Source organism: Myxocyprinus asiaticus, chromosome 36 (assembly GCF_019703515.2).
Source record: "Myxocyprinus asiaticus isolate MX2 ecotype Aquarium Trade chromosome 36, UBuf_Myxa_2, whole genome shotgun sequence".
NCBI classification, from domain to species: domain Eukaryota; kingdom Metazoa; phylum Chordata; class Actinopteri; order Cypriniformes; family Catostomidae; genus Myxocyprinus; species Myxocyprinus asiaticus.
The window spans coordinates 36,921,809-37,065,987 of record NC_059379.1 but is presented as its reverse complement, the minus strand read 5'-3'; the positions used below and the strand labels follow the sequence as shown (position 1 = coordinate 37,065,987).

Genomic DNA, 144,179 nt, shown 5'->3' with positions numbered 1-144,179 from the left:
AGATGTGGAAGTACATGTCCTTCAGGTCTAATACCGTGAACCAATCTTGAAGCCGAACGCTTGTTAAAATGCGTTTCTGCATCAGCATCTTGAACGGGAGTCTGTGCAAGGCCCGGTTCAGAACTCGCAGGTCCAAGATTGGCTGCAACCCACCGCCTTTCTTTGGTACGATGAAGAAGGGGCTGTAGAACCCCTTCTTCATCTCGGCTGGAGGAACAGGCTCTGTCGCATCCTTCCGCAGATGGGTCACGAACTCCGCACGCAGGGCAGTGGCATTTTCACCCTTCACAGATGTGAAACGGACACAATTGAACCTGGGCAGATGCCTGGCGAACTGAATCGCATAGCTGAGTCGAACGGTTGCGGTCAGCCATCGTGATGGGTTGGAGAGTGCACGCCATGCCTCCAAACTCTGGGCAAGGGGGACAAAGGGGACAATCGCATCGGATGTACTGGCAGGTGGGGCCTTGTGGTGGGGCGGAGCCTGAGGCACCATGTTGACAAGGCTCGAGCCCCGAACTCATGGCTGTGCTGAGTCTGGGGACATTGAAGCATTACCTGGCTCCGGATACCCACCATAGGACCGGGCAGGGATGAGGGAAGAGGAAAATCGTCCTCGTAGTCCGTCAAAACCGCCCTGGCGTGGGTGTTTGTGCCACAGCTGGGCGCGCAGGGGCAGGGGGCCACCTCTGGGTACCCATGCCTGCCGTAAAGGTGCAGTGCCTGGCGGTCGTGATAACGTGGCCGTGAACACCGGATGTGTGACCCAGGGAATGAAGAAGCCACTCTTTTATTGACAATGTGGGTACCACAGCCCTATGGGCATGTGGCAAAAAGGAAACAAAATATTCTCCTCCCGGCCCTCAACCGGGGGATGGAGTGGTCTGTTTACCACCTCCAATGCAGCGGGTCTCCACATCCCTGGGTCTCCCATCTCAGGGGCACTTCGAAGCCTTAATCGGGTTCTTGGCAGCAGGCCTGGAGACGGGGACGTCTGCTTCCTGTGGGTGGCTCCACGCCGGGACTGGGCCGCCGGGGTGGGCTGTGGTGGAGCCGGTGTTTTTGTCGCAGGGAGACGCCCTTGGCAACGAGCAGACGGGGTGTGGGATCTTGATCCGCGCCAGGGCAGGATGTGCTGAATAGCCTCTGTCTGCTTCTTAACCACCGAGGACTGCTGGGAAAAGTCCTTGACGGTGTCTCGAATAGATGGGGGCGTCAAGGAACCGTGCCTTGTCAACCTCCCTCATCTTGACCAGGTTGAGCCAAAGGTCGCACCATGACCTTCGTCACCCAGAGAGCTAGATCGGTCACCGAACACAGCTCCTGCATCGATCCCGGGTCAGAACTACCCTCGTGCAGTTCTTTTACTCAGTAAGACCAGGGTGGAGGCTGCCTGTCCATAGGCCTTAGCCACCAGAGACGACATAAACCTACAGGCCCTGGATGGGAGTCTCATGCGTTTCCGCCAGGTGGCGGCGTTCTGTGGGCACAGGTGCACCGCAACAGCCTTATCCACCTGGGGAATCGGCGAGTACCCCCTGACAGCCCCACCATCGGGGGTAGTGAGAGCAGAGGAGCTGAGAGAATGGGTCCGGTCAGTGAGAGGTGCCCATCACGACCTCATTAGCTCCTCATGCACCTCCGGGAAGAAAGGGCCCTGAGCGGCGCTCTGAGCCCAGGAACCAATCGTCAAGCCATGAGGGTTCAGGGGGGAGTGGAGGGTTCCACTCCAGCCCGACACTCGCAGCCGCCCGGGCAAGCATGGCCACCAGCTCCGTGTCGGCCTGCGACTGGGCGACTGCACCATAAGGTGGGAGCCCAGCCGAGTCCTCAGCATCAGACTGGATGAGCTCGCTCTCCAATGCTGCGATCGACAGCTCATCCTCTTTGCGAGCCCCAAATGAGACCGCGAACTCACCCTGAGACGAGCCTGCGGTCTTATCCCAGAACTCGACCGGGGCGAACGAGCGTGCTGGGGAATGGGAGGTCTATGGGGGGGTTTCCCGGCAGATTGGCTCCCATTAGGGTCCCCAAATCGCCCCCGGTGCTAACTGATGCAGCCTCAAACCAGTAGGTAGAAGGACAGTGGCAGGGAACCGCTGGGGTGGCTTTCCCTCTGATGAAGGAAAGCCACTATCGCAACGTTGCAATGGTCATGTTCTCACAGTGAGGGCATGACCCGTCCACGAACGCCATCTCCGCGTGGGCAGTGCCCAAGCACATGAGACAGCGATCGTGGCTGTCGGAAGCGGAAAGATAACGACCGCAACCAGGAATTAAACACAAACAGAAAGCCATCTTTAAAAAGACGCTCTCCGTAAGTACCACTCTTTTAGAAGGAAAATATACTCTTTTAATGGAAGAATATACTCTTTTAGGCTGCTGAAGTGCCCAGGGGCGTTCTCTGCACTCCACCGGTGCACGAGGGGGAGGAACCGCAGTAATGCGTTGTATATCCAACAGCTTTTCGAGGTGAATGGATCGGCAGAGTAATTCGGCTCGCTGAACACAACCGCTCGGCTCCGAAATGAAAATCTGAATGAGTGGTTGCGAGCCGGCTCCTTTTATACCCTTATGTCCAGGGGGAGAGGCATGCAAATTCCACTCACCAATTCCCAAGATCAGAGGTGTTTGGGGCTCCCAAGTGCGATCCCTAGTGTCACTACATCGACACAATGTCGAGTGAGTGACAGATAGGGAACAGTACATCCTTGGACGTCTGCAAATAGAGTGGTAAATGGAGGCATAAGAAAGCCTACAAGCATCTGTTGGGCCTCATGTATTCAGATAGAAGACAAAGGCAGGCCTAACACAGTCGTAAAAACCTAACTCAAGCCCCCACATTCCAAGTCGTAAATTATACTGATAAAAATCAAACAAAGGGAGTCCAAAACAGACTACAAATCCCATGAAGCCTTGCTCACTAAAGGATCGAACTCTCAACTCCTATTGGATGAGGCACACAACAGAATGTCCCTCAAACCATGACATCATCAGGAGTAGAAATACCTCTGAAATGCTTTCGGGATTTGCTTCCAGCAACTTTGTTCACCGAGTATAGACGTAGTTTATCGCTGCTATCAGGTGCAACCTTGTGGAACAAGGAAGTAACTTCTGACTTGAAACTGTGGCCATACAATCTCCATCTCGCTGGACGAGTTGAGATTACTCTGTGTTCAACCGAACACTCTAATGGATCCGAAGGAGACCGCCGAGCAATTCGCATCTTCATCCGTTTGCCTACAGAAGTGAAGAGATTAAAGATTTCTCTTCCATCTTCAATCAAGTCGACATTTCTGAGTTCTCCGCCAGCCCGCCGAGAAACAACAGCCGTACCGCCCGCCGACAGAGCGAGGAAACGGCCTCCCGTCATCACCCGAGCCTCAAGGAACCGGGTCAGAGTTAAAGGACGGAGTAAAAGACATTCTACCTGTGTCCTCATGCGATTCAAGTAAGAGGTTTACGTCTGGGCAGAGATAGAATATTATAATGTGTTATTCTTGTGTTTCAAAGGTTTTTTTTTGCTTGTACAGTTTATGGACTGCCATGTCCGCTCATTATTAATACTCAGGGTATTAATTATCACGAATTTGTTTTGCTGTATTGTGGTCCAACCTAATTGGATTGTTGTGCAATTTTGCCATCGCGGGTGAGACAGCAACTGAGTTCATCCATTAAAGAGTCAAATAACACGGGACTTTTACGAGCTGTCCACCGCGTCTCTGAGTGATAAACTAACAGTTGCTTTCTCTCCCACTATCGCGAAATCGGCTTTAGGGCTGTCACTTAATTCTCTCTCTCTCTCTCATACTAACCCCCCCCCCCCCCACACACACACACACACCTTATGTGTTATAGGGTTATTTTTATTTCCATGTCTAATCATATCACTGTTTAGTTTGTAGTTGTAAGTCAGAAGTTTATTGACTGCATTGTATTAATTATTAATTGATATTACTGCATAAATAAACTTTGTTTATATTACAAAGAGAAGTGTTTTGGTTTGTTTTGCATATGCCTGTGTCATGCTAACGGGATGTCAGTGCTCGGATTCAAACCTTCATTCATTGTTTTTTTCCCGAAAATCGATATTCTTCGGATGTCGATTTTCCTAAGAAAACAATCTAATATTGAGACTGTTTTACTATTTGGTTATTAGTCCCTGATTTCAGGGTGGTGCCCCGTCAATGTTAATCCTTATTAATATTCTATTGATTTTTGATAATTGATAATTATCTTTGATGATTGTTGAATTTGAATGATCAATAAGCTAGTGTTAATTTTAATTAATGTTTCATCGATGTTAACAATTAACGGTTGTCTTTAATAATTGCTGATTTAAAGGATTAAAAAAAGCTAACACTGATTCTCATCAATGTTCTATTGATTTTAATAATTAATAATTATCTTTGATAATTATTAATTATTGCTAATAACCAAACTTGCTCCTAAACGTAGCACACTACATTTACTGGAGCCCCATATGAGGTTTTAATGAGTTAGATTTAATTGATTAATTTAAATATTAATTAATAACTACAGAAATAATTATTAATTATTTCTGATAGTAACACTGATCTAAACAACCAGTAAAGCCCTACACATCCCTGCAAGAATGTGGGGACAATCCCTGTACATGCGCTTTATAGAGCAGTAGAAAACCTGTGACACCTGATGAGAGAAATTAATACAGAGCACGGAAAGGCATATGTGTGCAAACACATTTGAAGAGAGGGGAATCAGACAACTTCAGGCATCTTTGGGATAGACATATAGAGAGAGCTACAATGAAATTGGCACACACATCAAACAGATATAATAGATCAAGCACTTGTAGACATCCGCTGAAGGCAAACATACCCGCAGAAACCCCTATATGTGCATGAGCAATGATAACAGATAATGGTCGAATGCAAGCATATTGGAAAAGTCAAGATGCTCCTGCAGCAGTACAGTCCTGTAAAGAGAATGGACGATCTGTTAAAATAAGCGGGTGAACACAAATATGCAACTGTGAATAGCAGTGCTGTTACTAATTTAGTTTTACTACTAAGTTCTCCAGCACACACACACACACATTTGTACCCTAAAGTAAGATAAATCGGACTACAACATCCCTTTTGGGACATAAATTAAACAATCATTATTTCTTTATTATTTTTTAATAATGCAAAGTTTCCTGTTAGGTTTAGGGTGTGGACTAGTGTTAGTTTATAGTAATTATAGTTAACTTTATATGAAAAAACAGAGGTCTATGATTTGTCCCCATTTAGATAGCTTAGCAAACGTGTGTGAGTGTGTGTGACTTCAGTCTATAGCTGTAATCAGGTGTTCTTGTTTAGCTCAAACATGACAGGACAAGCAAACTGAACGTTACTATTGCTAATTCACTCTTTAACAGCTTCAGTGCCACTGCACTTGCAGTGAAAAAAGAAAAAGAAAAATAGACTTAATGAGAATAAAAGAGTACAGCAATTCATCAAACTTCTCATCAAAGCCCTAATCACATAATTTAGCCATTTCGGAAAGGCCTAACCTGTGGTTAGGGGGAGGGGGTTGACCTCCCTGCCTGGGCATTGCTGATTCCTCCTGCACAACAACAGGTCCCACGAGAGCTCAATCCCATGCGCTGGTAACCACCACCCAAGATGGCTCAAGTATGTCTCTGAGACTTCTGTTATAGACCTTTTTCATCTGGAAGCATCAGTCTAATTGGCATCTGCTAAACATATTAAATATCATATTTGTAAACATTCTAAATCACAACATCTCAGACACATCTGCTGAATGTCTTATTGACTTCCTTATTCATTCCGCATTGGAGCAGCAACCACCGCAGCCCAAAAAGGTCTACCTGTGCAGCAAATTCAATCTCTCGGCTGTTGGTCTTCAGACACACTCCATAGTCACATCAGAACAAACCATTTCCATGTCAGAAGAGCTCACCAAATTCTAATTAGCTAATTTGCCCTTAAAAGAATCACCAGTTCAGTCATCCTCTCCAATCATCTTGCACTCTTGTCCAATGAAAGGGTATATGCATATGGGCATACATGTGCATGCTGCTCGTACATTCGTTTATAAGTATGCATGTGTGCATATCTATAATACGCATGCGTTCGTAAGTGTTTAGTCAAACATGAAAGAATAAATTACTTCATTAATAAATATTATCAAGATAAACTCGGCTGTCGGACATAGCTCGAGGTTTTGCTGATTTCCAGGGCCTCTATAAAGCTTTCAATTCCATCATTCGAGCGCTGTGCTAGCTCTCCCGTTTGAGCACGATTTGAGTTACCACGCTCCAGCCGTGAGCTCCTCCCATTCGAATGCTGTGTGAGCTTCCAGGCTACAGCCATGGGCTCACCCGTTTGACTGCTTATACCACGACAAGCACTCCATCTCATAAATCATCATCATCCAACATACATGCTTCATCACTGCTACCAAAGCCTCACATGGCTTCTTTTAGTTAAATACTTCCTAACACTTTTTGGCAGGGGACAGTTTCTTATAAAGAATCCAGTAGGTGCAATTCACAGTATCTCATTAAACTAAGGTCAGGGAGGACGAGGAGCAGATCATCCTAGTAGCACCTACTGGCCCACCCAGACGTGGTTCTCGGTTCTCACACTCCTCGCGACAGCCCCCCCCCCCCCCCCAGTGCACCATCTGGCACCCGCGACCAGACCTCTGGAATCTCCATGTCTGGTCCTTGGACGGGATGTGGAAGACCTAAGTGGTCTCGCTTTCCCTAAGTGGCTCACTTTCCCAATCATTATCGATGGAAGCAATTGTCATTATCAGCAGTTTTTGGAAGGCACCTCGGACTCAGGTTGTGTCTTGAGCTCAAGCCCTCTATTATGGACAGCAAGCCAAACATTTTTACCTTCTCTTCCATTCAAAGATTACATGAACATGCGAACTCATGAAATGGAGTTCTTAACAAAAGCTCAGGAAGATCATGTGTATTTAATTCAACCAATCAACACTGGAGTAAGCGTATATAAGCCACTGCTTACCTCTGTCCTGCCACAGTTCATCCGGCAATCCTCCTCCACCCTAAACTCCACCTTCATGGCTAGTTACTACTAAATCAGACAAGGATGTTTTGGGGGGGTGCGCTTGGGTCGAGTCTCGAGCGCGAGCCCTCCATTATGGACAGCAAATAAAGATGTTTACCTTCTCTTCCATTCAAAGATTACATGCGAACTTGTGAAGGCACCAATTGATTACTACATTCATCTCCACTGTGAAAGCTTAAAGTTATTTTTTATTACTTTAATAATTTTAATAATCTATCAGTACAGAAAATCTTCTGGTGCAAGGATGGCACTAACAGACCATGGCTTTCATACTGCCAAGAAAGATATGCATTTCATTTCATTGTCTGCATGGCATCTAACAACTCTCATTCATTCATAAGTGGCATGACGGACTGGATGCATGTTCACCAATGCACAGAAGAACATGAAAAGACCATGGCTCACAGAATCTGTGCAGAGGCATACTTTTTAAATCTTCTAAATCTTTCATTAAAAGTGTACTGAGTGGAAGTCAGTTGTCTTCATACAGGGAACAAGTCAGGAAAAAATGACAAGTTTTGGAGAGTGTAGTTGGTGTTGTGAAAATGATAGGCAAAAGAGGCTTTAGTTATAGGTCAGTGAATGAGGCTGCATACATGCTTGATATTGATCATATAGTCCTGATAAGCAAGTATGATGTGTGTCTGAAAGAATATTGAAAAATCCAAGAAGATACATCAGACTGGGGCAAAAGGCAGAAGTTCATTGGTTGTTACTGTGTGCAAGAACCGTTAATTCTGTCATTGACACCATTCAGCCACTTATTCAGGAGACCATTATGAAAGACATCAAGAATGCTGGAATGTTCTCAGTGCAGATCAACACTACACAGGTTGTCATGTCCCAAGTCTAGTGTTCTGTTGTTCTGAGATATGTCAAAGGCACCATTCATGAGAGCCTTATCTTCATTGTGAAGTGCAAAGTTTTGTCAATCTGCTTTCAGAACTCAAATTGAACTTGTGCAATTACATTGGACATGCCACAGATGGTGCATCTAATATGCAGAGCTAAAACAAAGGCATTTCTTCACTGATGTTGAAAGTGCCCCCAAATCAAGTGCATTTATTTTGTCATGCACATGTTCTTAACCTTGTTCTGGCTGACACAACCCAATCAGTCACTGGAAGTGGATCACTGTTTACACTGTTCAATTACATTGCTGTGTTCTTTCAAGAGTCATACAAAAGGATGAATGTGTGGGAGAGTGAGAGCCAGGGCAAGAACCATTGATGCCTCTCTTGTATAGACGCAGTGGTGGGCCAAGGATGATGCTCTCAGGAAAGTGTTTGAATCATTTGGAAATCCAAATAATGGTCTCTATGTGAATGTCATCCTTGCATTAACAGCTATACAAAAAGAGGAAAACATGAAAAAAACAGCTTGCTTTCAAGCACAATGATTTGTTGAGGCTCTGCTCAAGTGTGAGATAATACTAACAGCACAAACTTTCTGCAGGATTTTTGAGCAGACATATTAATTTAATTAATTAATTAATTTTATTTATTTATCACATATTAAACATATACAGTGAAATTCTTTTTTTTCCCCCACATATCCCAGCTAAGCTGGGTCAGAGTGCAGGGTCAGCCATGATATGGCACCCCTGGAGCAGATAGGGTCAAGGGCCTTGCTCAAGGGCCCAACAGTGGCATCTTGGCAGTGCTGGGGCTCAAACCCCCAACCTTCTGATCAGTAACCCAGCCTTAACCACTGAGCCACCACTGCCCTACCATTGTCCTAGTACTTGCAAACACAGCGGATGGAAATTCTGTCTTCCTATAGAATGGTTATGGCTACTCATTTAAGTCTAAAAAGCATGTCAAGAGACTTTGTCTGTCAACACAGCTGCCGACAAAATTGCAGGAGCAGGACAAAGAGATGGAGCTGGAAGTTCAGGCCACATTGCCACAAAAAATAAGGAAGAAGACCACTAAACCTGGAGAGACAGCTCATGCTGACACTGTCACAAGTCCAGTAAAGGCTTATGAAGTCACAGTCCACAATCAAATCATGGATACAGCTACAGACAATGCATAGAAGGTTTCTGGGTAATGTCACACTCTACACTGACCCGGCCCTTCTTGATCCCAGAAATTTAACTCAATTGAAGACCTCCTCTCTTCCACAGTAAACATTCCTATAGCGTCTGTTGAGGTTTGACAAGGAAGTAACTGTTAATAATTTACAATGTGAATTAAGCAGTTTTGCTCAACAGTGGGAAAGACTAAAATTGTCTCCATTAGACCAATACAAGATCAGAAGAGTAGAGTATGAGAGTGAAGAGGAGGATGAAAAAATTCATGCAATGACTGCCCACTGTGTTGCTACCAGATTCTCAAGAGGTTTAATATGCTTACAGATGCCTACCATCTCCTAGGCCTTGCATACAAATTCCTACTCACCCTGTCTATCACCCAAATCACCTGCAAATGTACATTTTCAACACTCAAGTTTGTTAAAACCAGACTCAGAAGCAAGCTCTCACAAGAGCATTTGGAGGCTATTATGTTGATGGCAACAGAGACGGACATCCTGTTCACTCTTGACTCTGATTTGATCATTAACAATGCTGCAGAGAAAAGTGAATTATTTAGAAAGCTTCTGCTGTAGGCACCGGCAGTCATGATAAACCTCTTTGGCTGGTCAATCAAAAAGCAGGGCAACCAACAAAAGAAAGCTATGTCTATGGTTACAATTGGAATTTCGCTATGCAAGCATTTAGTTTTGGTATTCATTAGAAGTCTTAAGTAAAAATAAAAATGATGAGTACTTTATAGTCTGACCAACGAAAAATTATGGCCATTTTCTTATTTCTTATTTGGATTTCAGCTTGCTGTACATACTGTACATCAGAATCATCCTGGTTACTTTCGTAACCTCCGTTCCCTGATGGAGGGAACAAGACGTTGTGTCAGTGTTGTGACACTAGGGGTCACTCTTGGGAGCCCCAAACATCTCTGCTTTTTTGAAAAAAGGCCAATGAGAATTGGCGAGTGGAATTTGCATGTCACTCCCCCGGACATACGGGTATAAAAGGAGCTGGTATGCAACCACACATTCAGGTTTTGTGCTGAGGAGCTGAAACCAGCTGATCCCGGCCATTTCAGCAGGTAGTTCAGCGTTGTGGCAAGAGGGACACAACGTCTCATTCCCTCCATCAGGGAATGGAGGTTACGAAAGTAATCAGGACATTCCCTGTCTGTCACTCACTTGACGTTGTGTCAATGTAGTGGCACTAGGGGTCCCTATACAAAACACCACAACTATCTGAACTGTGTTACGTGAACTGGTGGTGTGTGATGGGCAGACCACTGTGTGCCTTGTAGCCAGCACATCAGGCCATCACGTAACCTCCCCCAATGCTCTTATGAGCGTCGAACGGTCCTTCAGGAATAAGTCGACTGCCCAACGATAGGGACAGGCTAGCCCAGTTGAGGCCTCTTTCCCTCTCTTTTCTCCCCCAAAAAAGTGGAATTTGTTAACCGACTGGGAGCCATAAGTGTCTGCGTTGGGGGGTGTCCCTCCCAAGGGGAAGACACTGTGGAGACCACACCCCGCCCAAAAAGGGGGGGGGTATTTTGAGTGGAATATGTCACATGGTCTTACCGAGTCTTGTCGGAAGTATGTCATGTGGCAGGCCCTACCCGAAGGGGGAGGAGTTTCTACAGAGCATGGCAACCGGGGGCAGAGGGGCCTCTGCCCAAGGAAGATGCAGTTTGCCAACAGGGAAATTATTTTGCGGAAGATATCACATGGGGTCGCCTTCGGGGAACCAGCACATGTGGAGTACCTACCTCAGTACAGGGTCTCATTAGCGCACGTACTGGGCTGGCAGTGAGTTTCTGCACAAACTCAACTGCCAGAGGGCTAAGGAGGAAAGTCATCCATGGATCACAGTCTGTGAACATGACTGGGAGTCAATAGCGCACGTCTTCACCTCAAGGGAGGGGAAAGGCGCTATGCGCAAGCAGTACACCTGGCCAGCTGTCCCAGAACTTACCTGCTCATGCCTGCCAATACACAGAACGAGACCAGCTCAACCCGGAGATTGTAGAACCTTGTAAAGTTGTTAGGTGTTGCCAAGCCCGCTGCTCTGCAGATGTCTGCCAAAGAGGTGCCACTGGCCAGAGCCCAGGAGGCCACCACACTCCTGGTAGAGTGGTCTCATAACCCCGCAGGGGGTGGCACGTCCTGAGCCTGATATGCCATCGCGATGGCATCAATGACCCAGTGGGCGATCCTCTGTTTGGAGACAGCGCTTCCTTTCCGCTGTCCACCAAAGCAGACAAAGAGCTGCTCGGAGCTTCTAAAGCTCTGCGTGCGATCCAAATAGATGCGTAAAGCTCGCACCGGACACAGCAATACCAAGGCTGGATCTGCCTCCTCCTGGGGCAGCACTTGAAGGTTCACCACCTGATCCCTAAAAGAGGTCATGGGAACCTTGGGCACATAGCCTGTTCGGGGTCTCAGGATCACATGAGAGTAAGCCGGACTGAACTCCAGGCACGATTCACTGACAGAGAACGCCTGCAGGTCCTCTACCCTTTTGATGGAAGTGAGCGCAGTCAGGAGGGCAGTCTTCAAAGAGAGTGCCTTAAGCTCAGCTGACTCCAAGGGCTCAAAGGGAGCTCCCTGTACACCCCGAAGGACTACAGAGAGGTCCACGAGGGGACGAGGCATGGTCTGGAGGGATTCAGCCTCCTAGCGCCTCTCAGGAACCTGATGATCAAGTAGTGCTTCCCCAAGTACTTACCATCTACTGCATCGTGATGAGCCAAAATAGCGGCTACATACACCTTCAGGGTTGAGGGGGACAGCCGACCCTCCAGCCTCTCCTGCAGGAAGGAAAGCACCGATCCGACTGCGCATCTCTGGGGGTCTTCATGTCGGGAAGAACACCACCTAGCGAATAGACGCCACTTCAAGGTATACAGGCGCCTCATAGAGGGCGCCCTAGCCTGAGTGATTGTGTCTACCACCTCAGGTGGTAGGCCACTTAGGTCTTCCGTATCCCATCCAAGGGCCAGATGTGGAGATTCCAGAGGTCTGGTCGTGGGTGCCAGATGGTCCTTCCTCAGGGGAATTTGCCGGGGAAACCTTTTTTCAAAAAAGCAGAGGTGTTTGGGGCTCCCAAGAGTGACCCCTAGTGTCACTACATCGACACAACGTCGAGTGAGTGACAGATAGGGAACTATAGATACAGGGCATCATATTCTTCTGTTAAGACTAATTATGTGAATATGTAGGCCAGCTTTGTTTGAGATGACATTATGCAACATAAATGTTACATTTAATTAAAGATTAAAAAATAAAAGAATGAAGACTTCTGGTGTTTTCACATTATTATTGACTATTTGACCTGCATGGTGTTAGACACTGCATCAAGAAAACAAGCCATCCAAGAGGACATTATCAGAATGAAAGCTGGGTCAGTCTCACTTGGCCATTATTTTGTGCAGTCTAAATTAATTTTAGGATGGCACTAGGATGAAACAGTAAAAACAAACATGGGGCATATTTGAGACCAAATAGGTGAATAGATAAAAGTAGGAAGGCAGATTTTTAGTCTGTGCGAGCAAATGTCTGTTCATGTGCTTGTAGTGGGCCAGTCTGGAAGAAGTCCAGGGCTGATTTTTGGTCTCAGTCCAGCCCTGTTCATACGGTCCCTCGGGAGCAGAGGAGAAGCATTAGTGGAAAGAGAGGGGACCGGCTTCGGCTTTCAGACTGAAAGCGAGCCGCCAGAGCCAAGCATCATGAGCTTCATATGCACACACTAAACATAATCAGTCTCAATGAGCACTGTTAGGGAACAGCTTATCAGCCAAAGGGATATCGCTCCCAGGTGGACACACTAGTCAAACATTTCCATCTTCAGCAAATGTACTCTTTAGTTTCTGGCTTGCCAGAAACAGCCAGAGACACCGCTGTGAAAACATGGAAGTGTTTACAAGGGTACACTTCTTCTGCTGTAGCACACAGGGAGAAGAGTAAATTGTCTCGCTGACCAGTGTAGATTAGAACAGCTGAAGCATTTGTAGGGTTCCAGAGGCATGAGAGATATACACACATCCCTGAAAGAAGAATATTCTGGGAATGTGATGCTGACACCGCCTTATATACACATTTAATTAAACCATTTTACTAGCAAGAACCACGCCACAAAGATGAAGATAATGGATTTTATTGAAATGGTCGGGTTTGGATGAAATAGGGAGGGAAAGGATGTTGAGGTCCTCGATCTGGCTGAGTGTGTTGACGGGAAGTAGCTGATTGGTTGAGGCGTGGCCTGCTCCTGAACTTTAGTAAACTTGTTAACTTCATTTCACTAACATGGACCACGCCACAACGAAGATAAAGGATTTTATTGAAATGGTCGGGTTTGGATGAAATAGGGAGGGAAAGGATGTTGAGGTCCTTGACCTGGCTGATCGGGGAGTCTTGACCAGGGAGACTCAGAGTGGGGGCTTCATCTCAGTAGGTAGCAAGCCAGGTGACTTGAAGACCCCCAAGGTTTTGAATGAGCAGATACGGACTTGAGCTTGACGGAGATCATTGAGATTATTGCAGGCATATGAACGATATGCTTTGGATGACCAGTGACCTAGGACTCTGGTTGTTTCGTCTGAGATCCCTGTGCTGGTGGCCGTGGTGGCTGCTCCAATCCGGAAGGAATGGATGGAGTAGTGTTCGGTAGATATGCTGGAGGTGCTGAGAATATTTTGAAAGTGTTTGTTAAACCAGAATCTTGTAGCCATTTTTTTGTTCTCTGAAAAGAACGTGGTAGTTGTAGAAGCCTGTCCCTCCGAAACATACGGCCATGTCTAGAGTGATTGATAGGTAATCGTCTAGCTTGGTCCTTCGATCTGGATAGAGAATGATAAGAAGGATGTAATGATTTGGGATAGATCTGAGGTAGAAGGAGCAGATATTGCTGGAATTTGTGCTTGGACTCCACTAGGTGGCGCGAATGCTGCTGGCTGAGGCCATTGTGGAGGATGCGTGGTGACGTCACGAATAACTTGGCATGTTACAAAAATTGTATCAAGGGGGTGTCAAGGTGAATTTTTATTTACTTCAAGTCTCCCAATCGCGTTCCGTTTGTTGCGTGTCGAGATGTCGCAACTATAACTTACATAATAGGATATTTTATAAAGTGGTGGGACTACTGTGACCTTCTCAAAAAACAGTGAGGTCACGTCCCCAGTAGAAATAATGCCAAAAATTGGCTGGTCTCCACTCAGTGGTTTGTTTGTTAGCTAGACCTTCTTAGCAAGCTAACTACTATGCCGACAATGCTAACAGCCTGATATGCAGTTGGCTAGCAAAAGTAGGTAGCTCACTAGGTAGGCAATTTGACCAGCAAGCGTTTAACTTTAGCCGGACAAAAATAAAACTTACTTCAAGGTGTTTCTTCAAGTTATACGTGGAGTCTTTGGATGTGGAAAGCAGCTTTTTTTCCAGGAAAGCAGAGGTCGCACTGCACAATAATATTGTGGTCTCCTTTGCCCTCTATGAATGTGAAATGGTCCTTGAATTTCCAAGACAGAAATGCATTCCTGCCCTGGCTGTGTGTCAACTCCATCCTGTCGTGTCATGTGTGGACACGTAGAGAGGCTGCTCATTGCAGAGCCAAATGGGTGGAGCTTGACGGACACATACACTACACTGCGTGTATAGCCTACTGTGGTGCAAATATGCTTTTGCGCTGTTTTAAATTAGGGGCTTATTGGAAAATGGTGATGCCTTTTAAATTTCAGTGCGAATAATGCAGACATAAAAATCTAATCTAAAAAAAGTAATCTATTGATTTTAAGAGTGTAACTGTATTCTGAATACCACCTTTTAAAATTGTAACTGTAACTAAATACAGTTACTTATATTTTGTATTCTAAATACGTAACACTGTTACATGTATTTCGTTACTTTCCAACACTGTATAGGGTAGGGATGTGCCTGAAGCCGAATACCCTATTCGGAAAGGCACGAATAATTACTTCAAAACAAATAACGGATTCATCAGAATAATATAAATAATATTCATTTCACTGATAATCCAAGAAACACAAGCATAAAACGACATTGAAAATGAGCATATTCTAAATTACAGTGAATTTATGAATCTGTAAAGCCAATATTTCTAAAGTGTAAACCTTTGAATGAAAATGCGCACTTTGTGATTTCAGATCAGATGGCTGCAGTCTCGACTCCATTTGTGGTCTCTGTTAATTGTGCATGTCTGGAGCTTGTTTTTTTAAAAAAAAACATTTATTTTTATTTCCCGGCTTTAACAGTGACTCCTTTTTTTTATTTATTTTTTTAATTTTTTTATTATTATTACAGAACAAGAACACTTACAACAAAATATACATACAATGATCACAATGAACTCTGATACAATTATAGCAGCAAGAAAAAGTAAAATTATAAAGAAAGAAAAAACAATAACAAATAATAATAATTAACCAAATAAAACCAGGGGATAACTTAAAATGAATTAACAAGAGAAAAGTTTTCAAGTATTCTATACATTCGTTTTGCCTTTTTATTTCTTATATCTTTTAGTCTCAATATAATGCATCAGTTCAGTTTTAAATGGTATGATGTTAGGTTTATTGTTTGCCCATTTTTGTTTGTGTATATGGTATTTTCCATATATAATTAACAGATTTATCACCAAATTTTGTTCCAAACTCTTATTCTTAAATAATAAAAATATATCTTTACCAGTTAGTCGAATCTTTAATTTTGTGTGTTTAAGTATTAAATATTCAATATCAATCCAAAAAATTTGGGTAAACACACATTCAAAGAATAAGTGTTCTATGGATTCTTCCTCTAAGTCACAAAAAACACATGTAGTCTTCGTGTCCCTAAAAAATCTTGAGACTACTTGTCTCACTGGGTAAATTAAATGAATAATTTTATATGTGACTTCTTTAACTTTATTGGTGAGACAGTATTTACTAGGTAACTTCCAGACCTTTTTCCATTCAATCTGATTATACAATGAATTCCAATATGGTTTGCATTTAGGTAACGATGTATTTCTGCATATTGTTTTTATAAATAAGTTGTTAAATTTTTTATCTAAAATCTCCACACCATTAATACTTATCTGAGTATTATATACAGAAATACACTCAGAGGATATATCACCGGATAAGAGTTGAATAAGGCCACCAGGAATGGCATCAAAAACTATTGCAAACTCTTTAGCAGTCACCGGAATCTTATAGTAATTAAGGAATTCACAGTAATTAAAAGGTTGTCCATTACTCTTAAATAACTGTCTCACCAGTACAATACCGTTATCATACCAGTTTCTAAAAAATAAAGATTTGTTTTTAAACACAATATTCTTGTTATTCCATATTACAGATTTGTGTGGAGAGAAGTTATGTTTATAAATGAGCATCCATAACAAAAAAGCCTGTCTATGAAAACAAGATAGCTTTATCAGAACCTTATTTACATCAAAATTACATCTCAAAAAAAATTCCAAACCTCCCAACTTTCCAAAAATCAGGTCAGAGATAATGTTCCATATTTTGTCTTTAAAGCATAAATAATTCTTTATCCATTTATTCTTAAATACGCAATTAGCAGTATTAAAATCAAGTACATTCAGACCACCTTCTTCAATTGGATTGCATAGAATCGTCTTTTTTAAATAGTGCGGTCTGTTCTTCCAGATGAAATTAAATAAAACAGTATCTACTTCTTTTATGACTGATTGTGGAATGTCTAATGCAAGAGCTGTATAAACTAAGCGCGATAACCCTTCAGTTTTAGATAATAATATTCTACCTTTCAATGACAGATCTCTCATTAACCATGAATTTAATTTTTGTTTAATTTTCCCAATAATTGGTGTAAAATTCAAATTATTTCTCTCCTTCTGATCTTTACAGATCTTGATACCTAAATAATCTACCACCTCCTTCACTGGTATACCATGTATGTTATCAAGGTTACAAGTTCTCAAAGGAAACAAAACACATTTTTTGATGTTTAAAAATAAACCAGATACAGATGAGAAAGTATGAAGACAATCAATAGCTTTTTTTTATTTCAATTTCATTTTGCAAAAAAAGGGTAGTATCGTCCGCTAATTGGGAGCATTTTATTTCTTTCTTCAAAAGTGTAATACCGCAAAATGTATCTCTTTTAATATGTATGGCCATAGTTTGTGTTACAAGTAAAAAAAGAAAGGGTGAGATTAGGCAGCCCTGTCGTATGCCTCTATTGATTTTAAACCTTGATGTTGTTCCATATGTCAACTTAATTGAACTGTTACAGTCATTATATAATGTTCGAATAGCTCGTTTAAAGAATTCTCCAAAACCAAAAAAATGTAAGGTCTCCAACATGAATTATGATCAATAGTATCAAATGCTTTAAAAAAATCAACAAACAAAATAAAACTATTACCTGTAATAAAATCATTATAATCAATTAAATCCAAAATGAGCCTTATATTATTACAAATGTGTCGACCTTTCATAAATCCCGACTGACAATCATCAATAATGGGATCAATACAATCCTTTAGTCTTTCAGCAAATATACTTGCGAAAATGTTTGCATCATTATTAATCAATGTAATTCGTTGCCAATTTTCTAAAAGTAATACTTTTTATTGGGCTTTGGTAATAAAGTTATCAAACCTTGTCTCAGTGAACTTGGTAAATAACCGTATTGTATAGCCTCTCTAAATACAGCTAACAAAAAAGGTGACAACTCGTTTTGGAAATATTTATAAAATAAACCAACATTCCCGGGTGACTAATTGTCTTTAAGTTTGTTAATACAATGAAGTACTTCATTTAGAGATATCTCTTGGTCACACATTTTCATAGAAGACTCACTTATCGTTTTAGCATCCTCTTTAATAGAATCCAAGAATGACTGTGCATTACTCATTTGTCATCATAAGAATACAATTTCTCATAACATTTTGCCACATATCTTGATATTTCCATAATATTTTCTGTTAACTGTCCATTAATATTCAGTTTGACCATAGATGTGAGTTCTACATTTCTTTTTTCCATGTTAAAAAAATATTTTGTACTTTTTTCTCCTTCCTCTAACCATTTCTTCCTTGATCTAATAAAGGCACCCTTTGCTTTATATTCATATATTTTATCTAAATCTAATTGTAATTGTAATAATTTATTTTTCCCTTCTTGATCTAAATTGCAATTTCCAGAGAGATTTATTATTTCACATATATTTTTTTTATTTTTACATAAAAGTATTTGTTGAATGTGCCTCATTCCAACAATCTATAATAATATTTTTAACATCCTCTCTGAACTGCTCATCTTTCAGTATGTTTTGGTTCATTTTCCAGTACGTAATTGTTTTTACATCACTGGATTTTGTTGTATCTAGTGAGAGAAAAATGCCTTTGTGATCTGTAAGAACAGACGGCTCTATAGAGACCTCTTTAACAAAATTCACGAAATACCTTGAAATTAACGAATAATCTATACGTGACTGCTGAGTAAGGTTCCTTTTACTGAGGAAAACAATCCTTTTCAGAATCCCATATTGTATTAAAATCTCCTCCAATTACTAATTTTGCATTGCTAAACTATTCTATTATTTTTTGAATCTGATCTTCGAAATGTAAAAAAAAAGCTTTATTTTGCATGGTAAAGTTTGTTGCATAATGTCTGGAGCTTGTCAAGTGTAACATTAACTAATATACAACATCATGTACACTTTCAACTTCTTGAAATGTCTATGTTAATGTATCACATGATTCAGATGTGATTCTCGTGTATTTATTTATAGCCTAAACCTGAGCACGATGTTAAATTCCTGACCTGAAGTGATGATTTCACATCGGAGCTCGTCTATCTGTCTCTTAAGTTGACCACATTTATATTCACATCAGTAATTAAGGAATTATCTGGTTAAGACTTTATTCCGAAAAATGCTCCATAAAGGTTTAAATGCTCCATTCGGAATTTAAATTCATCTATTCGGAATATTCCTGTTTATGTAGAACAAAGAAACTGAAACTTGCTCTATCTTTTTTATTGCTCTTCTTTAAACTGTGCAAAATTTGAGAGTGTTAAGTGTTCTTGAGCTCTGAAAAGCACTGTATAAATGTAACATTATTATTATTATTATTATTATTATTATTATTATTAAACTAAATAATGGTGTCCTATCATAAAAATTCCTGATAGACTTACGGGACTTTCACCAGTTTGTAGGCTATATTGATTTATTATATTTCTTTTAATGCTTGAATTTGTATTTATTATTCACTGCAAAATGTGTGCTTGACATTTCACATTTTGCTTGACACCTTCTGCCTCCAGAATAATGTATATTCAGAATACATGAACAGACAAACGAAAATTCTGTTTCAGGCAGATATTAATATCAGAAATACCAGGAGTAACCAAAGTTAACAACATATTCCACAGTTATTGTGGCCAACAAATTCAGCTTCATCTGGTAAAATATAAATAAATAAATAAATAATTAATTAAATAATAATTTGATATTAATAATTATTATTATTATTATTTTTAGGCTATTATTATGAAAAGGCATATACAAGGCATATTTTATTAATAAAAAATATAAACGTAAGAGTAACATTTAAAAAAGGGCATTTAGTTTTAGCACACTTCCGGGTTAAGCCCCGCCCACATCCAGTTCTATCCGAATACAGAGACAAATACAGATAATTTTGTCATATGAACAAATACAAATACAGATACAGATAATGGCTTCGCTGGACACCCCTAGTATAGGGTTTCAAGGTATGGCCTCCCAAGAGGAGTGCCTTAGCATCAATAATCTGACGCAGCATTTGAGTTCCCTTCTTGAAAGATAACAGTTAACAAAATTTTCCATAGTTAATGTAGCCTACATATTCAGCTTCATCTGGTAAGAAAAAAAGAATAAAATAATTTAATTTAATAATAATAGCAAAACAGTAATTATTATTATCATTATTAGGTTATTGTTATGAATAGGCATACACAAGGCATATATTATTTATAGCGTTTTTATAACGTTTTGCAGAGACAGGTGTTCAAAACATGGTTAATTCCACTCCCTTTGTTTTGATTATCATAACGATAGCATTGTAGCATCGTATCAGTTTGGTTGCTATGAGACGTCTCTAACAATCAATGTACCCCTCAAAACCACAACGTAATCAATCTCAAAATTAAAAATAAGCTCCCTCTTTGACACGTTTGTGTTTAGTTGTCAGGTAATTGTCACTGAATTTCAAATTACATCATGCGTGATCACCATCGATCATCGTTTTCATGATTGATCATTGCTGCCACGTCCGAGTACTCGAGTACTCATACCCATCGCTAATTGCTGCTATGAATTCAAACATAGAATGTGCGCTCCTGCCGGTTTGGCTTTTATAACTCCTCAAAACTGAGTGGAACTTATTCTAAAGTACTCAAATCTATCTAGATTTTACTGTATTTGCAAAGATCAGAAGCAACTAAAATGTTAGATTTCGGCTTTGATCGGTCATCAGAAACGGAAGAAAGCTCAGAGCGTAATGGTCAGAGGTGGGTAGTAACATGCTACAGTTACTCCGTTACATTCACTTGAGTTACTTTTTGGGAAAAAATTTACTTTTAGAGTAGGTTTAAAATTTGGTACTTTTTACTCTCACTCAAGTAAATTTCAAATGAAATTTTTGTACTTTTACTTCGTTACAATGGGTGGCGTTCCTGCCGTTACATTACAGGATTTAATTTTAATTAATGTGTAATTTATTGAGAGATTATTGAATGGGACTTTTACGACAGCGTTCACACAGCTGCGTGCGCTGTCACAGATTGTCACTCAAGCCGAGTCCATCACTGCTGCAGCATCATGCTCTTCTAACTAAGTGAAACACTTTCTTCGCTCTGCAGTGTAAAAAAGAATAGTTTCATCATGCAATGCCTTCATTTAACACCAAGTCAAGAAAACATTTCAAGATTAAAATTGCAGCTCCAACTTAAGGCAGCATGTTGAGGTAAGATTTGGCTCTAATGATAACGTGGGCTTTTCTGTGACATGGTGATGGTCATTTCAGGGTTATTCTGTAAATATGGGCTCTTGTGACATCAGTTTTTAAGTGTACATTTTTAAATCTGCAGCAATATATCAGTGCGCTTTGTCCTGCATCCAGAATGTCATAGGCAGTATTTACACATTTACCCCGCACCCTCACAGGGATAATGGAAACTACTGCAGCTACTTCGGGTGGATTAACTGTATAAATCAATGTAAAAATCCACGTTAAGTGTAAATTCCTTTTGCTCTGCTGATCGCGTTATTGACAACTGGAGCGCGAACAGACAGTATTTCACAGGCTGCTTACTCTGCGTTTGGGAATGTCGGTACTGCTGTACAGAACTAATGATCTAAATTCTTTCAATACTGAAAACTGTAACTACACTGAACTAACAAATATAAGCTTTGAAACAGCGAAAGTAGGCATTAATAAAACATGATCTTGCTTTGGTTTATATTTCCCTTTGGGACATTGTTCACATTTTCACTGTAATAATTACTAGAAAGGTTTCCAAACCTCTCTTCTTATTGACAGATTCATCTAGATCTGACAAGAGCCCTTAAAGGGATAGTTCACCCAAAAATGAAAATTCTCTTATCATTTACTCACCTTTAAGCCATCCCAGATGTGTATGACTTCCTTTCTTCTGTAGAACACAAGTGAAGATTTTTAGAAGAATTTCTCAGCTCTTTAAGTCCATAAAGTGCAAGTGAATGGGTGCCAGCATTTTAAAGCTAAAAAACCCCACATAAGTCAGCATAAAAGTAATCCATAAAACTCCAGTGGCTAAATCCATATCTTCAGAAGCGATGTGATATGAGAATGTGTGGATGAGAAACAGATCTCTTTCACATTCTTCTTCTTGTGTTTTTGGTGATTCACATTCTTCTCTGCATATCGCCCCCTGCTTGGCTAGGAGAAGAACTTCTAGCAAAAAATGACTTAAATATTGATCTGTTTCTCATCCACACCTATCATATCACTTCTGAAGATATGGATTTAACCCCTGGAGTGGTATGGATTACTTTTAAGGTGCCTGAATTTGCTTTTGGGGCATAACATTTTTGGCACCCATTCACTTGCATTGTACTGACCTACAGAGCTGAAATATTCTTCTAAAAAACTTAATGTGTGTTCTGCAGAAGAAAGGAAGTCACTTGAGTACTCTTTTAATGGGATACTTATTTATATTGCACTTTAATTATTTATGTTAGCACTTTTACTTCTACTTGAGTAATTATTTTTTAAGGTAATTGTACTTTTACTTAAGTACAGTTTTCAGCAACTCTACCCACCTCTGGTAATGGTGGCCTTAGGTTCTCTATCCAAACAAACACTAGGATGATGTCACTGTTCTGGAATGAGCAAAGCCAACCCCTGTAACCATAGAAACGTCATACCAGTGGCTACATGACCTGTCAATCAAATCTTGACTAGCAATCCATTGGCAGCATCTATTCACTGAAACAGCCAACATGCATTTTGGAGAGGCCATGGAGCCTTTGATATGGTTTGATTTTTTTAATTTTTTTTCCTCTTTTTCACCCAATTTGGAATGCCCAATTCCCAATTCGCATTTAAGTCCTCGTGGTCACGTAGTGATTTGCCTTAATCCGGGTGGCGGAGGACGAGTCCCAGCTGCCTCCACATCTGAGATCGCGCATCTTATCATGTGGCTTGTTGAGCACGTTGCCACGGAGACATAGCACGTGTGGAGGCTTCATGCCATCCACCACGGCATCCATGCTCAACTCACCATGCGCCCCACCGAGAACGAACCACATTATAGTGACAACGAGGAGGTTACCCAATGTGACTCTACATTCCCTAGCAACCGGGCCAATTTGGTTGCTTAAGAGACCTGGCTGGAGTCACTCAGCACACCCTGGGATTTGAACAAGTGAACTAACTGGGGTGGTAGCCAGCGTTTTTTACCACTGAGCTACCCAGGCCCCCTGATATGGTTTGACTGACAGCTCCGCCTGTGAATTACAGAGAGACTCTTGGGTGGGCTCAAACAATGCATACTTTTCACCGGAATAGCGGAGACCTCAAGACCGTGATGCTGATTGATGAAATAAGTTTTATAATCAATATTTTATTGATAATAGACATTTTAATTTACGTGATGATGCAAGCAAAGGATGATCAGTCGTTTTATTCCTCAATTTTCACTGTTTTGGATAAAATGGTCAAGTCTACTTTCAGTTGTGGACATTTACCATGGATTGTATGCTTGAATTTACTGCCATCATACGATCAGATCAAAACCAGAAGATATAAAAGATAAGTAATACCGCTCACGTTGCATGTTTTAAAATCCACTCTTTCATTATTTTAATACATTTCTGTAATGATGTCATTCAGATTGCAAAACCGTGGGCATATTTTGAAGCTAGAGACTTGTAGCTTTTGAACAATATAAGGTTTTTCAAGTTTAAAGTTGGATATGAAGGTAACATAGTCCAATAAATATACATTTGAACTCAGAAGTTTACATACACCTTAGCCAAACACATTTAAACAGTTTGTTCACAGTTCCTGACATTTAATCGTAGAAAACACTCACTGTCTTAGGTCAGTTAGGATCACTACATTATTTTAAGAATGTGAAATGTCAGAATAATAGTAGAAGAATGATTCATTTCAGTTTTATTTCTTTCATCACATTCCCAGTGGGTCAGAAGCTTACATACACTTCATTAGTATTTGGAAGCATTGCCTTTAAACTTCTGTCAAATATTTTGGTAGCCTTCCACATGCTTCCCACAATAAGTTGCTGGAAATTTGGCCCATTCCTCCAGACAGAACTGGTGTAACAGAGTCAGGTTTGTAGGTCTCCTTGCTTGCACACACTTAATCAGTTCTGCCCACAAATTCTCTATTGGATTGAGGTCAGGGCTTTGTGATGGTCACACCAAAACCTTGACTTTGTTGTCCTTAAGCCATTTTGCCACAATTTTGGAGGTATGCTTGGGGTCATTGTCCATTTGGAAGACCGATTTGTGACCAAGCTTTAACTTCCTGGCTGATGTCTTGAGATGTTGCTTCAATATATCCACATAATTTTCCTTCCTCATGATGCTATCTATTTTGTGAAGTGCACCACTCCCTCCTTCAGCAAAGCACCCCACAACCTGATGCTGCCACCCACATGCTTCACGGTTGGGATGGTGTTCTTCGGCTTGCAAGCCTCACCCTTTTTCCTCCAAACATAACGATGGTCATTACGACCAAACAGTTCAATTTTTGTCTCATCAGACCAGAGGACATTTCTCCAAAAAGTACGATCTTTGTCCCCATGTGCACTTGCAAACTGTAGTTTGGCTTTTTTATGGTGGTTTTGGAGCAGTGGCTTCTTCCTTGCTGAGTAGCCTTTCATGTTATGTTGATTTAGGACTCATTTTACTGTGGATATAGATACTTGTCTACCTGTTTCCTCCAGCATCTTCACAAGGTCCTTTGCTATTGTTCTGGGATTGATTAACACTTTTCGCACCAAACTACATTCATCTCTAGGAGACAGAATGCATCTCTTTCCTGAACAGTATGATGGCTGTGTGTTCCTATGGTGTTTATACTTGCGTACTATTATTTATACAGATGAACGTGGTACCTTCAGGTGTTTGGAAATTGCTCCCAAAGATGAACCAGACTTGTGGAGGTCCACAGTCTTGGCTGCTTTCTTTTGATTTTCCCCTGATGTCAAGCAAAGATGCACTGAGTTTGAAGGTAGATCTTAAAATACATCCACAGGTACACCACCAATTGACTCCAATTAGCCAATTAGCCTATCAGAAGCTAATTGGCTAATTGCCTAAAGACTTGACATCATTTTCTGGAATTTTCCAAGCTGCTTCAAGGCACAGTTAAATTAGTGTATGTAAACGTCTGACCCACTGGAATTGTAATATAATCAATTAAAAGTGAAACAATCTGTATGTAAATAATTGTTGGAAAAAATTACTCGTGTCATGTACAAAGTAGATGTCCTAAACGACTTGCCAAAACTATAGTTTGCTAATATGAAATCTGTGGAGTGGTTAAAAAATTTGTTTTAATGACCTAAGTGTATGTAAACTTCTGTTCCCTATCTGTCACTCACTCGACGTTGTGTAAATGTAGTGACACTAGGGGTCACTCTTGGGAGCCCGAGACACCTCTGGTCTTTGATAAAAGGCCAATGAAAATTGGCGAGTGGTATTTGCATGCCACTCCCCGGACATACGGGTATAAAAGGAGCTGGTATGCAACCACTCATTCAGGTTTTTTTCTCTTCGGAGCCGAACGGTCACGCTCACTGAGCTGAATTCCCACGTCTGTTCATTCACCTCTGCTGGATCTGACGGCGCATTTCAGTGGCTTCTCCCCCCTCTGCACTGGTGCAATGCAGAGAATGCCCCTGGGCGCTTCGGCAGAAATAAGAGTATATTTCTCTAAAAGAGTATATTTCTTTAAAAAAGCGGCACACACGGAACGTCTTTTTAAAGACGCATCTTTTTGGAGATGCCTTTCCGATTGTGTGTTATTCCTGGTTGCGCTCGTTATCTCTCGCCTTCTGACGGTCACGATCGCTGTTTTTCGTGTCTGGTCGCTGTCTTTCGTGTCTGGGCACTGCTCACGCGGAGACAGCATTCGTGGATGGTCACGTTCTTATTGGGAGGACATGTCCATGGCAACGATGCGGTCACGGCTCGCCTTCGTAAGAAAGCAAGCCACCCCGGAGGCTCCCCACCTCAGTCCTTCTACCCACGGGTATGAGGCCAGCATGGCTAGCACTGGGGGCGATTTGGGGACCCCAATGGGACCGCCTCCGCCGGGTGTCCCCCCGTGGTCCTCCCATTCCCCAGCACGCTCGTCTGCCCCGATCAGGCTTCCGGATGAGTCCGCCGGCTCGTCTCATGGTGAGTTCGACCTCTTATTCGGAGCCCGCGAAAGTGATGAGCTCTTGAGCGCAGCATCGGAGAACAGGCTCATCCAGTCGGATGCGGAAGCCTCAGCTGGGCTCCTCCCTTCAGGGACGATTGCCCAGTCACAGGCTGACGCGGAGATGACGACATGCTTTCCCGGACAGCCAAACTCGGCTAGAGTGGAACCCTCTGATCTTCCCTGAACCCTCGCGGCTCGATGATTGGTTCCTGGGCTCGCGGCGCCGCTCAAAGCCACGCCCCGCCCCCGTTCCTTTCTTCCCGGAAGTGCATGAAGAGCTGACAAGGTCGTGGGAGGCACTTTTTACTGCCTGGTCCTGATCTTTTCAGCTTCCCCACCCTCACTACCCTCAATGGTGGGGCGGCCAAGGGCTATTCGGCAATCCCCCGGTGGATAAAGGCGCTCGCTGTGCACCTATGCCCGCAGAGCGCCGCCACCTGGCGTGGGTGCCCAAAGCCCCCGTCCAAGGCCTGTAGGCTTACGTAGTCTCTGACGGCCAAGGCCTACGGTGCCGCTGGACAAGCCGCCTCCGCCCTGCATGCCATGGCTCTCCTACAAGTTCGCCAAGGCGCTAAAGGAACTGCACGAGGGTAGTTCTGCCCCGGGATTGATGCAGGAACTGCGCTCAGCGACCGACCTCGCTCTCCAAGTGACGAAAGTCACGGCGTGGTCTCTCAGGCGGACGATGTCCACATTAGTGGTCCAGGAGCGCCACCTTTGGCTCAACCTGGTCAAGATGGGTGAGGCCGACAGGACATGGTTCCTTGCTGTCCCCATCTCCCATGCTGGCCTATTCGGCGACACTGTCAAGGACTTTGCCCAGCAGTTCTCGACGGTGGAGCAGCAGATGGAGGCTATCTGGCATATCCTGCCCAGGCGCGGCTAAAGATCCCACACCCCATCTTCTCGTCACCAAGAGCATCCCCCTGCGGTGACTGCACCTGCTCCACCACAGCCCACCCCTTCGGCCTGGCCCCGGCGAGGAGCCCACCGCAGGAAGCAGACGCCACCCGTCTCGCAGCCGCCCAGAACCCGTGAAAGGCTTCAAAGCGCCCCTAAGACGGGTGACCCAGGGACGATGAAACCTGCTGCTCTGGAGCTGGTAAACAGACCACTCCACCCCCCGGTCGAGGGCCGGGAGGAGAATCTTTTTGTTACCTTCGCATTTAATTGCGCTGCATGCCCAAGTGGCTGCAGTACCCAAGAGTTCAGCAAGAGTGGTTTCCTTGTTCCCTGGGTCATGTATCTGGTGTGCACGGCCATCATCATGACCACCGTCCACCACTCTATTGGCAGGTTTGGTACTCCAGCAGCGGTCTTCCGCCCCTGAGCGCCCAGCTGTGGCACAAATCCGCCCCCGATGTGACAGTCTCAACGGGTCACGAGGACAGGCCTCTTCCTCCCCATCCCAGGCTGTTCCGGGGTGGTCACAAGGAGCCAGGTAAGTACTTCGATGTCCCTGAACTCAGCACGGCCACGACGTGGTGTGGCACCTCGAACTCCGCCCCGCCGCGAGGCCCCACCTGCCGGTACGTCCGACAAGATTGTCCATTTGGTCCCCCTCGCATGCAGCTTGGATGCGTGGCTTGCGCTTTCCAATCCGTCGCGATGGCTGGTCCGGACTGTCTGACTCGGCTACGTGATTCAGTTCACCAGGTGTCCGCCCAGGTTCAGTAGGATCCACTTCACCTTGGTGAAGGACAAAAACGCCGCTACCTTGCATGTGGAGATCACTACCCTCCTACGGAAGGGTGCAATAGAACCTGTCCCTCCGGCCGAGATGAAGAAGGGGTTTCACAGCCCCTACTGCATAGTACCAAAAAAAGGCAGTGGGTTGCGGCCAATCTTGAACCTGCAAGTACTGAACTGGGCTTTACACAGACTCCCATTCAAGAAACTGATGCAAAAACTCATTCTGGCGAGTGTCCGGCATCAAGATTGGTTCGCGGCGGTAGACCTGAAGGACGCGTACTTCCACGTCTCGATTCTACCTCGACACACACCCTTCCTGCGGTTTGCATTCGAGGGTCAGGCGTATCAGTACAAGGTCCTCCCTTTTGACCTATCCTTGTCCCCTCGTGTCTTCATGAAGGCAGCCCTTGCCCTGTTAAGGGAAGTGAGCATTCGCATTCTCAACTATCTTGACGATTGGCTAATCCTAGCTCACTCTCGGGACATGTTGTGTGCACACTGGGTCTTTGTGCTCTCACACCTCAGCCGATTAGGGCTTCGGGTCAACTGGGAAAAGAGCAAGCTCCTCCCGGTTCAGAGCATCTCTTTTCTCGGTTTGGAGTTGGACTCAGTCTCTTTGACAGCGCGCCTCACGAACGAGTGCGCACAGTCGGTGCTGGCCTGTTTGAAGGCATTCAAACAGAAAACAGCGGTTCCACTGAAACTCTTTCAGAGGCTCCTGGGGCATATGGCATCCTCAGCAGTGGCCACCCTGCTCGGGTTGATGCATATGAGACCGCTTCAGCACTGGTTTCAGACTCGAGTCCCGAGATGGGCATGGCACTGCGGGACACATCGCGAAGTCATCACGCCGGTCTGCCACCGTCTTTTCAGCCCTTGGACCGACCTCTCATTTCTATGGGCAGGTGTTCCCCTAGAGCAGGTCTCCAGGCGTGTTGTGGTCACGACAGATGCCTCCAAAATGGGCTGGGGTGCTGTTTGCAATGGGCACGCAGCCGCCGGCTTATGGACGGGCCCGCGACTGCAATGGCACATCAACTGCCTCGAGTTGTTGACAATTCTGCTCACCCTGCAAAGGTTCCGACCGTTGATCCAGGGCAAGCACGTGTTAGTTCGGATAGATAACACAGCAACGGTAGCATATGTCAACCGCCAAGGCGGTCTGCGCTCTCGTTGTATGTCACCGTCTCCTCCTCTGGAGTCAGCAGCACTTCAAGTCGCTGCGAGCCACTCACATCCCAGGTGACCTCAACACTACAGTGGATGCACTGTCACAGCAGGAAGAGTGGAGACTCCACCCTCAGGTGGTCCAGCTGATCTGGAGTTGATTCGGACAGGCACACATAGACCTGTTTGCCTCCCAAGAATCCTCCCACTGCCCGCTCTGGTACGCCCTGACCGAGGCACCCCTCGGCATAGACGCGCTGGCACACAGCTGGCCTCCTGGCCTCCTGGCCTACACAAATATGCGTTTCCCCCAGTGAGCCTACTTGCACAGACTCTGTGAAAGGTCAGGGAGGACAAGGAGCAGGTCGTCCTGGTAGCACCCTACTCGCCCACCCAGACGTGGTTCTCGGACCTCACACTCCACGTGACCTCAGGCAGGCGTTATCGGAATACATGTAATGGGATTATGTATTTAAATTACAAAATATAAGTAACTGTATTCCACTACAGTTACAATTTAAATCATTGGTAATTAGAATAGTTACTTTCAAAAAGTATTTTGATTACTGAAGAGATTACTTTGCATTTTATTGTCATTTGTTTCATTTAATATTTAGTCCTTTCAGATGGAAAACATTTATACATATGCTGTAAATGATGCGATCCAAAGTGCATTTGAACAGCAGTGAAACACTTTCTTATGATGTGTTACATTCATATCAGCAGACAGAGAAGTAAGTTTGAAATAAGTTTGGAGCAGAAGATATTGAGTTAAGCCTTGTGTAAATTGTCAGCTTTATGCTAAGCTTAAATGCTATCACATTTTTTTTATCAAGAAAATTCATGTTGGATCATAATTTCTTTTTTTCTAGTAAGACCTTTGATATTAGGGAAAAATCGTATTCTTGATAATAATTTTTGTATTGTTTTCCTGTAAAAATATTAAAAAAATTCTTAAAACAAGATCAGTTTGATTTATCTTGTTTTAGAAACAACACTGCATAAGATGTTTAGGTTTTTCAGAGAATGCATTTTTAACATGTGTATTTTGTCTTACTATACTGGCAGAGTATTTATAGTCAAAACAAGTAAAAAAAATCTACCAGTGCTGAAAAAGTAATCCAAAGTATTTAGAATACGTTTCTGACCTTGAGTAATCTAACGGAATACATTACAAATTACATTTTACAGCATGTATTCTGTAATCTGTAGTGGAATACATTTAAAAAGTATCCCTCCCAACCCTATATCAGGGTAACTAGAGAAAAAATTCAACCATTTACATGCCACGTTCATCATAATAAACTTGTGTGTGTGTGTGTGTGTGTGTGTGTGTGTGTGTGTGTGTCTTGACAAAAACGTCACACCAATGTAGAGCTGCAATCATATTTAGTTTTTTATTTCTTAATAGTAACTGCATCAAACCTACGTATGAATTCTAGTAAATTCACATTTATATGATACATTGTACATAACAGTAAATACATGTAACATTCAGTAATTTGTCTTCCTGCAGAACCTCGAAATAATCCAAACAAAACAATTTCTTCACCCTCTCATTGTCCTCATGCTCAATGCTTTGCAGTCAAATGCAACATTCAGTCTAGTGTAACATGGTGCAGTTTGTCTCTGGAAACCACTAAGGGCTTTCTGAAGGGTAGACGCCCTTCTGATTAACTCAGTATTCCAACAACTGCACAAATATATTTTTAATTGATTGTCAGAGAGCAACGTTCCACTTTATTACATCCACCTCAGAGATCTAGACTTAAATGTTCTATAACACTACAAAAATATTCTACAATTAAATTATCCACATTTGTGAAATAATCAAGGTTATTTTAAAGATCTCATGAAATCAAAATGTGAGTTTTATGCCATTTAGTCCACTGGCTTTGAAGCCATCTATATGCTATATTTACTCCAAAAGGTAAAGACTTACACGTTTATACGTTATTAAAATGTACAGTATTTCTCTTACTGCAAAACAGACAAAATATTTTTTATTCATTTTGCACTACACCGATTTTTGTCCAGTCAAATGCTCTCTAGAATGAAAATGTCCCTCCCTCTAATACCACCTGCAACTGACTAGCAGGTAGCAAAATCATTGTTCATGGCTGTGAAATAACTAAAGACTATTGGTTATTTACAAAAACAAATGTGCAATCCCTTCAATATGCCCCGGACAAGCTTCCTGCTTCAATAGTAGGCTGAATATGTCTACACAAGAAAGAAAACTGCACAAGTGATTTCATGAGGTCTTTAAACCAGAAAAAAAAAAAAAAAAAAACACAGCAAGGGTAAGGCCTTCAAGAGGTTGACAGTGGCTAAGGATTGGCAAAACTCAAAATATGGGCCCAGTTTTTCAGATCATTTGGCTTTGTTGGCTGTTGTTGCAGGATTGGCTGATATAGGCCATAAAAAAAAATTGTTCTATATGTCCTAACCTGGTGCAATGCAATAAAGTTAAAAGTGATAAAAGCTATTTCTTCCCTGTCAATCTGAGATTTTGTCCTTAACAGCTGCGACAAGCAACAAGCTACAGGATATTTTGTTGGTCGTTTGGTTTCTATTTTTGCATCTTCATGCTGGGTAGCCCCGCCCTTATTGGTCCACAATCCTGCCCCACACAGATTTTAATAAACATCAAATAGGTTATGTTCTGTTAGGCTGTGATTGTGTGATGTTGCAAAGCATTTTCGCTTTCAGTGTGGACAGACAAATCCCCTTTCACTGTCAGGTTAGGACACAATGTGACCGTTGAGGCTATATAAAATACAGGTAAACAAAACAAAAACAGTTATAACAAACACAGGAAATTTATACACATAAAAAACAGAAACAAACCCTGATAATAATTCTCAGGTATTTCTTTTACAAATGTATTAATCTTGTAAGTGCTACACTCTGGTCGAATAAAAGACAAAAAAATGGAAACAAATAAATCACATCCAGAAATGGAGAATGCCTTCATTTAAAGACACAAATTACACTCTGTTTGCAGTTTTCCATAATGTATGGCCATAAACATTTTTGGAAACAAAAACATAAACCAAAAATCATATCACAAACTTTCTTTCCCCAGCATTTAGGCAGACACCGACAGATATGAATGATGAAAGATATTAATGTATGTTGCTGCTTCACTTTTCATACCGAATGAACATCAAAAGAATACATCAATACTGACTATCATGCAGCTAGAGAACATGTCCCATATCTGTGTAAAAAGTAAATCAAACACTTTTTACTCCTCAAACTGACCTTGTTCCATAACTGCAAAGAAAATACACATACTGTTTGTGCTGAAGCTAAACTCCTGCGACCTGTGTGCTGCTACACCCCTCTGTTATAAGGCCACTGATATACTGAAAACATGGAACACAACATTGACAGATGGGCAAAACTCCACATAAACCCTGAGAAATGATACAGCCCTGGGTATTTTGATTTAATTTCAACTTGCTATTTCATGTGAGCAATTTGTCCTATACCAGCTTCATTATTTAACCATTCAGTGAATAATTTCTTAAATTTCAGTCTGTTCCTCACACAAAGCAATCGTATGGCTTCAGAAGACTTGGAATGTAGAACAGGAGTCATATTGACTAATGATAATGTAATGGTCTTTATTTTTTTATTTTTTTAGAGAATGAAAGCCCCAGTCCCTATTCACTTTCTATGGAAAAGAGTGTCCAGTACATTATTTAACATTTCTTCTTTTGTGTTCCACAGAAGTTAGAAAGTAATTCGAGTTTGAAATGATATGAGGGTAAATGATTATGAATAAGATCATGAGTAAGAAATGAGTAAATTATATAGTTCCCACACTTTTTGACTACTTAATTTCCATTACTTTTCCATTACTTTTCCAGACATTCATGATTATTGTAAAATAATTTGTAAAAAATCAATTTATAGAGTTTGGTGGGGATGATTTTCACTGGTACTGTATATCAGGTACTGTACTAATCTTTGGAATGTTTTAAATCCTTATAAAGTGCAATACATAGACCATTAAATGTTTTAGAACACACTTAACACGTGTATCATTACTAATTGTATTTCCATGAATTTCAATGGCCAATTCTTTCTTTCTTTTTTTACAAAGCAGCTTGTTTCTTTGGCATGTGTTTTTGAGCATATGTGTCTTTAACATTTTTCTATCTAGGTCACAGATCGCATGGCCAATTGTCATGGTGATGACCTGAGTCAGGTAGTGACCAGTGTCACGTTACCTCTGTAAAAGGTAAAAAAAAAAAAAAAGAAAGAAAAAGAAAAAAGGAAACCGCTATCCTCTTTCAGCCAGATCACCAGGACAGCAAAGCCTTCAGCCTATTAATTCCATCTAGAACGTTGTGAGCCACCGGCCCAAATGCACAAATCTAACGCTGTATCTAACGCTCTAGAGTGGATTGTTACACACTTACTACTTCTCATACTTTGGATCCTTTAACTCATCCTGCACCGTTTGTGCTACAGATATGCCATTACTTTTCTAAGCTTATGGTCTTATGATTTTTGCCAGCTGGATGATAAAATAGTTGAAAATATCCATATCTAGTGACCACAATATCATAGAGACATGGAGACCACCTAGCAACCATCAAGCAATGCCCTAGAAACCACCCAGAACACTCTATTAACTGCATAGCAACATGCTAAAAACACTCAGATCACCATAACAAAATGCATATCAGCACCCTGGGTATCACCTACAACAACCTGAATTGTGGCGGCGAGTTTTGAATGGGCAAGCACCAACCTGGTCTAATGACAAGTCGTAATAAATGTATGAGATGGCGAAATTGAAAGAAAACGAGTTGACGTACAAATACGTACAACTTGTATTCCCATAGAGAGAGAGAGAGAGAGAGAGAGAGAGAGAGAGAAAGAAAAAAACAAACAAACAACGAATGATGTTATTATGATTTAAGTTTAACACCTAACCCAAACCTTAACCATTATTTTAATAAGAAAATAAATTTTGTGTACCACAGAAGAAAGAAACTGGGTTTGGAATGAGACAAGGGAAGCGTATTACAAGTTACTTACATACATCAGTCATTTGTATTCCATAAATAAATATGGAATGAGTGTCAAATTTGCTCACAGACGTTTCCAATCTTAAAATAAAGTGTTGGATAGGAGGCTAACTAAATTTTCATGACTGTATTGTATTGACTGAAATTTTGTTCGCTGATTGGTTGGTCTTTATGGGAATAACATTTTTACATTTTCATATGGGCCAAGCTGAATGATAGCTTTTGATTTCTCAATTTTGCATGAATTATTATTAGTTGTCATGAGACTTCGTTGGCAAGTACCACTCACATTTTCTCTTAGCAAATGTAAAAATTTAATTTGCATTTGGAGTCAGGATATTCCATTACCTCCATTTTGACTGAAGGAAATAAGGGGATCATGAATGGACGTGATGGACTAGGATCACCAGGATTAGTGAAGAGACGTTTTAAAACACAAGAATGATGTGCAGTTATTCCAACATGAATAAAAAGGGTGACTTTCATGCAGTACTTGCCAAATAGTAAGCATTTTATTTTACATGTTATAAATGCTTCATAGATACACTTATTCATTCTTATAATACTCATAATAACCCTAATACAATTATATTTTTATGTCAAAATGTGGCAAAAATAGATTATTATAATGAGATTAAAAGGAGGAATTATGTCATTTCGCTACAGTCTTCTTTGTGTTTATATTAATGTCTGGACTCACTTGTGTTGTCACTTTCCTTGACATGTTGATGTCAAAAGAATGGTACCATGAGTGGTGGATCTCACCTACTTAACTAGTCCTAGTTACCTAAAGTCCTCTGTAAAAACACTTCTCAGGTCTTCATGCTCATTCACAGTATATATCATATAATAACGTCTCATGACCACTAAACCATACTGAACTTTATGTAGATTACACAGGTGCCTAATGTTGGCAACTCTTTAATAAATTCTTCATATGTGTCCATTTTACATTGGGGTACATTTTCGTAGGTTACTAATGTTGAATAAGTGCTCTTACATTTCTAACATGTGAGGTAAAATGGCTTACTATTTGGCAAGTATTGCATGAAAGTCAATCTTTTTATGCATGTTGTTATAATTACATATCAATGATTTATAATATATTATATATTTTTTATATTTTATTAATATTTATAATATAATATTATTGTAGATTAGTCATTAAGCATAATGTAATAAATGCACATCATTTAATAAGTTAAATGTAATAAATGTTAATAGTGTAATATGTTTTTTCATAATCTAACTTAAAAAAAAACTTTTCTCCCAGTTTGGAATGCCCAATTCCCACTACTTAGTAGGTCCTTGTGGTGGCACGGTTACTCACCTCAATCCGGGTGGTGGAGGAAAGTTGCCTCAACTCCTGAGACCATCAATCTGCGCATCTCATCATGTGGCTCGTTGTGGATGACACCGCGGAGACTTGTGGAGACTCAAGCTACTCTCCGCGATCCACGCACAACTTGCCACGTAACGCATTGAGAGCGAGAACCACTAATCGTGACCACGAGGAGGTTACCCCATGTGACTCTACCCTCCCTAGCACCCGGGCCAATTTGGTTGCTTAGGAGACCTGGCTGGAGTCACTCAGCACACCCTGGATTCGAACTCATGACTCCAGGGGTGGTAGTCAGTGTAAATACTCACTGAGCTACCCAGGCCCCTCATAATCTAACATTCTGAATGATGGTCAGTTTCATGCGAGTTCACAATTTAGCCTAATACATTTCTCCTAATGTTATAACCTATTACATATATATATATACAGTATATATATATATTGTGTTTATATTATTATATTATAAACATTAAGTTTCACTTGTACATTATGTGCTGTTATTATATAATGTACTGTTATTGTGTTATGAGTTGCTACACTGAGTTCATAATGTAATAAAGTTCTCATGATTACTTGTCACATTATGCATTCACAATTATATTATGTTTTAAGAAAATTGTTATATTATGAACATTTATTACATTTAACTTAAATTATGCTTTATTACGTTAGGTTGCAACAAATCCTTAACAAAGTGAACATTAATGTAAAGTTCTCCTAAAATTTGAAAAGAAGTAACAAATATTGATGACTCATCTTGCATTAAAGTTTTTGACCAATTAAATACATTATTCTCTACAATAGGTATATCACTCCCCCTATTATCATCTGCCTCTGTCTAGCAATAGCAAGTAGCAAATCATGCTTTATGGGTGTGACATTGGGCGCTTTGATATGTCCCATCCAATCTTTCTGTTTCTAAAGGAAATACATTACTGACATACATCAACACAAGAAAGACAACTGAGCTGTTTTTCATGGGGTCTTGAAGTCAAGTTTGTTCAATGGGCTTCATAATAAGCGGCCATCTTGCTAACTCTTCCAGGCAGCTACAGTATTATCAAGTCATGCTAATACAGCTCTTATCTACTGGAATGCGGAAAAGACTGAAATCTCCAAAACGTTTTATCAAAGTTATGTTTCAGAAACAATACAAATATGAACCAACAAAATATGACAATGGTATCATTGCTTCTCTAGCTCAAAAGACACTCAAAATCTGTTTTTTTCTTTTCTTTTCAGGTTGCTCTGCTAATGCACGTTCTACAGCAAAAAGACCTGACAATGCCTTTGCCAATAATTGCCTTTTTGAACTGAAATGCGGTACTTACATTCCTACAGCCACTATATTTGGCATTGTGATATCTTCCATTCCATTTTTCTCTGAGTGGTCTGTCTTCTTATACAGTCTCTGCTTATGTTCAACAACAATATAAACATATTTGAAGCACAACACAGACTGTGTACATGAGATCGTGAGGGGTAAAACTTTGATGGGAAATCATCTGAGACTGAGCATATGGCTTGTGGTTATGGTACAATTAGTGCATAGCAAGTAAACTGACCTCATGTTGTTACATTATCACTAGCATAAGTGTTATGGATGTTTAGTAGCGGTTGATGTATAGAGACAAAGAAATAGAGATTGGGACTGAAAAGAAATGATAAATCTTTAAAATAGGTTTAAAGGTCAAACTTGCGTTTAAAAGCACTTACGTTTGCAGCCTAACATTAGCATTAGGATATAGTGATACATCAACTTCACCAGTGATACAACAACATCAAAGTATGCTGAGGGCAATGTAGGGTGTATATTTGGTTGCTTCCAGCTTCAGAGTACACTTTAGAACCAGTGTATGAGTGTGGGTTGGTGTGGTCTTGCTTGTGTCACACGGCAGATGTAGCAGTAGGTTTGACCGTGATGCTCTGTGCAATATCCTCCCTATTAATCTTCTTGAGTGCTGTGCAAAGCGCATCAATACTGGCTGAATCTTGGCTCGCCCAATGAGACAGCAGGGCCTGGACAGGCCTCTCTTCCTGTTTGAAATTAGCAATGTGTTCATCTTTGTATCCAAGCAAGCCTGCCAGGCTACACCAATTGGTTTCTTCGTTGGCCCCTGACTCCTCCCCTTCACAGGTGCGGTTTAGTAGTTTCTCCACCTCGTCCCGTGTGTGTAAGGGCAAGGACAGCACTCCATCTATCTTCACAACTAAAACATAAAGAACTCATTCAGTCAGCAGTCTGGTGCAGTATTATAGCTAAAGATTACACACTATACTATACCAGTGTTTCCCAACCACTGTGCCGCGGCACACTAGAAAGATTGTCAGGTGTGCCGTGGAAAATTATCAAATTCCACAAAATAAATAAATGCATGAAAAAAAAAATAATAATAATTTCAGGGATCCAAACTCCTCACCTTTCCGAGAAATTCGCCGTTTTGAAACCATAATCGGTCACTTTTGAGATTGTGAAGAGCAATGATTAATGTGCAAAAGTGACTGATATTTATGCGTGTTAAGGGTCTTTCACATGACTCGCGTCAGCGCTGCAGAATACATTGAAGTCTATGATGTGACGCCACTTTACACCAAAGTGTTTTTCACACACACGTTTTTGCTTCACCAATAATGTCTTTGAGAGCACTAAGCAATAAGAAATATTTAAAAACTGTCCAAATTTGTGGAGACATTGAATGTCTCATAATTTCTTTTAATTAAATATTACCTTATCGTTTACGAATATCAGACGCCAGTTATTGAACTAATTTAAATTCACCAAGAAAACACTTAGACCTAAACATAAACGAGTCCTTTTATTCCTTTCTGCTATCAAAGCAACTGCAAGCTTTTTTTCTCTCTTCCAAATACATGTTTTCAATGTTTATTGTGCACACCTCGTAAAATCGCCCCTCTGCGACGCTTTCTGCAGTTCTTGTCATGTGGAGGGCAATGCAGCGCTCAATGCTGGCATTGAACGGAGCATTGATGCCTCGACTCAACTCATGTGAAATACGCTTTACAATGACGAAAGAACATTACTGAAACTCAAAATGATTATTATTTGTCTATTATTGTGGTCTTTTCTGATAAAAGCCACGCTCAGTGGTTTAAATAGGCTACTATAGGAAAATGATCCCGTAGAACTGCTTTGTGTTTATAATTCTTATACTGAAGTCAGTAGATTTGTTGCCATGCAAGTTTTAGTAAAGGAAAAGATAAGGACGTTATTGAAACTCATTTCCAGAAGGGGTCACTGAACTAATCAGTTAATAAAATTGAACAAATTTGTGAAACAGAAGCAAGCCTCACAAAAATACTCTTTATTTTGCAGCTAATTCTGCTCAGTTGTAAACTTGAATCACTCAAACAGCTGGAATTGGTGCTTTTACCTTATTCTTTAAAAAAAATATCCCCAGAAAAATTTTTCGTGGACCAGTGATTGTCTTACCTTTTTCACTCCTCATGAGTTTGCATCCCTGTAATTTGTTGTGGCATTGCAAGAACAAATCTACAAATTAAAAATAAGCAAATTTGTTGTTTTTTCATTACCCATTTAGTGCTCTTGCCACCTGTGACCTCACACAGCATAGCCTACCTATGTGACTTGTTTTTTTGGGGGTTTTTTTGCATAGCCAAATTTCAAACATTACAAGTAAACACGCTACTAAGATGGACAGAAAACACGGCCAAGTTCTTGAAAAGGAAAAATATTGACGATGGTTAGCCTATGTGGGATAGTGGTGTGCCGTAGAATTTTTTAGTCGTAAAAAGTGTGCCATGGCAGAAAAAAGGTTGGGAAACACTGTACTATACTATACTAATCTATGATATGCTATGCTATACTATACTAAACTATGCTATACTATACTGTGCTAAATTATACTAAACCATGCTATACTATGCTATACTGTACTACGCTATACTATACTAAACTATGATATACAGAATATCCTATACTATACTATGCTACACTATACTAAATTATACTATACTAAACAAAACTATGCTCTACTTAATTAAAACGATGAAATACTATACTAAATGCTAATATACTACTTGTCCAAGCTCTTGTTATATTAAGACTGGACCACAGCAATGCTCTTCAACCAGGACTTTGTGCATGTCGTCTACCCAGATAGCACACGTACATCTCTGATATGTCTGTTTTAGATCTTTACATCTGGAAAGCATCACAATCCAATTAACATCTGCTAAACATCTTAAAAAGATAAGATTTACAAACATTCTAAATCATTAATGTCTCAAAGACATCTGAGATATACTTGTTGACATACTTCTTAAAGGCGTATTGCAAATTTCAATTCCACCACTCCATGGTGTTTTAACGAACTTCCGATATCCACCCGAGCTGCTGATTCTCCAGCTAATTTCAAGAAACACCTAAATACGCATCTCTTCTGTGAGCACTTCATCCAGTTCTACTAACGCCGGGTTCACACATCCTCTGTGAGCGGGGCGTGAGCGGCACATTTTTGTTTTGGTGCCCATATTAACAGATTGCACCGTTCCCACTGCAAGTGTGAGTCACGAGGTGACGCATCCAAGAAGCGTCCCAGACGTGGCAGTGAGTGGATAGTTTCGCCGTTGAGCCTATTTTTGCCGCTGGGTGCAGTACAACACTAAAATAAACAGTAGATTATAGAAAAGACAAACGCAAATCAAAATTATTCAAACCGAACCTATAGTACACTACAATTTATATGTCTGCATGCAAGTAAACTCAATAAAATAACACAATAAAGGAAATAATTAATAAACTGCCAGACCTTTTGCCATTCTGTGTATATGGGTGTACAGTACAGACACAACATTAACCAGTCACAACCAAGTGTGATAATAAAAATGAATTGCATGTGACTGCCTGCTGTTGTCCTTGAAGCAGCAATTACCTGATCTTATTATGACCTTATTAAAGACAAAATTCGGCATAGGACTCCATAGATAACTTTATTTTATGCACAGAGGCGCTGCTGTTTCTCGCAGAAGAGATGTGGTCAACGTGAAGGTACAACATCACCGCCCTGCTATGCACTACTTGTGCCTTGCTCACGACCCGCTCACAGAGGATGTGTGAACCCAGCGTAATGCACTGACTGTGTTGCTTCTTAAACAAAAAAGAATATTCTTTCACCACTGTCTCTCCCCTTCCTCTCTACTTGTATTTCTCAGAGAAATTTGAAACTTTGTATTGCAACTCTTTTCATATTATTGCCTCCTTAGGATGAATCACTTTTTATGTATTTCTCATTTGTAAGTTGCTTTGGATAAAATTGTCTGCAAAATGAATAAATATGATTTGTTGCAATTTTCCTACGTGCATTAGTTTTTGTCTTGTTTTTTACTTGAATTGCGATTTATTGCAATTCTACTGTGTGCATAAATTTTTACCTCTGCTATTTTTACATAGATTATTATCTCAAACCCCCACTGCTCAGGAACTACAAACACCTTTTCACCAAACAACTGCGATAAGTCATGGCACCATCACATGTTGTCATTACTTGCACTGCATGCCACATGTTTAGCATTGCTTCGTCCATCAGCAGTGAGGGTTTCACATTTGAAAATATAAGGAATTTGCAAGGCTGACGGAAAAGGTTGCTGAGTTAGAGGCACGCATCTGAATGCTAGTAAAGGTCAGTCAGAGAGTCAGTTATATCAGTCGCCCCTGCGCACACATCATCCTGCGCTATACTACGTTGCGCCAGGTCCCATTAATTCCACGGCCAATATTAGCTGATCACGCCGTACGTGATCATGATTCATAGCTGGATACAGTGTTTTGTGGGACGTGTGCTTCTGTTTCCTCTTTTATATACACATTTTTCTAGTGCTGTGATAGTTTGTTGTTTATTGTTTGTCATTGTGCTTTAATCTACTCTGTTTGCCATAAAAATAACCTTTGGTGCTTACATGACAGTACTTTCCATCCATCCATCCAAATTCCTGTATTCCCTAAATTAATTTACACATATAGTTTCACTTGTAAAAATATCAATACCCTTTACTACCCTACAAAGGCCATACTCAATAACTAACATATTGTGAAAAATGGCTTGAATTATTTTGATGTGGATTTTGTAGTTCCCTATCTGTCACTCACTCGACATTGTGTCGATGTAGTGACACTAGGGGTCACTCTTGGGAGCCCGAGACACCTCTGGTCTTTGATAAAAGGCCAATGAAAATTGGTGAGTGGTATTTGCATGCCACTCCCCCGGACATACGGGTATAAAAGGAGCTGGTATGCAACCACTCATTCTGATTTTCTCTTCGGAGCCGAACGGTCATGCTCACTGAGCTGTATACTACTGTTCATTCACCTCTGCTGGATCTGACGGCGTATTTCAGCGGCTTCTCCCCCCTCTGCACTGGTGCACTGCAGAGAATGCCCCTGGGCGCTTCGGCAGAAATAAAAGAGTATATTTCTCTAAAAGAGTGGCACACACGGAACATCTTTTTAAAGACACGTCTTTTTAAATATGCTTTTCCGATTGTGTGTTATTCCTGGTTGTGCTCATTATCTCTCGCCTTCTGACGGTCACGTGGAGACAGCGTTCGTGGATGGTCATGTTCTCATTGCGAGAATATGTCCATGGCAACGTTGCGGTCGCGGCTCGCCTTCATAAGAAAGCAAGCCAACCCAGAGGCTCCCACCTCGGTCCTTTTACCCACGGGTATGAGGCCAGCGCGGCTAGCACTGGGGGCGCCATGGCTCTCCTGCAAGTCTGCCAAGGCACTAAAGGAACTGCACGAGGGTAGTTCCACCCCGGGATTGATGCAGGAAGCGACGGAGCGACGGAGGTCACGGCGCAGTCTCTCGGGCAGACGATGGCCACACAAGTGGTCCAGGAGCACCACCTTTGGCTCAACCTGGTCGAGATGGGTGAGGCCGACAAGACACGATTCCTTGCTGCCCCATTTCCCAGGCGGGCCTATTCGGTGACACCATCGAGGACTTTGCCCAGCAGTTTTCGATGGTAGAGCAGTAGATGATGCTAGACGGCATATCCTGCCCCGGCGCGTTCAAGATTCCGCACCCCGTCTACTCATCGCCAAGGGCGTCCCCCTGTGGTGACTGCACTGGCTCCGCCGCAGCCCGCCCCTTTGGCCCGGCCCCGGCGTAGAGCCCACCGCAGGAAGCAGACGCCACCCATCTCACAGCCGCCCAGAATCTGTGAAAGGCTTCAAAGCGCCCTTGAGACGGGCGACCCAGGGACAATGAAACCCACTGCTCTGGAGCTGGTAAGCAGATCTCCATCTTTTTGTTACCTTTTGCATTTAATTTTGCTGCATTCCCAAATGGCTGCAGTACTCAAGAGCTCAGCAAGAGCGGTTTCCTTGTTCCCTGGGTCACGTATCCGGTGTGCACGGCCATCATCACGACCACCGTCCACCACTATTTGGCAGGTTTGGCACTCCAGCGGCAGTCTCCCGCCCCTGAGCACCCAGCTGTGGCACAAATCCGCCCCCGATGTGACAGTCTCCACGGGTCACAAGGACAGGCCTCTTCCTCCCCCATTCCAGGCTGTTCCGGGGGTTGTCACAAGGAGCCAGGTAAGTGTTTTGATGTCCTTAGACTCAGCACAGCCACGACGTGGTGTGGCACCTCGAGCTCCACCCCACCGCGAGGCCCCACCTGCCTTTGGTCCCCCTTGCGCAGAACTTGGACGCATGCCTTGCGCTTTCCAGTCCGTCGCAAGGGCTGGTCCGGACCGTCCGACTCAGCTGCGCGATTCGCTTCGACGGGCGTCCACCCTGGTTCAGCAGTGTCCACTTCACCTCAGTGAAGGACGAAAACGCTGCTACCTTGCGTGGAGATCGCTACCCTCCTACGGAAGGGTGCGATAGAACCTGTCCCTCCAGCCGAGATGAAGAAGGGGTTTTTCAACCCATATTTCATCGTACCGAAAAAAGGCGGTGGGTTGCGGCCAATCTTGGACCTGTGAGTTCTGAACTAGGCTTTACACAGACTCCCGTTCAAGATACTGACGCAAAAACGCATTCTGACGAGCGTCTGGCATCAAGATTGGTTCGCGGCGGTAGACCTGAAGGATGCGTACTTCCACGTCTCGATCCTTCCTCGACACAGACCCTTCCTGCGGTTTGCATCCGAGAGTCAGGCGTATCAGTACAAAGTCCTCCCTTCCGGCCTGTCCCTGTCTCCTCGCGCCTTTACGAAGGTCACAGAGGCTGCTCTTGCCCCGTTAAGGGAGGTGGGCATTCGCGATCTCAACTATCTTGACGACTGGCTAATCCTAGCTCGTTCTCGAGACATGTTGTGCGCACACAGGGACCTGGTGCTCTCACACCTCAGCCGACTAGGGCTTCGGGTCAACTAGGAAAAGAGCAAGCTCCTCCCGGTTCAGAGCATCTCTTTTCTCGGTTTGGAGTTGGACTCAGTCTCCTTGGCGGCGCGCCTTACGATCGAGCGCGCCCAGTCGGTGCTGGCATTCAAACAGAAAATAGCGGTTCCACTGAAACTTTTTCAGAGGCTCCTGGAGCATATGGCATCCTCGGCGGTGGCCACCCCGCTCGGGTTGATGCATATGAGGCCGCTTCAGCACTGGCTCCAGACTCGAGTCCCGAGATGGGCATGGAGCCACGGGACAGGTCGCGTGGTCATCACGTCGGTCTGTCACCGTCTTTTCAGCCCTTGGACCGACCTCTCATTTCTACGGGAGGGTGTTCCTCTAGAACTGGTCTCCAGGCACATCGTGGTCACGACAGACGCCTCCAAAACAGGCTGGGGCGTTGTTTGCAACAGGCACGCAGCCGCCGGCCTCTGGACGGGTCCGCGACTGCTTTGGCACATCAACTGCCTCGAGTTGTTGGCAATTCTGCTCACCCTGTGGAGGTTTTGGCCGTTGATCCAGGGCAAGCACGTGTTAGTTCAGACAGACAACACGACAACAGTAGCATATGTCAACCGCCAAGGCAGTTTGCGCTCTCGTTGTATGTCACAACTCACCCGCCGTCTCCTCCTCTGGAGTCAGCAGCACTTCAAGTCGCTGCAAGTCACTCACATCCCGGGCAACCTCAACACTACAGCGGACACGCTGTCACGACAGGTTACCCTCAGGGGAGAGTAGAGACTCCACCCTCAGGTGGTCCAGCTGATTTGGAGTCAATTCGACAGGCACAGGTGCACCTGTTCGCCTCCAAAGAATCCTCCCCACTGCCCACTCTGGTACGCCCAGACCGAGGCCCCCCTCGGCATAGATGCGCTGGCACACAGCTGGCTCCCTGGCATATGCAAATATGTGTTTCCCCCAGTGAGCCTGCTTGCACAGACCCTGTGCAAGGTCAGGGAGGATGAGGAGCAGGTCATCCTGGTAGCACCCAGATGTGGTGCTTGGACCTCACGCTCCTCGCGATAGCTCCCCCCTGGTGAATTCCCCTGAGGAAGGACCTTCTTTCTCAGGGACGGGGCACCATCTGGCACCCACGCCCATACCTCTGGAATCTCCATGTCTGGCCCCTGGACGGGACGCAGAAGACCTGCGGTGGTAGACACGATCACTCAGGCTAGGGCCCCCTCTACGAGGCGCCTGTATGCCTTTAAGTGGTGTCTGTTCGCTAAGTGGTGTTCTTCCCGTCAAGAAGACCCCCAGAGATGCGCAGTCGGATCAGTGCTTTCCTTCCTGCAAGAGAGGTTGGAAGGGAGGCTGTCCCCTTCCACCTTGAAGGTGTACATTGCCGCCATAGCAGCAAACCACGACGCAGTCGACGGTAAGTCCTTAAGGAAGCACGACCTGATCATCAGGTTCCTAAGAGGCGCCAGGAGGCTGAATCCCTCCAGACCGTGCCTCGTTCCCTCATCGGACCTCTGTAGTTCTTCAGGGTCTACAGAGAGCCCCCTTTGAGCCTTTGCAGTCAACCGAGCTTAAGGCACTCTCCTTGAAGACTGCCCTCCTGACTGCACTCACTTCCATCAAGAGGGTAGGTGACCTGCAAGCGTTCTCTGTCAGCAAAACGTGCCTGGAGTTCAGTCCAGGTTACTCTCACGTGATCCTGAGACCCTGACCGGGCTATGTGCCCAAGGTTCCCACCACCCCTTTAGGGACCAGGTGGTGAACCTGCAAGCGCTGCCCCAGGAGGAGGCAGACCCAGCCATGTCGTCGCTGTGTCCGGTGCGCGCTTTACGCATCTATTTGTATCGCACGCAGAGCTTTAGAATCTCTGAGCAGCTCTTTGTCTGCTTTGGTGCACAGCGAAAAGGAAGCGCTGTCTCCAAGCAAAGGATCGCCCACTGGCTCATTGACGCCATAACTATGGCATATGTCGCCTAGGACATGCCGCCCCTAGTAGGGCTACGAGCCCATTCTACCAGGGGTGTAGCGGCTCCCTGGGCCCTGGCCAGGGGTGCCTCTCTAACAGACATTTGCAGAGCAGCGGGCTGGGCAACACCCAACACCTGTGCAAGGTTCTACAACCTCCGGGTGGAACCGGTTTCGTCCCAGGTAGTGGCACGCAACACAAGCAGATAAGCCCGGGATAGCTGGCCGGGTGTATCGCTTGCACATAGCGCCTTCCACCTCCCTTGGAGCTGAAGATGTGCACCATTAATTCCCAGTAGTGTTCACAAACTTTGTTCCCTGGTTGACTTCCTCCGAGCCCTGTGGCAGCTGAGTTTTTAGAGAGACTCGCTGCCGGCCCAGTACACGCGCTAACTAAGAGCCCTGTTCTGGGGTAGGTGCTCCGCATGTGGCGGTTCCTGTAAGGCTAACCCCATGCGATATATATCTTCTGCTAGTTCGTTTCCCTGCTGGAAAACTGCGTCTTCCTTGGGCAGAACCCCTCTGCCCCAGTCTTCATGTTTGTAGTAACTCCTCCCCCATTTGGCAAGATCTACCTTGAAGGATCTCCACATGGTTGGAAAGACCATGTGACATATTCTTCCACTTAAATATCCACCCTCTCTTTGGGTGAGGTGTGGTCTCCGCGGTGTCTTCCCCTTGGGAGGGACACCCCCCGACTAGACCTGGCGGCCCAGTCGGATAATCCCCCTTCTTTTTTAGGGAGTGGAAAAAGAGAAGGGGAAAAGAGGTCACGACTGGGTTAAGCCTGTCTCTATCTTTGGGTAGTCGACTTGTCCCCAAAAAGGGCCATTCGACACTCATAACTATGTTGGGGGAGGTTACGTGTCGACTTGGTGCGCTGGCTATGAGGCACACAGCAGTCTGCCCACCACACACCGCCAGTTCACATAACACAGTTCAGCCAGTTGTGGTGTTTCGTATAGGGACCCCTAGTGTCACTACATCGACACAACATCGAGTGAGTGACAGATAGGGAATGTCATGGTTACTTGTGTAACCTCCGTTCCCTGATGGAGGGAATGAGACATTGTGTCCCTCCTGCCACAATGCTGAACTACCCGCTGAAATGGCCGGACCTTATATCGGCTCCTCAGCATAAAACCTGAATGAGTGGTTGCATACCAGCTCCTTTTATACCCGTATGTCCGGGAGAGTGGCATGCAAATACCACTCGCCAATTTTCATTGGCCTTTTATCAAAGACCAGAGGTGTCTCGGGCTCCCAAGAGTGACCCCTAGTGTCTCTACATCGACACAACATCTCGTTCCCTCCATCAGGGAATGGAGGTTACACAAGTAACCATGACGTTACTGCATTTTCACACAATGGTTACTCTGAATTTCAGCAAATGAGACAAACTCATCCGCCACTGGACAAATCATGAGACCTGTTTCATTCATAACTCTATTTTGAGTTTTGCCTTTGTGGGTCAGTATCATTGCTTATTACATTTCTGTCAAACAGAAAGAATCATCATCATTTAATATTATATAATTACTTCTTTAAGCAGTTCCCATCTGTGTCAAATTGTAGGTTCTTAATCTTGATCTCTCTATTTAATATATTTCCTTTTGCTCCATGTTTATTTTCCTCCTTGATATTATTTCTCTTCACTCCATCCTTGCATTCATGGGGACTCTGATTTTTCTTTGTAATTTGCTTTAAGGCTGTAATTCTAATTACTCTGAAAGTGTATTGTTGTCAAGGCCCACTTCAATCTTATGATTATAGACAATGTTTATCAGTTTATTTATTTCAATATATTTTTTAATATGGGGAATAAGTGTAAAATATAATTATATTGGGCCTTATGATCTTGACAATTACGCCATGTCACATGCCAGTTAAAGACATTAAATTAGTAGTCTGAGTAACCCCCCAGCAGTGCTTCAGTATGCTGCTGTACAGTGAATGCGGTTGCCCGTTTGCCATCACCCAACAGCTCTGTGATGCCTGTCGGAGGTGGCTGCTGGCAGAGGATCATGAAACTGAAGCTGTCATGGACCTCGTAGTACTGGAGCAGTTCGTCAGCCGGTTACCGAAAGGAACGGCTGAGTGAGTCCAGCTGGTTGAGGACCATTTGGCTGTGTACCCGGGGGCCGGCGAGCCCTCTTCTTTCGCTTTCTCTCCTCTCTCCTCTCATCCTTTTCCCTCCTCTTCCCCTTTTCCTGTAACTGCACCCGAGAAACTGGGCTGCATTCCACCAAACCGGTGCCCCATTCTCGGGGTTTCCCTAACCCGCCGGCTTCCTCTCTCTCTCTGTCACCTTGCCCAAAGGTTGGTGACTCCGCTGCCAGGGGTGCGGGGGGAAAGCCTGGGCCATTCTGCTGGTGCTGTGGGGATCCCGGACATTTTCAGGACCAATGCCAGGCGATGGAGGTACAGGCATTGGTTCAGGTCCTTGATAAGCTGCAGGCTGCCCCCGATCGAGCAGGGACGTACAGGATACCAGTGAGTATTCAAGGGGGTACATACCAAGCCTAGGTGGATTCAGGATATAATCAAACCTCTATACACCAATGCTTGGTTCAAGACAAGGCTTTGGATGCAGCACGGAGGGTGAGGTGTGTACATGGGGATGTGCATGAATACCCTTTAGTGTCTGTCACAATTCAATTCCTGGGACGAAAGCATAGTATTGAGGCTGCAGTAAGTCCCCCCTCACCCATCCACTAATTCTGAGTACCAATTGACTGGCGTTCCAAACATTATTGAAGGGAATGTGTGTGGATGGGCCCTGCAACAGAGTAATGGGGTATGCAGCGCGTTGGCTGGGTAGGCGGTGCCGGGGTCGTCCTCATCAGCTCCTCGTCAGGATGACGCAATAGAGGAGGAGGCCTCTCCCGCCCTTTAGAGGGATTCCCCTAGGGGATTTCCCTCTGGAGCAGACACAGGATGAAACCCTTAAGCACGCCTTCGACCAAGTGAGAGTAATCGATGGGCAACAACTTCAGCCGGCGGTTACTTTCTCATACCCGTATTTTTCAATAATAAAAGACCGGGGGACCCTGGGTAGCTCAGTGGTAAAATACACTGGCTATCACCCATGGAGTTCGCTAGTTTGCTAGGGTCTCCTAAGTAACCAAATTGGCCCTGTTGCTAGGGAGGATAGAGTCACATGGAGTAACCTCCTCGTGGTCGCTATAATGTGGTTTGTTCTTGGTGGGGCACGTGGTGAGTTTAGCATGGTTGCCGCGGTTGCCTCCACACACGCTATGTCTCCGTGGCAACACGCTCAACAAACCACATGATAAGATGGTTGACGGTCCCAGACACAGAGGCAACTGGGATTCATCCTCCACCACCCGGACTGAGGCGAATCACTACGCGACCAGGAGGACTTAAAAGCACATTGGGAATTGGGCATTCCAAATTGGGAGAAAAAAAATAAAATAAAAATAAATAAATAATAATTATAAAGACCGGTTGTATCGGGTGATTCAGAACACTCAAAAGAAGATACAACCCAGTTGTTAGTACCAAAGAGCCGTCGGGAAATGTTATTACAGGTGGCTCATCATAATCCACTGGCGGGCCACTTATGGCAAGAGAAAACACTAAACCGTCTCATGGTCCGTTTCTACTGGCCGGGCATTCGTGGGGATGTTAGTAGGTGGTGTGCAACATGCCCGAATGTCAACTGGTAAATCCACCGGCCAACCCAAAAGTGCCATTGCACCCTCTACCGCTGATTGGGGTTTCCTTCGAAAGAATTGTTATGGACCTCATCTGGCCATTAGAACATCAGCACGCGGACATTGTTTTGCGTTAGTTCTGGTGGATTACGCGATGCGATATCCAGAAGCAGTGCCTCTTTGCAACATCTCAGTCCACTGTGTTGCAGAGGCCCTCTTCAAAATCATCTCCCGAGTGGGGATCCCGAAAGAGATCTCATTGACCAAGGCACTACTTTCATGTCTCTACGCAAACTTTACGAATTACTGGGGATTAAATCGATTCATACCAGTGTCTACCATCCACAGACAGACAGACTGGTCAAGTCAAGACAAGTCAACCTTTATTTATAGAGCACATTTAAAAACAACAGAAGCTAACCCAAAGTGCTTTACAGATCAAACAAATAAATATACAAAAACAGAGCTGGAAGTTTGATCTGAAGGTGTATGCTTAAATGTTTAAAATTAGTTTTGTAGATAAAAATATGTTTTTGAAATTGATGACTTGGACCAAATAATAAATACACTACCGGTCAAAGTTTTGAAACACTTACTCATTCTTTATTTAATTTTTTTTCTTCACATTTTAAAATAATAGTAGAGTCATCAAAACTATGGAATAACATAAATGGAACTATGGGAATTATGTTGTGACTAAACAAAATCCAAAATAAATCAAAACTGTGTTATATTTTAGCATCTTCAAAGTAGTCACCCTTTGCCTAGAATTTGCAGACATGTACTCTTGACATTTTCTCAACCAACTTCTTGAGGTATCACCCTGGGATGCTTTTTAAACAGGCTCAAGAATGCTAGTCCCAACTGTATAATAGGGGTACTCGGCTGAAGGAGTTTGCACCGGGAGATAAAGCACTTGTACTGCTACGCACATCGAGCTCCAAATTACTCACCAAGTGGCAAGGGCCCTTTGTGGTCACACGGCGAGTTGGGGACATTGACTCTGAGGTCGAACAAACAGATATAGGCGAAGCACTGCAGGTGTATCACCTCTATCTCCTAAAATATTGGAGAGAGGAGGTGCCCGTGGCTTTGGCGACAGTGATACCGGAGAGGGAGGAGCTTGGACCTGAGTTGAATATCAAACACCAAAATCAAGTCACCCCAGTCCCTTGTGGAGACCACCTCTCACCGTCCCAAATCATGGAGGTGGCCAAATTACAAAGGGAATACTCCAACGTGTTTTTGCCTCTGCCTGGTCACACGAATCTCATAGAACACCACATTGAGATGACCCCAGGGGTAGTGGTATGCACCCACACCTATAGATTACCCAAACACAAGAAACAAGTGGTACAGGAAGAACTTAAGTCCATGCTTAATATGGGAGTAATAGAGGAATCCAACAGTGACTGGTCGAGCCCAGTGGTTCTAGTACCTAAGGCCGATGAGTTGGTTCGGTTCTGTGTGGATTTTCGAAAAGTCAATGCGGTGTCTAAATTTGATCCGATGGTTAGGTGCAGATTGTTTTTTTTCGATACTGGATTTGACAAAGGGATATTGACAGATCCCCTTGACTCCATGTCCCATAAAAAATTTGTTTGGCTCACACCAATTTGTGACCCATCTGTTCAGTTTGTCTGGGGCCCCAGCTACGTTTCAGTGGCTCATGGACAGAGTCTTACGCCCACACGCGGTGTATGCCACTGCCTATCTGGATGACATCATCATTTACAGTAATGATTGGCAGCAGCACATGCAGCACCTGAGGGCTGTCCTAAGATCGCTGTGGCGGGCGGGGCTCAAGGTAATCCCAAAGAAGTATGAAATTGGGCAGGTGGAAGTATGGTATCTGGGCTTCCACTTGGGACATGGGCAGGTGCGTCTCCAAATTAATAAGACCACAGCGACTGCGGCTTGCCTAAGACCCAAGACCAAAAACGAGGTGAGATATTTTTACAGATCGACGCGTCGGACAGGGTGTTGGGAGCCGTGATGTCCAAGGTGGTCAAGGGGGAGGAGCGTCCGGTGCTGTACATCAGCCGGAAACTCTCAGCAAGAGAGTTGAGGTACAGCACCATTGAGAAGGAATGAAAGTGGGTGGTCCTTACCCTTCGGTATTACCTCCTGGAATGGGCTTTCACCCTCTGTTTGGACCATGCCCCACTCCAGTGGCTCCATCGCATGAAGGATACCAGCGTGCAGATCACCCGTTGGTATCTGGCTCTTCAGTCGTTTAAGTTCGAGGTGGTCCACAGACCAGGGGTGTAGATGGCTGTCGCAGACTTCCTCTCTAGAAATGGGGGGGGGGAGTAGGGGGCAGGCCGGATGGCTCCCCGGGCGATGGGGGTATGTGGAGGTGGGGGCGTGGTCGAGTGTCAATTTGTGAATGGAGAGTGAGTCCGGGAGATAAGAGTGGTAAGGAGTTACACCTGTGGGCAATTTTAATAACAGCTGTTCTGTGTTGCAGTGAGAGGCGACAGAGTGATAAAGGGAAGCATGTGTGTGTGTGTGTGTGTGTGTGTGTGTGTGTGTGTGTGTGTGTATGAGATTTACTGTGACACTGAAAATCGACTTGTGCAATAAAAACGAGAGAAGGTGGAAATTCTTCTGGCTCTCACTTCCTCATTTCACGAGAGAGTTAAAGAACCTGTTACAAAGATCTATGTCTGCAATAACATAAAAAATGTAGTCTTTTCGAGTGGCGTACCCTTCACGCAGTGGCTTTAAGAGCACAAAATGCTGTTTAGAATTTGGCCCTTACATGGTAATGTTTATTTACAATGTGTGGTTTTCCCATGCTTCAAACATGTCTGAATCCTGGCGTGTTAATTTGGCAGTTGTGTCTCCTCATGGATAATATGGATTTAAATAAAACTTTGGAGAGTGAGAAGCTTTTTAAAAACTACAATTCACGTAGCGAGATCTGGAAATATTTTGGGTTTTGCCTGATGAGACTGGGAAAACTCATCTGCCGTGAAATGTCTATAGAGAAGAGTGCGATCAAACCAGTGTGTGTGTAATCTGCATCTGCGCTGCTGTTTACCGGAAGAGAGGGGCTGAAGCAGTTGTAATAATGAAACAGCTGCTCAAAAGTCTTTTCAACGTTACAATATCTTTATTTTTGTTACCATCATTCAAATAATCACAGAAATAATGGAATAAAAGTTTAAAGCCGTTGCCCTTTGAACTGGCTGTTTTGATGGGGCAAAGATTTTTTTTTCCAACTAAACTAAGAATGTATTAGGTAACAAGTTAGTCCATTTGAGCCTTCTACCAGTTCATCCATATGTTATTTTCACCACTTCCGGAGCAACAAGTGGAATGGCTAGTTTCTAAGAACCAACTTTGCTATGACAAACTGTGTTAAGAATTAACACACTATCATGTGGTATTGTGATACTACTTAGTATCGTGATACTTCAGCTGGTATAGTATAGTAAGATATGATGATGGTATCGTGATGACCCTAGTTTACACGTGAGTAACAATAACTGATCTGTGTTGGATGTGAGTAAAAAATATTTTGGGATGTGAGTAAAAATGTTTTTGTGAAAGTGTTATTGCAGCCTATGAAGCAAAGATGGCAGCATGCAAATGGCATATTTCAAGGGCTGCAGTTGCTATTGACATGAATGGGAATGCCAACAGATCGCTCTCTCCTATTACTATATTATAAATAGTGTTTGTACCTGTATGTGGAGGCCCTTGGCCATCCTGTAGACTCTGACTATCAACAGAGATGCCGCTGTCACTGTGAAGTTTCTCTCCCTCAGGAGAGGGGGTCTGACTGGGGTTCGCACTGCACGCTCTGTTATTGGCTCCTTGCTTATTCTGCTTACAACTGTTCCACCTGAAAGATATCAAACCCAACATCATAATCATTACTCATTTCTATCTTAAATGTAAAGTGTGTCATTTCTGTCCCACTGCACCTTATTGCCATTGTTGAGAGAAACAGGTGGTCCAGCCACAAACTCTCACTGAAAATGAACTTTGACCTAGCAGATAACTTTAGCTTAGCAGCTCTCTCACTTCTGTTGCTGTCTGTCTGACTAGTGTCTATAAAAAGGCTTCTCACCTGTTAGATGGCAGATGTTTTAAAGAGACGGATTTTATGTTAATATCACCATACAGTGCAGGTCAAGTTAAGTTAGCAAAAATCACAAAATAATATGCAACCATATGCACACTGGATACATGGCTTTTAAAAATAAATAAATACATAAATAAAAGAAACCTTTCATCAGATTAATTTATTTGTATTGTTATTTTTAGTATTATTATTATTAATAATTTATATTATTTATTTATTATATAATTTCTTCATGCTGTTTGTATGCACATGTGATTTTTCATTGATCATTAACTGTATTTTCTTATGAGCTGTTATTGATACAGCTCTGGAAAAATTAAGAGACCACTCCAAATGTTTCTTAAATCAGCATCTCTACATGTATAGCAGCCATTTCATTCCAGTGTCTGTTAAATTACTGCTTGAATTTTTGAGCCAGGAGTGGCATAAAATCACCCAACAGCAATGTGAAAGACTATTCCACCAAATGTTGATTTCTGAACTATTCCAAAGTTAAAATATTAGTACTGTGTTGTTTATAAATGAATATGAACTTGTTTACTTGCATCATTTGAGGTCTGAAAACACAGCATCTTTTTTGTTATTTTGATCAGTCGTCATTTTCTGCAAATAAATGCTCTAAATTACAATGTTTTTATTTGGAATCGTCTTTTGAGGATTTTTCGTTTTTTTTTTTTTTTTTTTACAGGAAAGCGACACAAAACTTTGTATCGAAAATTAGATTTTTTGCAGTTCACCTTTAACTTAATATCAAAGGTCTTACTAGAGAAATAAAAATAGATAATCTAACATAGATTTTCTAGATGTAATATAAAAATATATTCATGCCTGGTAACAGGTGAATGTAAAAGGCCTAGAAATAGCCTTTTAGCTTAGCATAAAGCTAAATGTTTACATGACAATTTACACAAGGTTAACTGTTTCTGCTGCTCCAAACTTACTTCAAACCCCCACAAAGTGTACACAACGAATTATTTTTCTGACCGTATGTGGATACTTCTATTTCTGTGGCTTTTAAATTAGTGTCTTATCTAAGACTCTTTTAATACCCTTTGTATATAGTTGTACTTTTTTCTCTATAATCCTGTCTGTTTTTCATGCATCATGTGATGTGTTAATAAATAAATCATTTTTAAAAAAAGGCTTCTCTTTATTTAGCTTCCAAAGGGAAAGTTTGTTAATGATGTCATATCCACCTTTACACTCTTAACAGTGTGAGAGTGCCCTCTGTCTGTTCCTGTAAATGTTACACATAAGAAAGTGTTTCACCGCTGTTTAAACCCTCCTTGAATCACACAGCTATTTCTTTATTTCTTACAGTAATTATAACTTCAGATCAGTAAGTTCTTTTGAAATATTAATTAAAAGAACCAGTTCAAAAGAGTTATTGTTATGGTTTTTGTATCTTCAGTTCTTTTTTTTTTGTGACTTTTATTCTGTTTTGTTATGTGTCCAGTTCCTTCTTCCTGATTTTCTGGTCCCTTCTCTGTGTTCACCTGTATATTTTTTTTTTTACCTTATTAGCCATTTTGAGTATTTATTATCTTTAGGTCTGCCATACTCTTTGTCAGTTGTTGTCCATGTAACCTGGATCTTTTAGGTGAGTCTCTGCCCTTGTCATGTGTATCTTGCCATGGGAATCTTTATATTAGTACTTTGTGAATAAATGTCTGCACTGCACTTGGGTCCTTGTTATCACTATTATGAAGCCAGCATTACAGTCATGTGCTTGTGAATCAGATTGCACTTGTCGCACTTTGTTCCCTTTCGATTACGGTTCACGCGACATTGCGTCCCTCTTCAATGAACTAGTTGAAGCCCTTATACAATAACACCAATTTCTAATTGGCTATGGCGTTTGAGCCCTGCCCCTTTAGGTGCAGTTGGCCTCTGTAAGCAGGTGCGAAATCACCATTGGTTCAGAATTTTCTTTCTTCAAGACAGTGACTTCATCTCTCGTCTTGATAAGCCCTCTCTTCCTTACTTCGCCTTCGAGAGACACTCCATCAGTGGACAGGTTCTTCGCCTACAGACACGAGCTTTGACAATGCAGCGCCTGCAGTGAGACGACTGACCTGCTCCCCTGCAGTGTTACGGTGGAGACATTTGTATCCTTTTATCATTATATCTAAAATAGATACAGTATATTTCATAAAGAGCCGCTTGTGTGTAATGCGTCTTTGTAAAGACGTCGTTCCACAAGTGTTCACTCTGCGAGAGACACATCCTGCCATCAGACGGGCATGAGAGCTGCATCCGCTGCCTGGGCCGCAGCCACGCTGAGTTGGCTCTCATGGAGACAGATTCCTTCTCCCGTGCCCCCCCCCCCACACCCCTGCCCCCCAAACCTGCCTCCTCTGTGACTCCCGAGGAACCACACGAGGAGGCACGGTGGGCCAGCAAGGTTGAGCTGGAAGAATTCGGGGAGGATCTCCCCAAGCCATCGGTGAAGCCACGCAAACCGTGGCCCAAACAAGACACACGATGTTTCACTCCCTCTCCCTGCCGGAGTTCATCGGGACTGGGATGTTACACAAAATGCTGTTTCTGTGTGTTGTGTTCAAATAAAGAAAAGCGTTTGTTGCACCTGCATGAGACGCACACACATTCACATGCTATTTCACTCCCCCTCCCTGCCGGAGTTCGTCGGGACCGGAATGCTACACAAAAGGTTGTTTCTGTGTGTTCTGTTCAAATAGAGAATGTTCTCACAAAAAGAGAAAAGCACTTGTTGTACCTGCACGAGATCCACACGCATTCTTGAAGAAGGGCTCTTCTCCTCTTCATGCTTCTCTTACTCCATGCTCTGGTCTAATAATGATCTAACGCGACTATATGATCCAGTTCACACGCCAGCCACCTCGCTTCAATGGCGTTCTGTCATCTACAGTCCCATCACTGGATGCGCCAGTGTTGCGCGCAGAAATTTATAATCTCCTTGCAAAAAAAGCAATAGAGATTTTTCCTAACTACGACGCCCGCAAGAGTTCTACAGATGCTATTTTCTTGTTCCGAAGAAGACGGCAGGCTTCAGCCCATTTTAGACCGAGACACTTGAATCATGCACTCGCAAAGTCTGCATTCAAAATGATATCTCAGAAACAGATATTATCGCACATCCGCCCTCAGGCAAGTTTGCGTCAATAGATCTAAGGGACGCATACTTTTATGTATAAATTGCACCTTATCACAGGTTGTTTTGGAGATTCACGTTCGAGGAAACAGCTTATCAGGGTCCTTCCTTTTGGTTTATCCCTGGCTCCCCACATGTTCACGAAGTGTATCGATGCAGCACTCACTCTATTGAAGCTGAGCAGCGTGAGCATTTTGAACTACCTCGATGATTGGCTATTAATAGCCCAATCAGAGGCTCTGTTGTGCGAGCACAGGAATTTACTACTCTGCCATTTGAACAGCCTGGGCCTCAATGTCAACTGGGCAAAAAGAACACTTTCTCCCAGCCAACAGATCTCCTTTTTGGGGGTCCGACTCGACTCTGTAAGCATGCGTGCACATCTCAGTTCAATCTGTGGAAAACACTTCATGTCATTTAAAAAGTTCTGGGTTTCGTGGCGGCAGCATCCGCCATCACACCATTAGATCCTTTACACATGATACTTCTCCTTCGCTGGCTCAAACATCATGTACCACAGCACATATGCATTGGCATAACTTGCTGCTGTCTGGCTGCTCTAGCACCATGGACAGCTCCAAACTTTTAACAGCAGGGCATCATGCTGGGCCAGGTCTTCATGCGAAAGGTGGTAACCATGGATGCGTCCAGCACAGACTGTGCGGTGGACATCTGGCCTTTTGCACCTGGACAGGCGTGAAGCAGGCATGGCTCTTCAATCAACTGGAACTGCTAGCTGTCTTTTTAGCCTTGAAGGCTTTTTATCCCGATGTAGCGAATTACCACGTTCTGATTCGATCAGACAACATGATAGTAGTAGCTTACATAAATTGCCAGAGCAGAATCCAATCGCTGCCAATGATGACCCTGACACGGCGCCTCCTCCATCTTCTCTACTTGCACGTGACATACGTCCCAGGCCGCTTGAACTGCGGTGCGGATCTGGCCACCAACTGTCCCCTCTGGTACTCCACATCCCATGCCCCGCTAGGAGTGGATGCCATTCTGCAGGCCAGAGCGGCATCCACAAAACACCTCTATGTGCTAAAATTGCGTGTGTTTGCAAATTGGTGCTTTTCAAGTGGCGAAGGCCCAGTGAATTGCCCCATAGCTGAGATCCTCATGTTCCTCCAAGAGCGGCTGGACACAGGTCTCACCCCATTAACGTCCAGGAGGCTGGCTCCTCTATAGGCAGGTATGATCTAATTATAAGTTCCTCAAAGAAGCAAGGCACCTAAACCCCCCTCACCCTGCTACAGTCCCAATCTGGGACCTGAACCTGGTGCTGAAGGCACTCACAAGCCCCCCGTTGGAGCCTTTGGAATCTGCTGAGTTATGTGTGCTCTCTCTAAAAGACCACACTCCTGCTGGCTCTAGCATCAGTGGGTGATATGCAAGTGCTGTCATGAGGCAGCTCATGTCTGGAATTCAGGCTGGGTCTTTCAAAGGCCACCCTCAAACCTAGAAAGGGCTATATACCCTAAGTTTTATCCACGCCCTTCAGGGCCCAGGTCGTCCACCTACAAGCCTTCTTTTCCACTGTTTAATTCGGAAGAGGAACAAGCACATTCAACCAGAGGCATGGCCTCTTCATGTGCATGGATAAATGGTGGGGCTCCTTGACCCTCAGCCAAAAAAATCTGAGGAAAATGTGATTTCACACCCGCTTATATAGGCCAAACATGCGCCTAAAGGGTAAAAAACCCTTGTCAATTAGAAATTGGCGTTATTGAATAAGCTTAACTGAAGCAATGTCTCATTCCCTTCATCTCAGGAAACCGAGGTTACATGTGTAACTGGAGATGTTTTTGCATGCAGCAAACTCAATAGAATGACTTGCTTTCTTGCCATTATTTTAGGATAAACAGTCTTTTCATCTAATTGCATTTTATTTAGACTGCAAGATCACAAGTCTTTATAATTTATTTACAAAATAATTTATGTTGCTGTGGATTCAGTAGTGGTGGACCGCCGCTGCTTGGATGCGTTGCAGAAAACACTGATATATTTATAGTTTATTTATATAGTATTAAATTCTATTTAATTTATATTTATTAGTAATAATCATAATAAACAATTCTTCCACCAAGTAATACAATTTATTAGTTTATTAATAACTGTAGGCTGTTTGTAGTTGCTAAGTATTGCAGCAACTTGCTGCATTAATACAGGATTCAACTGAAGCTTTAGAAATGTTATTTTCATCTGAGGGCATCATGGTGGCTCAGTGGATAGCACTGTCACCTCACAGGCCTTTCTGTGCAGAGTTTGCATGTTCTCCCCATGTTTGCATGGGTTTCTGGGTGCTCTGGTTTCCCCCGCATGCAGGTTAAGTGAATTGGAGACTCTACATTTTTTCCCCTTCCTCCATTACTTACTCTTATAAAAATAGCTGAACTAAAGCCCAAATAACACTGTGCTTGTACATTGTGGGTGCTGTTGATGATGATGGAGATACCAGCATGAAGGAGATAATGACCCCAGTCCTGCTCACCGTTTAAAGATGATGAAGGCCACCAGGCCAAGCAGAACTGCAGCCAGTATGGAGGTGTAGATGGGAATGAGGTTGTTGCTCAGCCCGTGGAGTTTCCTCAGTCCAGGGTCGGCTGTTGTCACACTCTCTGTAGGCCCACTGGGAGGAGACTTGTCTGTATATGAGACAACTGATGGAGAAGAAGAGGGAGGTGGAGAAAAAGTAAAAAAGGATGTAGTAGGAGAAACATATAGAGGAGGAGGAGAGGGAGGGGTTGAGTTGTTAGGAGGATCTACATCTGTTGGAGGAAAAGGAAAAAGACAGAAAGAGAGTTTACAACAATCTGTTAGTTTAAGTTACTTTGAAGTTGCTAAAGCATGTTTTAGTATATGAAAATGGTATGAGAGATCTCTCTAAACCAGCTCCATGATAACTTAGATTATAATTAGGGATGCCAATTTAATGAAATATTTTAGTGTGATTAATTCTATAAAAAAATATGTGTTAAAAAATAAACTTGAAGTACCACTTTCATATTTTTATGAGCAGGGTGCAACTCCACCTGTATAGGCAAAGTGCAACTGTGCAGGCAACAAACCACACTTACTAAGCAGACAGCACAAGATGAGGATGCATTCTTGTGTTCAGATACATCTAGATGGAGCGCAACTCCACATGCAGGGGCATTATTACATGTTTTGCTATGTTACAAATACGTTTACCTTGGCACATCATCCAAAAACGTGACGCAACCAAATTGAGAACCTCTAAAAGTGCCCGTCTGACACGTGTACATGCTGTAGACACGTCCTTAGAAAACCCCTTATAATAAGTCTACCTTTAACAAATTGACAAATTCAATTGCAAAATGGGTTTATCATCTGGACATGACTATACTGTATGTATATAAGTAAAAAATAAGCTAAATTTTTCGCTTCAAAAAAAGATGACAGCGACTTCTGGCAAAGTCCCTTTAAGGCTGAATATGGGTTGAAGTGAATCAGTAAATAATTTATGTGAACAATTTCATTTACATGAAACATCTGAACTAACCAAATACAATTAACTGGACTTCCCAACCCTAAATATAATCAAGTTGGTTATTTTAACAGGTTCATTTACATGAACTGTTCAAATAAATCAATTCATTTAATTGATTTGGATTTTCCAGTGCTACATGAGAGATAGAGAGGATGGTTTAGGTGATTGTGGTGGTTTTTGATCACTCTCTCGGCTCCATTGCTGCATTCACAATACAATGTGGCAAATGTAGCATTTTTTGATACTACAGCACTATTCTTTTTTCAGATTCAAACTTTTTATTGATTCAAAACAAAACAATATAAAATATAATATAAATGCACAGAATCAACTTTTAAAAACTTTAAACCACCACTGATTCCCCATCCCCCTCCCAATTCCCAACCCCATCCCAACAAACAACACTGTGGTCAAAGCCTGAGTTATAAACATGCAATATAAACACAAACAAAAAAATTATTGAGACAATAAAATACAACAATCAACAAATAAAGAGAGATAAGAAGATGAGAAAAATTCCACAAAGGATATAATTTAGAATTTAGACCATAATCGTGTTTCTCTCCACATGTTCTTCACTGGGAGCATTCCAGAAAGGACATGTATTTGCCCCATTTCTTAACATATACATCTAATCTGCCAAGCTGCTTGTATGTCATCTTTTCAAATACCGCCACCCTACCCAATTCGGTGAACCATTCTTGAAATGAGGGAGCACCATTTGACTTCCATCTTCTAAGAATTATCTGTCTGCCAGTCATTACACTAGTTTGGACCCAGCATTTTGTATATTTGTCACCTACTTTAATAACCGCCCCATTACCCAATATACATAGTCTAGCGCTGAAAGAAATTTGAGTGTCTAAAGCCTCACATACAAAATTCTGGACTCTTACCCAGAATTCTTGAATCTTAGCGCAGAACCACAGAGCATGGGCTATGTCTCCATCCTTTACCACTCCCCATCCTCCAATGCCAAGTTCAAATCTCTTTCCCATAACCTCTTAAGAGCTGTTAAGTCCCCATCACCAAGACTCTGAATCCACAAGGAATAATACACTGACACTTCATGCCCCTTTCCAAAGGCTGTGAGCACCATACAGAGGGTGTCTGCAGCTTTAGGGGCTGTGTACTACCACCAAAAATAGTACAAAGTAGATGGCGCAACTGTAAATACCTGTAAAATTGATACCTAGAAATCCCAAATTGCTGTTATATTTTCAAATGATCTCAAAGCTCAGTTTTCATAAAGACATATTCACAATGGGAACAGGCTGCGCCAGCCGCAAACTTTTCTCTTTCTTTTTTTTTCTCTCCCACAAAAAAGAAATTTATTCTGCTGGGGCCATATGTATTCGCATCGGGGAAGGCACTCTTCCCACAGGGGAAGACACTGCGGAGACCACATCCTGCCGAAGGGGAGGTTAACATGTGGCGAATACATCACATGGGCTTACCAGACGCATGTGGAAGAAGCCCCATGGGGGGGAGGAACTCTACAGCACAGTGATCGGTGGTGGGGGGGCCCTGCATGGAAACCATAGCGTGGAAAATACATCACAAGGGGTTACCACAGTTAACCAGCACATGTGGAGCACCTACCCCAGTAAAGGGCATATTAGCACACATACTGGGTCCGGCTTCAAATTCCTCCGCCGAATTCGCCTGCCGCAGGGCTAAGGAGGAAGGACATCCAGGGTTCAACCATCTCGGGAACTCGCATGGGGGAAAAAGTGCACATCTTACCCTCAGGGAGGGGAAAGGCACTGTGCGCAAGCGGTACACCTGGCCAGCTGCCCGCACACTTACCTGTTCGTACCTGTCAACACACGGGACGAAACTGACTCAACCCGGAGATTATAAAATCTCACAAAGGTATTGGGTGTTGCCCAGCCCACTGCGCTACAGATGTCTGCTAGGGAGGCGCCATTGTCTAGTGCCCAGGAGGACACCACCACTTTGGGTGCTCGAAGTCCCAAAGGAGACGGCACGCCCTGGGCCTGGTATGCCAACGTGATGGCATCCACGATGCAGATAGTGGCTTCACTGCACACCCCTAGAGGACAACCTTGCAGGGTTCCCCTACCAAGAGAAAAAGAAATCTGAAATTAATCCATTAGTTTGCACTGCTTCTAATGGTTGTTTATAAAAGTAACTTAATCCACCCAATAAAAGTGTTCCCAAACCCATAAATTTCCAAAATCTTAAAAAGATCATCCCATTCCACCCTATCAAACGGCTTCTCGGCGTCAAGTGAGATAGCAGCGATCGGGGTCTGATCATTCACTACCAACCACGTAATATTTATAAAATGTCAAATATTATCAGAAGAACTATGACCATGAATAAACACCACTTGATCTATATATATAACTATATATATGTAATTACTCTGCTTAATCGATTAGCCAGAATTTTAGACAATATTTTTACATCTAACTGGATCAGGGAAATTGGACGATAACTTTTACATTCATTTGGGTCCTTATCTTTTTTAAGAATGAGAATGAACAGGGCTTGCATCATGGTTGGCGGTGGTTCACCTTTCTTTAATGACTCTGTGTAAACTTCTAACATAAGTGGAGCCAGTTCTGTGACATAAGATCTAAAAAAAATTGTGGCAAACCATCTGGCCCCGGTGCCTTACCTGTTGGAAAGGCTTTAATTACCTCAACAAGCTCCTCCAAAGTAATATCTGAGTCAAGAAAGTCTTTTTGATCACTCATCAATTTAGGGAGTTCTTATGGCTCTACGAAGTTGCTATTATCCTTATCGGTAGACGAAGACGTGGAGCTATAAAGATCAAAATAGAATTCTTTAAAGGCCTTATTAATATCTGTGGCAGAAGTAAATATATTGCCTCCAGAAGACTTCGCTGAAGCAATGGTGGAAAAAAACTCTGTTTTATGTATCTGGCAAGCCGTTTCCCTGCTTTGTCCCCCGACTCAAAATATGTCTTTCTTGTCCTGAATAACCAAAACCCAACCTTCTGTGACAAAATAGTACCTGTACTTTAGCTGAGTCAACTCTCTAAGATCACTGGATGACATTCGGCGCTTCAGCTCTGTTTCAGCACTTTTCATACTCTTTTCAAATGCTATGAATTCCTATGCTTTAACATTTTTAATGAATGAGGCATATTGTATGATCCGCCCCCTAAGAACTGCCTTAAGCACCTAAACATTGATTTCTGTCTTTAAAATTTGTTGAAATGCTGGGTCCTGTAGAAGGGATGTATTAAAGCACCATCTATATGATTTTATTTTCTCTATATGCGGCAACATCTCTAAACACACCATAGCATGATATGAAACTACAATGTTCCCAATTGAGCAGTCAGTGGCAGATTGTCATGGTTTGGTGGGTATGTTGTTTTTTTCTGTGTGTCTGCGTGTTCACGTATTTCCTGTGTGTTGCCCTTTAACTCGTGAGCGCATGATCAGCGTTGCTATGGCACTACTCACGAGTTAGTTTCAGCTGTGCTTTGTTGGCATTGCCCTATATCTTCCCCTGCTCATCTCGTCTTCAGTGCTGGTTTGTTTCTCTTGATAGTCGGTTGTTCTCGTTCTGTCACCTGTTGGTTCTCTCTGTTATGCCCTGTTCCTTGTGTGTTCTCTGCCTAGTTTTCATTCCCGCCGCAGATAGTGGATTATTCCTGTGGATTACCCGATTAATTCTGTTCCCTGTTGGTAGATTGACTACGTGTTACCATTCGCCATATTCCTGCCTCCTGGATTTTTTGCTGTTTGATTTTTTTTTTTTTTTTTTTTTTTGGTGAACTGAGAACCATCTCTGCCATATCTGTGTATTGGATTATTCCTTGTTTGTTTTTGTTTTCCCCGCTGTTGGACAGCGTATTTTTTTTTAAACTTAATTTTTCTAATAATTTTTTGCTTGTGGATAACCTGTTGTGTTTATTCATTAAACATTTGAACTTTACTCTCTGTATCCTTGGGTCTTTCTGTATCCTTTCCTGACACAGATGGAATAAGTGACTTAGATATATGAAAAATCTATTCTAGATTAAATCTTATGAATTTAAGAAAAAAAAAGGTGTAGTCCCTCCAAGATGGATTCAGAAGTCTTCAAATGTCTGTAAGACCAAGATGTTTACACATCCTCTGTAGTGTGTAGTGTCAACGTTGCTCTAAAGGGCATACACACCTTTGCATCACTATGATCAAGGACTGGATACATTAAAGTCTCCACCCAAAACCATGCCATGAAGGATCCCAGCTGCTTGTAACTTTACCTCAAGATCTATAAAAAAGTTCTGATCATCAGCGTTGGATGCACAAATATTAGCCAAAATAAGAGTTTGCCCCTGTATTTCAGCCAAAACAATAATGACTGTTCCTAAATTATCTTTGACCTGCTTGAGATACACTATATGGCAAAAGTTTGTGGACACCCCCTTCTAATTAACAAATTTGGTTACTCCATTAAATCCAGTAAAGAAAAATCTTAATGTTTCTTTATGTAATGGCTTGGGCTTTGTGTGCTTCCAAATTTGTGGCAACTGTTTGGGGATAGCTCTTTTCTGTTCCAGCATGACAATGCCCCTGTGAACAAAGTGAGGTCCATAAAGAAATGGTTTACTGTGTCTGGTGTGGAAGAAATTGACTGGCCTGCACAAAGCCCAGACCTGAACCCCACTGATCATTTTGGGGTGAACTGGAACAGCAACTGTAAGTCAGGCCCCATCAACCAACATCAGTTCCTGACCTCACTGATAGCCTTATGTCTGAATGAGAGCAAATCCCTGCAGCCATGTTACTACATACAGTATAGTGGAAAGCCTTCCCAAGAGTGGAAGCTGTTATTACAGCAAAGGGGGAAATTGATGCCTAAGGTTTTGAAATCAAATGTTCATCAAGCACATATGGTGTCCACAAACTTTTGGCCATATAGTGTATTTAAATTGTAAATGCTTACTTATCAATGTGATGACTCCCCTGTTCTTACTCGAACCAGTACTGCAAAACACATGCCCAACCTATGCCCTACCAAGTTTTTCAGCTTCCTGTGGAGAAATGTGTATTTCTTGAAGGAACACTATATAATATTTTTTACACTTAAGGAAAGATACAACTTCTTCCTTTTTATAGGGTGCCCCAGCCCATTAACATTCCACGAGAAAAACATTTTACCTATATTAAAGTGTGACATATTGACATGTAAAGATAAATTGTGCACCCAAGGCAAAATTATGTAGACCACTTTCTAACATTGATGTAACTATCAAATCCTGAACAACCCACAGAATAGAAAAAAATGCGCATCAACCCTGCACACAACAGTCCCAACTGGCATCCATCCCCTGGAAATCCGACGGTTCATGCACTCTCACAAAATTTTCTGCAACACTATTGCTACCGGATTGATCTGATGTTTTTTCCCCCCTTGTTTTGTTTTGTTTTTTAATGTAAACCATGCCATTAAATTGCACAAAAATGTATTCCATAAAATAAGCTCCAGTGAAGAATCATATCATACCCAAAAAATTTACAAATGAACTCAACAATAAGTCAATTATGGGAGAAAGAGAGAGGAAAAAAAAAAAGAGTAGAGCAAGAGTCAGTGGGCAGCCAACAGAATAACAAACCCTCTCAGACTGCATCAATAAAATGCATGATGTGTAGTCTGTATTGTTGACAGAGTGCAGACAAAATTACCCACTCACACCATTGATTTAATGAAGGCCATAGCTTGTCATGGGCATGTAAAATTATTGCGACCATCCTTGCCGTCAATTCTCAGCTTAACAGGAAAAAGCAGTGTGAAGCTTACCTTCTGTTGGTGAAGAAATTTCTTACACTCATTGAATTCATCCCTCTTCATTTGTTTTGCCTTAGCAAAGCCCTCCCAGCACAGTTTAGCGAACAAAACTATTACAGTTCTCACCGGTTAATATTGCTTAAAAGGATAATTGTAGCAAAGTTTAAGTGGAGCTCGCCTCTAAGCGACCAACCCTCGCATAATGTCACATGACTCCCCGCTACAGCACTATTCTTTGGAATAAGTAACTCATTACTACTTTGAAAATAACTAATTGAAAATGTATTTTGAAGTTAGTCACTACTTTTAGTTAACTACTCTCCAACACTGAGAAGCATATATCACTTTCTAACAATCTCGGAGCTTATGGCAGGTCTGTCTAGAAAGGCTACACATTATTGTTAAAAATCTATTTCTCTCTGGATAAAATTAATGGTATTTTTATGCCCAACTTTTCCGCTCTGGGCCTCATTCATGAAACATAAGAAAAATTCATTTCTGTGTTAAATGTAAAAATGTCAAATGTTTGCTTGTGTTTCATGAATGAGGCCAAATGACACAGAAGATCTTGAATAAGTTGTGTTGAATAAGGCCTGTTGTGTTAAAATTAGTTATATTTTAGTTATTTAAACTGTCCCCAAAAAGAGACATAAAACAGTCATATTGCAATAAAAATTGAGAACAAGAACATTAATACTAAGACGGCTTTGTTCACTGGAAAGCTGAAAAATGGTCCTTTTGATTGGATTAGCAGTGATTCAATTGGGAGTTGTAATAAACAGTCTTTGTCCTGAGTCAGACTTAATGGACACTCAGCTAGTGCAGGAGACTGTGATTAGATTGGTGAGGTGGAAGCTAGGCCCAAAAAGGACAGGCTTTGCCCCGGGCTACTGTGTGTGTGTGTGTGTTTGTGTGTGTGTAAGTGAGTGTGTGTGTGTGTGTGTGTGTGTGTGTGTGTGTGTGTGTGTGTGTGTGTGTGAATGAGTGGTGTAAGTTATAGCATAGACAGATGGACAGACACATTGAAGATCATCAGATATTCTGGCCGGAGGGGGATGGCAGTTCATAGGGGATTTGGTTTGGGGAAGGGCTGTGCTCTAGGTAATGCAAAATATGGATCGATTGATCAAAGTAGTGCAGCATGACACATTTTGGAGGGAATTTTGGCCATGTGAGTTTGGCCGAGGGGTTGGGTCAACACATATAATAATTGGAAAGTTGGGGCCTCATTTCTGAAACACAAGCAAAATGAATTTCTGTGTGAATAATTTGTAAAAACATTCTTAACTAAGCTGTTGCAATGTGACATTTTACATGGTTTTATAAGCAATTTACTTATGTTTCATGAATGAGGACATTTTTGCAAAATTATATTACGTAGTTCATGTAAGCGCAGCGTAGTTCTAGCGGGAAGACTAGCAACTGTACATCATCGCACTATTAGCTAGGTAACTCCTAGCCAATCACATTGTAACGAACTTCACAGCAGAAGGGAAGGAGGACACAGGGAAGCGGGTTTTCCAGGCTCAGGTAAGACTTTTAATTGGCCACTTCAGTGCTTTACAACTTCACAAACTCAACAGATTCACAGGCCCGTAGTTACTTAAACACATCAGCTTCACAAATACAACAGAATGAATGCAACTGCTTCAAGAGCACCGTGGCCTTCCTTGTGCCAGACTCTCTCTCTCCTCTGCTGGTGGCCTGGCTGCTTATATGCCGCTCTCCCCATGCTCACTGGAATTAGAGACAGGTGTTACACATAATCTAGCTCAGGTGCAAGTGCCTCTCTTTCTCCGGACAGACGCTTGACCATGCCCCCTCTGCCACACACATGTAAGCCATTGCTTTATAAGTCTGCTCACATTCTATCACACTGCTGTTTCAGTTGTGTTAACACGGCAACCTCCACCACCATTCAAGTCCCGTCCTGCACAGGGGTAGGCTCCTCGCCCCTGCCTCCTATCTCCAGCAGGAATGGAGGTTCCAAGTACAACTTCATCGGACTGCCAGACGGAGCTTATGCCAAAAAGAGACATAACATTTCTGTTCTATATTCATCAAATAAATGTCATCTTAAATTTCACTCAAGTCTGCAAGTCTTCCTGATAGAAATTACACTTATCACGGTAGTTCTGAGATGAAATGTCCACTAAGCAGTGCTGGGTAAGTTACAGTAACTAATTACTTTGTAATCAGATTACACCCAACATTGCCCCTGAGTGCCACTAAAGGTGAGTTAAATGTTCTCCCAAACAGATTTTAAAGCAAGTTAATGCTCTATCAAGTTTTTAGTCAACAAAATCCTTCCTTACATAAACCTTAAACCTAAACCTAACCAATAGTGTCAGAAAAACAAGTGTGAGATGAAAAGGGCAATTGCTAAAACAACCACGTCATTTTATGGTGGTTCTATGAAACTTTCGGCTTACATGTTGACTCACGTGTGCTCTTCAGGACTCATTCCACAGTCCTTTGCATTGCAAGTGCAATGCTCTCAGTTGAGCTACTATGCAATTTGATCTTGTTTGAACAAGCTTGTAAATGTAGTTAGTTGTGTAATGTAAACATTACAAGTCATGCGCCATGGCAAAAGTGTTTAGATGCCATAGGATAGCATCCCTTTCAAAAAATCTAGAGTTCTGGCAAACTTGCTACTAGTTATTTTCACATGCAAATGAGCTTGCAATTCGCCGTAAATGTTTGCCATAAGTTTGCAGCTCTTCACCGGCAGTGGTGAACATGCAGCGAACCTTTGGCAACAATAGACATTTTGCCACTACTGGCAAACACTTCCGTGGCAAACCTGTGGCATCATTGAAGTGTTTGCCGCAAAGCTCATTTGCATGTGAAAATGATCAGTGGCGAATTTGCCAGAATTCTCCATTTTTGTAAGGGACTGTGTGAGGAACAGGGCAAAAAGAGTTGATGAACTGATAATCACTTTACTCGTGATTTGTGTGAAAGGGAATAAAAGTATAGTGCCTCTAGTGCTCATGTCACCAGGAAACTGCAACGATATTTACAATGAGGCATGTAAAAAAACGATTTGGCAAAAATGTAGGTATAGTAACATGATTATATGAGACCAGGTTGAATTTCCAGGTGTGCTTGCAGGCAAATAGGGCCAACATCCTGAGTTTTAATTTATAACCGCTTCCTTTTAATTTTGCAAGCTCAGAATGATATGGCTATCCATAAATGCCAACAAACAAACACACACACACACACACACACACACACACTGAATCATGGGAGACAGGACACCAGACACCATCATGGACAGAGATACTCTTTGTGAAGGAAAAATCCCCCCTGCACACCCCCGTCTCTCTGTAACTCTTCTGTGTCTAAGTATTGCTTTCTTTCTTCTCCATTATCTCTCCATAAAATCTCTCTTATGTGTGCATGCATGACCTTCTGTCAGATTTCTTCCTCCAGCATATAAAGACGTGACTCACTCTTCTTTCTCTTCCTCATGCTCAGCTTCCTTCTCTTCTTTTTCTCACTTTTGGATGTTCCCACATCAAACTTTTGCATATTGACACTTTTAAAGGAATAGTTCACCCAAAAATGAAAATTCTCTTATTAATCACCCTGATGCCATCCCAGCTGAGTATAATTGTCTTTCTTCAGCAGAACACAAATAAAGATTTTTAGAAGATTGAGCTCTTTCAGGTCCTTATAATGCAAGTGAATGGGTGCCAGTGTGTTCTGCTGAAGAAAGACAGTCATACACAACTGGGATGTCATCAGTGTAAGTGAATAATGAGATAATTTTAATTTTTGGGTGAACTATTCCTTAAATACAAAAGAACAGTACAGTACAGGCTTAGTTAAAAGGCTTAACATGAAAGATCCATCTTACATTTCCCTTGTGAAAAACTCATTGACACTGAAATCCAAGGAGGTATAAGCTATTATATGTGTTTTCTTTGTCTCAATAATACCCTATAATTAATGTCTTTAGTTCACGGAATAAATTCATAATGGTTGACTGAATGGTACATTTTTACATTGACGTCAATAACTAAGAACTACGCAACTGTTTTTGCCTGATGCTGCATCTACACTTCTGGTGTCACTGCAACATACAGAAACATTATGTAGTGCACCTTTTAAAAATAAATATTTACTGTGCATATACAGTAACCATTTATGGTGTTTGCTAAGGCAAACATGACTATTGCTATTGATTATTAGGGATTTGAATGAACCCTAAGTATTGTTTACACTACAGACATGAATGATAATGCAGCTCGTTGAGGAGAGGTTACCAGTACTTTTCTTTACTTGAACATTTGTCACCTGGTGGATGATAAAACGGGTGTGAAAAATCCCATAGACTTACAGATAAGGAGGAACCCGAGCTATATCCAAAGACCAGAATATCATAGAGACTATGGTTTGGCCTCTTTTGACTTGGACCAATAAGCAACCGATCAATACCCTAGTAACTAGGGCTGGGCGACAGGACGATGTTATTGGATATCGATGAGGTGATGATTGACAAATTTGGGAAATGGCCAAACCATGGATCTGGGAAGTCACCAAATATATTAAACAGCGGCTAGGGTGTGAAACTAGCACCCGCCACCCACCAAATGCAACGAGTCTGAATCCAGTTCGCAAGCTCCTCCTCCAAATGTATTTCATGTGCGAGTAATTTTGCTAATCTACCTGCAACAGATGGGTGACCTGTAATAGTGGTGGTGATTTTGATTCATTTCAGGGACTTGATTCTTTTGAGTCCATTCACCAAAAAGATTCGTTCATTGATTTGTTCATTGACCATATCGTCATTACGCCTTTGTGCCTGCAGATGACGCCAAATGACCGTCTTTTAAGTAACTGCATTGAATCGAATGCAGCCATTCTCGACCAGAACAATTCTAATACCCTTTATTAAAATTCTGTTAAGATACTTCAGCACTGCAGAGTGTTAAAGCACCATAAGCCTTTCCCCACAAATGACAACAAAGAATATCTATCATACTGTGAACTGCTGAGCACGACTTTTTATCAAGCTATAAAAAATTTAAAAAAAAGGACAACAACTAGCCTAAAAATAATTATAAGTTTCAGTAACGTCCGTATATCATTGTAATGTGTGGTCATCACTCACTTTTATTCATAATTCATCCAGCCCCTTTTCTTGTTGAACAAGATTGATGATATGAACGAACAACATGCAGCTCCTCCTCTCGGTCAGCAGATCATCGCTCATTATGACTGATTCGTTGATGTCAGTTGCGAACGAGTTTACAGTACATTCAGTTTGTTCAAGTCACAAACAAAATGACCTACTAGTTCAGTGAAGGGGTGTTTTCATTCAGTGGGTCTAACCAATGAAAAGCTCCTTCACGGCCCACTCTTGAATCCTATTGGCTCACACTAAAGTCAAGTCTTTAAAAGCAACACAAAGGAAGACAAATGGAAGTTGCTTGTCTACAAATGTACGAAGACACTTTTAAAATATAGTTTAAACACCATAACCATTTTCACCACAAATGGTAGGTCTTATTTTCACTATATTTTGTCAAATGCTGGGCTTAATTATTACCAATACAAAGAAAAAGTTTAAGAAAAGCCTAAATATCTTATACTGTGCATTAAAGCACAACATTTCCATCTGTAATTAATGTCATTTTTACTATATGTCTTCAATCATTTTTACATATTCATAAATTGGGGATCATGTTTTGTGCATACTTGTAAACTTGTCTTAAGTGCATTTCTCCTGTCTGTCCTTGTTCAACGTGATTGACTCACATGCCAAACTGATTCTGAACTAATGACATGCTGCTACTCCTCTCGTTCAGTCGCTCAGCAGATCTTTGTTCACGAATCTTTCGCGAACGAGTTTGTTCACAAACCACCTCTCCTCTCGTTCAGACTCAAATCACGACTAGTTCAGTGACGGGGCATATTCGTTCAGTGGGTTGAACCAATGATATGCTCCTTCACAATGTGCACTCAAATGCTTTTGGCTCATGCTATTGGCAGTCTTTGGAGGCATGAAAAGCAGCAGATCTCACTGGCTTCGAAAGGGAGAGACATCAGAGAACGAAAAATATGAGTCAGTGTATGAAGGTGAACGAGAACGGTTTGTTCACTTAAAAGATTAGTTCACTAACCTGTAAGTTGTCTTGGAGTAACACATGACAAGAAATGCTGTTATTCACAAAGACACACACTTGAAGAAACACACCTTATTATATTTTTAAGAACAGGCAAAAGGAAAGCTGTCAATGCTTGTGTCTGAATCGCTGTTTGTTCAGAGGCGTGCAGCACGAGCCTGTCTCGTGGAACAAACGCATGTTAAGAATTTTTACTCATTTTTCTCTCTTGTTTCATTCACATAAAACTGTATGCCATCTATGAAGAATAATGTCATCTATGAGAATGCTGCAAATGATCTCTGATCATCTCAGGAGATGCTGTGAGTTTAGTTTGCTTTAGTTTCATGGAGCAGTTCACAGTTAACATGCATTGTGAACGCAACTCTGCAGGTTCAGTAATATATATTTTAATCATAAAATAATACAAATTCACCTTGAACCTAAAATTGAGTTCTAATTTATTTTCTTTAGGCAGCATTAACTGTATTACCAAAATGCAATACAAACACAAATCGATAAGAACACAGATTTGGCAGCTTTATTTTAGGAACACAAGAGAATTTATTAGGCTTTATTATTATGATTATTATTATCTTTACATTTAGAATTATCTTTAGTTCTTAATCTGTAGGCAATTAGTAATATTCCACCTGTTGTTGTAGACAGATGCTTGCGTGATTGCAAATGGGGCCATTGGAGATGGTAAATGTTTGGATTTGGGGAGGTGGTTAAATAAGAATTTTTGATCACTTCGTTATTTTAACCCTCTGGGGTCAACGGACGCGCTGGCGCGTCCTGCTGTATTTTTTCCTCATAACAGCGGAAACAGCTTCAAATACTCTGTCATTTTTGGATATACAGATAAGTTTAAGACATCACTGGAAACTATAAAGGGTCTACCTTTATTTGTGTACACTCACAATAACAACAAAACCTTGTGCTTTTGTAAAATAAAGAAAATAAAAAGGGTGCGCTTTCAGCCGTCTCTGTCTCCGCGAGCATCTTTCTGAAACACGTCACAAATATGAACTGAAACTCCACGAACACTTATCACACAAACATGAAACATATGTCTAAAGAAAGCTTAAAATGTCCACTTTTAAATACAACAATTAAAATTTCAAACAAATATTCTCCTGCAATGTAATCTGTTTCTACAGTTTCTTCTGGCTCAGCTAATTATCGCTAATGTGATCACACCCACCAGCAGAGTGCGCTATTCATAAGGTAATGTGCTGAGGCGAACAAATTCAAATGGTAAACGCCCCCAACAATGCCTTAATCAAGTTCATTCACTTTTCTAAGCGTTTGGAAGATGGCACGCTACACAGATGAGGAAGCTCTTCAGATGGTCCTGGATAGTGACAAAGAGTTCACATTTTCCTCAGAAGAAGAGTGCGACTCCGACGAGGAACGTTTGCATTTTGAAGAGCGACTTGATCCAGCCGAGGATACAATTTCGGATGAGTAAGTCTTTACTTACATTAGTTGACATTCTATTTTATATAAACATGTACATATTTTACTAGTTGGACTATTTCCAGACTTGCCAGCCAGTATTCAGAGTATTGAAATTTGAAATATGTCCTAATAGGCAAGTTTTAGTTACATTTAAATGTTGTTTTGGCTAAAGCAGGTATTTAAATTGTATGCTGTATGATATAAATATGATATATAATATGATATAAAAATAATATGAATGTTTAGATTATATTTTAACTAGTGTTTATGCTGCCTCATTATCATCAACAAAGCTTGTGCTTGCAAATATCTGTTCGGGAGTAAATGTGTAAAATGTGCTGTAAATATGCCCATATTAGAAAATCAGCATATTAGAATGATTTCTGAAGGATCATGTGACACTGAAGACTGCAGTAATGATGCTGAAAATTCAGCTTTGATCACAGGAGTAAAGTGCATTTGACAATGTATTCAAATAGAAAACAGTTATTTTATATTGTAAAAATATTTCACAATATCACTGTTTTTGCTGTATTTTGGATCAAATAAATGCAGCCTTGGTGAGCAGAAAAGATTTCTTTTAAAAACATTAAAAAATCTTACTGATCTATAAACTTTTAAATGGTAGTGTAGGTCTAAAGTTTTTAAGTAAAGTCTTTATGTAAAGAAAATGTATAGTCAGATTACTTCTTTTAACTTAAACTTGATTTTGTGAATAAGCTACAAACAATACATTCAATCATTAAGTCCATCACGTTCATTCTCTCTCAGGGGAGGGGTCTTTGTCTCCTCAGGTGTGAATCACATCAATATTCATGATCATCCACGCCTCCTCGCATATGGCCTTTCTAACAATAAAAGTGTCTTACAAAAGTTGAATGACTATATTGTTTTGTATGAATGAGTGATCAGGATGGTTTCACATCATTTTGTAGCAAAAACTCTAGGCTACAAGATCCAGCTCTCAAAAGTCTTGTGAACAAATGTTTAGTATGTGTTATATGGCCTTATTTCAGTGACTTAAAATTTTAGTTTTTTCAAAAACCACGCATAAATGTTATTTTCTCAAAAATACAAACATGTACATACATGTTGTTCACATATTATTGTAGCCCAGTTTGTGCTGAATACAGTGTTATCAGACTTTAGCCATTAATATGTTTTTAAGCAACTGAAAAAAGCACAAATGTCGAGGCATGTCAAAACTTCTCCAGGGCCCAAAACACCCTCAGATCCCAGAGGGTTAATGCACTCTTAAATGCTAGAACTCCATCAACGAGAAGGTTATATACATTTAAATGGTGTATTTTTGCCTCTTGGTGCGCAGTGCGGAGTGATGGTCCAGTCCACCGCCCAGTTGGTTCAGTGCTGTATTTTTTTACAAGAGCGTTTTGGGGCCGGGGTTACCCCAGCAATGCTTAAAGTTTACGTAGCTGCTATAGCAGCTGAGCATGCACTGGTGAATTGAGTTTCTATTGGAAGACATTCTCTTGTCTATCGTTTTATGTCAAAGCACGCAGGCTTAGACCTTTTTGTCCCATCCACGTCCCTTTATGGGATTTATCTATGGTGTTAGAGTCACTGATACATTTCTGACTCTTAAAATAGCCCTGTTATTAGCACTGGCATCGTTTAAGAGGGTTGGTGATTTGCATGACCTGTCGCTCAATCCCTTGTGCATGGACTTTGCAGTCCTTTTCTCCTCCACCATTTGAGTTGGAGGAGCGTAAGAGGCTACATATGCTATGCCCAGTACGGGCTCTGTGGGTTTATGTTGACCGTACTAGCCAATGGCATAAGTCAGAACAGTTATTTGTGTGCTTTGGAGGCCTAAAAAGGGGTGTTTCGGTGTCCAAGCAAAGACTGTCTCATTGGATTGTGGATGCAATTTTGAGTGCTTATGAGGCACATGGCTTGCCTTCGCCTCTGGGTATTCGAGCCCATTCTACGACGAGCATGCATCCTCATGGGCACTGGCTAGAGGTGCGTCCTTTGAAGACATAGAGGATGGTCCTCTATGCATACTTTTGTTAGATTTTATAATTTGGACGAGAGTTTGACTCCTGCTTCCCAAGTTCTCTCTGTTGGAACAGGAGTAAGTTCATGAGATTTATATTTCTTTAGCTCGCTTGTGCATCGCTATAAGTTTGCCACACAGGCTTAGGGAGTTGGCAGCTACTGTTCGCATGGCAAGATGGTATTCATCCCCATTGCGTCATTACGCAATGTCGAAGTTTCCTTCGAAAGGGAACGTCTTGGTTACGAACATAACCTTGGTTCCCTGAGAGGGAACGAGACGTTAAGTGACTTCCCATACTCTCTAGTTGCTGCATAGCCTCGTGCCTTTTGCAGAAGCTCTGGTGCCAATCGCTCGCCTATATAGTGATGTGATGTGGCACCCTATGGGCATTGCTTAAGCGCCATCAGCCAATAAATTGGCATGATTCCATACAGGCTTCAGATCATGTGAGACCAGTGACGTAGTCCCAATTGGGTCATTATGCAAAGTCTCGTTCCCTCTCAGGGAACCAAGGTCACGTTCGTAACCGAAACGTTTTAAGTCTTTAAGGAATAGTTTAACCTAAAATTTAATTCTGTCATTGTTTACCTTTTTTTTTTTTTTACATAATTATCTGTCATCATGATGTTCATCAAATCTCATTGGTTCTTGTGTCATGACGTCATGATGTTTGATCACAATAATTTTATGTGATTTGATATTGAATAACTAAAGTTTCAGTATGTTCATCAATAAAGTGACTGTATGCCTTCAGATGACTTGGAATTTGAAACACAAGTCAGATGGACTGATTTTTTATAACACTTTTGGGCACTTTTTCAAGCTTTAAAGTGAGTCAACTGCAATTGTATGGAATTATTATTGTGTAAAGTGTGATTGTGACATGCTTTAAAACATCTCATTTTGTTTTCCGCAGAAGAAAAAAAGAATTTTCATTTAAAATAACTATTCCGTTAAAGAAAGTAGAGGCCTGGACAACCTCAGCGTAACAGATATCTTTGGTTTAATAAACTGCATTTGTGCATCACTGTAATGTTGCATGCATGTGATAGCAAAATCGATTTTTTCCACAATCCCCTTTTTTTTTCATTCTAAAATGAGAAGGTGCACAACAAAAGTCTTTAAACTGAGCTGATGATGGTTTGAGCCTTTCCTGTAAGACATCTTACTATGTCATTATGTTTATTGGGAATTAAGTACACATACTGCAGTTACAGTACATGCCTTGTCATGCTGGAGAAGTGAGCTGAATATATTGTGTGCTGCTCATGTGTGTGTTCTCTGCAGCAAAATGTGATAGCACTCACAAAGGTCAATGTGTGTAACCTGAGAGTGCAGTAGAGTGTAACTGCATCTCTTTTATCGACCACAAACGCTTCTGTACATATGCTTTCTCTCTCTCAACTGATTCCTTGCCTGCTGATATACATCTGTCTTTCCTGTTAAGTTTTCTTTCTTTCTGATCTCTCGCTATACTGTCAAAAATGGATTTGCGCTGCTTGTTCAATTTAAAGAGATAGTTTACCCAAAAAGGAAAATTCTGTCTATTCTGTCTAATATTTGAGTTTGAATATCAGTCAGTACTTTTAATTTTTGCTGCATCTAGTAAGCATAACAAAATTATTTTATGTTCTTATAACAAATCTATTTTTTGTTGAAAAGGCTTAAGGCTTAATTGTGTGGGAAAGTTTTCCTCAGTTTAACTGTCGATAAATTAAAACAATTGTTTTAACTCTTTTTGTGTACTATTGTTCCCCTTCTCTTTCAAGTCTTGTTCCAATAATGAACAAGTAAATCTTTTGATCTGAATCATGTCAAATTCAATCTCATAAAATTTTGGCCCTCTAATCACCAAGTTAACCTAGTTTAAGGTTGTCATTCAATGGCAGTGAAATCTGATCTTCAATTAGAAAAGTTCTTACTAATACCTGATTTAATCAAGCGCTAATGCACAAATGCTGTTCACTGCCACCCATGATCTTTAGAGATAACTTCCAGTTAGTTGTAAGGACAATGAACAGGAATTGTAAGTAATTTAAGGATTCTTGTTCTGGTTCCGATTCTACTTATCCATTCCATTAATGATTTGTAGTACTTTTGGGAATGTACCAAATAACTGATCCTAACTGCAATATAGAGTATCATACAGTATCGCCTACTCTGCTTTGTTTAAATATATTTAGGGGTCCAAGACTAAAGGTGCTGGAACCCTATTGTTTTTTGTATTGATTTTATTATTGTTATTATTATTATTATTATTATTATTATTATTATTATTATTATTATTATTATTCTGCCCTAAAAGTGTCTGGGCAGCAAAAACTGTAAGTCCTGGAGACACCAAATTTAGAAAACATCTTCATCCATTACTCTTGTATCTTCATCCATTACTCTTGAGTTGTAAAATGTCCGTCATGGTCTATTTTTATCTGTCATACTTGCTTTCATTTCATAAATACTGAGGCTGGAAGGCACATTAAGGGGTGTAGCATCAATTATAATGGCATATAGGCCTACAGTACATGACAGTGGGTATATAATTTATTTTGACTTATTTTGACTTATTATCATGCAGTAACATACTAATGTACAGTAATGATTGACATATGCAGTCATGAAATCAGAGACACCCCCAGAGAAAGCGAGAGAGTGAAATCAAAACTACTGCACTAGGTTTAAATGGTTTTCTTGTTTCTTCTTTTTTTTTTTTATCTGTCAAAATGACAGAAACCTTTTGGAATTATCCATCAGTGATTAAAAAAAAAAAGGCAGATGCTATTTTCATCCTGGTGCAAATAATTGCAAATGCTATTTACACCCCAGTGCAAATAGTGGCAGATATTATTTACACCCTAACACTGGTGCAAATAATGGTAGATACTAATTGCACCTTGGTGCAAATAGTGTCAGGTACTATTTGCACCCATATTCAAATACTAACATACAGTATGTGGGCATCACTGCAGTGTGTTTATTGTGTTTATTTAGAGTCCCACAGACACACTACATTAACCCCTACCTCTAAACCTAACTTTAACCTTACCTTAGAAAAAAATAACCTTGGTTTTACTGCAGTAACCAGTTTCACCATCACCACAATCGACAGACCCCATCTCTGGACCAAACCCTTCTCTGTACTCTCCGACATTCACCGTGACCAAATCACTGAGATGAAATTAACATTTATATTCATTTTTATATATTATTTTAAGTAGTATTAAATTAAAGGAAATATTAAGAGTGGAAACAGGAAATTGGGGTGCAAATAGACACTCCATTTAAAAAATCGTTAAATGACAGAGAATTTTTGGTTAATGCAACCCCTGGTCCCAAACCTTTGGGACTTACACGCACCCATCCAACCTTAGGTGATGGTATAATATGCACTTTTACGTTTTCACTAATATCTTTGCAACCGTATAGACTAGAATACAAAATTAAATTCCTCTGAAAAAAATCCCCTAAGCTTACAAATTTTCCACCATTTTGAGTTTTCTTAAAAACCTACTTTTTTTAAGTAACTGTCTACAAGGAAGTCAAAAAAGTAAATTTTTCAGAGAAGACAACTGTGGATGCAATACCTCCCAAGTAACTAGAGTACGTAGCTATATTATAAAGTAAAATACAAAATAATAATAATATTTTTTGTAACATTTGTTTATACAGATTCTGTGCCATGAAATAAATATGATAAATGTAATAAATATGACACATTTGTGATGGATACGAATTAAGCTAGATTTTTACATTTTCTTTAAAAAATGTTAATAGTGCATGCTCATGCAAATCTTGCTGCCATGATGATCGGGTGTTCTGAGTGATTGCTCAGTGGTCAAAAGGGCCAAAAGAGCCAACCTTCAAGTTTCTACAGGGGTATTTACACTTGTTCACTTCATGCGTTTTTACTGATCGGATTGCAATCGGATTAAATAAGCACATTCCTTTTACACTTGGCAACATCAATGTGTCCCCGCCAAAGGCATATAAATCTGGTCCTCAATTCCTGTGCGAAATGCAAATAAAACAGAGTTCACTTCCGTGATTATGATAATGCTGGGCATTGAATTTAAAGATTTATTATTAGATTCCAATGGACTTTGACCCGCACACAGGTATCTGTGTGTGCGCAGTGTATTTTTCCCCTCGGGGCTTGTCATATTATGTCCCTGTGCATCAGTATAACTGATCATTGTTTAGTTTTAGTTTCTTCAGAGATCTACATGAAATAAATGAAGAAAAAAGTTCTGTCTCTCCTACAATGTGCATCCGTTTCTTACTTTGTTATTATTTATTGTGCCACCGAGCCCTATGCAAATACTCTGTAAAAAATGTTATGTTTCGGATTTTCACTATGTTGATATAGCACTGTTTGGGCAGAGTAAAGTTTACATATGTGGCTTAATCAGACAGATGCGTTTACACTTACCCCTAGAACACAAATGTGGGTCAAAAATGACCTTGCGTCTATTTCTTAGGACATCATTTTTACATGAAGTGGTATTTTGATCTGCCACAGGTATTCCTAAATTAAGGTGTCTTTAATCATGTGAAGTGACTTTTTAACATTTAGTTGAATATTTTTTAATTATATGAGAATTTGCATCACTACTCCTAGAATGCATATGCGGGTCCTATTTAACACATATGTATTTCCTATGGTATTTAATGCATCTTAAACTGATATTATTTTTGTAATACATTTATTTTTTCCTCTCCATTTGTTATGTAATTAAATTTATGTTAAATAACATGTTCACATTTATATTTGTGTGTAGTATGCAAGTATAGAAAGTTGTCATTCAGCCGATGCTCATATCCAAAGTGCTTGACATTACACCCATTACAGGGACAGTCCTCTTGGAGCAGCCTGAGGTTAGATGCCTATTTCACATCAATGGGCAACAATGGTTGTAGTGTCTGGACCACTTCTTAGTGTGTTTGAACCTGCAGCTTTTCCTTTTTCAGTATGCCTCATCACTCTAAACAACAACTATAACTGCATAGAGTAAATAAGAAATAGAATGTCATTCGGCAATACATAAGGTTGTCATTTTAAATTGTAGTTTTACAAAGAATAATAATCTATATTTCACCTGGGTCTTTTTTGACCCACATATGCATTGAATGGGTGTGAAGTTACATATGCGTTCTAGGGTTAACCAAGTTTTGTCTGGAATGCTTCTCAAACCCCCTATGATATTCTGGTCTCTAGATATGGCTTTGGTCACCCTTGCAATGCCAGTCTATGGGATTTTTTGCCTGTTTTCCATTTGCCATGCAAAAATCATTATTATGTAGAAAAATAACAGTACACCTTTCTTTTAAAAAACCTGGATTATTTGAGGTATCACTCTTGTCTGCAACACAAACAGCGTGCAACAAGTTACATGCCAAAGTTTAATACTTAGTGTTAGGGGTTGGTTCAAATCCCTAAACCAAATTATGAGAAATTTGCCTTAACAAACCTCACTAAAGAACAATTAAATAGTAGGGAGAAAGCCTGACTTTTGGTAGCACCTACATTAATTACATGGTGTCAATTACAAAGAATTATTGTATTGGCTGATTTTGCCCTTTTTATTTTACCAATGCATTACGTGATATCTTAATGCAATGATTAATCCCAGAATTTGATGCAGAGCCCCCATATATTTATTAATTCACTTTTCAAGCCAGTGAACTTCTATGCTTGAACATCAGTGATGTCATCCGGACTTACTATTGCCCCACAATACAGCGAGTGAACCATGACACTGGGGTTGTAAAGGGGAAGATTGTAAGATAAAAGAAAAATATGTTAATTGTTCTCGACTGAATGGATTCTCTTGAAAACATTGGAACAGACAACAGAGTGAAAATATTCCTTTGTAAGAAGCTGAAATTCCACACTGGGCATCTTGGAATTTCAGTGATGTAATTCCAGCCACAATCCCAGATATATCCCAGAGGAAGAATGAGACACAGAGGAAAATGTACTGGCCCAGAAGCTTAGCAAACTTACAAACCACAAAACTGGTTTCATACGGGGTGACAGCGTGTCAGAAAACAGCGCATCACTCTGTGCACTAATGTCATAGGGCACATGCCATACAGCCGCGGGATAAGCCGTTGTCATGAATGGACACAGTTTATCGTCTTGGGATGAGTAGGGTGGGGCAAATCGGAGAGAGAGAGATTGATTATTTCTGTCCAGTATGAACGGACATATGGGTTTGAAGGCGTACATTGTACTAGGCAGAGAGAGAAGGTCAAAGTTAAAAAAATCAATACGGGTGATGAAAAATCTTTGGGTTTGGCTGGGTGGAGATTGACCAATAAAGCTCTTCTGTGTGTTTGAACACACACACACACACACACACGAGAGAGAGAGAGAGAGAGAGAGAGAGAGAGAGAGAACATCACACTAGCTGATATTTCCAGCGATTTTCATACATAACCTTAATATACATAATCGCTGGCCAGTAGGTAAAAGACGGCACATGGGTTAAAGTCTGCCAGCAGGAGGTCATTAATTCCTTGACCGTCTGGTCTCCCTGCTAAGTTAATGGCTCTAAGAACTGGAAAAGCAGATCAAAATTCTTAGAAAAACTTCTTAGAAAAGTTGTGCCACTGGGTTCTCCAATTTTAAAATGACACACTTACATTACTTCCCAATTTTTAAGAAATTATCATTTTTGTAGTAGTACTAACTCAGACAACTATAAGTAAGCCATTCATTGTTACTTTTCTTGAAAACTATATCAAAATATAATAATGTTTGTTTTGAGTGACCCGTCCAGCCCAACACAACAACTCCGACTCAGATTACACACTTCAGCTTTAATTGTAATGAAAATATTGTCACAATACAAAAAGTACTCTTAACAGTATTTATTTTATCTATGCAAAATATAATCCTTTTTTTTATGGTATAGGGTGAAGTATGACTTGGACATATTTTTGTCAGTTTCACTCAAATATGTTTAGATGTTTAGACACACAAACACAAGTTCATGCTTTTATTATAAGATTACACACATCTTTCATGCTGCCTGTTCCACTGTCAGCAATGGCCTCACACGCGGCTAATCTCCGGTTAGAGTGCAGAAATTTAAAAGACACAAACGTGTCTCAGAAGAACTCAGATCATTATTGATGCCTTTTGCATCTGGCCTTTTGCCTTTTGAATCTGCCTTCTAAATGTTCTTAAATAAACTCCTTGAAGTGGACAATGTACATGTTTTACTGTTTTTTCTAGAGATTTTAGGTTTATAGAATCCAGCACACACTGAAATCAGCATCAACCCATGACCTCTGACCTATCACCTTCATGCTAAAATCCCAGAAAGAGGTCAGACAGGGTCAGTGCAAATCTCACGTTGATCTGTGCAGATAAACATCACAGGCATACATGTACACTCACACACATGCATGTGTGAAATCTGATCTGACAATTATGCTTCAAAGACACAGTCCAGAAAAAATTAATATTCAACCGAGATAGAAGTCTTAACTTAATAATTTTTGAGTGTTCTATTTACAGTAGTTATTTAAGCGTAGTAAAGTATAACTTTTAACAATCCATTGTAAAACAACTCTGCCAGTTATTCGATTAGTGTTCTCTCTTTGGCACTTTCAGCTAATATTTGTTATGTTTATAATGCATGCACTATTTTATAGATTTGGTAGGAAGCCAATGTCAGACTAAGTTATCGGAAGCTTTAAAACAGTTAGCCAACAGACACACCCTTCTGCTGAATCACAGATACTGTCTACATACTGCATACACAAACACACAGACACACACACATGCACACGACTTGCTCAAAAATGATCTCATATGCTATCTGATGTTATGCCATAATGAGAATAGATTAAAGGAATATTTCACTCAAAAGTGATATTTCTATCATTATATACTGTGATTTCTTGACAGCCTAGACTCACCATTCAGTTTCGTTATATGGCAAAAAAGCAGTGTGACGTTTCTCTTAGATTTATTTTTCTGTGTTTCACAGAAGAAAGAAAATCATTCAGGTTTGGAGTGACATCAGGGTAAGTGAATAATCACAGAAATAGCATTTCTCCCAGAATTATTCCTTTAATGTACCCTGCACATAGTATGGTTTCCAACCATGCCAGAACCTTGGTTATGTACAGTACAATGCTTCATTCTCTGATACTCATCATCAACCCTATAAACTGTGTAAGTGGGCAGACACAGAACAAACCCTGTATTGATGGATTCACTGCTGAGTTCAGCTCACTAATAACACCACAAATATTTCTTCCAAGCATTTTGGCTATGCCAAGAGACATCTAACATTTTGCATTCAAAAAGCTGGCAGAAGTTGTTTCAAGTGTTTTGTATGTATTTGTAGACATGCCCCATCTAGACACAAACACAACAGTAATCTAAGACTGTTGTGATAATCACGGGGAAATCTCATCCATCATTGTAGGGGAGTGTGGAATTGACAGTAGAGCATCAAAAAGTTGAAAAATTCTCAACTTTATGCAAATAAGAGGTGAAAAATGCTGTATGGCAGCCAATCACAGTAATGTCTTTTATAAGTGCTCCAAAATCTGCTGGTAGTGCCGTTTCTCATTGATTCAGTTTTTAAATTGGATTATTGCAAATGACTTTAATTTAGATTTCAAATGTCCCGGGGCACGTTAAACGGGGCGTGTTAAACGTGGTCTTACTCTGGCAAATGTGACTTTACAAACACAATTCATGTGTGTGAACAGGTCAGACCAGTTATTTTTGTGAGGCAGCGTCACAAAAATGGTTTCAAAAGTTATCACAAAGCGAAAGTGCATTCATTTAAATTTTTGAAGCAGAGTACAAGATTAATTAGCGAAACTAAAAATTACTTTACCGCACAAATGCAAACGGTTCCGCATTCATGTGTGGATTACATTGTTGCTGTGAAAATGAAATAACTTGAATTTATGAATCTGTATTTGTTTAATGGACAAAATCCCTTCCAAAGGAATAGCAACACATGGTTATATCACAACCAGAGTGATAATTAAAATAATAATTAAAATGAGTTCATCAGGAGTTGGTTAGATATGCAATGTGAAGTCGAGAAAACAAACAAGCACACCTTCAAATGTTTCCATTGATCTGATGTGGAATCATTTGCAGTGGATAGGATATTAAGACCCCCTTTACTTCTGGTATTAAGGTGCGTTTTTGGTGATCTGATTGCACGTGATTAGCGCTAAATAGAGGTCTAAACGGGGTCTAAAAAGTTTTGTGATTGGATCACATAAACCACATACGAATGTGGTCAAAAACGCATGTGACTGCATGACATTTGAGGTGTAAATGCTAATCCGTCCTGTAAGTGAAGCCCTCACCTGACAATAAACCGCTGTGCTAAAACAAGAGTTTAACTTTGCCAGTTACGAGCGGCTTTAAAAGGAAATAACCATCCGATCTGAAAATTTAAAAAAGCAGATACATGCACAAATACGAGAACTTTACGGATCTTCTTCAGTGTGTCTGAAATCAACATACAAGGACACTTATGAGAAGCACGAACATCTGCAGCTCATGTTAATACAGGTAATACACTAAAATAATGGATAATTCTGCTCGAAATGTAGCATTTGTGCTAAGAAAAAATTGCAGCTGCATCTGTGAGAAACAGCGTGCTGTTTTTTTCATGCTTTCTTTGTCTTTTCTGACCTTGTTGTGCTTTAATGTTATGCAGGAACATACTGACATAGTTATTGATGTAGGTCCCTCCCCTCTAAATCTCACACAAGTGGTCACAGCAGACACATTTAAGCGACCACATGTAAACAGCAATGCATCTCGCCTGACCACATATGATCGGATCGCCCGAGACACATCTTAATACCAGGTGGAAACAGGGTCTACGTTTCAGACAACACTTAATAGTGTAGTGACAACACTCATAACAACAAGACGGCTTTGTTGTTGATAACAGCAAAATACTTATTATTACAATGATTCATCAATTCACCTCTTTATGTTGCAAAATGTTTAAGAATGAAGAAAACGCTCCTGGTAACGATAGTATAATATAATGGCATATCAAACTGATGTGTTCTCTACCTTTTACTGTTTAGGCTGCTGCCATATATTTACATGATGTCACGACTGCCATGTCGGAGCTTTCATAGAATTATGAGTTTACAGCTTGTAATTACGAGTTCTTCAGACAAGTGAATGCTTTTTATCAGGGACTAAAAATGAAATGTTTTTCATTTCGGTTCGTTCTGAGCAAAAACAGTATTTTTTTGTTCTGGTTCAGAAGTTCTGCAGCCTCCCTTCCAAATGGTAACCAGTTAGAACTAAATAAAAGAAATATACTTTTTTCCTCTAATAATGTTTTCCTTGTACCTGAATTAGCTGTGCATGTATATGTAGTAATGATACATATTTGTTAAAAAGGTCTTCATTCACAGAATGCAACATCCACAACAGGCAATTAGGCAAAGAAATGCGTGATGCAGTTTCCTTCAGGATCAAAGCACAATGTTTCATTTTTTTCGTGCAACATGAAATGTTTAAAAAAAAAAAAAAACGTACTATGATAAAATCTTTGGCCTTTGAAAAAATTAGCGGAACAAAATTAACCGGTTATAAACAGTTACCAGCATTTAAAAATAACGTTTTCACTCCTGAACAATTGAATCGCTTTGTTCCCGTTTTCAGTTACATTCTGCCAAAAACTTTGTTCGCTTCTAGTTTTTGTTTTTGTTCCTTGAATCATTTTTAGTCCCTCCTTTTTACAAGTCGTAATCTCATAATTAAGGTAATTATGACATGATGTGAAAGCACCATCAGGTCTGTATGTGCTATTCCACAACCCTATTCCCATCTCTTCCAAAAACACCCCAAAATTTAAAGTATATCAGCAGCTGATTTAGAATGTAAAATTGAAAAGATTATAAATCATGAAATATTTACTGCTGTTGCCCAATCAATATGTGTGATGAGGAGGAGGGCGGGGGTGGGCCGTGATGGAGCATGGCTGGTGCTGAATCAGCTGATCAGCGGGAGAGCTAGATAAAGGGCAGCCGGAGATGCCGTTTCGAGAGAGAGAGAGAGAGATGCACGCGGCCAGCGTTGCATTTGTGTCTGTGTTTGTTTATGTTTGTTTTAAGTTTGACATTAAAACTTTGTTTACTGTTCAGCCGGTTCCCGCCTCCTCCTTGTCCATCCTTAAGCTGTTACAGTGGTGCTGAAACCCGGGAGGGAGGAGGGATGCGCTGTTGTGGAGTCCTCACCGCTGCCATCCGCCAGGGGAGCAGCCGTGGCCATCTGCCGAGAAGGGGAGGAGCAGTTCCATCCGCCAGGGGAGAGAGGACTCGCTGCCATCCACCGGGGGAGGAGCGAGCTGGAGTCCGCCAGAGGGCGGAGGAGCGGTTGAGGACCGAGCGACAACGTGTCCGTGAGCCGGCGGTTCTTCTCTCTCTCTCTCTCTCTCTCTCTCTCTCTCTCTCTCTCTCTGTGTGTCTCTGCTTGCCCTTTCCCTCTCCCCACGCCTCCCCTCCTCTCCCCACCAGGTTCACAGCAGGCAGGGTGGACCACCGGCTGACAGAACGGCCAGAAGGGCAGCGTTTCCCCTCCAGAGATGGGGGGGTGGGGGGAGTTAGTCAGACCGGTGGCGCCCCGGTCTCAATCAGGCGGGGGATGAGTGTGATGAGGAGGAGGGTGTGGCCGAGCTGTGATGGAGCACGACCGGCGCTGAATCAGCTGATCAATGGGAAAGCGAGATAAAGGGCAGCCGGAGACACCCGTTCGAGAGAGAGAGAGAGATACACGCGGCAGTGTTGCATGTGTGTCTGTGTTTGTTTATGTTTGTTTTACGTTTGACAATTAAAACTTTATGTTTACTGTTCAGCCGGTTCCTGCCTCCTCTTTGCCCATCCTTAAACTGTTACAATATTTAATCATGTAATCTGCTAAAAAGTAACTGTAATCTGGGGGCTGGTCACAATTAAATTACTTTGATGTAATTTACTCGAATTAAAGTACTTGATTTTTGGAATATGATTACATAATCCAGATTACATGTAATCTGTTACTATCGAGCGTTGATTGAGATCTTACGCATAGCTGGTGTAACACTACCCAGAATATTATAGAGACTTGGGGGTCAGCTCTTTTGATGTGAACCAATAAGCAACCCACAATACCCATTAAACTCCCTAGCAACCCATAGCAACACACTAAAAACCACATGGTAACATCCTAGCATCAAAAAAGTGCATTTTGCATGGGCAAGCACCACTCACATTTTCCTAAGACAATTTTTACATTTTGTCAAAAGATTGTCTTCCAGACTCATCTGTCATCTCTAGAAAAATAGGCCATTTTACAACGGTGGGGGCCGTTAACAGACAGCACATGGGCTTTTAAAAGAGATTTTAAAAACAAACAACAGGGTGATTAACAGGAAACTTCTTGTCACATTGCTGAGTTTGTGTTCACAGTAATTTGTCTATTTATTTAAAATGGCTTCTTGATTCTCACTCCTACCTTGGCAGACAGCGTCACTGACAGACGTGCAGCTTTTCAACTCCATTTCAGGCTGGTCGCACACCGTGCAGGGCAGGCAGGGGTCGAGAGATGTCTCCTGGTCTGAAAATGTGTCTTCAATGCACTCCTCACAGATTGTGTCATGGTCATAGTTGCAACGTATCAGCACACCCTGGCCCACTGGACACACCGTGCAGGCCTCACAGCGACCTGTCACTTTGCTGAAGAAGTAACCGTAATCGCAGACACAGATGGCGTCATTGGCATCAGTGCAGGGTGTGAGCATTCGCATGAGTTCAGAGCAGGGCGTGCAAGGCTGGCACTTCTCTGTGTGGCTGAAGTTCTCAGAAAAAGTCTCACCTGAAGACACAGAGAGAAGTTTTAAAGGGCTGTATGTTTAGGAATGCAGAATTTTTCTTTGTTCACACAAGACCCTTTCATGTATTCAATTTGCAATATTTTTAATGTGACATCTTTGGCCTCTGTGTTGCATGAATGGCATGTTGTGTCAAGTTATAAGTTGTTCAACTTTGACAGTTCAAGCTGTTTTGAACTCAATAATGTGTCCTATGTAAACAGCCCCTTAAGCTGTGAGATTTTCACCCTTTAAAAATATTGATTAGATTTTTCTGTCATTGTATTTGAGGCAGCGACATGAACAAAGTCTTTCTGACCATGGTTCAAACTGTCTTTTTGTTAAAACAGAGTCAAACACAGTTATGAAAAACAATCACAGTGAAATCATTATTATTATTATTATTATTATTATTATTATTATTATTATTACAGGTTTTTTTTTCTTGGCACAAAGTAAAAGAAAAACAAAACATAAAATGAATAATGTGGTGTGGTCAATTTTGTGCATATTTTCAACCCCATAACATTCAGCTCTGGAACACTTTGATTGAAACAGAGGTTGATTTTTTGTTGCACAAACATGTTTTAAAAGATGGTTCAAACAGTATTAATCAATGTTTCATTGTGTTAACACTTATATTGGCTTCATAAACTGGTTTTGAAAAACAGATTTATTTTTCCAAAAAAAAAATCTTGGCACAAAGATAAAAAATATTGACAGTGGATAATGTGGTTTGGTCAATTTTGCACAGATCTATTACCTTTGTTTTGGTTTTTCTGTATTATAACTACGGTTTTACCAGGAATGCTATGGTTAAAATATGGTTACTGTAGTAAAACCATGGTTAATTTTGTGGTTATTCGCGGGGCGAATATGGCCCTCTGAAATGTTTTGACTGGCCCGCAGAACCATGCCTGTCACACATTTTGACCGGCCCGTACTGAAATCGTGAGACTGCTTTGATGGATTTTCATGCCTGTAAGACTGAATAAAGCGTGAGCCAATAGCATTCAACTGCGGGCTGTTAAGGAGCATATAATTGGTTTCACCTGCTGAACGAATACACCACACTGAAGTTCGAGTCTGTCGTTGGAGTCTGATCGAGATGACGTGTTGTTAATGAATGAACTGAATGTACTAGTAAACTTGTTTGCTAACAAAATGAATAAATTAGTCATCTCGTTCATGAACAAAAGGAACTGCTGACTGGCTGAACAAGAGGAGGAGGCAAGTTTTTTGTTTAATTCTGCAATCTAATTCAACAAGAAAATTGGCAAGATAAATTTTGAATTCAATAATGTGATGAACAACTTATTACAATGACAAATGGACATTATTGAAACATAATTATTTTTTTGGCTTTTTTTGCATCGTTGACTCGCAAATTTTAATAAATTGTAATTAGTCTTGTTCCAATCATGAATAACTGTGCAATTTACTCGTTGAATGCATAGAAGATGGTCATTTGGTGCCATATACTGGTGCAAAAGTGTAATTTGCAGAAATGGTCAATGAACTAATCTGAACTAATCTTTTTAGCAAACCGATTCAAAAGACTTGAGTCACTAAGATGAATCAAAATCACCACTACTTCTGGATAGAGTACTTTTTACAAGTTCTCTGAGCCAGTGGATGGATCCTATGATGTAAGATGAAGTAGGCTTAAATGTAACATTTCACACAGATTTTAAGTTTTTTCCCATTAGCTTACAATAGAAAAAAATGTATAATGAAAGTTCTGTTGAAAGTCCTGGTATTTTGGACCTGAGGTGGGACAATATGATTTCATGGATGTATAGCACAGTAACCTTCATCAATGGGTGAAATGATGTCATGTTTATATATATATATATATATATATATATATATATATATATATATATATATATATATTAACCATATATATTCTCATATCTATAATCTAGAGGCTATGGAATAATGACAAATTACAAAATCAATACTGAAAAGAGTGGAGAGAAAATATATATAAATGCTGCATGCTTATGGTATTGCATTCATATCCTCTATCCCATTCAGATATATTAGAGGATAGAGGTCTGGCTTACACTAAATTATTCAGGAAGGTATTTTGTGTGTGTGTGTGTGTGTGTGTGTGTGTGTGTGTAGAGAGAGAGAGAGAGAGAGAGAGAGAGCACAACACTTGTGACCAGCCCCCACTTAATGGCACGCTGCCCCAGTATCCCATACCATATCAAATGTTTTAGTAGGTTATATGGCAGGATATTCCTGGCCAAAATTACCAGACACCGGTAGAGAGAGAAAGATAACACGCTAATGCCATAGTTATCCTTGGATCTGTCCATCAAAGTGGATGAAATGTTATTGTGCCTTTGCTGGACAAAGAGTTGCACGTTATTGACCCTTGCTCTCTTGTGTGCTGTGCACTGTTGTTGCTAATGGCCCTAATTATAAGGAGGTAATGTGCTGGCTTCTGGGGGACAATTCTGGGGACTTTATTCAGAAGCCTCAGATGGGGTGATGGGATATCTGTGCATTTCCTGCAGATGTAAACTCGTCCACTCAGCCGTTCTCCCTCTGAGTCGACTCTCCTCCTCTGCTCTGCTCTTTGAGATCCATTAGCATAATGCCGTCCATCAATAATGCATGTCTATGCATTATTACACACAGCCAATGTGTGTGGGGGGAGGGGTGATGTTCTGAGAGTATGTGTGAATGTGTTGGTGATAAACTAACTAAAAGTAGTGAAGCTGCTAACTTAAAGGGACAATTCACCCAAAATGGAAATTGTCACCTATGACTCACTCTAACTCATGTTGTTCCAAAACTGTATTACTTTTTTTCTACTGAAGTAACAAAAAAGGAGAAGTTTTATAGAATATTCAGACTGCTCTCTTCCATACAATGGCAGTAGTTGGTGACCAGGGGCTGTTGAGTCACTGGGAATGACATGGGAAAAAGCCTACAGTACACAGCAATTCATTTAGCAATTGAGTTAATCAATCTGTCCTTTTCTCACAGGACGTGTTCTTATGTTTCGTCAATCTTTTTAATTGTCAATCTGTATACATATGAGTAAGATGGATGTTTTTGGAGTGTCTAGCCTGGTTTAGATCCTACTTGGATATCTGTATCAAAGCTCAGTGTTTGGGCCTTTGTTGTTCTTCTTTTACAATCTACCTAGAGGTGATACAATTAGGAAACATGGCATTAGCTTAGCCATATATACAGTAAATTCTGTTACAAAATAAGTATTTTCCTATGACCGGAGCAATTCTAGCTTGAAGTACATGTTATCTTGAGTATTTTCGAGCTGCATAAGAAAGGGGCAGTCAGCATGCTGCAGCAAACCTCTCTACCAGTGCATGGGGTGTAACGATTCATTCATTTACTCTACATCAATTAGTAATCCTGCCGATTCATATGCATCGATTGAAATATGATTTTTGAATTGAGAATCGTTAGTGTTGGTCAATAGTCGATTTGAACTGTTAAAAATCAAATGAATTGCGATTCAGCAAATTGGTATATAATATTTTAGAATATATAAACATTTAACGAGTTATATGTGTGATTTAAATGAGACGGCACGGCTTCATTCTCTTAGTGCATCCCGGAGTGCATGCCCTCACAGCTCTCCACTCACAGACATGTGCTGCACTCTTCCATTGCCCTTCAATAAACAATCTTAAGTAGTTTGCCTTTCATGCAGTATATAATATTTTAGAATATATAAATATTAAATGATTTACATGTGCGATTAAAATGAGACATGTGTGGCTTCATTTTCTAGCACATCCCGGAGCGTGCGCCCTCACAGCTCTCCCCTCAGATGTGTGCTGCACTCTTCCATCGCCCTTCACAGTATCACACCCACTCTCTGTTCCATCCGAAACTCTCACTGAAACTTTTTCTGAGTAGCTATCCAAGTCTTCCAAGCACCATATGTGTGTTCTCTCCTCCGGATGGCCACTATCTCATGAGCAAATGACGGTTCGCATAACGCTCTTGTCTCGAGTCAAACACGCTCAAACTATTTGATTCAGCTGCTAACTCATTGCATGATCAATACAAGTGTCACATCGATGTGTTTTTGTTCATGTTTTGTGTTAATGTCTTTTATTTCTGTAACGCTGCTGGCAATGACAGGCAGACGAAGACGGTAAGTTCCCGAAATTCAAAATGTGGGGGCAAAAAAAAAAAAGCCCTTGTAATAAATTCTTCTGTTTTTTATTCGTAACTTCTGATATAGTTGATGTTGTTGTAAATTGTAGGGCAAGATGTAATACATTCTCAGACTTAAGAATTTGTATTAATGAATTGATTAAATTTACATTATAACAAACAGATAAGACACAGTTTGTTTTAAATTGTTAGAAAAAATTATGCCCTCATAAAGGTAAAAATGCCAATGAAAATCAAATACAGGGGGCAAATTGACCCTAAATGCAAAAGTTATTTTATGACACTGGGTCACTACTGAAATAAAGTAATTTAATTGTCAACTGTTATTTTATATAAAATAATGCCATTTTACTGGTATCTTTGTTTAGTTGGGGATTTGGTGTGCAGCAAACCTTTAAATTGAAGTCATCTATATGATTGTGTTTCTCTTTACTTTGAAACTGAATGTAGTCAGATGATGTTACTTTAATATTGTAATACTTGAATTAGTTTACTGATTCAGGGTCCCCACGGTCATGGAAAACCTGGAAATATCATGGAATTTTAAAACTGTGATTTGGAAAAGTCATGCAAATTAATAACATTTTTAAAAATCACAGACTTTGTATAGTGAAATATGGAATACTTTAAAAGCTTTGTACAGCTCTGAAATATTCACAATATATACACATTGTTCTCTTGTACTATTATTGTTTTCCAAGTAGCCTGTATGTTTATGTTTTCTTAAGTACAGTAGTTTCTTATTCTTGCTTAAGACACATTAAGGGAAGTACTTAAAGAATACTAAAAATACATAAAAAAAAAATACAGAACTGAATTGAATCGAATTTTATGTGAATCAAATCGAATTGAATCATTTTGAATTTGCAAAAATAGTTTTTGAATCATATCGAAAACCTGTGAACTGTGAATCTAATCGATTCGCTTTCAACCCAAAGATTCACACCCCTAGCATTGTAGCTACAGAAAGAGAGCCGGTCGCACAGGACATGTACTCAACCGCTGGACGTAGCACAGCAGAATACAGGACTCTCGAGACATAATTTTCAAAGTTTCAGTTACTTTTATCTTGACACAGTGCCCTAAAACTGCAGCATTTATGACGCTGAAACCAAGCTACTGCCTATCCACAAATGTCATTTCAATTCTCAAGCATGTTCTGCAGATGTTAGAATCTATAGCCAAGGATACACTTTTATTGTATTCTGTCTCACAATATTAGGATTTTTGTGGGTGCTCAGTAGGTGGAGTCCAAGTTTTTTAGATGAATTGCGGTTTATAAAGTGGTATGCATTTAGGTGCGTACAGACGTTTTACAAATCGTTCGTGGGAACAGTTAGGAAATTGTCATATGTTCACATTTAAGATCATTTTCCGAACATCTTTATAAATGAGGCCACTGGTTGTTTAAAGGTACTGTTAGTGATTTCAGCCATTCTACTTTCACGAGACTGAGCCGTTGAATAAGCTCTGCCCCCTCTTTCTAAAACCCAGCACTCCAAAGATATCAAATTAACTTTATTGAGACCAACATCATGAAGAAACGGTTGTTTAAAACAACAGCAGCAAAATGGGGCCCTCAAAAGACAACTGTTATGAACAACATGGCTTAAAAATGGCAGTAAGCCTCAATAATTCACTGCAACTACAATACTATGAGAATGCGCAAAATGATTGACAGGTCAAAAGCGTCATTTTTATTTGCTGTTTCCAGAGTCTAATGCTGTCACAGAGACAGGTGAGATATCTTATAACACTTATTTCATTAATGTCTTTCAGGGAGTAGGAACATTTTTTGCAAACTTTTCCAAATCGCTTACAGCACTTTAAATGTGTCTCCTGTGACCAGTTGTGTTTGGATTTTGAGGGGAGGGTCTCTGATTCATGACAACATACATCAATCACTATGTAACTGTGTTACTGCATGATAATAAACCATAAAAAGTCATTAACGACAAGAAAGCACAAAAGCGTGCTGTTTCTCCCAAATGCAACTGAAATTTGATTTAAAGCACAAACGCAACATTTATTGGATTACTTTTATTAACCTGAGCTACAGATGTTTGTGCTTCTCATCTGTGTTCATATCAGACACACTGAAGAAGAGCCGTAAAGTTCTTGTGTTTGTTTATGTATCCATTTTTTTGTTGTTGTTGTTGTTGTTTTTTATGTTTTTATTTATTTTATTCTGATTTTGTTTTCCTTTTTTGCCATAACTGGCAAAGTTTAAACTCTTGTTTTAGCACAGGGGTTGATTGACAGGAGAGGGGCGGTGCTTCGCTGGGTAACACTTTACAATAAGGTTCCATTTGTTAACATTAGATAACAACATTAGTTAACATGAGCTAACAATGAACAATATATTTTTTACAGCATTTATTAGTCTTTAGTTAATGTTAGTTCATGGTACATTAACTAATGTTTACAAATGTATTAGTATATGTTTTAATGAACATTAACAAGGATTAACTAATGCTGTAAAAGTATTGTTCATAGTTAGTTCGTGTTAAGTAATGTTGTTAACTAATGGAACTTTATTGTAAAGTGTTACCCTTCGCTGTTGCTGGGACACATTTAGGACGGATTAGCGTTTACACCTCAAATGTGATGTAGTCACATATGTTTTTGACTACCTTTGCACGTGATTTTTGAGATCTGATCACAAAAAGTTTTAGACCCCATTTAGACCTGTTTTTAGAGCTGACCACATGTGATCGGATCACCCGAAATGCATCTTAATACCAGGTGTAAACCGGGTCTATAGTGTCTTCAGTGGAGTGATACTACCAGAGAAATACAGCCCCAGTTGGTCCAAGTAAGAAGGTAATTTGATACTCAGCCTTAGGTACAATATAAATAAAAAGTATTATTATTATTTTTATTATTATTATATTATTATTATTATTAATTTGTATTATTAGGGACCAAGCACTGAAAGTGCGGAGACCCTATTGTTCTTCTAAGGATTATTATTATTATGGCCCAAGCACTGAAAGTGCAGTTCAGAGACCCTATTGTTCTTCTAAGGATTATTATTATTAGGGCCCAAGCACTGAAAGTGCAGTGCAGAGACCCTATTGTTCTTCTAAGGATTATTATTAGGAACCAAGCACTGAAAAAGCGGAGGCCCTATTGTTCTTCTAAGGATTATTAGGGCCCAAGCACTGAAAGTGCAGAGGCCTTATTATTCTTCTAAGGATTATTATTATTATTATTATTATTATTATTATTATTATCATTATAATTATAATTATTATTATTTTCAAGATTTTCGGTACTTTTGGGGTACTTAACATGCTTCAAATGTCATGGGGGGGCTCTGTAGCGCCCCCTTTAAAATGGGTGTGTAAGACAGCCTCTGTAGCACCCCCATTTTCAGCTAGTCACCAAACTTGGTACATATTGTTCTCATCAAACCGAAAAACTTTCATACCCACTGTCATTAGCTCTCCCAACAGGAAGTCGGCCATTTTGGATTTTCTGAAAATCGCAGGCTCTGAACTTTTAAATACTCCTCCTAGGGGATTCATTTGACTGGGGCCAAATTTGCGCAACATCATGCCAAGATATTGTAGATTTTTGATATTTTGAATGGTGTTGCCATGGCGAAGCAATACATTTATGGCAAAAAATGGGAAACAGGATGTACATTATATCTCTGTGTGCATTGTGTGATTTTGAAAATTCAGCTGTATGTTTGGTAATGGGGCTGATCACATGGATGCGGCTATTATGGGTCACGGTCATAGTGCCACTAACTGGAAGCAGGAAGTATGGCACGTTTAACAGACTTTGAAATAGCCCTCTTATGTTTACATGAATTGCTTCAAAATTCTTTAGAATAAAGTCAAGACACTGCTGATGTAAAATTGTCAAGGGATATTTGATATCTTAAATAGTGTTGCTATGGCAACACATTGTTATTATTACTTCTGTTATTTGTGTGTTTTTGAGGAACTTGGCATGCTTAAAATTTCATGAAATTTTGCACACGCATCAGAGTCGTTTGCCATTAGGGCTGGGCTGGGCTTACAACAGACTTTAAAATAGTACTCTTATATTTACCCAAATTGCTTAAAGTTCACGCATGGGTGTGTAGGGGGGGCTCTGTAGTGCCCCCTTTAAAATGGACATGCAAGCCGGCCTCTTTAGCACCCCCATTTTCACCTACAGTCACCAAAATGGCCACATATATAGTTCTCATCAAGCTGAACAACTTTCATAATTATAGTTATTAGCTCTGCCCAACAGGAAGTTGGCCATTTTGGATTTTTGGAATATTGCAGTCTCTGAAATTTTACATACTCCTCCTAGAGGATTCATGAGACTGTCACCACATTTAGACAATATTATGCCAAGACACTGAAGATGCTAAATTGTGAACAGATTTTTGATATATCGAATGGTGTTGCCATAGCGAGGCATTAAATTAATGGCAAAAAAATGGGAAACTGGAAATGTCCCTTCTGTGTGCAAAGTGTAATTTAGATCAAAATTGAGATGTATGTTTAGTCTTGGGGGCTAATCACATGGATGTGACTATTTTGGGTCACGGTCATAGTGCCACCACCTGGCAGCAGGAAATGTGGCTCTTACAACAGACATTAAAATTGTTTTAAATAAAATATTTACCCAAATTGCTTCAAAATTGTTTAGAATAATGTTAAATGCCAAATGCATGTGTCCACCTAGCATTGTTTTCCAAAAGCTACTGGGTGGAAATGGATCCATGGTGCTTGGGCCCATCATTGCTGCTTGCTGCTATATTTATTACTCAGAGTACACAGTGCGATGTGGCCTACAACTTGACTGAAACTCTTTATTAACACCATTTCTTTGCAACAATTACAATTATTTTGCTGGACACTAGTTTTTCTAATAGTTTTTACATAAAAGGAAGATTTGAGAAATATTTTTTATATAAGAAATTTGATAATTGGCCTGTCCAGTGTACCTGTTTATTGATGTGAATTAGGATCGTATGAAAATTTTGAGGAATTTACAAGGAAACCTTAAAAAGTAGTAAAGATTAGATTTTATCTGTAACTTATCAAATCCCACAGGCTGACACTTTAACATTTGGTTGAGAAGTTTTGCACACTCTTACCCCAAACCATATGTACTATACTAAGCCCTACTTACTAAACTGAATCATGACTTTGTCTTTAGTCTTACAGAAACCTCCTACACTGCCAAATCACTGTATAAAAGTCCATGCAATAGACTCTAATTGATGAATTATGCATCATGCCAGATTAATACTGAAGATAATATGAGTCATGGATTCTTTTATAGTATAGTTATGAGAAACTGTGGTGATGGTTGCACGTAAACAAATGCTATATATAAACATAATATTCTCCCTGAGGCTAAAGACAGTAACATTAAACCGTAACCCAGTAAGATGGTGGGGCCCATCCATTTTACAGAGACACCTAAAAGAGAGAAATTTAAAGGAGTTTTGTTATGGCACTGTATTGCTTAATTTGTGCAGTGTCAGGGACTATTTAGCCCGAGCTGGAGCACTTGTATTAAAATGAATGGGAGAAATTGGAACACTTAATATGGTGGATGTATTAGCTGGACCAGCCTGAAAAAATCTTGTTTTAGCTTGTTAGCGTCATCTGAGCTAAAGAAGCACAATTTATGATGCCATTGTCTGATTTTACTGCTGATTTGAAATTTTTCTTTAATTGTAATATTGATCAAGCATTTTGGAGATTTCCATTTTTGCCCATTCAAGTAGATAGGAGCTGTACATTTATGCTGCTTGTTTACATAGAAAATAGCAGCCCAGGAGCATTTCCAAGGCATTTGCTTTTGGAAATAAGGACAACAATCCTGTTTCCAGGAATGTAAAGACTACTGAGAAAATTTACCCATACTCAGTATGGATGCTGGGGAAACAATTAAAAGTATCTAACCAAATACATATTTTTGTGAAAGTCCAAAAGTGTCTTCATTTAATTGTATTACAAAGTATTAGTTCAAAGTAAAAGTAAATGTTAGTTACAAAGTAACAGTAAACTAGTTAAGGTAACTTTGATGAACAAACTTTGTAAAGCAACAAGTTGAAATTGTTTTATCCTAACCATGTAAGGCTCTAGAACACACCAGATGCTAAACTAAAGTCTGTATCGTGAAATCTGTTAATTTATATTTTTAAACTATAAATTCATTAGTAGCTGATTTCACAGTTGTTTGACATTTGAGTATAGTTGTTTATTGACTGAGTATCGACCGTTTTCACCCTCAAGTCAAATACGTCCATCTCTGGCAATGGTTTAATTAAAACACATTGCTTTAGGTCAAGGGCTCTATGTTTAGAATACTGTTAAAGGGATAGTTCACCCGAAAATTCTCTAATTATTTACTCACCCTCATGATATCCCAGGTGCGTATGACTTTCTTTCTTCACAAGAACACATTTGAAGAAAAATAGAAAACTATCTTAGCTCTGTAGGTCCTTAAAATGCAAGTGAATGGAGATTTCTTTTTTGACGCTCCAAAAATCACAGACAGTCAGCATAAACATCATTGATACGACACCAGCGGTTAAATTAATGTCTCATAAAGAGACATGACTGTTTTTGGAGTGAAAAAGATAAATATTTAAGTACTTTTTTAACTCTAAATCATGCTTCCTGTTAGGAGCGGTACACGTGTGTGATGTAATCGCATTGGCATTTGAAACACGTGAGAACTGAGGCACGTGAGTCACAGCGGGAAGAGCAGCACTGTTTACAAGTGAGAAGGAGGAACTCTGTACAGTAGCTTGGTTGGTTTTGGTTTAGATCTGTATTGATCAGTTTCTTTACTCACAATGGTGCATTTGTGTGCTTATCCTGGATGTCTCAACTGAGTGGAGAACATGAGATTACGTCAGTATCATGGCAACGCAGATATGTCACACAAGAGACCACTTGGGCTCCACCCTCTCGTGAAGCTTATCGGAAGCGTTTGATTATAGTTACAAATTTATTATTTATAAATATTTATCTTTTTTTGCACCAAAAGTGATCGTAACCACTAGAGTCGTTTCGATGATGTTTATGCTGACTGTCAAAAGAGAAATCTCCATTCACTTGCATTTTAAGGACCCACTGAGCTAAGATATTTTTCTGTTTTTCGTCAAATGTGTTCTGGTGTAGAAAGAAAGTCATACACACCTGGGATATCATAAGAGTGTGTAAATGAGAGATTTTCATTTTTGGGTGAACTATCCCTTTAAGGTGTCTTTGTTTGAATTTGAAATGAATTTTACTGGCTGATTTAAATAAAGGTTTAAAGTAAAATTTGAGGAAGCACAATTTGTTTCGCTTGTCAAGCCACTCAAAGCCAGTGTTCATTTAGACGGAATAAAACATCCAAATCTACATTATGTAATGATAACCTGCAAAATAAGTACTTTGAAGATCTAAACATAACTGTGACAACTGAAAATGTAATTGTTTAATTATCGTGTGAGAGTACAAGTATTCCGTTTCAAAAGCACTCAAGAAAAGTACAAATGAAAAAAAAAATACTGTGTGAAATACATAATATTTTAATGAAGTACAATCACTCAAGTACTTTACAACCTTGCCTGCTTCTTAAGAGTAAATCTATTTTTGGAAGAGGGTTTAAAATTTAGGTTTTTGACAAACAGAATGTCAAATTGGGTGGTGAATGGTGAATTAACACACCTGATTATTTCACATAACACAGTACTTACAGTATGTGTTTGAAATTATTATGTGCTACATGAACAGCTGTTTTCATCACAAATGAAAACAGCTGAATATCAACACATAATTGCTGAACAGTTGTCAAACAGCACCGAGTGAGTTATGAGATTGTGAAAGAAACAGTTTGGAGTTTTCAGCATGCAATGGGTAAAGTTGATGGATGGGGTCAGGAAAATAGATTTCAGAACAGGCCCTTAGGGAAGTCCTGATGGAGAGATGGGAATTACAGAATGAAGAATGTTCAGGGTTAGTAGTGAATGACAAGAGGTTAGCGGATCTAGTGATCAGGGGTCATGTTGGACATGCCTTTTCCTGAGCTCCATTCAACGATTATTACAAATATTAAGTATTAATGAAAAATTGTAAGCAAAAGATGAATTATGTTATGTCAAAAGAAAACAAATATATTATAATTAATCATTTTATGTTTAAAATGTTATTAATATAAAAAAATATGTTGCACAGAACTCAACATCAGGTTCATTTAATTAAATAGGAGTTGGTTTGAATTTATTTATTTATGTGAAACTCTATCTTATTCAGCCCTGCCCTTTTCAGTGCTCCGCCCTTATGCATTTTGTCGTCTAACTTCCAGTTTGTATTGAAGCTACTGAGAAGAGTCGATCTAAGAATGGAATACATGTGGGAAAGTATTTTTCAACAAGAGGTGATGGTGTGAGGCTACTGTAAATGTTCATTTTCCGAAACCCACAGAGGTAAATTGGACCTTGCAGATCACGTTAAGACAGCTATGACTGTACTCTTTTCATGGAACAAGCGCTTAATTGTTATATGTGGAATTCAGTTTTATTTTTAGGATCAGTAGCTGATATGATTCTTCAAACAGTGACAGCTCATATTATTATATATTAATATTCATGACATTAAGTAACTCTTTGAATATGTCATCTTGGACTTACACTAGGAGCCTGAATCCAACATAATTAAAACACACTAGTTTTTAGTTACCAATGCCACTGTCCAAATTCACAGTTAGCCATGATTAATTTTATCAATGAGTGAAATTTTCCAATATTAGGGCAGTTACTGAGATTAAGCGAATGGTATATGATCCTAACATGGCAGTCTCCATGAGGGGACACTCTCCATGTAAAATAAAACAGCTTTTACAAGGTTACTGATATGACTTTTACATTATAAATATTCTGTAAATAAATGTTTCAAAATGACTATTCATTTCTTTGGGATTAAAACTTCTTCAATGTGACGTACTGTATATGTAAAAACTATTTTGTACCTGGCTTGTCACTTTAGGTTACAAACTGGTAATTACAAGGGTATTATGCTATAAATGTGGTTTATGAGGACATTTCTAGTGTCCCCATAATTCAAATCACTTAAACATACTAAATGATGCTTTTTTTTTGAAAATGTAAAACTGCAAAAAGTTTTTTTGAGGGTTAGGTTTAGGGGTAGGGTTAGGGGATAGAATTTGTAGTTCATATAGTATAAAAATCATTATGTCTATGGAGAGTTCTCATAAGGATAACCGTGAGTAAAGGCACTTTTCAATGCAGACTTAATACAAAAGCAACTTATGATGGATAAAAATAACAATTTAAAAATGTACAACACATATCCATCCAAGTGACGGATAATGTTTATTTGCAGCGCAACATCTGACTGGAATGCACATTCTGAACCATGTGCTGATGCTTTGCATAACTGTGACATAAGCAATACGGTAAAATTTCTAACGGTTGACACATTTTTACAGGTAGGCTATATAATTTTAACCGGTAAATTAATGTATGAGCTAAATCACGGAATAGCACACAAACATTGTGACCAATTAGGGGACAGCTTGCTCATATTTGACTTTTATTAACATGGTCCAATTTTGAAATATTACCTTGTGAAAGCGAATCAAACCATAAGGAAACTGCAACATTGTAACAATTTTAGCCCCTGTTTCGGAACAACTCAAACAAGCTACAGGTCTAAAAAAGCCCTTAGAAGAATATCTCAGCTCTGCTGGTGAATGGTGGCCAGACCTTTAAAGCTCAAAAAAATCACATTAAGGCAGCATAAAAGTAATCCATAAATCTCCAGTTGTTAAATCTATGTCTTAAGAAGCTATAAGATAGATGTGAGTGGGAAACAGATAAAAATGTAAGTTTTGAAAGTGAAAGTGGAGATTTATAGACAAAAAAGGACTTAAATAATGATCTGTTTCTCACCACACATGTATAGCTTCTGAAGACATGGAGTTAAGCACTGAGGGCTTATGGATTACTTTTATGCTGCCTTTATGTGATTTTTGCTACCTTTGAGTTTCAAAGGTCTGGTCACCATTCTTGTATGGTCTTACAGAGCTGAGATATTCTTCTAAAAATCTTTGTTTGTGTTCTGCTGAAGAAAGAAAGTCATACACATTTGGAATGGCATGAGGGTGAGTAATTGATGAATGAATTTTCATTTTTGGATGAACTATCCCTTTAATGTCATGAATATACAGTATATGTAAATGTTGCATATCCAATATAACTATTTTGCTTATTTGAGAAGTAATAGAGCATAATCTTAAATATTTGTTCTTCATTTTACCCCATAACTTCTGCTTTGGGGTGAAATGAATGTTTTTTTGTTTGTTTGTTTGTTTGTTTGTTTGTTTGTTTGTTTCTGATTTCAATAATAAAAACTACAAATATCCCAGATTTCCCATCCGGTCTCAGCTAATTGGATTCCACTGTAGTTGAAACTTAATGAAACTTAACTGAGACTTAAGTCTCATGAGCTATGAGAGAATAACCTCTGAGCAATCAAATTTTCCTCTGGGATATTTCAAAATAATTTATAAATAAAAGGAAGCAGAAAATGCAACATACGTTTTAAAGTGGGAATACTATTTTTGGTCAAAGTCTGGCTCCTGATTCTGTTTTTCTTCCTTTCTTGTCTTTTTCAGCTGGGTCATGCAAGCAGACGTGTGGGAGACCATGTTGGATGTGGTGGGATTCTGACTTTGGACCAGGACTTGGCTCAGGGCCAGCTTCTATATATAAAAAGTCTCAGAGCTATACCCCCCCCCCCCCACACACACACACACACATTTTTAGGTATGCATGTGTGTAATATAAATACATACCCGGACATACAGTACTTCATCAAATAACATGGGTATTGTCCTGTGACCCGAATGTATGATGTAGTAACAACAAACACAAAAGATAATTTACTCTGTTGTTGTCAAACAAGTATAATGTTACCATGAGAAACAACTTCCTAGGTATATACAGCATTAACAGTTGAACAGAGCTGCCTGACACGCGGTTCTGTGCAGTTTTTATTTTATAAAATTTTTTTAATTTTATAAAAAATATTTTTATGGCATCTCCTAAGCTCCCGTGAAGTTATAGGATAGAAAAGTATCCATTTGATGCACGCTTCAGAATCTCAGCAGATGCTCTAGGTTTTGCGCCTACCCATTTGACATACAGCTTTTGGCATACTATATAGTAGGGAAGTCGGCATATTCCAACGCAGGGATACACATTTTAATGTTACTCTGCAAAAATGCAATTTACTGTTTGATTTTTCCATAATTAATTTCACTTATCTGTGAGTGGCCAAACACATTTGGATTGGTCTCAGAGCACTCCAGACTATGCTTTATCAAGCTTCATTTCCTAAAAGCATTTCCCCTTTAGCTGCTAATTACCGTTCACAGCTGAAAGGTCTCTGCCTCCCCTCAAGTGAGATTTCAGAGCAGGAAATGGCATTTTAAATAAGGCAGCTGCTTCACTTGTTCAGTGTTGTGGCCAACATCTCTGGCTAAGAGTGTGTGTGTATACTCACTGTCAAGACACGGTTCACACACTGTCTGTGTCACTCCGCAGGGCTTCAACATGCCCTCTCCAGGCTGGCATTGTTTGCAGCACTCTCCACTGGATGTGTAAGCCCCTAAAGGACATACATCCCGTCTGGTCAAAACTTCCCCCTGTAGAGATGCATAGAAATAGGAAATGTTTGATAAAGTAACTTTAATGATAATAATAATAACAATAATTATTATTATTATACTGTATATTTCATTATTTTAAAATAATTATAATAATGATGATAATAATTATTAAATAATACTAATATTATAAAAGTATTATAATTTTTAACTATTATTACATTAATTATCATGTGCCCCTATCAAAACTAAAGTGGACTAAAAGAGATTTGAGTACACTTTTAAGTCCATGTACAGTATGAATACAAAGTGAAATTAGCTCTTTTTTACTCAAATGTGAACATTCTTACAGAGAACAGTATCTCTTGTTTGTTTTTTTAACAATAGGAGATACTACATGTTTATCATATCCCAGTTCAAATCGCAATCGCATACTGTATTAGAAAAAAAACAAAAAATGTGTTTCAGCTTTGGGTCATTTCATAACCCATTGTTTGATTTTCATTAAAACAAACAGATTTCAAAACAATTCTTTTTGATATATGAGGGTCTCATTAATGAATTGGAAACTTTTCAACATGTGCAAATTTCAGCCTGATCTCACAGTGAAATCAGAAACAGTAAGTTGACTTTTCTTTAGCTAAAATCGGTCTGTGCTTACCGAAATTTTAAAGACTGCCCTCAGTGGCCAAAGCAGTAAGTGTTTTTGGACGTATTGGCACAGACCATTTTCCGGGTGTAATGTCCACGGAGGGGCGCCAAAAGGGAGTTGTGAAGCAATTTGTTTTCAGTTGTACAGACAGTAATACTGTGAAGAGGAATGCACATTTTATACACTTTACCCCCCAACCTAAACCCCAAACCTAAGCCTTGCCATCAGTGGAGTAAACATTTTTTATTAGATGGTAAAATGTAACTGTCTGAATTGTGCTCATCCCTGATTATGCAAATGTGATTTCTGCCTGGTTTCAACTTGGGATTTGAACCCACGTCTTCCACGCTGTTGATGCAACATGCTTTAAAGTCACGTCACAAGGAAAGTTGATGCAAACATGTCTTATAGGAGATGCAGTCTGTCAATGAGTCGGCATAATGTGGTTGATACTAGGGTACTGGAACTCTTTTTTAGGCTGGAGTCACTCAGCACACCCTGGATTTGAACTCGTGACTCCAGGGGTGGTAGTCAGCGTCAATACTGGAATTTTTAGAAACAACATGCCAACTTCCCCTGTTATCATGTTGGTTTTAGCCTTGTCCCAGACCCAGATTTTCATTGAGAATCTATTATAAAAAACAATACAAAGTATCAAAATTGTTTTGTTATTTTTTTATTATTATTATTATTATTATTATTATTATGATTGTCCCAAGTTGTTGCATCATTTCCACCACACCAAACAATTTTGCCCTTAATTAAGTGTTTATATTTATTATTTATTTCGGAAGTTAGTGTACTTGTTTACCAAGTCAGCAAAAGTGTTAGTGAAGACCTTGAGATTAAATATGAGAAAAGTGATGTCTGAAGAAAATTCATTTTGTTTGTGAGCAGAGTATTTTTATTGGATGTCATTTAAAATCAGGCTGTAATTTTGCTAAATTATGCAAAACATGATCATTTAAAATTTGTGTATTTAGGATCCATAAAATGTTAGCTATGAAATTAGCCTTAAAAAGACAAAGGAGTCTGACATTTTATTAAAAAAATTATAATAATAATTCCATCTGAGTCATTTCCACCACAGAATTCTATAAAACACACTGGTGGGCATTGTTAGTAGACAAAAATAAAAAACTTTAAAAAATGAGTGTTTTATGATGAAAAATGTTTTAACAAGATATTACTTTCTAGATGTTCATGGTGCTAAAATTGCTATATACAGTATATACACAGTATAAGAAATACAATCTTTTGGCCAAATTGTTCAGCCCGAGTTTGAGCTGATACAGATCAGCATTCACATCAGCAAAGTCAACCATCCCAGAATCCAAGTATCTTCCCAAACAGTCCCAAAGAAACAGAAACTACAGTCTGAAGAAACACTTTTTGTACATACTGTATGATTATACACATGATCTGTAAACAACACACACATTTTTAAACTCAACTTCTGGTGTTTGGATCGGATAAAGGGGAGATTATGTACTAGCAAGAGCTTCCCACCTTCCCACCATTATTTTTTCAAACATCTCCTTTATCTATTCGAGACAACTAAATTTTAGCTCAAGCTCACCGGATATAAAAATGTAGAAAAATAACAGCATTTCATAATAATTAAAATAGTTTGGTATATAATTATTTAAGAAGCAAAGAAATGAAAATCATACTTATGAAAACATTTTGAAAAAGCTTGTAGATATATCAACAGATTTAACTGAAATCATTGACCAGTACAAAGTTTTCCTCACTCCTGTGCCTCTGCTTTGAGTCTAATGTCTTCAGGGAATGTAATCCCAGAAACTACTCTCATGCAGACTCAAAGCCAAAAGCACTATTTGCATTGGAGTAGGACTTGTTACATTATTTAGTCCTGATAATGTCTAAAGCCTGTCAACAACATTGCTTTGGAGAGATTAGAGAGCTTTAAAGGGGAATTAATGGGTTTATGAGCCTGTTTGCAAATAAAATAAACATTCATGGCACGTTTAACCTTAATTCAAACACTTTTCATTTAAACATATTTCAAACTGAATGATTGTTAGACAGACAAAAACATGGCAGCTGAACAGGGTCGTTTGGTGTTGCACAACATATCTTGTGTCTCAATAGTTTTATTTATGATCATAAGGTAAAATAGGCAAGAATTTATGCTGACAGCAAGTCCTTCTGGGAAGCTCCTAAGAATTTGGAAATCGTAATTGTAGTGATGTCTACAAGGTGAATTTGGTTGGAATAAAACTGACTCTCTTTTTTTTACTTGCCAACAAAGACAGGAAGATTTTGAATTCAAGTGCATAGAAATAAAGAGCAAAGGATGCAAAATCAGGTGCCTCATTTATGAAACAAAAACAGAGTGAATTTCTATGGTAATCATTTGTAAAAACCATTCTTAGGTAAATTGTCGCATTCATGTGTGTAATAAGACACTTGTAATTGATATGTAAGGTTTGTAGTTGATGCTTTATATAATCAGTTTTGTGCTGCCACCGAGAATGATAATGGCTGTTTTGTCACACAAGCTTGTTGCCCCATAAACTGGCTGAAAAAGTAATATTTCTGGTAATCTTTATCTCTATACTTTATCAACAGTACACAAAATGTGTACAAACTAAATTGTTTAATCAACATTCACAATTGAACCCAGTCTTATGACAAAATCATAAGAATGAAGAAATCATTAGAAATCGTTAGAGTTGGCACGCACAAAAACGTATGACTTTTAAATAAATGAACCAACGAACAATATTATTGCAATTTTTGGTACAGCCCCTAACCCAAACATAAACCTAACCATGATTTTAATAGGAAAATCACTGTTGTGTACCAGGAAAGAAAGGGAAACATTGCAGATTTAAAAAGGGATGTCAAATGCTCCAATATATATATATATATATATATATATATATATATATATATATATATATATATATATATATATATATATATATATATAAAAGATCAAGTCTGACATATAAATGTCAAAGTGTAAACATTCAGCACAAATATTAAAATTACAATATGTCCTAGCGTATAAATATACAGTATATTCTGCATGTGCTGCACGCTTCAGAGTGAATGTGTGAAGCCGGCTGCTCATACACTGAAAACAAAACCTCATGAGCATCAAGAGCACACTTGTGCATAGCAGATGACATAGGACAGAGCACTTATACACTGTGAAGCACACAGCACATACAGACTACATATTTAATTTATTTAATTGCAGCCTTTTGCGGCTGGATAATCACCATGGGTTATGTAGCAACTTGCTTTTCAGGAGGTATGAAACTGTCGTCAAAAACATAAAAACTGAAACGGCTTCACTTAGTTTTCCTCCAAAAGAATTTGAAACAGATTTCATAGGGCCCTAAATTAATGCTAATGTCATTATGCCATTATGGACCCCTCAGAATTTCCGGATATCATGACCATTGTTTCGCAGCAGGATGCACTCCTTGGCTGCCACGAGCAGCAGTTAACCTCAGCCAACCAAATGCTCAAAGCTATGGTGGCACGGCACAACTCTCGGAACTCACAGAGCACATGCAGCAGTTACGGAGCGCAGCTGAATCCAGTCCTCCAGTGGTACCCCCCACCCCTTCCCCTGCCAGTCCTCTGCCCAGCAGAATTCAGAGCTTCAACTCAATCCTCCAGCTCCCTATGATGGTGACCCCAAGGCATGCCAACCCTTTTTGTCTCAATGCTACCTGATATTTTCCCTGCAGCCGTCAGCGTTTCCCACCGACGCAGCTAAGATTGCCTATGCCATTACCCTGCTGACTGGATGGGCTTGTGAGTGGGGAACAGCTGTTTGGGAGGCTCAGACTCCTTGTTGTGCCAGTTATTTGGAGTTCTCTGTGGAGATGAAGAAGGTTTTTGACCGATCTCTGCAGGGAGGGGAAGCCATCCATCAGCTTGGTGAGATTCATCAAGGGAAGCGTTCCGTCATGGATTACGCTATCGAGTTTCACTCCCTCGCAGCCGCAGGGGATTGGAATGAATTGGCACAATGAGACAGCTTCCTGCATGGGCTCACCGATCACATCCTCATTTAAATCTAAGTGCTGGAATTACCACCACGCTTTGACAACCTTGTCAGCCTCACTGCTCGGGTTGATACTTGCTTGGCTCTTCATCTGCAGTGTCGACTGCCCCACTCGGCTGATGCCTGGGGCGGATCTTCTGACTCCAACTCTCCGCCCCTCCCACTAGATGCATCAGAGGTGGAGCCCATGCAGGTTGGCCAGGTTCTGTTGCTTGTGGAAGAGAAACAATGTCGGTTGGCCAAAGGAATTTGCTTCTACTATGGGAAACCGAATCACTTTTCCAAGAACTGCCCAGTAAAAGCTGCTGCTCATCCGTAGACAGGGGCTTATTGGTGAGTGTGATGTCTGTTGAGTCAGCTCCTGTTCATCGTACTCTCCTCCCGGCCATGCTTCATTGGAAGGATATACATCATCCATGCTCCGTTTTTATTGACTCTGGGACTGAGGGGAACTTTGTCGATTCCACCTTGGCTGTCCAGTGGGGCCTGCTCATCCGCAATCTCGCTTCTTCACAAACTGCCAGCGATCTCAGGGGATGTACTTTGGAGACTATTACCCAAGTCACTGCTCCAGTGAGTCTGTTTATTTCTGGCAACCATAGGGAGGTAACTGTGCTTTACTTAATCAGGTCACCCTTCGCTCCCATCATCTTGGGGCATCCCTGGTTAGTAAAGCACAATCCTCGGGGTTGTTGGGCAGGGGGCTCCATTTCCTCTTGGAGCCCCTTTCGCCTTGAGAATTGTCAGAGAGCAACACCTTCTCCTGTCTTGTCTTCTCCTGTGTTTAAGGTCGAGCACCGGATTTGACGGGGATCCTGGCAGTTTACCATGACCTGGGGGGGGGGGTTCAGCAGGCTGCGTCTTTCCCGCCACATCGCCCGTATGACTGTGCTGTGGATCTGTTGCCAGGTACTTCTCCACCACGGGGCTGACAGTTTTCATTGTTGGGCCCCGAGAGGGAGGCCATGGAGAAATACATCAAGGAGTCTCTGGCAGTGGGGCTCATCCATCATTCCTCATTGCCAGCTGGCGCAGGTTTCTTTTTTGTGGAGAAGAAGGACGGATCGCTTTGTCCCTGTATCAACCTTCGGGGGCTGAATGACATTACCATCAAAAACAGGTCCCCTTTACCTTTAATGTCTTTAGCCTTCGAGTTGTTGCAGGGGGCGACCGTCTTTACCAAGTTGGACCTGCATAACACCTACAACCTTGTGCGTATGAGGGAGGGAGATGAATGGAAGACGGCTTTTAACACCCCTACATGGCATTTTAAATATTTAGCCATGCCTGTTGGTTTGACCAATGCCCCGGCATTCATGATGAATGATGTGCTGCGGGATATGGTTAATCGGTTTGTCTTTGTGTACCTGGATGATATATTGGCACATCCGCCAGGTCCTCCAGAAACATCTCGAGATCCAGCTCTTTGTTAAGGCAGAGAAGATTTAGTTTTACATACAGTCAGTTCCGTTCATGGGGTTTGTTGTCTCTTCAGAGGGAATTTGTGTGGCAAGGTAAGTGCTGTAGCCAGTTGGCCAATCCCTTATTCCTGCAAGGCCCTGCAGAGGTTTTTGGGATTTACCAACTTTTATAGATGTTTCATTAAGAATTACAGCCAAGTTGCTGCCCCTATGACGGATCTTCCACCAAGGAGTCATTTGTGTGGTCAGCCAAATCTCAAGCTACCTTTGACAAACTTATTTCCCAATCGCCACTTCGTGTTGGAAGTAGATGCATCAGAGGTGGTTGTTGGTGCAGTCCTGTCAAAACAGTACCCTCTTGATGGTTTGACTCATGCTTGTGCCTATTTTACTCATTGTATTTCTCAGGCCGAAAGGAATTATGACGTTGGTAACCGGGAATTGTTGGTGGTCAAGCTGGACTTGGGGGAGTGGCATCACTGGTTGGAGGGAGCCAAGGAAACGTTTATGGTCTGGACCAACCACAAAAACCTCGAATACATCCAATCTGCTAAAAGGCTCAATTCCCATCAGGCTAGCTGGGCACTCTTCTTCGGGTGGTTTGATTTTAAGATTTCATACCATCCTGGCTCCAAAAATGCCAAACCTGATGTGCTCTCTAGGATCTTTCCCGGACCCGAGTGGTCAGTCTGTCCTGAGCTGTCCCCTCTGCTTTGCCGTTTGTCAGACACTATTGTCGGATCTGGGCCCAGGCCCATATGACTCTACAGTAGGTTAGGGACCGAACCAAGACCCATGCCGATTTACACCGTACAGCCCCACCGGTTTAAGTCACTGGCCAGAAGGTCTGGCTGTCCACTAAGGATCTCCCACTCAAGACCTCTACCTGCAAACTCTCCCCTCGGTTTGTGGGCCCCTTTTCTATTGCCAAGGTCTTGAGTCCGGTGGCAGTGCGGCTCAAACTTCCACACTCCTTGGTTAGAGTCCACCCTGTCTTCCACGTTTCTTGTATTAAACTTGTTATCCGCTGTTCCCTTCACCCTCCCAACCCTCCTTGTGGTCGATGCTGGTCCTGCATATATGGTCCGGCAGCTCCTGGATGCCAGACGGAGGGGTCTGGGCTTCCAGTACCTGGTCAACTGGGAGGGCTATGGTCCAGAGGAGAGATGTTGGGGACATTCTGGATCCCTCCCTTATTGATGATTTCCACTGTCGTCACAGGTCAATTTGCCTGGGAGCTCCTGAGAGGGAGGGTAAGGTACATGAATGCTTATGTTCATAAAAAATAACCTGCCCCTTACATTTGCAAAATAACCTTTATTGGTAGAAAGCCTTTATATATTGGTTATTATTATGTTTTTTTTCTGTGAATTTTTTTATTTTTGATCATTTTCGATAATGTGAGAGCAAAAAATTACTTATATTATTTATTTATTTATTTAATTTCAAACAGTGAATTTTGAGTTAAAGTTGCTGAAACCAAAAACTTTAGCAGGTCAGCTCTCTTGGATTTGTTTGTAGTGATTATTTTATATACAATTTTGTCTGTGAAATTATGTTGTAATTTTTGGTCATTTTGTGACAGCTAAAAATGACTTTTTTGATGATGTCTTTTGAGTAACAGTTGCTGAAAGGTAATAAACACTGTACTCAAATCATCAGTCTCACAGTATTGTATTTGAAAACAGCAACATTGCAAAAAACAAAACAAAACAAAAACACCAGGTATCGTATCAGCAAGTAATACCGAAAAGGAAGTATGGGTACCTGTACTCATTCTCTAAAAAATCAGGACATCCCTAGTTTTGAACAAGCATTCTTATGATTTTTTGTAAGTTTAACCCCCAACCCAAACCCCAAACCTAACCATAATGTGTAAACCCTTATCAAAACCCCAAACCTAACAATGATTTTAATAGGAAAATCACTGTTGTGTACCATGGAGGAAAGAAAATGAGATGAGGGAAGCTTATTACAGGTTATTAACAAACATCAATCATTTATATTGCATAAATAAATAAGGAATGAGTAACCAAATTTGCTCAGTGACGTTCCCTTGATAAAAAATAAAGTATTGGATAGTATTATGTCAGGATCTCTGGCAGATCTGGCGGTAAGACTGTTCTGTTGTGGTTCATGTTTCTCCTCACGTGTGCCTTGTTTGTTTATAGGTGCCACGTGCATGCCGGCTTCGCTGGGTTTCCCCCCAAATTTGGGCTCATTACCCTGATTATTGGCACCTGTCTCTTATCACCCTTTCCTTTTATTACTCCCTTGTGTTTGCTGTTCTGTGCCAGATCATTTTGTATTCCCAAGCGTCAGCCACACTGAGCGATTCTTAGCTCTGTCTGTCTAGTGTTGTTTTTTTCCCTTTCTGTCAGTTTTTGTTTGGTGCTGTTTTCAGTCAATTGCTTCCCTGTCTTTTCAGTGCTCACCTGGTTACCATCTTCATCTGTATACTCACCTTCCAGCAGCTCACCTCCGTTTTGCATTATCTGGTTTACCTGCTCCTTATCTGCTCATATCTTAGATCAGTAGGTCCTTAAAATGCAAGTGGATGGTGATCAGACTTTTGAAGCTCCAAAAAGAACAGACAGGTGACAGATCGCTTTTGAAAAAGATCAATATTTAAGTACTTTTTCAGCAGCGGTATGCATGTGTGACATAATCACATTGGCATGTTCACGAGAGATCTGGGGCATGTTCGACACACCCGGAAGAGCAGCGCTCTTAACAACTGAGTAGGAGGAATGCTGTTCAGAATTTTAATTGGTTTTGGTTTAGATCTGTATTTGTATCTGTTTCTTAAAACACGATGGTGCATTTGTGTGCTTATCCTGGATGTCTAAAATGAGAGAAGAGCGTGAGATTACGTCCGTAACATGCCAATGCGAATTCGTCACACGAGAACCGCGTGAGCACAGCCCTCTCCTGAATGCGTATACTGCTGCTTACTGGAAGCGATGGTTTATAAAAAGTACTTATATATTTATCTTTTTCATAACAAAAGCAATCATATCACTTTAGAAAACATTCATCTAACTCAGGGGTGTCAAACTCAGTTCCTGGTGGACCGCAGCCCTGCAGAGTTTAGTTCCAGCCCTGCTCTTAAATGCCTCCTTGTAATCTTCAAGCACTCCTGAAGACCTTGATTAGCTGCTTCAGGTGTGTTTAATTAGGGTTGGAGCTAAAATCTGCTGGACTGTGGCCCTCCAGGAACCGAGTTTGACACCCCTAATCTAACTGCTGAAGTCGTATGGATTACATAGAAAATGAATTAACCACTAACAAAAGCCTTCATCGGCCAAAATCAAAGGACAATGCATCTTTGTGTATTTCTCAGTTCATTTGGGATGACTTCATGGACTTTAACAATAAAACTTATAGTTCATACAAAATCATTTTGTTTAATCATTGACCCAAAACACTTACTTAGTTTACTAATTTTAACCACTAATAGTTCTAAACATAAATAACTAATATGGCCTTATATTCAATCATTTTATGTTAGAGCATAATTTCATGTACAGCTGCTTTGAAACAACGCCTGTTGTGAAAAGCACTATACAAATAAATTTGACTTGACTTATGCTGTGATTTTTGGTCCCTCTCAGGATAGTCAGATCACTATCCACTTGACATGGGATGTAATTAGGGTGTGTAAATAATGAGAGAATTTTCATTTTTGGGGGAACTGTCCCATTATATTTTGCTGCCTGTATTGTTTCGATTTGAAATTCTGTTTGTTGGCTGGTTGGTCTATATGGGAATAAACCTTGTACACTTTCAAACGAGCCAAGTTGTAAGTTATCTATTTAATCAATATCTTTTTAATAATTTAGCCACATCACACTAATTAATATGAGTAGTCCTGAGACTATGTTGTTATATTTATAACTTATTAAACCGTGTCCTAAACAGGCACGATGCAACAAGTTTCCAGTGACAATTCTAATTCCAGGGGGAAATCTTGGTCAAATGTATGTTCACTATACAGACTTGCAGCATATATTTCACCAAACTTGAATTTGGCACATGGCAAAATCCTTCTTCGCATATGCTTGCTTTTCTGCTCTCCTGCATTTGCATGCATTTAAAGGGAAGTGAATGGAGCACAAATTCTACTGCAGTAGTTCTCTATTGGTGGGTTATGACCCCAAATTCATTTGCAAGTAAGTTCTGATACAACAGGAAAAAATTATGTTAAATGCAAATAATAAAATGCAACCAACCATATAATTATGCATAGTTAGGATAGCAAACTCAACACTCAAATCCCGACCTGCACTCATTTAAACATTAAAAAATGTCTGCCTCAAGAAGCATTACAACATCTTTGATATCAGTGATGTCAAATGTCATTGGCTCTTGCTTGTCTTTTGACCAACTGTGACATGCAAATGTTTGGATGAGATTTGACTTCACTCTGTTACTCACAAGGAGCTTTCGTTTGACTTCGTATGACTTTTAATGGAGCTTGAGTCATTTGAAATACTTATTTGTTATTTTTGTCATCATTTTGTCTTTAAAAACAAAAAATATTGGGACTGTACTTGTATTTGCTTGTTATGTCTTAAATTGTTGATAATTTGTTAGGTTTAGAAGTGGGGTTAGGTGCTCCAAAATATCTACAGCATATAATAGTGTTATGAAACTGAAGTAATTGTGACTAAATTTATCTGTACTTTCATGTTTATTGTTGAGAATTGGTTAGACTTAGGAATGGGGTTTGGTTAGGGAAAAAAAATAAATAGATATGATAGTATAATGTAACTAAACTAATGCATTTAAAAGTATAATAAAACACTGCTGTTAAGCACATGCAGTAAATCAGAATATTGCCGAACCTGTTATGGAATCGTCCGAACTGAGGTGATAAAGGAATGACAAGGATGTTTTCATGATCTAGGCAAAAAGTCACTATGGTGACACCTCCCTCCTGAACTACTGTGCAGAATCAAACTACAGTAATTAATATTGAAGCTAGCAAATTAGACAAAACTATGCAAGATAAAAATAAATAAAACCCAGACAAAATTAAATACCAGTTCACAGGTAAATCAAACTTCTGTTATGAATTTATAAAAATTTATAAAATTGCCTATTTAGCCATACATTTTTTTATTGTTAGGCCAATGTTGTTCAATAACATCAATATACTGTATGTAAATATTTTTAGGACATTATACTTGTGTAATATAATCAATTTTGGTACTGTGTTGGGTTGTCACTTGATCCAATGTAAAATTTGTAAGGTCCTGAAGCAAAACCAGTTGAGCACCACTGCTCTAGTGTAACCGTACCTCTACATTTTGTGTTCCATCCACTTCCACATATGTGTGCAACTGCGAAAAAAGCAGAGCGTAAATGCATGCATCTGCGGAGAGTGCTTTCATCGCATACCAAAGTACAAGTTTGGTGAATTCTGACCTGCAAGTTTGTATTGCAAAAAGATGTTTTTCTTTGACCAACTGAAGAACATCTCAGATTGACTTAATACCAGGAAACCAAACTTCAAATTTGCTTAGTTTGTAGTGTTGCAAGAAAGTGTATTAGATAGCATAAGGTCGATTTAACATTTTGAGGTTAATATTATTTGTTATCTGTGATTTTATTATTTATCAAACCTGAAGTGTGTAACTTTTTCTGTTCCAGATTAATATGCAAAGAAAACTATAAGTAAGCAATTCGTAGGTCGTAGGTGGAGCTAATGGCACCTAGAGCATGACATCCTGTTTATATACTGTTGATATTCTTTGTGATGTCCGAAGTAATTTTGCATGCTCAAAGTCTACTGTGAATGCGCCTGTATCCTCATGCTGAAGCAGCACTTGAATTGTTGTCTGAGGGCGGAAGATGATGCCAAGAGGTGATTGGCTGAGTGTGTGGCGTGCAGCACTGTTTGACAAATGACGTTTAAAAGAGTGTGAAGAAAGACAGAGATAGATAAAGAGCGAAAGAGAGAGATTAGGCAAGCGAATGATCCCCTCAAGCCGTTTGTGAGTCAGCTGGAGCAGTGACAATGATGGGTGAAATGAGGAGGTGGGGCAAGCACAAATTAACATTCCTTTGGTTTTTACCTGTCCCTCACACCCAATGACCTCCTCACACATAAAAACACAAACACACCCCTACAGTAGCATTCCAGCTCCAGGTAATGTTTAACAGCCCACCAAAGGTTCATCAGCCCATGTCTTCAGAAGGTAACTCTTTGGCCAGACAGAATTTGTACGCTACATTGTACAAATGTTATTCACAACCATGTGGCTCAGTGATTACTGTGTTTAGGAATGTGTAAAGGGTCATAAACAAGTACGCGTGTCACAAAACCTGTTTGCAGTCAGCATTAATCCTGACAGGAGGCCAAGCTGCAGTAACTTGTGCAGTTTTGTTCAAGCAGATCTGTGAACAATGTTAGCATAACATTTCACAACATGTTTATTATCACTGCCAATACACTTAAGAATGGGTCGTAATGAAATGCATTCACCAACAGCAACAACAAACATGACTGGCAATCTGTTTTTTTACGAATTGTGAAATAACGATGTAGTTCGATTAGATTTTTGCATTTTCTAAAGAAAACCTGAGAGGTGCTTGCTCGTCTCTGCCATGATTCTAGGGTGTTGTGGGTAGTTGCCTAGCCATTGCTATGCAGTTAATGGGGTATTCTGGGTGGTTGCTAGGTGATTGCTTACACCAGTCAAAAGAGCCCAACCCTTAAAGGGTTAGTTCACCCAAAAATGAAAATTCTCTCATGATTTACTTACCTTTAAGCCATCCCTGATGTGTATGACTTTCCTTCTTCAACAGAACCAAAGTGAAGAGTTTTATAAGCAGATTTCAGCTCAGTTTGTCCATACAATGCATGTAAATGGGTGCCATCAGGTTGCTGGCTGTTTGACAGTCCAAAAGGCATATTTAGGCAGCATAAAAGTAATCTCTCCAATCGATCAATTAATGCCTACTGTAGCAAACCAATAGGTTTGTGTAAGAAACAAATCGATAATTAAAACGTTTTTAACTTTAAATCATTGCTTCCACCCAGCACTGTATTTCTGTTTGAAATGACCTAACTCCGCATGATGTTCAGTTCTCTGTTGTATACAAATCACGTGCTTCCGACTTCTCGCATAAACACGTCATTGCGCTTACTTCACTGATGCGTCGACTGCTGGCAGAAGCGTTTTTTTTTTTTTTTTTAAGTTATTAAAGTTTTAATTATCAATTTATTTTTTACACAAACCTATCGATTTGCTTCAGAAGACATTAATTGATCAACTGGAGTCGTGTGGATTACTTTTATTCTGCCTAAATATGCCTTTTGGACCATCAAACTGCCAGCAGCCTGTGATAAAACCATAGTAACCACATGGTTAACCATGGTAACTATAGTCATGATTACTACAATATTACTACAGTTACTACTACTACAGGCTACTTACTACTAGCACATTAAATTTTATGCGAATTTTGAGTTTATTCGCATATCAAGCATTTCAATTGAGGATTTAAATAGCTGGATGAAAATGCAGCTTTTTTGTGTCTCTGCCCCTTTACTTTTCTGACTGCAATTCTGTGCTCATTAATGATTTCCTGTCTTAGCTCCTCCTCTTCCATTTCGGCATTGCTCTAATTAATCTAATTTCATCTTTGCTTTAAAATATATTTTATGTGTATTTTTCTTTTTAATTCACATGTATATCATATTTTCCCAATATACCGTACCTGTATTTGATTATTTTCTGTATTTTTTCTATATCTTCTATGACCTTGAAACACATGCTCACCACACCCCACATCATGTTACAAAGGGCGAACTCACACAGATAAAAGACTGGTTTTATTTTGTATTTTATCAGAATAAACCACGAGTTGACCCAACCAAGCAATGCTTAATACCACTAATTACTGTGGCTTGTTTCCAAAAAATAAATAAATAAAATAAAAAGGCTTGTGTATAGGTGTAGATAACACCATATTCTGGTTTTCCAAAAAGAGGACACCTTTTTTTTTTTTTTTTTCTTGGGGGATTGTGGTATGGTGGAATAATAGGGTTCAAAACAGTGTTACTATGAATGCAACTTTAATACAGTGAAAAAGACACTCTATTAGCATAACATAAATATATATAAATAAATAAAATTTTCCAACATTCTTTTGAATGTCCATGTACTAAAATTAAATATTTGATGCCATGAGTGTACCTTCATTTTCTATTAGTATTATTTTGAATGGCCATGGAAAATGAAGCAATGTGATAATTTTTTCCTGGTCGCAAAAAGTAGTCCATTAATTTACCTGATGAACGTTCACCTTTTGCTGCTGACCCTTTTTGCTTCGCAGAGCTAATGTGTGCTTCTAAATCACTTGCACCTTTATTAGCAACTGACACATAAGTGCCAGCTTTACATGTCATACATTCTGCTTCCCACGGATCTCGACCTGGATGAAAATGGGAATGTTTTTTGCAAATCTTCTGTAAATTTGCACTTCCTTTTGGGCATTGTTTCCACTCAGCTGTCATTTGCTGCTACTGTCAAGCAACTGTTTGATGCCGAACACAACAGAGCTTCCCACGTTCGCGGAGATTGACAGTTAGGAATTTGGCCAATAGTTGCTGCAAACCTCTTATAATCGACCAATTGGTGTGCGAGAAGGCGGGACTTACAAAGAGGGGTTAAAGCAATGCAAATATGCGCGCACACACTAGTGATGGGATGATCGGATCATTTTACTGACTTGAATCTTTGAGTCTTGTTCAGCAAAATAAACAAATCTTTTTTCAAGTAATTTAGTTCATTTTGTTCATTTGAGCAGAATTAAATTAAAATGTTACATATTCAATAGCCACATCCCCCCAACACGTCTACTTACGCAAACTTTGATTATAGTCCCAATAAGGAAAAATATATAATGCAGCAAAGGACAAATTATAAGAAACAGAAATTATTAGTTCACCTCTGGATTAAATCTTCTTGTCTGAGTCGTTCGTTCTTTTGTCACGTGACAGCCGTATGTGCATAGCGTATACGGCTGTCCCGTGACAAATGAACGAACGACTCAGACCAGAAGACTCGAGAGGTGAACTAATCATTTCTGTTTCCTGTGTGAGCAATGCATAGCATATACAGCTGTCACGTGACAAAAGAACGAACGACTCGGACCAAAAGAGTTGAAAGGTGAAATAATCATTTCTATTTCCTGTACAGCGCCTATGCGGTTTTCACATAATGAATCACTCTCTGAGACTACTCGTTCTTCTGAGTCACATAAAAGATTCATTCAAAATGAATGAATCGTTCATGAACGACCCATCACTAGCACACACAATGAAGTATTAGACCAGATGCACATGCACATTATGCAACTTAAGCCGAATCTCGGACGTTACCGCAAATTTAGAAATCCCAGCCAGATGCTTTTTAAAGGTCTGAAAAAGACGACATGTCCGTGAAAAAGAGGACGTATGGTCACTCTAGATAATTGGAATGAAAAGTATGCCAAAGTTCTCCTTTATTTTATACTGAGAAGCTGCAGTCAAAGCTAACACACACATACACATACACCATTTTATTAGCAAAGTGATTTAGTTGACGTACTGTATGACATGACACTTTCATACTGAAGAATCAAAAGATGATTAGCAAAGAAAAGTAATATGCGTATCATGCAGATGTTTTTTGTCAGTAGTTCTGCAGAATGTCTCATCCTCCCATTCAATCTTTGATGTTTAGGAAGAGTTTTACCCTTTAACATGTTGGCACTTGTCAACATTTCAAAGCTGTCCACCGTTCTCCCAAATCTGAATTTAATGAGCTTATGGGAGCTAATGGGGCTCTTTCTCTCTCTCTTTCTCTCTCTCTCTCTCTTTCACTTTAATAGTTTTATGGAATTAAACTTTAATTTAATTTATTGTTTTGTGTTTGTAATTTCCAGAAGCCTTGAGTCCTATTTTTTTGTATTATTATTATTATTTTTATTGATTGATTTTTGTGGGTAAACAGCAGATTTTGTAGGGTTTTTGTAAGATGTTGTGAATATGCAACCACAAAAGAATTACATGTACTGTTCCCCTCCAACAAAACTGGAAGAATAACAGTCTTTGTTATTCTAATAGTGTTTGCTAAGGCAAGCATCACTATTACTGTTGCTTATAGATAGAGTTCACAAGTTCACTTGCCCATATAATCCTTAAATGATGTAGGTCAACAGATTTTGTTTGCTGTTCATAATGGAGGGACTCGAGCACAAGACTCGACTCTGAGCTTCCACTCTGGACTATTAATGAATGAGAATCAGTAGCTAAAATATTACAATAAAGGTGGCGATGGGAAGCCAAATCTAGGGAAAGTTGAACAAGCCATGCGCAAGTTCCAACTTAGAATAGTTATAGCATAAATGGGCACTAAGTTACAATTTACATACTACAAAATATTTGAGCATTGCACAATTAAACTTAGGTGAAATGTAATCCGATGTATAAACGTAATAATTACAGATGCCTCCGACCAGGAGTAGCGGTTGAAATAAAGCAATTGCACACTGTAAAAAATGTCTTTCATGTAAAAAATACAAACTTACTGAATTACATCAATAATTCTTGCCTGACAGACTTCAATTCATTACACATAAACGTTTACCTTTATGAGAGAGAACATTATGAAATTTACAAAGTATACTGTATATAGGATAGCCTACTACCATAAATAAATTTACATTTTCCAGTCTTCTATATTCAGCATGATCACACGTATTGTTTCCGAGAGTTCCGGAACCCTAGGATCGGCCACTTTATGCCGACTTACCGACAAGCGCCACCTCTCCAATCAGACGTGTTTGCATCAGCTCCAGCATGTTTACATTCCCCTGCGATGCGACCGCAATTTGTTTATTGCCCATTACTAATGTATTTACATATTTAAATAAACTTTTAATTATAATAACTTATATTTATGCATCACAACGGAAATATAATTCATTACTGCTGACTGCTGCGTGAGACAAAAAGGTTTGAACAACAACCGTAACAATATAAAACAGAAATGCAGTTTTTCAAATTTGAATGCTGCTTACTGGATTGATAGCTAAAGCTAAACATCATATTATGTGACTACGCATTACAGACAGCTTGCGACCTACTAGCTGCTACTAGTAGTTACTAAGCCTCTAATTTGAACTTTACGTCCTGAATTACGTGAGACCTTATGCACAGCTGGTGCAACCCTACCCAGAATATCATAGAGGCTTGGGAGTGGGCTCCTTTGACTTGGGCCAGTAAGCAACCACCTAGCAACCATTTAGTCCTGCTTAGCAACCACCTAGCAATGCCCTAGCCACCACCAGAGCACCCAAGCATGGCAGCATGTTTTTGGGTGTATCATGTCAAAAATGTGGGTGTATCTATTGTGAACACGTGATGACATATTCTGCAGTGACATAGCTGTTGCCAACACATTTATCATGTTATTCAAATGGGTGTAGCTTTAAATCAGTTTTAAAACAAGACAAGACATGCGACCACAATATGATTCTCTAACACATGATATTGGTGAAACCCTAAAAAGCACTTAGGCTCTCAAATGTAAATGTGTCTGCTGTTATGTAGGTAAGCATACTCAATCAATTATCAGTCATAATAGGGAACTGCATTATAGAGCACACATAAGCCTCCCACACCCCAACACACATGCACACAAAATAACAGTCAATAAGTAACTACATTTCACTTGGAAATGCAAGTGAAAGAAATGGGTGTGACAAGACAATCAGGGTTATCAATCATAAAATGAAGAGGGCATAATGCATTATAAAGGTGTTTATAATGCATGTAATACAAAGTGCACAAAGTAATTTTAATGCATAATAACACTTACTTATACATGGTTACAACTTATGTATTACAACACATAAGATGAGTGTTGATCATGTATTATAAGGCATTATACTCTTTAAAGTTTTAAAGAATAGGTCAGTATTATAATGTACGTTAACTATGGTTTCAATTATTCACGAGAACTTACAACTGATTATAATGTGTATTATAAGGCATTATGAATGCATTAACCTTTATAAGTGTTAGGCTATATATGCAGGCTTCATGTAAGATAGTAAAAAAGTATCTGTCGAAATTAACTGACAGAAAAAAAAAAAAAATAGATCTCCACTAACTGATAGTCTGAAACATAAAAAAAAGTTTCACTTTCTCAGGTGTGAATCCGTACAGCGTATCAGGCTTACACTGACTTAAAGATTGTGTACTCACCACTCCGAGTAAAAATAGTAAAATCAAAGTGAGCATGCTGTCTTCTGTGCGTCCTTTGATGAAGAAACTGCGGATGAATTATTCACTCATTGACTATGGCTTTAAAATACAACATTTAGCATCATAGTTCCTTCATAGATTCAGTGTCTGAAGTCTCTCTGGTCCTCATTCGCATTCGATGGAGAACTTTCACAAACAACCGAAGAGCATTGTTGTTGTGTAATCGTTTTTCCAGATGAAACTGTGGTGGTCGATGTATGAGAGTCAGTCGGAACTGCAATCTGTCCAAGCGCTCGTGTCAAGTGATATAGCTTTGAAAAGATTCACCATCTCTCTCTCTCTCTCTCTCTCTCTCTCTCTCTCTCTCTCTCTCTCTCTCTCTCTCTCTCTCTCCTCGTAAATCAGAGTATTTTCTCCTCCCATCTGCATCCCATCGCACAATACAAATCAGTTATAACAGTACAAAATAAACAAATGTCATATTGTAGGAACTAATTTGGCATTGGTGTAGCATAAAATATAGCTTATAATATATTAAATAGAGTTATTTTCCTGTGTCAACAACAGACATTTTATCGCATTAGGCTTTACTGTAACATTAAACTGTTACAATGTAATAAGAACCATGTTTCCAGCTCAAAGTCAGCTGTGAGCGGGTCTGTGATTAAACCTTTCGCTAGAGGGCGATCACGCACAATACTTGAGGCCCGAGAAAGAGTTCAGGTTCAACTTTTCTGTCTCCAAGATAAGAAGGCAGAGTACTGACGTGTCGGTGGGTGCACTGTCGTTTCACCATATATCTAGAAAGGGCCCACCATATGTAGCTTCCTGTGATTGAAATATACACTTTAGAAAACTGATTGCCATCTTTTATGCTAAAAAATAAAATAAATAAATAAAAAGTCAATGTTTTTTGCACGTCAATATCATTTTTCTACCTGACAGGTAGGATGAGTTTAATGTCAAAGCAAATTTATTCAGGTCTAAAAATATACATTTTATCATGCATGTGGTTGAAATGCCAATATATAAATGGCAGATGCTATTTGCACCCTCGTGCAAATAATGGTATATGCTGTTTACACCCCAGTGCAAATAGTGGCAGATATTATTTGCACCCCAACTTTGGTACAAATAATGGTAGATACTAATTGCACCCTGGTGCACATAGTGTCAGGTACTATTTGCACCCATATTTAAATACTAACTTCCAGTATATGGGCATCACTGCAGTGGGTTTATTGTGTTTATTTAGAGTCCAACAGACACGCTATATTAACCCCTACCCCTAAACCTAACCTTAACCTTACCTTTGAAAAAATAACCTTGGTTTTATTACAGTATCCATGGTTTCACCATGGTATTGTTTTGTAAATTTACAGTAACCACAAAATTAACCATGGTTACTATACCATGATACTACTGTACTAACACCATGGTTAATTGCATTAAAACTATGGTTTCTGCCAAAAAAACATGGTAACTACAGTATTAGTAATACAGTGATGCAATCTACACACAAGCAAAGCTGAGCTGCAGAAGGGAACGAGTGCGACCGACAGACCCCGCCTCCGGATCAAACCCTTATCTGCAGTCCTCGACATTTACCATGACCAAATCAACATTTATATTAATTTGTATCTATTATTATAAGAAGTATTAAATGAAATATTAAGAGTGGAATCAGAAAATTGGATGGGGAAAAGAGTGGGATAAAACAAGGACTCAAACCACAATTTCTAGGACAACAGTAGGCTGCACGTTCACACACCGTCTTTACACCCCATGCCACTGAAGCAGTGGCGGATTTAGGCATGGGTGACATTGGCAGCCGCCCGGGGCTGCATATTGCAGGGTGGCGTCACGGGGCACAGACAAGTGGGCGCCCTGAACTCCACCAGCCATCTCATTTCCAACCACCCACAATGGCTAACGGAAACCCTGGTTTGTTTTGTTGTGATTCACCTCAGAGCTGGTTGGTTTGGTTCATAACTAAGAACTCTTTTATGAAGACTTTTATGAAATCCCTATGAAGAAAAACAACAGTTAAAACACTTTTGGAACCAACACACTCTCATGGAGAAATTGTATGGATTCCTGTGAATTGGCTAAATTGTATAGAGTTGGATCGTACGAATTCGTACAGCTTTTTAAAGAACAGATCAGGTGACTATCCCTCGTCTCCTTCTAGAATGCGACAGTTACTTTTCACCATCATACAAAAACAAACTCTTAATGCTTTAAATCATCTTTACAGACCCTATGGTTAGGTTCAGGTATGGGGTTTGGGTTAGGGAATAAAATTAATAACCATTAACGTCTGACACGTGGAACTTTTGCTTATATAAGCAGTACAAACCTGGATATTTGCACGTCTAGAATTTGTTTAAATTCATATGGGTGAACTCGTACGATTTCATGTGATTTTGCCAGCTCGTACAAATTTGTATGACTTCTCATATCGGATTGTTCGGAACCAAGGAGGCTGAAAAAGTGGGCAGACACTGTTGCACTCTATAGTGACAGTGAGCTTTGTATAGTGGTAGTGCTTTCTACTAAAGAAAATGATCAAGGATTTTCCCCACAAAGTCAGTCAATGAAACCTTACTGTCACGGTCCTGTCACCTTGTTAATTTGGGTTTCTGCCTGATGAGACTGTGGCAGTATCGTTCTGTCTTGCGTTTCATGTACGTGCTTTGTGTGGGAGCACAGGTCCGGTAGTGGGTTCCCGCCGTGTGTGAGTTACCGCCATGCGTCCTCCGGTGATGTCACGACCTGTCACCTTGCCAGGTTGAGTTTTGTCTGACGAGGACCGTGGCATCATCGTTCCCTGTCTATTTTTGGTCAAAGCATGTTTACGTTTTGCCCTCATGTGTTTCAGGTGCCACTGGAATGCGGAATCAGCGTTTCCATGGGAACCCTGATTGTTTCCATGGGACCGTTGATCATGATTACCTTCAGCTGCGAGCAGCACCTGCCCCTTGTTTGTTTCCTGCTTATTTAAATCCCCTCGTCTGTCATGTCCGACTTTCGATCGTTCTACATTATTCAGTGTTGTTCCACGTTTAATGTAGTTTGACGTTAAATGTAATCTTGCTGTTGCTGATTGTTTGACCAGTCAGGCGTTAACCTTTCCCTTTCTGTTTAGTTGGTGTTTACCTTCCAGTTCACCATACACCTGTCCTCACCATCTACAAATCGCCGGTGGAGGATTCCTCTTCTCTGCCTGTGTGTCAGGAAGACGCCAGCCCTCTTTCGCCTGGGCTTTGTTTAGTTTGAGAAAAAAAAAAACTTTTTTCTGTTATTAATAAATCCTTTAACTGTTTCCTCTGCTATTGGGTCCTCTATCTCATGCATTCTGACACTTACAGAGAACTTTACTTAATTGGTGACATCAAAACATCATACAGCAAAATTCACAGAACAAGCAACTATCCAAACACAACAAAAGAAATATCCCACATATACTCCAGGGAGGATCATTTTATGGAGGGAGCAAAATAGGACACCACATGTATCTGAGAACAACGTGGGAAAAAATCTATCAGACTGAAAACTCGCCCAGAGGATGAAGCTGTGGAAGTTGCGGTAGTGTCCACAGCACATCTAAAGGGAATCAGCAATACAAAATAATAAAGTATGACAATTTGAAAGAACAACTTCTTGACTCTAGCCAATGCAAGAGCAGCTCCTTGAACCTTTTGACTCAGAGGAAGGCCATGACATAGCTCAGCAAAACCTAAAAATCCCAATCCTAATGGCAGATAATTAATTAATTATAAAAATCAAGGTTGCCAAAAGGATTTTACAGCCTGATGTCATAGAATAACTTTTTTAAATTCCACAGTTTTTAATTCACTAGTTCTTTAGATAACCAAGACCATCAATTTGTTGTTGCTTTAAAGAACTCAGAAAACAAAATACTGATCCACAGAACCTATAATGAAACATCAAGAACTTTAATCATCTCCAAACTAAGGACATATAATTTAATGGTATCATTTAAACACTTTGCATTGGGTCACATACTGTGTTGTTGTCACTGTTGAGATGTCCTGTCACAAGAATGAATAACAGTAGTTGTAGGCTTGTGTCTAATTTCATTTTACTCTCAAATGGAAAATATTGGTTGTTCTACATAATAGTTAAATAAAGATTAAAGATTTAAGTCTTTTTGAACTGTAAAATATGTTCTATTTACTTTGAAGGTAATGATTTTACCTTGTATCTGTAACTGAGTAAGAGGACAAGTAGTCAGTTTCAGTAGTAATGGAGTAAGGTTTAAATTTTCCTAAATATATTTAAGGTTGATGAGGAAGAACTCTTCAAACGCAGCAGGGGAAGTCCACCGTCCTGTGGGTGACAAGGTGTACTAATTATTTTATGTTGCACTGACACCTAGCAGCACAGAATCAGCATCACACAAGAGCAAAAAGTTCTCAGTTACTGATGCCATTGCAGAAATGCACTTCCACAGAAATTTGTAGTCAGATATGATTGATTTATTTATTAGTGAAAGCATCCAATTAAAGCAGGTTATTGAGATAAAGCAAGTAATATTCATCATAAAAAAATTTTAAAATACATTTAATTTCTTTCTGTTCAAAATCTAAGCAATTAACAATAAAAATCACAGTGCACATTTAAACATACGCAGATTTTAATGTGGAAAGATATAATGCTGTCAGAATATTTATGATAAAGAATTTACTTTCATTTTAGATTCATTTGACATTCAATCAAATGTAATGATTTTGTTAGAAATGAGTCCATCCAGAGAGAAATATAAAAGGTATTAGGGTAGTAAGGCAGACATTATGTAAGATGTTAGACAAGACTCCATGATGCAGAGGTAACGTGTGGGGTTGGTGATGGGTCGCGACTTGATCTGGGTGTGACAGGAGGCAGTGATACTCAGGTGTAGGTGGTGTGGAGTAGGCAGTCACAAGATGTAGGTGGAGAAAACAAATTGAAATAATGTTGCTATTTCTTATAAAGGAAAGCAAAATAAAAGAAACAATTTCCACACCATCCACTTCCTCTCTATCCACCGGTGTTCCACAGGGTTAAGTACTCAGACACTTTCTAATCTCCCTTTACACCAAATTACTTGGTAAAGTTGTCACTTCTCACAACTTTGGTGGTACTGAATTAATTTTCTCGTTTCCACCCTGACAAACACGTAACCTTTCACACAACCGCATATCTGGCAAACATCTCCACCTGGATGAACACCCATCATCAGAAGCTAAAAATGAACAAAAACTGAGACGCTGTTTCAGCCAAGAACCACAGGACCAGGACCTCGTAAATTTCAATGGACAACACAATCACCTTACCCACACATAAAGAAAAAGCTTGCCATCCCATTGGGTGACAACCAGTCATTTCCATCCCACATACCAACCACAGTCAACACATGTAGATTCCTGCACTTTGACCACTGTGCAAAAGTTTTAGCGCTATCCACAGGGCAACGAAACATTACTGAGGACACTACACAGTACCGATTTTTTTGTAAATGATTATATTTTACACACGAGTAAAGCACTACTGAGAAAAATAAAAGTTACAGTTGAGGATTATAAGGTTATTTGTTAACATTAGTTAATAACATGAGGTAACATGAATTAACAATTAACAACACCTTTACAACATTTATTAATTTATTAAAGTTAATGTTAATTTCAACATACTAATATATTTTAAAAATCAAAAGTTGTATATGTTAACACAATGAACTAACATGAACTAACAATGAACAATTCTATTTTTATTAACTAATATTGACAAAGATTAATATTGTAAAAAATATATTTTTAATTGTTTGATCATGATACCCAATACATGAAAGCAAGTTAACAAATGGAACCTTATTGCAAAGTGTTAACACACAATTTTATCTATATTTAGGCTATTGTGTCATGAATGCTAACAACTGCGAAGAGGGAAGAACCCAAACGCAGAGGCAAGTAAAGGGTTTTATTACAAAATATAACAAAAATACAAACCAAAACTCCCACAAGGGGGAAAAACAGAAAACAGTATAATAAACTTCAAATATCAAACAAAAAAGAAAACCAACCGAGGTATCAAAAACAGACAGGAACCAACCAACTGGGAAAATACACAAAACAATCTGGCACTGGATAGAAAATGAGAGGAGCTTAAATAGAGGAGAAAACTGGTGGTGGGGCCGGCGGAACAGACCAGGGTGGAGTGTGGTCCAGCAGCTGGTGAGGAAAGTCCAGGAAAGGGGCGGGGTCAGGTGGCCAGGGTGGAAGCTTAAGGTAGAGGGCGGGGTCAGGCGGTCTGGGAGGAGGGTACATGTCAGGGGCTGGATCCTGCAGCCAGGGAGGAAGCCCGAGGAACGGGTTGGAGTCCAGTGACCTGGGAAGTGGCTGGGGAATGGCTTTCATGGCCAAGAGAGCTGGCAGTGGCAGGGGAACGGTCTTCATGGCCAAGGGAGCTGGGTGCGGCAGGGGAACGGCCTCCGTGTACGAATATGCTGGCAGCAGCAGGGGAGCGGCCTCCATGGATGAGGACGCTGGCAGCGGCAGGGCAACAGCCTCCATGGCTGAGGATGCTGGCAGCAACTGGGGAATGGCCTCCATGGCTGAGGATGCTGGCAGCAACTAGGAAATGGCCTCCGTGGACGAGGATGCTGGCAGCAGCAGGGAAATGGCCTCTGTGGCCGAAGATGCTGGCAAAAACTGGGGAAAGGCCTCTGAGGCCATGAGCGCTGGCAGCGACTGGGGAATGGCCTACATGGCCGTGAGTGCAGCAACTGGGGAATGGCTTCCATGGCCGTGAGCACTGGCAACAACTGGGGAACGGCCTCCTTGGCCATAAGCGCTGGCAGCAACTGGGGAACGGCCTACAAGGCCGTGAGCGCTGGCAGAGACTGGGGAACAGGGGCCCTTCTCCTCCTCCGGACGGTCGAAGCACTGCTGCAGGATCGACCACCGCTTCCTGGCGGTTGGCAGCGGGAACGGCTGCAGCCTCCTGGTTGTCGGCAGCAGGCTTCTCCACTTCCTGGTGGTCACCAGCGGGCTCCTCCATCTCCTGGCGGTCAACCGTGAGCTTCTTCCTCCTATGGTGACGTGAAGCCCGAGAAGTGCCCGGGGGGTGAACCGGGCACAGGCGGAGAGGGGTTCTTGGATCTGGCGTTCCGTCTCTGCAGCAGGTTTTCAACTTCCGCAAGGAGGCTAAGCAGATTGTCCAAGCACAAAAGGAAGAGCTGTTTCAACTGGGTCTCAAAGCACCACCTGTGAAGCTCACTGACCAGATCCATAGCGTAGACGCCAAAACCATGACCGTTCTGGGAGCTGGCCATGGTGTGGTTGTGCTGGGTGGTTCTCTTTCGGGCTGGAGCAGGATACCCATTGCCTCTGGTCCATTTGGGGCCAGAACACGAGAGGAGCTTAAATGGAGGAGAAAACAAGGAGATAATGAGGAGGGCAGGTGAAACAACTAATAATCAGACAGATAACAAGGTAAACAAGAGGGCTACTGAAGAAATAATTCACTTATGTACAAGTAGAAGTATTGAGAAATATTATGACTCAAGTAAGAGTAAATAAGTAGTTTGCCAAAAAACTACTCAAGAAATTACGTTACAAGTTACTTTATGAAAATTATATTATATATAGTATATACACTTCCAAGACATTTTGTTCTTGAAAGAAATTGATGCTTCCTTTCACCAAGGATGCATTAAATTGATCAAAAATACTGCCAAAATCATTAATTGCAAATTATTATTACAGTTTGAAATATTTTTTTAAGTGGTATTTATTCCATTTTTTCCTTACAAAAGCATTCTAAAGTGTTAATTTGGTAAGAAAATGTTCTTATTATTAGAACAATGGAAAATGGTTGCGCTACCATGCGGAAATCACAATACAGTGGGTTTTTTCTCCATTTGCTGAGGTATTGAGTTCTTACAAGTTGCTTTACACTTGCAAGTCAAATTTTAGTTTTAAAAATAGGCAAAAAGAAACACATTTCTCGTGAAATTCTATTTTCTCCTAAAATCTATTGTTTTAGAGAAATGAAAGGCTATTCCATGCATTACTGTTTTGAAAAAAGAATCTCTAACCAGGATAGAGAGGGAAGTGGATGGCCAGATGCACAACAAAGAGACAAGTAAATCACAGTCTCTAGTTTGAGAAACAGACTCCTCACTTGTCCTAAACTAGCATTGCATTGCTGCAAGAGGATTCTTGGACAAACAGAATATTTTAAGAATACAACATTTATTTAAATAGAAATAGCCATTTGTAACATTCTAAATGTCTCTAAATCGTCTCTAAACTACATTATGTGCATTGTGACTGAAACACATTCCTATTTCAGGTTTATTCTCATTCACGTATGTCAAAGTATTTTGGCTATTAAGTTAACATACTGTACAAAACTAATATAATGCAATATTATGTAGGAGGAAATTTATCCTCTACGATATTGCAGCAATTATCCAGATATGGAATGAGATTATTAAGCAAACTGTTATCAACTCCTACATGCCAACTGAATAAAATAAGGCAAAAGTAAACATTTCACACAGTGTGAGATATATGATTGATTCAAACACTAAAAGTGGTTGTTCTATATATGTATTATTGTATTACAGTTGTAATAATAAAGTCTTAATTAACATTATGGTTATTTAACATATTGATATATTATTATTAAGTAAATTGTAGCATTTGGTTACATTGTGTTTTGTGATTTCTCAAATTTTTTATAAATAGTTTATAAATAGATTTAGCACTTATAACTTTCTTCTTCCCAAAAATTCAGAAATATATATACATACATTTTATTGTACTTTGTAATTGTGGTGAAAAATAACTGTAGTGAAGTTGAATACTTCATTTTTAATCAACTCAATTAAAAGTACTATTATTTATTTATACTTAAAGTAGAAAAATTTGAAAAATGTACTCAAGTAACTAGAGTAGTTGTAATTCGTTACTTTCCACCTCTGGTTATCACTAAAGACAGACACAAATGCACAAGGTAATGAAGAAACACAAACCCAAGTCATTAACACAGCATGAAACAAAACACAAGTGCCTGGACTCAAGCCACAGCATGAATAAACCGAACCAACCAAAGTTGCTGAATCCAGACACAATACACAAAACAGACAAAGAACACGTACATGTCAGGGCTCTGCCACAAAGGAGAAAAAACCCAAAACTATGGGCAGAACCCTGACAATTGTGTCAAATTACTGCGTCATTGTTAACTGTCCTTTTCTCTGGAATGGCTAATTTCTGATTTCAGTAAATAAAGAGGCGAATGTAATGACTTTAACAACAAATATGCAGAGATTCTCAAGTTGGGACGCACGGAATTCGTGTTCAAGTAACGGTAGGAATACATTCAAATATGTGTTAAAGACTATAGGTCATAGCAGTTGCATTGCATTTTTTCTGGTTAGTCTGAAACGTGGGAATGATTTGGTGAAATGAACTTACTGTTGTGAAGGATTAGATAGGCTAGTTATATAGTGCGTTTTGAATTTTGACTCCCTGCAAAATTGTATTGCAAAAGGCTCGACTGATCTGAGCCCCTTTTCCCAATGATGATTGATCTTAGTGGTTAAGAGCGTTTTCTACAAGCAATTTTACAAACGTTTTTTTTTTTTTATATGCGTTTCCCAAAACTGCACTTAACATGAACGCGCGAGGACATAGTTACTGTCCGAGTGCGAGGTGCTGAAATGTGACCGTATAGTGCTGCTCGTCAGTGTAACTTCATTATATTTGTGCATAACTTTTGTAATTTACCTCACTGGAAATGTTTATACACATTCAATCTAATTAATTACACAATTGCGATTGGGGGTTGGGGATGCTTATCATGGCCCCCTCTGAAATTCCAAACGCCCCCCCCCCCCCCCATATTTCATTCTATCTCCGATTCTGTGCACTGTATATACTCATTCCGAAAGCACATGTGGATGTGCGTGTGTTCATGTGTGTTTTCTGACATACAAAGCAGAGATAATAGTTTAGTGTTTGTGCGATATGTGGAACACATTGATAGCATTTAAACACTTTATATTACACATATAACACAGTTTTCTGAGAACCAGCAAAGGCATTTTTTTTCTTGTTGAAAACCTTTAAAACAGGCATGCGTATAGGTATTGGCTCCGATACTGATGTTTTTAGATGGATCGGGTATCGGTCCGACGAGCCCAGTCCAAATCTGATACTGTGTGTTAGTCATGTTCTTTCCTGTCAAGCTCCAAAAATTATATTAAAGAACCATAAAAACACCACTGAAGTAGTTCATATGACTCGTGCATTTTATTCAAAGCCACTTGAAGATGTGCGATAGCTCTGTGAATCACAAAAGGCTGTGTTTAATAAGTAAATATATAATATGCACGTGCAGCGCCAGCACGTTATTAAATGGCGCTGCTCTGTTAACAGACACACTCGCGGCTATTTTTTGCCTTAACCCGTTGCACAACCCGTTGTACTCACGAACAACATCTCAGATGTAGATGCTCAATTGTGCAGTTCACTTATAATATGCATTAAGAACGGCACCTGAGGTGCATTTTACTAGAATTTGAATAAGAAGCGAATTAAACTACTGTGAACTTACCTACAAACAGACACATACAGGACTTCCTGGAGAGTTTAGAATGTCAAAATAAAAGCCAGAGGGTTTTAAAGTTAAATGTGCACGACTGAAATATATTACTGTTGTATTTAAAATTCTAAAAGTCAATAATAATAATAATGTATTATTATTATTATTATTATTTGTTTACAATTTATAACAATATTTATGTTTAATGGGTTCCAAAATATAACTGTGAATGAAAAGTGAACTGATATCTTACAACTAAATTTAATTTAAAAAAAAAAAAAAAAAGAGATCTGAATCCTTTAAAATCCAGGTACAAGTTGAATAAAAAAATAAAATAAATAAATAATAAAAAAGAAAAAACACTTTTCTACTGAACACTTAGACTGGAATTACTGTTAATTTTGCTGCAGCATTATCCAGTAGACTAGTTAACAATAAAGTTTTTCTTAATAGCTTGTACATTTATATTGAAATAATGTGCAGTTAGAGATTTGTGTTCCTTTACATATAATTAGTATCACTCAATGAGGTAAAGATATTCTAAACTGAATATGAAAAAACCTAAAATCTCAGAATACTGAGATTTCAGACATCGGAATCGGAAGAGAAAAAGTGGTATCTGTAAATCCCTACTTTAAAATGTTAAAATTGTGCTGCTTAAGTTTTAATAGTTTCAGTAAATTAATTGAAAATATAGAAGGAATAAGCATATACTAGTATGTGTTCCATAGTGTTTAATTTTGTTGTATGTTTCAATTCTATTTCAGCATATGTACATTGCTACTCAAAAATGTCATGTAATGTTATGCTGTATTAAAGGAATAGTTCACCCAAAAATGAAAATTTGCTGATAATTTACTCACCCTCAGGCCATCCAAGAAGTATCTGTTTTCTGTATTCTGTTTTGATGAAGAAAGAAACTCAGATACATCTTGGATGGTCTGAGGTTGAGTAAATTATCAGCAAATTTTCATTTTTGGGTGAACTATTCTTTTAAGGAGTGAATGCGTAAGTGCTCAACATTAAAACAAAAAAAAAACCTATTTATTCCGATATGATTCTTTTAGAAATAACATTTGGACTTGATGATATTGATACTTTAATAACTGGATTGTTATTAACATCAAAGAAACACACTGAAAAATGTGGAAACCTGCAACTGTAACTTCAAAGAATTATTTCTACTTGCACATTTGTTGGTCACATTTTTGGAACGCCTTTAGTGGAGCATCAATGGGTGTAGTGGGTGTCCTGCAAATGAAGACAAGGCTTTAGAATATATGACAATATTTAGTAATAAAATCTAAAAAAAATAAATAAATAAATGTTATAAGCCATTTTCTATCTATTTCCTCTAGGAGCTATTTAATTTAGTTTTACCCTATTTTGGGAGTACCCCTGATCTTCATGTGCACCTCATTCCAAAAGGCAAGCTCTGCAACTGGGTTGCAGGCCAGTGATACATTTAAATTCTGCCTAGGCAGGCAGCTCACAATGTACTTTACTGGTTTTATTTAGTTTTTTTTTTCTGACTAAATCAACCTGACAAATTAGGTTACACCAACAAAAGTCATTTTTAATGGTTAGGTCAAGTAGAAATACATTGATCAGCCACAACATTAAAACCACCTGCCTAATATTGTGGAGGTCCCCATGCACCTCCAAAACAGCGCCAACCAGTATCTCAGAATAGCATTCTGAGATGCTATTCTTCTCACCACAATTGTACACAGCGGTTAACTGTTACCGTAGACTTTGTCAGTTTGAACCAGTCTGGCCATTCTCTGTTGACTTCTCTCATCAACAAGACATTTCTGTCCACAGAACCACCGCTCACTTGATGTTTTTTGTTTTTGGCATCATTCGGAGTAAATACTAGAGACTGTTGTGCGTGAAAATCCCAGGAGATCAGCACTTACAGAAGACTCTGGCATCAACAATCATCCATGCGATTAGCTAATAAGCCTCGAGCAGCCCGGCCGCGATGCATGCTCTGGTGTGGCAGCAGTGCATGCTACGATGTGGCAGCAGTGCAGTGCATAAAATCATGCAGATACAGGTCAGGAGCTTCAGTTAATGTTCACATCAACCATCAGAATGGGGGAAAACTGTGATCTCAGTGATTTGGACCGTGGCATGATTGTTGGTGCCAGATGGGCTGGTTTGATATTTACGTAACTACTGATCTCATGGGATTTTCACGCACAGCATTCTCTAGAATTTACTCGGAATGGTGCCAAAAACAAAAAACATCAAGTGAGCGGCATTTCTGCAGATGGAAATGCCTTGTTGATGAGAGAGGTCAACGGAGAATGGCCAGACTGGTTCAAGCTGACAAAGTCTACGGTAACTGCTCTGTACAATTGTGGTGAGAAGAATAGCTTCTCAGAATGCTATTCTGAGATGCGGTTTGGCGCTGTTTTGGTTGCACGAGGGGGACCTACACAATATTAGGCAGGTGGTTTTAATGTTGTGGCTGATTGGTGTAGATCCTTGCATGGGTGTCACTTTGTATTTAAAAAAAAAAAGTGACAGTCGGTTTGGGTTGCGGTTGCTGGTTGTGATGTCATAAAACTGATGTATAGACCATTTCAAGAATATAAACAAAAACAAATGAATTAGAATGGTCCAAACGCATTTCAAGATCCTTTCAAAAAAGTCTCTTTTTCAAGGTAAGTCAGTTCACTCTGCGGCAATTTTTGGAATGGTCTTTGGCAGTTTGGGCAGCTATTTTTCTATGTAAACAAGGATCATGACAGTGCAGCTTCTATCTACTTGAATGGGGAAAGACCGAAAACTCCAAAACAGTTGGTCAAGATTACGATAAAAGAACATATTTTAAATAAGCAGCAAAATATTATTGGTCCGAGGTGCATGTGGCACCGGCTTCACTCGAGCGGCCCGGCCGCGATGCATGCTCCATTACCCCTCATCGTATCTAACTTGTGTCTAGGGTGTGGGTCCGGCAATGCATCTAACTCGCACCGTACCTTCATCGCTCTGTTCCTGGACCCGCGAAGATGCCAGCACGTAGAGACCAGTCTCCCAAGGAGAGGTGCACTCTGTGTTTACAGGCAGCGGTTATGAGGCTGTATTTTTTTCATTGACCGTTTGCTGGCGTTGGCCGTTCCAATTTCTTCCATTCATTTGAAAAGAAGTGGCCCGTCTCTGCTAAACGGTCTCTGTTTTGACAAGCAAGAAATGTTCAGGGAACAGTGACATCACTTGACATCAACGAACAGTCCTTGAAATGGTCTATATTATTTAAGGTATGCACAAATAATTTCTAATAAGCTTTTACTGGTTTCAATAAAATGGTTTACTGGAATCAATAAATATGCAATATTTCACATAATTAATTTTATTATTTTATCACTTTATCTGCAACTGTTAGTCTTTTGATTTTGTTAGTCTGTTGATAATACATCGCTCAACAATTTGTTACACATGGTGACGGATTGGTTCTCGAGGCAAAGTTTCCAACGCTAGTACAAGGACTTCCCTCAGGACCACATTGCTGCTGTCACCTGTCAATCAATGTCACTTATAACAGTCGCAAGAAGCACTTATCATAATATTCAAAATAACACATTCCAGTGCCGGATTGCCACTTATTATAACACACACGAACAAAATGGAAACTTCTGCCCAAGAACTGAGTTGCATGCTAGTGCAAATACTACTGGAATCAAGTTTCTTGCATGCTTTGCATAAGGAGCGTTATTTAAGGCATTATTGATCATTCAGAGTTTCTACCTACAGTATGTAGAACATTTCCAGTCAGTCGCTCCATTTCAGTTATGCGACCACACATTGTATTTTACCTAGCTAAGCTGCTATGCTGCTTGGCAATACATTTTTTTTTTTTAAACACAGTTTGGCTAATAAACTATTTTACTTGCCTGGAAAAAATTATGATTATTAATATTCATATATTTGACTATTTATTGACCATTGTCTTTTATCATATTCCTTTTTACTTTTTATTAAAGCAATAAGCCACTCGAGTTAATGCGTTACATTGACTTTACGGGAGGTAAGGAAGTTTCAGACTCTATTTCACATAGTGCCTCAGAACACCCCTCAACCATAGTAATATTCCCTGTAATGCACATCCTTAAGTGACTTATTACTTCATTATTATTTACTTATTTACTTTAAAGTACTGAACCTCAATCAGTGAGAAGATCACTGCAGTAGATATGGACTGTGGCCCCTCTGGTGTAACATGGAGAGGTGATGATGTTGATAGGAAGGGTTTGCCTCAGGCATGACGCCAGATGTGCTGGTGTGATAGCACCCTGCAGTCTTGAGAAGTCCACCTTATCTCTCTTTTTTAATTATTGTTTTCTTTCTAGGTGGGGGACCCTCTTTTCTAAAACTCCAACATAACTCAACGGTGTTGTTTTTGGGGTGAAAGTTTTGCACACGTGTGTGTGTATCCAGAAACACACTGTGGTGCTGAACAGCAAAGGATATATAAAGCGTTGACAGGTAAGAAAAGTAATGAATGATTTTGATATTAGGGGTGGGACCAAGATTCATGCTAAATCTGATTAAGAAAGTGGAGGTACCTTGATTGACAGAAATGTAATAAAAAACTCCACGTATTCATAGCCAAATAAAGTAAAAATGCCCCAAAGCCTATTTTTAAAACCAATGCATGCATTATGCAAATATGTCCTGATGCATTTGTTAATGGATATATATATTATATACTTTTTTCTAAGTGAACAATCTGATTAATTCTTGAACCTACAAGTAGTTACTACTGGGGTCATTTGGCCCAATTTCATTTGACATATTTGACACTCACTTGACGGTATTTTGTCAAATTTCTAAACAATATATGAAAATTGTACATGCATTGTAATACAACATTATTTAACATTTTACAATATATTATATTATTATTATATTAGACCTGTATATAACTGGAGTGGCATGAAACAACCTACAAATGGAGTGTGGAGTGGCATGAAACAACTTACGAATTACAGGACTCCTGCCCCCAACCCTGTGGTGGACCAACAACTGGCTGACGACCTGAATACGTTCTACTGTAGATTTGAAAGGCCCAATCTCACACCTCACACCCGCTCTGACATTCAATTTACACAAACACCAATTTACACAATTTACTGCAACCCCCCTCCTGCTACTCAACCTGCACTTAAGGTCTGTGAAGAGGAGGTGTGCCATGTCTTCCAAAAACAAAATACAAGGAAAGCACAGGGCCCAGATGGTGTTTCACCTGCATGTCTTAGATCCTGTGCTAACCAACTGGCCCCCATCTTCACACTGATTTTCAATAGATCACTGGAGCAGTGTGAAGTCCCATGCTGTTCAAATGCTCAATCATCATTCCTGTACCAAAAAAAATAAAAAATCACAGGACTTGATGACTACAGACATGTCACCCTGACGTCTGTGGTTATGAAATCATTTGAGAGACTGGTGTTGGCCCACCTGAAGGACATCACTGGACCCTTTCTAGATCCCATTCAATTTGCTTATTGAGCAAACAGGTCTGTGGAGGATGCAGTCAACATGGGATTGCCTCATATCCTGCAACATCTGGACAGGACTTCAGTTCGGCTTTCAACACCTTCATCCCAGCTACAGTGCATCCGGAAAGTATTCACAGCGCTTCACTTTTTCCACATTTTGTTATGTTACAGCCTTATTCCAAAATGGATTAAATTCATTATTTTCCTCATAATTCTACAAACAATACCCCATAATGACAACGTGAAAGAATTTTGTTTGAAATCTTTGCAAATTTATTAAAAATAAAAAATGAAAATAAAAAAATCACATGTACATAAGTATTCACAGCCTTTGCCATGACACTCAAAATTGAGCTCAGGTGCATCCTGTTTCCACTGATCATCCTTGAGATGTTTCTACAACTTGATTGGAGTCCACCTGTGGTAAATTTAGTTGATTGGACATGATTTGGAAAGGCACACACCTGTCTATATAAGGTCCCACAGTTAACAGTGCATGTCAGAGCACAAACCAAGCCATGAAGTCCAAGGAATTGTCTGTAGACCTCTGAGACAGGATTGTATCGAGGCACAGATCTGGGGAAGGGTACAGAAAAATTTCTGCAGCATTGAAGTTCCCAATGAGCACAGTGGCCCCCATCATCCATAAATGGAGGAAGTTTGGAACCACCAGGACTCTTCTTAGAGCTGACCGCCCGGCCAAACTGAGTGATCGGGGGAGAAGGGCCTTAGTCAGGGAGGTGACCAAGAACCCGATGGTCACTCTGACAGAGCTCCAGCATTTCTCTGTGGAGAGAGGAGAACCTTCCAGAAGAACAACCATCTCTACAGCACTCCACCGATCAGGCCTGTATGGTAGAGTGGCCAGACGGAAGCCTCTCCTCAGTGAAAGGCACATGACAGCCTGCCTGAAGTTTGCCAAAAGGCACCTGAAGGACTCTCAGACCATGAGAAACAAAGATTGAACTCTTTGGCCTGAATGGCAAGCATCATGTCTGGAGGAAACCAGGCACTGCTCATCACTTGGCCAATACCATCCCTAAAGTGAAGCATGGTGGTGGCAGCATCATGCTGTGGGGATGTTTTTCAGTGGCAGGAACTGGGGAACAAGTCAGGATCGAGGGAAAGATGAATGCAGCAATGTACAGAGACATTCTTGATGAAAACCTGCTCCAGAGTGCACTGGACCTCAGACTGGGGCGAAGGTTCATCTTCCAACAGGACAACGACCCTAAGCACACAGCCAAGATAACAAAGGTGTGGCTAAGGGACAACTCTGTGAATGTCCTTGAGTGGCCCAGACAGAGCCCAGACTTGAACCCGATTGAACATCTCTGGAGAGATCTGAAAATGGCTGTGCACTGACGCTCCCCATCCAACCTGATGGAGCTTGAGAGGTCCTGCAAAGAAGAATGGGAGAAACTGCCCAAAATAGGTGTGCCAAGCTTGTAGCATCATACTCAAAGAGACTTGAGGCTGTAATTGGTGCCAAAGGTGCTTCAACAAAGTATTGAGCAAAGGCTGTGAATACTTATGTACATGTGATTTTTTTTATTTTTATTTTGTTTTATAAATTTGCAAAGATTTCAAACAAACTTCTTTCACATTGTCATTATGGGGTATTGTTTGTAGAATTTTGAGGAATATAATGAATTTAATCCATTTTGGAATAAGGCTGTAACATAACAAAATGTGGAAAAAGTGAAGCGCTGTGAATACTTTACAGATGCACTGTATACTCCAGATTAAACTACACCAGCTCTCTGTTCCCACGTCTATCTGTCAGTGGATTACCAGATTTCTGACGGACAGGCAGCAGCTTGTGAGACAGGGGAAATTCACTTCCAGCACCTATGCAATCTGCACTGGTGCCCCCCAGGGATGTGTGCTCTCCCCACTACTCTTCTCCCTCTACACCAATGACTGCATCGCATAGGACCCCTCTGTCAAGCTCCTGAAGTTTGCAGATGACACCACTGTCATCTTCCTCATCCGAGATGATGATGAGTCTGCATACAGAAGAGAGGTTAAACAGCTGGCTGTCTGGTGCAGTCCAAACAACCTGGAGCTGAACACGCTCAAAACGGTGGAGATGATTGTGGACTTTGAACACCCCAACACTGACCCCCCCCCGATTCTAAACAGCACTGTGGCAGCAGTGGAGTCATTCAGATACCTGGGTACTACCGTCTCACAGGACCTGAAGTGGGAGACCCACACTGACTCCATTGTGAAAACGGCCCAGCAGAGGTTGTACTTCCTTTGCCAGTTGAAGAAGTTTAATCGGCCACGGGCGCTGCTGATACAATTCTACTCAGCAGTCATTGAGTCTTTCCTCTGCACTTCAGTAACTGTCTGGTTTGGTTCAGCTACGAAATCGGATATCAGAAGACTACAAAGGACAGTTCGGTATGCTGAGAGGATTATTGGTTGCCCCCTGCCCTCCCTTCAAGAACTATACACTTCCAGAGTGAGGAAAAAGGCTGGAAAAATCACTCTGGACCCCACTCACCCTGCCCACTACATTTTTGAACTGTTGCCTTCTGGCCGACACTTCAGAGCTCTGAGCACCAGAACCGTCAGGCACAGGAACAGTTTTTTCCCTCTGGCTATCCATCTCATGAACAGTTAAAACTGCCCCATTGACAATGTTGGGGAGTAACGAAATACATGTAATGGGATTATGTATTTAAAATACAAAATATAAGTAACTGTATTCCACTACAGTTACAATTTAAGTCATTGGTAATTAGAATAAAGTTACATTCAAAAAGTATTTTGATTACTGAAGAGATACTTTGCATTTTATTGTCATTTGTTTCATTTAATATTTAGTCCTTTCAGATGGAAAACATTTATACATATACATGATACGATCCAAAGTGCATTTGAAAAGCGGTGGAACACTTTCTTGTGATGTGTTACATTCATACGAGCAGACAGAGAAGTAAGTTTGAAGTAAGTTTGGAGCACAAGAAATAGAAATAAAACTTGTGTAAATTGTCAAATTTACACTAAGCTAAAATGCTATTTCTAACCATTATACATGCACAAGTTACCAGGCAATGTAACGCTTTTCCCCTGAGATAAATGGTTTAGTCCGACAAATCACAGAGCCAAACAGCAAAACGTCTTGGTTACTGATGTAACCTCTGTTCCCTGATGGAGGGAACGAGAGGTTGTGTCGATGTAGTGACACTAGAGGTTCGATCTTGAAAGCCCCAATCACCTTTTCTTAAAATAGAAAAGGCCAATGAAAACTGGCGAGTGGAATTTGCATGCCACTCTCTGCCCCAGACATACGGGCATAAAAGGAGATGGCATACATCACTCATTCAGATTTATGCTGAGGAGCCGATAGAGAGTCCCGGCCATGTCAGCGGAACAGAGGTTACAGGGAAAAGAGGTTACATCAGTAACAAAGACGTTCCCTGTCTGTCACTCACTCGACGTTGTGTCGATGTAGTGACACTAGGGATTCCTATAGGAAACATCGCAGGCACTGAACCGTGTCACGAGGCACAGAAGAATGGACACGGGCAAGATGCTGTGTCTATGCGTAGGTTATAAAACCTCGCAAAGGTATTGGGCATAGCCCAACCCACAGCTCTGCATATGTCTGCTAGAGGGGCCCCCCTTGCCAGTGCCCAGGAGGATGCAATGCCTCTAGTGGAGTGCACCTGGACTCCCAAGGGGCACAGAAAGTCCCGAGACTGGTATGTGAGAGAAATGGCATCTACAATCCAATGGGCCAACCTCTGCTTGGAGACAGCTTTCCCCTTCTACTTTCCTCCAAAACAGACAAAGAGCTGCTCCGAGCATCTAAAGCTCTGCGTGCGGTCCAGATAGATGCGGAGGGCATGAACTGGACACAGCAATGACAAGGCCGGGTCTTCCTCCTCTGAAGGGAGCGCTTGCAGGTTCACCACCTGGTCCCGAAAAGGAGTGGTGGGAACTTTGGGCACGTAACCGGGCCGGGGTCTCAAGATTACGTGAGAGTGTGCCGGCCCGAACTCCAGGCATTCGCTGGTAACAGAGAGCGCCTGCAGGTCTCCCATCCTCTTGATGGAAGTGAGTGCCACCAGGAGGGCCGTCTTCAGAAACAGAGTGCTGAGCTCGGCCTGCTCCAGGGGCTCAAATGTGGCTCTCTGTAGGGCATGTAGGAGCACAGAGAGATCCAAAAAGGGGATCAGGCACGGTCTAGGAGGATTCAATCTCCTCGCGCTTTTGAGGAACCTGTTGATCAGGTCGCACTGTCGTGAGGGATTGCCATCCAGTGTACCGTGGTGAGCTGCTATGGTAGCCACGTACACTTTCAGGGTAGAGGGAGACAGCCATCTCTCCAGCCCTTCCTGAAGAAAAGACAGCACAGACCTGACGGCACATCTCTGTGGGTCTTCCCCACGGGAAGAACACCAGTTAGCGAAAAGATGCCACTTCAAGGCATACAGCCGCCTCATAGAGTGATCATGTCTACCACCGCTGGCCAGGAGCCAGACGTGCAAATTCCAGAGGTCCAGCCGTGGGTGTTGGAGCGTGCCTTGCCCCTTAGTGAGAAGGTCTTGCCTCAGGGAAATGCGCCAGGGAGGTGCTACTGTCAGGAGCATCAGATCCGAGAACCAAGTCCAGTTGGGCCAGTATGGCGCAACAAAGAGGACTTGCTACTCGTCCTCCCTAACTTTGCATTTTGAGTCTATGCAATGAGGCTCACAGGAGGAAATGCATACTTGCATAGCCCCCGAGGCCAGCTGTGTGCCAAGGCATCTGTGGAGGGCCTCGGACAGGGAGTACCACAGGGGGCAGTGAGAGGAATCTTGGGAGGCGAACAGGTCTACCTGTGCCTCCCCGAATCTCTCCCAAATCAGCTGGACCATGCGGGGGTGGAGTCTCCACTCCCCACGGAGCATTACCTGCCATGAGAGCGTGTCCGCTGCAAGGTTGAGGGCACCCGGTGAGTGGCTTGCAGAGACTTCAAGGTCTGCTGACTCCAAAGGAGGTGGCGGCCGGCGAGTCGCGACATGCGACGCGAACGTACGCCGCCTTGGCGGTTTATGTACGCTACGGTCGCTGTGTTGTCGGTTCGAACCAACACATGCTTGCCCTGAATCAACAGCCGGAGCCTCCTCAGGGCCAGCGATACTGCCAGCAACTCTAAGCAGTTGATGTGCCAATATAGTTGGGGCCCCATCCAGAGCCCCGACACTGCCTGCCCATTGCATACGGCACCCCAGCCCGAGTTCGAGGCATCCGTCATGACCATGACGCACCTTGAGACCTGCTCTAGGGGAACACCTGCCCATAGAAATGCCAGGTCCGACCAAGGGCTGAAAATCTGATGGCACTGTGGCATGATGGTTACACACTGGGTGCCGTGGCACCATGCCCACCTCGAGTCTGTAGCCAGTGCTGAAGCAGTCTCATGTGCATCAACCCGAGGGGGAGAACCGCCACTGAGGATGCCATATGCCCCTGGAGCCTCTGAAATAGTTTCACTGGTGCTGCTACCTTCTGCCTGAAGGACCTAGTACTGGTATGCTCGTCCCTCGAAAGCAAACCAAAG

General features: G+C 40.5%; 1 protein-coding gene across 5 annotated transcripts; it reads right to left on the bottom strand.

The window, feature by feature from the left end:
• Positions 1-31,199: 31,199 nt before the first annotated feature.
• Positions 31,200-122,783, bottom strand: ngfrb (nerve growth factor receptor b). Of its 5 annotated transcripts, none has more exons than XM_051674516.1 (7): positions 122,493-122,783; positions 112,663-112,768; positions 104,001-104,142; positions 87,936-88,295; positions 59,030-59,306; positions 52,999-53,159; positions 31,200-37,535 (listed from the first exon to the last, which is right to left on the bottom strand). In XM_051674516.1, the coding sequence occupies exons 2-7, from the start codon at positions 112,717-112,719 to the stop codon at positions 37,213-37,215; spliced, it is 1,320 nt and encodes a 439-aa protein (XP_051530476.1). In that variant the 5' UTR covers positions 112,720-112,768; positions 122,493-122,783; the 3' UTR covers positions 31,200-37,212. The 5 variants fall into 5 exon arrangements, with proteins under 5 accessions (XP_051530476.1, XP_051530478.1, XP_051530477.1 ...); XM_051674518.1 differs by having other exon boundaries at positions 59,030-59,198; XM_051674517.1 differs by lacking the exon at positions 112,663-112,768.
• Positions 122,784-144,179: the final 21,396 nt, after the last annotated feature.

Coding starts and splice junctions, on each gene's coding strand:
- ngfrb (XM_051674516.1), bottom strand. CDS start 112,719: ATGCAAAACGGAGGTGAGCTGCTGGAAGGTGAGTATACAGATGAAGAT. Junction 88,296..104,000: donor GTGTGAACCGTGTCTTGACA/GTGAGTATACAC, acceptor CTGTGTCTTCAG/GTGAGACTTTTTCTGAGAAC. Junction 37,536..52,998: donor CCAAGGGCCTCCACATACAG/GTACAAACACTA, acceptor TTTATGTTTTAG/TTGTGAAGATAGATGGAGTG.